Source organism: Hemibagrus wyckioides, linkage group LG03 (genome assembly GCF_019097595.1).
Source record: "Hemibagrus wyckioides isolate EC202008001 linkage group LG03, SWU_Hwy_1.0, whole genome shotgun sequence".
NCBI lineage: Eukaryota > Metazoa > Chordata > Actinopteri > Siluriformes > Bagridae > Hemibagrus > Hemibagrus wyckioides.
In genome coordinates, this window is record NC_080712.1 from 18,396,803 (window position 1) to 18,534,488 (window position 137,686).

The following is a 137,686-nucleotide window of genomic DNA, read 5'->3' on the forward strand; positions in this document are numbered from 1 at the left end:
TACACAATTGTTGCTGAAGGCAATGTGAAGCAACAAAAGTCGAAATGGAAAGAAGGAACTGGTGAAGCTAATGACAATGTTTGAGTAGTAAATGAAAAAAGAAATGTAATATGCATATAATGTCAACACTCTGCACACCTAAAGCAATATATCTGTTATGGAGTTCAGCATGTGCTGTGAACAGAGGCACAGTTTAGGGCTCACTTGTCCCTGTAAGGATGATATATCATTAAGGGAACCAAGTGTGGGTGTGGGGCAGAGAAGGAGGTGCACACTGACCACCAAACAGCTTAAAACAAAACAGAGCACTTCTGCCAAGAGCAAAACAAAAACTTTTGGTATGCTGTTCCGCAACATTTACCTCTGAGCCACAGAACACATTACAGAGGCAGTGCATGTGAGGGTAGTTGAGGATAGTGGTGCTTGTGTGATACCACAAATAGTCAGAAATGTGGGTGAGGCGCGGTGAAGCGGGAAATGACAACACAGAATGACTTTCTCCCTGGCCGAAATGAAAAGCACCCAATGATAGTAAAATAAATTGTTCTTAACTTTAAAAGTCTTCAATCTTTATCCCAAAATCAAACCTTCTATTTCTGTCCTTAACTTAAAGAATTAAGAATTAAAAATATTCTTAAAGGTTAAGAATTTCTTTCTTTTCTTTTCTTTTCTTTTCCATAATCTATTTTGTCCTTACCTCTGAGCTTTTTCTTTAACTTTTCTTTGTTTAAATCAGAGCTCAGAGTAGCATGAAGCTGCTCTATGAAACAGCTCTACATCTGCACACAGAGTGAGGCATTCAGAAGGCTTATAAAGAGGTGAGGCCAGGTACAATGCGTTTAGCCTGATTACCTGGACGAGGGCGTTGCCTAGCAACCAGCTCTAGGTCTGTGATAAAAACCCATGTAGGTGGCCATGGATTTGCCCAAGAGGGCACTCGTGGTGTTATAATAACTCTACATGAAACTGGAATGTCAGACTCTAAGAATGCCTACGGTACTTTGTGACCAAAAGCAGAACACAACATTGATTTTCATGTTCCAGTATGACAACTGCAGGGTGCATAAGGGCCAGACTGTGACTTTTTTGTGACAAGCTTAATAAAATACTAGGACACTTTGTCCTGCAAAATCATCAGGGGGCAATTGCATAGAAAACTTGTGGATTATTTAAAGCCGACACTATCATTGAATTATTGTGAATGTGTTGAAAATCTCACTGTTGCTTAACAATGCTTTTGTTGCCTCGTAGTTTTTTGTGTTTTTTTTGCAACTGGAAGCAGTAATTTATAAGTTAACTACTTGGACTTGATTCATCTTGTCAGCATAATCATTTGTAACCAATCAGAAGAAAAAACAAACTCTACAACCAGCTGCACAGGCAAAGAGACGTTTGAAGAGGCAAACCAATTCTGTCCTTAATAGGGGACACAACTTCAAACTACTTAGAAAGAAATGGTATTAATGTGCTAGTTCCATGCACACACAGTATATGAGCTCAGGCCATTCACAGACTATTTATAGTTGGCATTGTCTGTATTGCTTTGGACTATACTTTATAAATCTTGCACATGCAGTGAATTAAAAAATATATTGGGACACCCTTTTCATTTTGTAAACATTATTTATAGTATACATTTTATTTAAAATTGATTAAATGAACCATTAATCTACACATAATCTACAATATAAATACAAAGCAAAAACATATTTTTTTTAATTTTGCAAAGTCAAACATCGAAATCTCTCATGTTGATACGTATTTAGTCTTTTTATTTCATACTTTGTAGCACCAGTTACAGCTTTACAGTCTTCTTGGGTATACCTCTACAAGCATTAGACACCAGGATTTGGCAATTTCTTCCATTGTTACTGGTAAGCTTCTGAAGCTCCTTCAGATTGGATGTGGAGAATCTGTGAACTACCAACTTTAGGTCTTTCCACAAAGGTTTTGTGGGGTTCATGTCAAGGCATTGGTTGGACCACTCAAAGACTATAATCCTCTGATGTTGTCCTCAAAGTTGTGTTAGGTTGCATGTTCTCTGGAGCAGATTTTCTATAAGGAGCTCTCTGTATTAAGATCAATCCATCTTTCTTTTAATTCTGACTAGTTCCCCTGTCCCTGCTATTGAAGAATAACCCCATAGCATGATATCACCACCATGCTTCACTGTAGAGATGATATTACCAGTTGATGAGCCGTACACTTTTTTGCCAAATGTAGCAATTGGAGTTCAGCCGAAAAAGTTTCTCATCACACCAGAGAATTTTTTTTACTCATATTCTGAGAGTCCTAAGTGCCTGACATATTCCTTTTACCCAGTAATGGCTTATATCTAGCCAGTCTACCATAAAAAAACAGATTGGTGGAACATTTCAGAGATGGATTTTTCTGGCAGATTCTTCAATTTCTGTAGATGATTTATAAAGCTCTGGTCATCTGACTTTTGGTCATTTTCATGACCAAAACCCTTCTAGGCCACACTTGTGTACGATCTAATTCACCTATGATTAAGTATTAAATATAAAATATAAATAAATAAATAAATAAATAAATAAATAAATAAATAAATAAATAAATAAATAAAAAATAAATAAATAAATTGCTGATGGCAAAATTATGATTAAATCCTGTTAAATCATACAGTGTAGGACTGGTGCAATTAATCTGCCAAATAACCTGAAAAAATTCTGATTATGATTATGCTAATCAGTGCATCAGATTTTATACCTTTTATTTCTTTGAGTCATGGCAAGGATTTGTGTTCTGTTGTTCAAAAAGCTGAATCATCATCAAATCATTTGTTTGCTTCAAAGATATTAGAGAGCAACAAAAAGTTATCAGAAACTAACAAGTTATTAACAGACTATAAACTATTCTTAGCAAATAGTTTACTTCACGAGATGTAATAATGCACCCTGAACTAAACAGTTTCTTTGAGCATTGAATGTAAGAAAATATGAAACTGTGTTAAAGGCTGAATGAAATTTAAAAGGTATAATGGTTTTGAATACTCTGTGCTTTCAGACTACATGATTAAGTTCTGTGGAATCATCCTGCCAGCATTGTGAAGAAAAGAATGAAAAACCCAGGTTCTATGCTGCTGTAATTGAAAAAAAAAATGAATGAAACCCCTGACTCTGGCCTGTTAGAATTTAACAAAGCTTCTAATTATCAGAAGCAGATGACTTATTGATTAAAAGACTTGATTAATGCAGGGGAAGTGTGGTGTGCTGATGAGATAGTGGGTTATTTCAGTAATCAGGGTTCTTTGGGGGCTGTTGTTACAGGGCTTGGGGGACTTGATACCATAGGAGTAAGTGTGTGATAAAAGGTCAAGATTGAATTAAAGTGACATGAGAGTCATGAGTCGGGGTAGCTGCTGGCTCGGTGAGCAAAGGGCAGGTGGAGAATAAGAGCAGAAGAACTCTCCTCAGTGGGGTACATTTGGGGGCACCAAGCTGCCAGGCAGCATATGTTACTTGCAGATGAGGAGAAGCTGCATTAAAAATTTAACTGCACTGAGATTTCAGCAGGATGTTTGAAGCCTGGGATGCATACAGACCTCATATAAAGAAACTGTGATTTGAATGTGACCATTTTATAATATCTTGAGAGGAGAAAGACACCATAAAGCACAGAATTTCATCCAATCAATCAGGCTGAAAGCAATATCTTGCAGCAAATCAGGAGACAGTTTCACTACTTATCTTGAATCACACAGCTTTTATAAAACCCAGGAGTTGAAGTCAGGGTTGATCTGAGCATTTGAATGCCCAAACAGATGATTAACTCAGGGTCCCTCCCCCCACATCCCATAATTTTACATGCAAAAATAAACAGAAGTAATACTTCATAATCTTGAATGATGGAAAAATTGTATAATAAACAATAAAATAAAATGAACAAGATAAGAGCAAACAATACATCAGGGGTATTAACCCTTAAATCCTCTGCAGGTTATATTATCATTTTTTGACATGTTTTGTTAACTAACACCAGCAACCTGGGCTCTGAAATTAGAAAAGAAAGTTTCTAGGAAAACAAGCTCTTATTTAAATTTCTTTGATTAATCAAAGAGATGATACCTTTTTTATGCCTCTCTCTCTCTCTTTTAAATGACTGCTGAGTAGTTGAAATTTATTTACTTTTCTGGTATATGGCAGACACCCTTCTATATCCTCCATCTCATTTCATACATCTGAGCAATTAAGGGTTAAGGGCCTTGCTTAGCTGCCCAGCAGTGGCAGCTTGGTGAACCTGGGATTCGAACTCACAACCTTCAGCCTATCAACCAGCCAATCAGCCTGGTTGATGTTAGTACTGTTGTGTAGTACTGGGTCTGAGTTGTTGAACTGGAGCCATGTTTGCATTACCAGGTTACAAGTGACACAAATCCGATTTTCTGCTTTAATGTAACACAAATCTGACCTGTGAATTGTCAAGACAGGCAGATCCTAAATGAGTTAAAAAAAAAAAAAGGATCAGTGCAATGAAGCTTGTAATGTGTACATCACCTCACTTGCTTGTGTAGAACTGGGTCTGAGCTTTGCATAAGCTTCACAGGCTTAGCACATAGGCATAGCTCAGTACAAACAGCCTAAGCCATGCCAGTGAATCCCCTGACATGAATGTATTTTTTACAAGCTTGAATTATGTAATGTACCCAAGGTCAAGAACACACTTGATATAACTGATATAGTTGACTAATTGCTGTTTGGATGTATTGGCTTTGCAATGTATTTGCAAGAGTGAAAATCAATCTACCAGCTTTGAGTTTATTGCATACATAAATGATGCACTGTGGAGGTAGTTTACATATGAAAGGTAATTCTACACACATTTGCACCATATGCACAAGGCAAAGAATTTTAGCTGTAGCAAAAGTTACAAGCTGTGTATGTCTAACGTCTCCATAAAGTGTATATGAATCCTGTTTGTCTTCTGTTTGTAGCAGTAAGCTGTGACATGCCATTTATATGTATGTGTGTGTGAGTCTGTGTGAGCGAGTCAGCAAGCAAGCGAGCGAGAGATAGATAGATAGATAGATAGAGAGAGAGAGAGAGAGAGATTCTTCTTGAGGCTATATTTCTTCTCTTATTTCCATTTTAGATTTGGTGCAGGGACTGGGGATTTAGGACTTGTCAGAGTAGAGTTATTACTATGGAGCAGGATATATATGACAAAATTGGCTATAAATATTAAGATTTTGTTTCAGTTGTTTACTTTGCCCTGTGAACTGTGATTCAAAGTGATTTACTTCACTTTTTAATACTATAATTATAGCTGCTAGGCTGGCTCTATCTTCCTAACCCTTTCTCTCTCTCTCTCTCTCTCTCTCTCTCTCTCTCTCACACTCACACACACACACACACACACACACACTTTCTATGTATGTTTGACTTGTATACCATCTGCTGGCTTTCCATGTGACTGTTCCAAAATCACCTTTCTGGCAAAATGTGAATCCATTTTCTGTTTCTTTTTTATTTATTAATTTAATTTCTATAACTGGCAATTCCACGTGCCAATCTTCTAGTATAAAAAGTACCCCTAAGCTGAAAACTAGCTACTCTCTAGATATGAACACATGCCCTATATCTTTCTACTTGTTTGAAGCTGTGTATGTAAGTGGTGCCTACAAGATATTTCAAATCCATTTCCAGGCTTCTTGTGAAGAAACATCCCACCTTGAATGCTAGGTTACGCACTGCTTGCATCATGTTCACTTGAGCAATCATGACAAACGTTTTGACATATGTGTGTGTAATGCAGTGAGTGCTCTGATTACTCCTGAAGCATATCTTATTCGAGTCTGAAAATTGTCTTTTATTAAAGGAAACTACCTTCAAATAATACGTCTTGTTGTATTTACTGCTTGATGTTTATGTGGTGGATATAAGTAAAATATCCATTGTTTGGAAGTATATTTTTTCAACTGAAATTGAAAATGAAAATAGTATATAAATATACAAGTGCAAGAATACAGTGAATACTGAGCATCAAAATGACTTGTATTCAAAAATAGTTTCTTCTATTTACAATTATAGGCTATTAAATTCCACCACACATTGCTATTTCCGATTGTCATAATTGGAACTATCAAGATGAAACCACATATGGATCACGAGACATGAAAAGAGGAAAGGTGGATATACTCTGCAATTACATTTGTTAATTCAAAAGCAGTCAACTGTTTCAGTTCTTATGTTTACCTGTTTGTAGCAAAGTTTCAAATATAACTTCCAAACTTTCCAGATCCTTCAGGCATGACTCAGGCAGCTGTCAAAGTATTAAATGAAATTTGGCACAATAAACCTTCAATCTCTCTTGGAGATAAAAATATACACAATGCTTATCTAGGGCTATTTCTCACTCACCTTGAGGCAGGACATCTGGAACTCTTCCCTTACTTAAAGCCTTATGAAAATCCCAAAGCTGATCTATTAAAGACTAAAGGCATTTTTGAAGTATTTTAGGCAGCAGTCTCTGGGAACAGATAATCTTCCATTTAAACCTATCTTTCAATCCACACCAGCTCACTTGCACATATCTCACATCTTTAAAAAAAAAAATAATAATCTGTCCTTTTTTACACTCCAAATCTCTACTTCTTTTCTACTTACTTTCTATTGATATCCATTTAGATCACACTACTCTCACTTCTGAAGTGTATAATGTAATATAATCTACAACAGTGTTGTGGTTCTGCAGCATATAGTCACCAAGCTAAGCAAAGAATCCTAGAATAAATGTGTGTTCATTGTTCCACTATCTGGAACTCTCAGAGACTCATGTGTTGTAATTATGGGTTATTATGGGTTTTATATATATATATATATATATATATATATATATATATATATATATATATATATATATATATATATATATATATATATATATATATATATATAAATTGTATTATTTCTGTTAGTTTTTTTTTATTATAGACTATTTCTCTTTATCTTAAACTAAATTACAATATTTTTATCTAAAAATATTTTTTATTTTACACTATTTTTGATATCTAGGTTTTCACTGCTATAACTCCTCTTACTTGCGCTGCTGTGAATTACTTGAATTAATAAAGGTACATCTCATCTAATCTCCTCTCATTATCTTAAATTAACCATTGAGTCATGCCCTCTAAACCAGTGATGCGATGAGATCAGCTGAGTTATTTTTGTATATTGTATTCACTGCATCAGAGATTGCTTTAAAATGTTGTGCAAAGGCTGTGGCATTACAGTTGGCTCTGGCTATAAGACTCATTTGGATGGAGAGGCCAAACTGGGGCATTCAGCTGGTATTTCTGGCAGAGATGGAATCACAGGATTCTTCCAAGCTGTACTATAATTGAGTTGCAACCCTCATTTCCGTCTGGCCCCTACGCCAATAAACAGTCATCAAGTTTTGTAAGATTCAATGAGATGTAAAATGTTATTATGTGAGCCTGATGTGTTTGGTGCAGCAGTAAGAAAAATTAGCATAGGGCATTTGTCCAAATTATTTTCAGGGTGTTCTCCTTGAGATCAAATTCAACATTTGACAACTTGACAGTTCTCTGATTCAAGGGAAAGGATCTCCCTGCCAGCTATTTTCTGGCCAAGATCCTAGAGTCTGTAGCACAATTCAAACTGCAGTGAAAACATTTGCTGCATCAGATGACAATGACTTCCACACAAACAGAAGGTTTAACCTGTTTTTCATATAACACAAGTTTGAAAGGAGAGAGCTTGGCTGCTAAGGGAATGACAGTATCAGATCAGTAAACTAGTCAGATTATTGCATTATTGACAGATTCCCTAACCAAAATGCAGCCAACCCCCACTTCCTAGTGAGTGACTGTTTAGAAATATACATGGACTAACAATATGATATAAACAAGGTAATAACTGTAATCACTGATTAATAAGTAGACCATTTTAAAACTAGAAAATAGATAGGAAAATCTCAGTTATGAAATAGTAGATTATGGTATTAAGGAAATAGAGAGAATACAATTGATAATAGGTACCATATTCAAAGGAAAATACACACAAACAGAGCAAAACATAGTGCTGACTGGCTAATGATATGGCAGGCACCAGCATGCTGGTTTGAGACAAAGACAGAACATCACAAACAGAAGAGATGGAACTGAACCCTTAGACATGAATGAGATACATAACACTCACCCAAAGCCATGAGGGAATGAAGCATAAAGCAGCTCTAACTCTTGGCACTCCTCATCATTCTGCATGGCCTGGTGATGGTGAAAACTCCCATGAAGCTTGTTTTTCTCTCCATGCAGAAGACCTAGCTTGAAAGATGGATTTCTGATGTGCTTTAAACTTTAAAAATGTGACTAGAGGTCTTCTCTGATGTATCAGAGAAAAACTGAATTTCAAAGGTTCAGCTAGGGATAAGGATATATTTTCTGCAAAAAGAAAGCCTCTTCTCTTCCACATTGAAGGATTTTATGTCAGACAGTGTACCACATATGAACTATTTTAATCTATGCTTTTCTACATCGGTTTAAAAACGGTATCACAATGTACACCCTTTTAAACCACTACAAGAAAAGAACATACCTAATAATCTGTCCTCTCCCTCTGTCAAGCAGTGTGTTTGTGCTCCTGCTGCCTTATCCTTACACACTTCTACTGATTTGGCTACTCTCTCCTTCTCTGCCTGACTGGATTATCCTGATGCTCTATATCTGTGTCGGTTTCTGCAGGTTTCTGTAGTGGATAGTCTCATACAGACACCTAAAAATGTGAAATGAAAATGGAAACAGTTTATTTTAAAAACTGACCCTTGTTTCAGCAGTTAATGAATGCATCTTTAAATTGTCTAATTGTCTAATGTCACCCCTGGCTTCCTTATTCGTGATCTGAATATAAATTTACATTTCTGTAAAGCTGCTATTTGAGATTTTGATAGAATTGCTATGCAAATAATATCGTATTAAATTGAATTGTCTTAAAAATGAACAGAAGAGAGAAGTAATGCCTTATAGGAAGAAATCACTATAGGCTGTTTACCCAGCTTAGAAAAAAGAGAAATATTAATAAATCTAATAGTGCCTTTTCTCTTAAGAACTTATTTACTATATTAAGAAGAACTACAGACATGGCTCCTGAAATTGAAAACAAATGCATTTCTGTCTTTTGAGATTTCTCAACAGAAAAATGTTTTGTTTTTTTTCAATTGCACACACAAATTTAATGAACATTTTGTAAAACTAGGAAATTTCCTATATGACTTCTGTGAAAGAAAGCCATTCAATTGAGACAAAAGAAACACAATCCTAAAAGAGTTAGTGTGTGTCTGTGCTAGCTGACATGGTTCAGTAGCTAATCTGCATTACTGATAGATTAAGAGCACACCATATTTAGGATGTGTTTTTGCCATTTAGTCATCTTTTTCTTTTTTTTTTTTGTCATTTTCAAAGCTATGAGAGCTTTGTGTTTTATAGAGATTTGTGGGCATCACTAAATGTAAGTCAGCTGTGCTGTGAATGTGTTTGTAATTTACGGGCGAAAGGCATTTAGAAAATAAGCAAATATGTGGCAAATCTAGTGGGAATCATTTTAGTTTAATTTGGCCCACAATAGCATTTCAACACTACTAAAATATTTATAAATGAGGCCTATAGTTAGTGAAAATCAGGCAATATTTAAGCCTCACTTTGAATACTCACAGAAGAATACCCAGTGTTCCTCTCTGGTGCCTCTCACTTGCAGTTTTCCTGCTTGCCTTATTGCCTACTGTTATAATAAACAGACAAACCAAAGTAATCACTTACAACTGTTATTCAGCCCTACTGCAAAATTAACTTAGACACATGTTGAGTTATTCTTATGAAACATCATAATTCTACGAAGAATTAGACACTAAATCAAGTCTTAAATGGCAGATTTAAGTGTTATTTGTTATCACTGTAAAACATATCTGATCATGAATACTGAGAACCATTTGTGTGGGTTTTCTATTAGGAAAAGCAATGGGCCACAATAAGGGCTAAAATATACTAGTCGGCAGGAGTGACCAATTCTGAGAAAGAAATATGTACAATGTCTATCTTATCAGTGGAGGCAGGCTGCTTAATCAGAACCTCCCTGAAAACATATGAATTACTGACTCCAGATGCATGTAAAAGATCATTCTGTCACTGAAATTTCTTAAAAGGCAAAATATTCTTTCAAACACTAAAACAGCGATCTACCATTTAGTGGAGTTTCTTGATTGTTTTGGGTCTGGTTTTGTGCCATATACATTATCAAATTAGAAAATGTAAAAGAAAGACGAAGAGATACAGGCAAACATCTGTTAAAAGTAAATGCTGCATTGTTTATTTTTTTTGCTCCCACTTTAAAGCTTGTAATTCAAATGAAATAATGAGTGACTAGCTAGCTAGTTTATAGGATAAGGGGTGTTCATTAAACTCACATTACATTGCTAGATAAAATGTTAGAGTTACAATAATGATATAGTAAAAAGTACATTGAACTTTTTAGTGAACCTTTAAAGAAGCTTGATATATCACTTCCAAAAATAGTACACTTATTTTCACCCCTATTTAGCATGGCTTTTGAATTTGCTAGATAAAGATTCATATAAACTCCTTTATATTTCTTAGTCATGCTGTAAGCACACTTGCAGTATAAAAGAATACATTTAGTGTGAGTGGTATTGGGGTGAGGCACATATTAATCTCTGCTCTGCATCAGGTTCCCACTCAAGCCTCTAACAAGGCTCGATTTGACCCACCATCCCTTAAAATTAAAAGAAGACCCACACCTAGAATCTGTGCTATCCTGGTACTCAGGTGGTGGAATGAACTTTCCCCAGCTGTCTGAACCCCTAGCTATCTTTAAATGAAGACTGAAGACATACATTTGCACCAAGAACTTGACTTATAAACACATATACATTAATAAACATTAACGTTAAAAAGGTCCCTGTAGAGTTCTGAAGAGGATTTTTAAACCTCAGCCTATTTTATCTAGCTTGAAGATATGTTTTTGACAGACATTACAGAGCACTTCTGTAAGTTGCTCTGGATAAGGCTATCTGCTAAATGCTTTGAATGGAGAATGTAAATTGAAGAACTTAAGGCCCCCAAGGTCAACCGAGATAAGGAAGGACAACGTACTCTGTGGTACACAGTCAGGGCTAACATCTCTGCTTGCAGAACACTCCTTTGTACATAAATGTAAAGAAAAGACAAATCGCTATTCTATTATACTGTTTATTTTGAGTTCATGCCCCAACCAAAAGCCTCTGTGTTTCACTGAGGCTGTAAGCAATAATTTGCTGGTAGGAGTCACTTCATTTTTAACTTTGGCACCTTTGACAGATGAAGTGGAAAATAAACATAGACGCCTCTATGACTGCCCTTTGTTAGCATCGAACTAGCCAGCTAACTGTGGTGAGTGGTGTATATTTTAATCCTCCAAACAGTAAACTCTATTGTCAGTAGTATTGTATAGATTTAAGATTCAAGATTCAAGAGGTTTATTGTCATGTGCACAATGAAAACACAGTGGTTTAGACCATACAATGAAATTCTTGCTTTATACAAAAAAAAAAAAAAAATACTAGAAAAGAAATATGCAAAGTCTAGTTAACAAGTATCTCTTAGTGATTCATCTTAATATGTGTGTATATATAGTGTAACCTATTTAAAGTAAAGAAGTGCTACTTTGTTTGCATTGCAGTATGTAGCTATGTTGATTTGACATCACTCCATGAACTGGATTGGAACTCAGAGCTGGAAAGGCTACCCCAAGATGATAAGCCGTAGGATTTGAAGTTGAGGGAGCGTTTTCTTTGGCTTTTTCTGCAGCATTAATCTTCTCATCCCTCTGTTAATCCATATTAGAATTTCATATGTGAGCCCACATTGGGTGCTGCTTTGCTTTATGAGATTCATTCCCGAACCTTCAGCTTTATTCATACTCATTCATTTGGATGCATTACTTGTGCATGCAGGGAAGGAGATTGCAGTTATTGTTATAGGCTACAAATGCTTTGTAAATGTCACACTTGAGTATTAATATATTCACAGGTTCTGAAAAGGTCACTGCTAATGTGTTCATCAATGTGTATATCACATTTAAACACCTTTAAAGCTACCTGCTTGTACATTTCTATTTCCAGTCTAAATGATGAGTTCATATGTGTGCCTTGTGAACTGACCTGTTGCTTTCAGACAGGATGTAAACAGGCTGTGAGGAGAAAAGTAGCCATAGAATATAAGAATTAAATTAAATATTTGGTGTTAATGTCACATCAGTAATGACATCTGTCACCACTGCAATGGTAAACATGTACTCCCATTATCCTGAGGCAATTCATATGCTAGGTTGATTGACACATGTCCCCATTCAACAGCTGGACTTTTAATTAAACAGATCTATCTCACAAGCATTTAAATAACCATGGTTATTGAAAATCCTGCTTTCAACATATGATTGTGAGGTTATTTTGTTTGCTCTATTATCTCATTTTTATTAGATCATATTAAATACAAGATGCTGTTTTACTGTTAGCAAGAGTGCTCTGCCTTATATTAATACTGGTGCACATAATGGGCCCACTTTGTATTACCTGCCCCAATCATATTAAATTTGCCAGGATAGCACTTGTAGGAGCTCTGTGATGGACTGGTGTTCTATCAAGTGGGCACTCCCATGTCAAGGCCAGTTTTCTGACCACCATACAGCCATTATTCATAGTGTATGAGTGAGCACTGGTAGGGTTTTTGAATAGTAGTGGTTTCTGTTTTGCTTGTGGGGTAACCATGAAACCTATGGAAAATGCTGTATATTTCATTTCATTACTTGGATCCAGGTGATTTGGTACTTTTATGTAGTGCAGAATTTGTCACAGAAGTGACAAATGTGTTAATATAATTAACTCATTAACTGAAAGGAGTAACTAAGTCACCTGGGCTGGTTTGAAGTTGTTCTACACACACACATGCACACCGCACACACACACACACACACCATTCGTAATTGCCTGAAACTCGTGTGAGACCTAGTACTAGACCTAGTCACATATCAGAAGTACATCCAGACATTTGCATATATATATTTTTTTGTTTGTTTGAGTGCAAATGATGATAAATAAAAACATTCTGTACTCTAGACCCATCAGCTGAGGTCTGGTGACATGCATTGCCTAATATATCTCCAGCTTTTCATTGGCAATAAATAACATGTGCAGGAACAAAGTCAGTAATTAATATCAGCCTTGATGAACTGAAAGAGCGGCTCATTAAAATAATCTCTCTAAGTATTATGCACTTTGTGAAAGAAAGTCATGTAAATGCAAATGCAGTGAACTAAAACACTAATGACTTCTCTCTCTTCTCTCATTTACTTCTTGTGCCTGTTTAGTAAATTGAGTCAGATTTGATGCCAGAAATATAGTCTGTATCAATGCAAAACATTAGTGACTTGCTCTCTTGTGTCTGGTGGGTTTGTTTTGCACATCATTGTTTACCAAAAGGACGAAAGAACCAAAGTTTTTAGTTTTGTCTATAGAAACATAATACATTTCAAAACAGATAAACATTTTGAAATATTATGTTTATTTTGACACATGAATGCTTTACTGGTATATGGTTAACCATTTATATTGTTGTTCCCAGGCCAATATAATAGGTGTTGGAAACAATGGAGCTATTGACCTAGGTTGCATTACTCACAATGACTTCTACATGAAAATGAAGGCATGCACTCGAATCCTACAGTAACTGCTCATCTCCCAGAGACTTAGTCACATTGTTTATGCCTATTTATTCCTGCTATATGACTCATTTTTCCCTTTGGAGACTTGGTTGTTTTCTTGCACCTTGACCTTCATACACACTTTGCCTTTCAACCTTTCCTCTCCTCATTATGATAGCACAAGCCAAAGGAACAGGGCAAGACTACAAATGTCTATAGACTGTGCGGCTGTTTTTGTTAAGAGCTACTGTAAGACCCTGAGGTCAATCTTCTCAATAAAATCAGCCTGTGTCTGGAGAAGAAGCCTTTGTCAGCATTTGAAAATTAAACATGTGATCGAATAGCTTTATGATGTAGATTATAGCTGTGAAAAAAAGGAACGAAATGGAAAATGAAGTAGAAATGCTGATTTCTCTGGGCACACATAAATCTTGCAAGGTTGTTTGTTGAAGGACAGTCTTGGTGGAGAGAGAAAAGCTTACGGTAGCATTGCTTAGATTGTGGAAAGTGGACAGAATTTTGCCCATTAATTTCTTAAACCTCTCTGTTTTTTTTTTTTTTTGCGCTCTGCTACTAAGCAGCTGTCGTCACCTTTCAGGGTAGCTGTGCCAGAAATGTGGCAACTTTTCCCAAGATTTAGTGCTTGTGGAAGTGAAATTAAAAATATACAGGACTGTTCTTATGAAAATATGACTATATGGCACAGTGCCCATATAATTAAACTGTGTTCAAGCATGAATATGGCATACATCCGAGCAGGATTTTAACATTAAAAATAAGCAGTTTGTGTGAAAATGCGTGATGCTGTATAAGTGTACAGCAAAAGTAACTAGCAATTACTATTTTATATTTTATAGCTGGGGTAGGGGATGGGGTGGGGAGGGCAATGACAGACAATATTTAGGTTTGATAAATTAGTCATATACAAATCTCAGGAATAATATAAATAGCCGCTGATGGCTGGTACTGCTATTAGATGAAAGGGCTAAAAGCTATCTAAAATAGCTTGACAATTGGGAATGCAATGCATTATATCCTGAGGTCTCATCAATGACTTAATAAGACTGATGTAGTGGAAACTATTGCACACACACACACACACACACACACTTAAATGCAGCTATAATCAGGATTTAAGTTTTTAAAGACTGTAATGCTCTACTGCCTTTATTTCTTGCATCCACCGAATACCAAATATGGCAGAAAGAAAAACACTAAACTACTACATCTGTCCTTTTGTGCAATTTGTTTGAATGTGTAGTAAGTCAATTTACTTTCAGTTTTTTTAAAACACATTTGGGGAAAAAAAAGATAATAAGTAGATAATCCTGTGAATGCGCCTTTTCAGTATTTTGCATGCGCCTTATCAGTCACTGCTGATGGTACTGATGTGTCAGTGTCATGTGCTGAAAAAAAAACCTGAAGATCAAATCTATGGGCTGTCTGATTCTGTATAATTACCTGACATGACTGTCACTGACAGGCTGCATAAATCTGCCTCAGCCTCACTTCTTCATAGCAATCTGTATTTTTTTTCTCACAACCTATTCCACAAAAGTCCAAAATAGTCTGTCTTAAGACATTTAACAGCAAATAATCTAATTTATATATTGCTGTTTTTTAATCTCTGATGTGTAAGCGGGGCCTATTTACCAGCCCCCCGCATACATATCAATCCATATATTACACACACACACACACACACACACACACACTTATACATACATCAGTCACAGGATCAGTCCTTGTTAGACAGCTGCAGTGACCTATTCAAATGCTGCTGCTGTGAGTCTGTATATAAAATGCAGTGGCAAGAGGGCTGAGTGAAGTCTAATTTAAATAGGAGGAGGGTTGATTAATTAGAATCATCTTAGCTCAAAAACAGCTACGCTAAGCACAGTGGTGCCATATATTATCTTGCACAGCTGTGGAAAAGCTATAGAGCTGGGTTATTAAGCAGGTTGGATGTCTCTAATCTATTCTTTACATATATCAGATAAGGCTAAAGCCAGTTCTTCTTAATTACATGCTTCATTACGTTATACTGGTCATTGAGCTCTATCATGAAAGAGGGTGATTATAACTCTTATTATTCATATATCCCTTAACTAAAATATTAAGTCAGTGTAATTTTTGCAGCTAACACTGATATATGTACACGCCGATCAGCCATAACATTATAATCACCTTATATTGTGTGGGTCCTTCCAAAAGACTTGTAATTTTGTAAGTTGTGAGGTGAGGCCTCCATGGATCGGAATTTTTTGTTCAGCACATCCAGCTGAAGCTCGGTCAGATTGAAATCTGGGAAATTAGGAGGTGTTAAACTCTTTGTATTCAACTTTTTCAGTGCAGCAGGGTGCTGAAAGAGGCCACTGATATTAGGGAACAGAGTTGTCATGAAGGGGTGTACTTGGTCTGAATTAAAGTTTAGGTAGGTGAGTAAGTAACACACATTAAATATGAATGCCAGGACCCAAGGTTTCCCAACACTGACTGTTCACTTGCTGCCTAATATATCCCACCTTTTGACAGGAGCAACTGTAATGAGATAATCATTGTTATTCACTTCACATGTCAGTGGTTTAAATGTTATGGCTGATCAGTGATATGCCCTTTTGTGCTTGAATGATGCATCCAGGAGGATTTGGCATCTTGTTTTTGGATACTGGTTTGGGATTTCACTATATTGTGAATTCATTATATTATCACATTTCATATTATATTAAATCTCCACTTCTTCTTGTTATTATACATGTTCAGTAAAATGTCATGTGCTGCAGGCAGGTATATTAAAATAAACATTAAACATGGAGCAGAATCCAGAATTTCTAATGTTATACATTCAGGGGCTGGCAGTTAAATATAGGCCATATTCTTCAGTTTTCCTAGCAGGGATTTTGTCTCTGGATTTAATGTAATGAAACTACCTGCCCCAGTTTTCCCTGTAGTCAGTGCTCCTCTCTCTCATGGGAGGGGGTGATGAAGCGACAGCTGAAAGTAACCCATGAAGCATGACAAAATTCTATCTGTGCTGTGGAGACAGTTAAGCATTTCCTGCGTGTAACAAAAAAGAAGGAAAACTATGATTGTAGGCTTTGATTACAGAAAGTGTAATATAAAAAATGCTTTTTTATATAAAAATTGTAAGACATGCTGTAAATAAGCTCTTAATAGCAGTCTTTCACTTTCACTGCTGGCTGAAGCACTTTGTCTAATACTTGTTTATGCCAGTGATCCTTCTAATAACCTGGAGAATAAATACTTGATGACTTTGTGATATTTGTATTGATATTTGACTCATGGTGGATTCTGAGCCTTTTTCAGGAAGACTTGGCATACAAACGCATACTGTATTCACATCTTATTCATAACCAGTTTAGTGTAGTCAGTCTCACCTGTATTTTTTAGAAGGTCAGAAGAAACAGAACCCATGGGGAGAACAGCAAAGAGACCCTGGAGCTGTGAGATGACACCTACTGTGCTTTTACAGCAGGCAGGTATTTTTATTTACATTTCATACATTTCGTGTAACATCATCAATGCCAGGGGGGAAAAATCTCCCATGGAAATATTCTTCTTATTATTCAGTTGTGATGGTAAACACATTAAAATTTAACAGGTGATGTTAAAAATACCAGAATAGACAGATTCTCTCTCTCTCTCTCTCTCTCTCTCTTTCTTTCTCGTACATTTTCTGTGCATTAAAACATACCATGCTGCTTCTGTGATTATTTTAATGCTGCTTTTCAGGGAACCTCAGGTTAAATGTATTTACAGAATAAACATTAGTTAAATATTCCCCTCACTTATTTTGACCCCTATTCCACCCACACATAGTCCAAAGCTGATTGATATTGCTGCTTTAGCAATTCAGGTCTTGTAGGGACTAACATTTGATGACCTTATGTACAAACACAGGCCTAAGCACTTTCTTGTAATGTGCAGAGAAGACAAATGTAGATGATTAAAAATAAAGTAGGTTTATAAAATGCCTTTTCATATAATAAAAACATTACCACAGTGGTACTGCAGACATAAATATGCTTCTCAGTTATGAAATTGTGTGGCTTTTTTTCCATGTTTTTTTTCCATGTTCTTGCTAACTGCTTCCTACAGGGTAGGGGTGAAGTAAAGCGCTATATACAGCACAGCTCACATAAGAAAATTAAAAGCTTCTGGGACTTTCCTGGAAATCAGGGAATTCATTACTGGCCTGCTACTGTTTTATATGGAGTGGCTAACTATACTTGGTTCAATTAAACACAAATTGAAGTCCTTTAAGCATTCTCAGTAGGTCATTTTCCTTGTATTATAGTTAATGAGTATGAAGTAGAATATTTGAATGTAATACTGGTATTGTCAAACTGTTATAAAAATTGTGAGTGACTCAAATTAATTAAATTATTCTTTTTCAGGGATCTGTAATACCATCAGTATAGAATTTCTGAAACTCTTTTATATGCCTTTGTTTCTTTTAGCTTAGCTCATATTTTATTCAGTGCATGTTTCATGATGAAGTCCTTCAGTAATTCATTTACGCTTGTATTTCCTATAATGACACAGCCAAATACGGTACTAATGACTGATTCTAAATTAAATGTAATCATCTCTCTTCATTAAACGTAATAATTATGCATCATAATTACTACAAACTCAACTGGATTGTAAGAAATACATCCTAAATTATCTTATTATTAACATACACTTAACTGTAAATAAGAAACTTTTCATTATGCATTGTACAGGATCAATTATAAGAGGTAATGAGATGTTTGAGAACTGCTACTGTAATTTGTTTTTGTATATGAAGTAAGGCCATAAATGATTATGATGTAGCCTGTTACAGACAGATATAGTAGCACATATAGTAGTTGTACATCTTTTCTAAATATGCATGCATGACAAGACAGTATAAAGTGAAACAGATTCCATAATGTTAACGTTGTAACATGCTAATTCAATAAAATATGTTGGGTTTCATACTAACTACACACGTTATTCTATCTATCTATAAAGTGTAAAGTGAGTAGATGGGATTTTTGTAATTGGTAATATGTAATAGATATTGTGGCAATCTGATACAAATTTATACAAATACTGATACAGGGACAATATATGGCCAAAAGCTTGTGGATATCTGACCATAACACTCATTTTTACTTTGTGAATATCCCATTTCCACTGGATGTTTGATCATGGCACTGGGTTTATGCTTATTCAGCCACATGAGCATTAGTGAAGTCAGACACTGGTACTGGGTGAGGAGGCCTGGGATGTAGTCATCCCAAAGGTGTTCAGTGGGGTTGAGGTCAAGGTTTTGTGCAAGCCACTCACTCAAGTCCTTCCTTTTTGACCTTGTCTTCGTGTAAAATCATTATATAAGTAAGAAAGAATGTTATAAGTTAAGTAGCCTTTATTTGTCACATATACATTACTGCACAGTGAAATTCTTTATTCACATATCCCATCCGTGGGGGTTGGGGACAGAGCGCAGGGTCAGCCATGATGTAGCCCCCCTAGAGCAGGAGGAGGTTGGGGCCTTGCTCAAGGGCCTAACTTGGCAGTGCTGGAGCTTGAACCCCGATCTTCCGGACATGACCCAGGGCCTTAACCACTTGAGCTACCACCGTTATTCCAAGTGTTAGGATAAACCTGTGTACATACACAAGCCATAAATGAAGTTGATAAACCATGCATTTACAGATGTGATAGTGTCATCACATCTGTAAAGTTGGATATTACAATGGAATTTTTTACTAGGGACTAAACCTGTTCCAGCAAAGCAAGTACGCCCCTAAGGCAGGTCAATAAAGAAATGGTTTGCAAAGGTTGATAGGGAAGAATTTGAGTGGGCCAAACCCCGACCTCAACCCTGCTGAACAATTTTGTGATGCTCCACAGTGATGCTCCAAAATCTAGTGGAAAGCATTATCAGAAGCGTGAAGGCTGTTAACAACAAAGGAGGGACCAACTCTGTGTTACTGCCCATGATTTTGAAATGGGAATATATGCATGGGATGGTCAGGTGTCCATATGCTTTCAGTCATACAGTATAACATGCTTCATATTTATTAATTAAGTCTTGTCTAGTTAGTGCCTGCTTGTTTGCTTCATTGGCTTTAATGTAACCAATAAAAGTGCATCTGTCCACTTCATCATAAATCCCTTTTGCTATTTATTCGTATCAGTCCTTGCATTCATTTCCAAGACAAAAAACAAATGATTATTTTTCTTATATTCGCCATCAAGACTCATCTAATATCTCATTCAGAGCTTACTGTGTCCTTTTTTATTCTTAATCATAGATAATAATTTCTCCTCACCTACAATATCTACATTAATGTTAAAAATGTGAAAATTTATAAAGAACTTAAAGTAACTATTTAAAAAGAAACTGAGAATTCCAGTATGGAAATTCAGTTACATGCTGTTTGACATCTTTCTGTGTTTTTGATGAACTACAGCAGTAATGGAGCAATAAGCTCTAAATAGAGAATCTCAGTGGTTGGTTTTTAATTCTGAAACAATGTGTTCCATACCCTGTGTTCAGAACATCTATGGCCTAGATTAAGCATGTAAAGTTAAAAAGATGTTTTGGAAAAAAGAATGCCTCCTTCACCAATCTGTAAAGTGATCACATCTTTTCAGAAACTTATGCTGCAGTATGCATAAACACACACTATGTTTTTCACAAAACCACAGCAAGCTGCACAAACATCATCCATTATTTTCAGATAAAGCTATCAGTTTTATTTCTACAGTGTTTACGATCATCCCAAATCCAATATTACCCGCCTGTCTGTTTGAATTGCACAATCCAGCACTACACATGTGAATGATTTCTGGAGACTGGAGACTGACATTAAATTGCTTTTAAAACAATCAGTGCTAGCTGTTCTGGGACTGATTTGCCATAATATTTGTATGGTCTGACAGTTGTAGATTAATCTGTCCCAGTTGGACAACAGCTCTTTGTAAACATTTGATGTAACTGAGCGCTATATTACAGTTTCAAATTCAGCAAGTCTGAAGCAGCAAATAATGCAAATGATATTAAAGGCTTTTCAGAGTAAAATGTAAGATCATGAGGAGCTTGAAACTTCCTCTTTTCTGCTTACTATCACCACACTAGCTGTTCCACAACAGCGTTATCATTTGACAGTATTAGTGACAGTATTAGTGTCTAGTATTTCTTTACACTGAGCATTTGTGTCCCACAATTCAAACACTGATCGGTTCAATGTCTTGTCATTTATTCCTTGCTTTTATGACCTAATGCTGTTTTAGTACAACTGATTACTTTGTTGGGGCTGTGATATAATTAACCTCATATTCTTTATCCCTGTGTAAACTGTGATGTGACAATAAGTCTAAAACCTTAAGTAGAAAAAAAAGAACGGTGGAAAAATAAGTCTTCTGTCTAAGCTATAAAATGCACCACTTTAGTGTGTGCTGTAAACCTTTTTACAATGACTTTAGAAACTGACATTTATGATAAAAGTCTGAAATATTAAAACCAATCCCCACCAAACATACTTAGAGTATGTGTACAATGAAACAACTGAATGATTCCTTAGCAGATTCTTTTCTGAGGTTCTACACAGTTAATTGGATTGCAGTTATATTAATCTTTTTTGCCAAAATTATAAAGGTTTTGATGTTCTACAGTTTTGGGTGTTGGTCTTGAAGCATGATTTAAAGGGAAAACTTTAGAAAAACTATAGACATGGAATTTTGTGGTGTTGAGTAAAGTTAAAGAGTAGAGGTGTTAACATTTGTCAGTTCAGTGCAAGAGATACATATTGATATATCACAGGAGTACAGAAACCATACAGTAGGCAAAGATCTTCATTAAAATTATAACTTTTTGCCAGTAACTGTTTTCTCCCTAATGACATTTCAGTGTTTGTTTCAAAAAGACCCCTGACTTTGACCAAAAAGTTTGATTGGATTTTCTCTGACTTCAATTACTTCAGGTATGTGGAGTATGCAATTCTAAGGAAAATGTATTGTTCCTAAAATCTCATATGAAGTTAACTGTGCTGAGATGTAGACTATTTTGCTAGAAGCCTCTGTGGAAAGAAGAACAAAAATAATTATCTTCGGATTTGACAGTCTCCAAAATCAATATGGCAACCTTCACAGTTTCCAATGGAAAAATACGTTGCTCAGCCTCAGCTCTGAGTATTTTATATTGATTTTTGGTTTTTTTTTGTTTGTGTTTTGCATTTTAAAATGGAATGAAACCATAGCCTCAGTGGCATTAGTACTTAAGGAATTAGTACTGAACGATTAGTGTTTCTAAACTTCTACTGATTAGGGTTTAAGTCATTGATTTAAATAATTGATTTTCTGGCTTTATGGGTAAAGGTTTGTGGAAATCTGAATTTAACGCTCATGTGCTTTTTGAACATTACTGATTTAGTTCCCCATTGCTTTTATAATAGCCTTCTCTCTACTGGGGAGGCTTAGCACCAAATTTTTTGCAATGTTGCTGTGAGGATTTATGTCTATACAGCCGTCAGAGCTTTAGTGAGGTCAGGCACTGATGTTGAACGAGCAGGCCTGGGGCACAGTCAGTATACCAGCTCATCCCAAAGGTGTTCAGTGGGGTTGAGGGGGTCTGTTCTGATCACAACACACTGGAAGAGGTTTGGTGCTCTTAGTTCCAGAGAAGGGAAATTGTAACACTACAGAATACAAAGATATCCTGAACAATTGTGTGCTTCCATCTTTTTTGCATCAGTTCAGGGAAGAACCACATATGGGTCTGTTGGTTAGGTGTCCACTTACTTTTGGCCATGAACTTCTAAACACTGCTGTCACTGACATAGCATGAACAAGATTTTAAAGCAGGCATGAATGAAGAAAAGGTTACAGCAGTCACAGCAGTATTTAGTTAGCACAAGCATTTCCAGTGGAGAGGTGAGTCTTATAGCTGGGATTCGTGCTGCATTATACAGGCTAGACAATGAATTGTCTGAACTTCTGAACTGTGTGCCATAATAGTAGCTAATGCTGGTGGAGTAGAGAAAATGTGTGAATAACATCTAAAGAATATAACATCTAAAGAATATAATGCAATTTCATACAGCAGAGACATCTTAGGAACTTCAAAGTAAATAATAGCAACGTGGAACTGGATAAGGAAAAGGAATTATTAGTTATAGTTTGATGCTGATGCAGCTACAACACTCATAAGACTGTTATCCATGCCAATATGTTAGAGTCTGTAATACTGCACTGATCAGAGGCACTATGTTGTGAAATTGACAGGCTAGATAATTCAATGCAAGCTGTTGATTTGTCTCAGTGAGTGGGCTGTTAAGTGCTCTTCCACTAAATGGTGAATTGTAGCCAATCAATAGTTATAAAATTAAGCAGAAGTCACACCGGATTTTCACATTGCAAATTTCTTATTAGCAGGAAATCATTTAGCCAGATCATTAGATGCTTGTTAGCATCCTGTAACAAATTGCCAGATAATCTTGTAGCAATGCGTAACTGGAATCCAGTCAGCTTTTTGTTTACTGCTGTTTTTCTAGTCCTGAATGCTGCTGTTGTTTAAAACAGGGTGCCATGAAACTGTAATAATAGACAGTTCCTCTATGTTGAGTCTTCCAGAAAGATGTGACCCTAAACTTGCACTCTTGTTTTCTATTCGCCCACACTTCCAGGATTGTCAGATCGGTGGGGTTAAATAACTTGTAGGAGGTGGAAGCAAGATTAGTCAAAATTAGTCCACTTCCATTCGAGTCAGCAGGTTAGGAGGATTTTACTCATGCCTGGAGTGATTACTATTTTCAAGAATCCTGATTTTTCTTTTTTAAATTATGTTTAGTCAAATCCTAAATCTAATGAACAATCAAACAGACTGTGGCTTCTGTGTATGAAAGAGGACATCAAACAGTCCAAAGCAGGAAACAGAAACCAGGAGAATTAAGACAGATATCAATAGAACACTGCTTCACGTTGTGCTCACAGGAATTCAAGGCAGGTGGAATGGGATTGAACTATGACAGGTTTAAAACCCTGCTATGACAGCATTGCTCCTGATGTAGCAGAGAATTCTCCCAACAGACAGATGTCTACTATGTGCAACTAGTCTATTTAGATGCTGTTGTGTGATAACAATGAATAAAATATACAGCTTCTGCTGGTACCCTGACCTTTTCTGTGATCCATAGCCATCCCAGTTGGACATGCCTTCTTCTCCTGTGGACATTCATGCCTCTGATGATATACATTGGTTATTATTATTATTAATAATAATAATCTTATTTTCTAGATGTGAGAGACAATTGGGTATAGACATTGACTTGAAGGCTCCAGCAAGCACAAACCTGAAATGAACATATTCTTCAACTTTTCTAATTAATGTTAACCACCAATACAATACAAGACAATGAGCAGTAAATGAAGCCACAATATTATTATTATTATTATTATTATTATTATTATTTTTATTATTATTGTTATTATTATTATGAGAGGTCCTAAAACACCTCCAGTAAAAGCAAGAAATCCGACATATTCTAACCCTCCAAATAAATGGTTTATTATCTAGAGCACTGAGTTTGCTTTGCTTCTTTCTGATCCCGGCTGGTTTCAGTATGTGTCTATCAAAAGCACTCAGGTCTTATACAATAAACAATTTCACAAAGAACTCATTTCCCAGTAGTCTTAACACCGCTCATGCTTGTACACTTGTATGGGTGGAAAATATTAGTATTATAAGGAATCACAAAAAACAAAATATCAAGCAATATTTTCAGAAGCATTTTGTCCACACCAGTTCACTGTTTACTAACCCATAAGTTATCACCACATATTCCTAATGTCCATAAAGGATCTCTAGGCAATCTGAAATTGTATTAAAGCACACCTTAATGAACTCAGTGCAAAGCAAAATGATCATACGCTAAATCATTTATTGCATCCCATTACTGTTTCTATTCAAGAAAATTGTTTTTCTTTTTTCCATACAGATTTTTCCAAGTCTTGGTATAGTCCCAATGTAACAAGCCAAATCAGAAGCAAAGCTGACTTAAACTAGAATTTAATTGTGACTTATTTGTATGTATTTTGGGGAATTGGACCAACTGATTACATGTTAAAATAGTGTAGGTGGATGCAAACAGAAATATCTATTAGAGTGGGCAGGAATGGTCACAGTATGTGCAAGTGTAGGTAGGAATGGTCAAGAGTGTTTGCAGGAGTAGGTGAGTGTGGTCACAGTTTATGAAAGAGCAGGTGGCATAAGAAATACCTGAACAACAAAAAATTTAACTTTTGTACATCAGTTACACTTCCTCACCTTGGTTCTATCTGGTGCTGGGTTAACCTCTTATGCAGAAGGTTGTTAACTTTAATACCACAAGGCAATTGTTATGGAACATGTAGGTTGAAGCATAAGAGGAATATAGTGGATTCTAAACCCAAGTTATCAACTAAACCCAAATAAATGAACATTTTCAAAACTGAAAGAAGCTTTGTTTATTAAGTGTCTGTTTCAAGATTAGGCAGCATGGTGCCATAGCAAATAGTGTTTGTTCCTCTTACCACCAGGGTCTGGGGTTTACTGCTAAACTCATTTACATTAGGCAGACACCCTGCTCAAGGTGGTAGCTTGGTGAACCTGGGATGCAAACTCACCACCTTCCGATCAGTAGTCCAATGCCTTAACCACACCCCCCTACTATCAGTGTAGTATCCCATGTTGTGCTTGTGTCCACATGGGGTTCCAACCTTACAAACACTGGCTGGTAGGTGGACTGGCAACTCCAAATTCCACCAAATTGTGAATAATTGTGTGAGTGTGTGATGCACTGTGATATAGTAGCATTTTCTGTAGGGTACATTCTGATGCACTCGTAGAATATTCTAGAAATACAATTGCATGTTGCTATGTAGAGACCTATGGCTTAAGTGATAAGTGATGGGTGATCATCCCATCAAGATGCTGCACAATATTATTCAAAATACTGGCAAGTCATTGCCACTTGTTTAGCTAGTAGCTAAATTATTAGTTGTAATGATAGTAATAACCATCATGTCACAGATCATGTCACTGTACAAAAACAGTGTTGAGAATGGTAGTAAATGACCCGAGACTCAGTGCTGATTAGGAGAGTGTATCTGTATTTGTACTGTTAGATCATTCTGCTGCCTTTGCTACTGTTGATCATTCTATTTTACAAGACAGTTATAAAAACTGTTAGGAAAGTGGTTTTATTCGTACTCATGATAATAATTGGATAGGAAATCCTTTGCTTAGTGATAGCATGGCATTCTGTATGATGTTCCACAGGGACCCATTCTCAGCCCTATTCTGTTTCCCATGTATATGCTGACACTGGGTCCATACATTGGCTTACACTGGCTCCCAGTCTTTTAGGATAGAATTTAAATATTGCTACAAATCTTTAAAGCACTTAATGGATTAGCACTATCACACATTACACAGTCTATCATCAGTCTACAATCAGTCTATCCCCACATGTTCTACATCATTCACAAAGCTATAACCCTTCAGGCCCAATTTCTCCCAAATCAACAAAATATGGTAAAGCAGCCTTTTGTTTTTATGCACCTGAAATGGAGCAATTTATATCAGGCGCTCCTTATGCTTACATTTATTTTTTAACTCACATGCTTGTTTTTCTCTAGTTTATATGATTTCTGTTTCTGTTTATTCCTATTCTAGTTTTCACGTTTATTTTTCTTAATGATTTATATTCTATTGTTGCACATATTATCTCCATACAGAATTCTTATCATTATATTAATGATTGTATTTCTATTTGCGTCTTTTTGTAATTGCCTTGTTAAGCATCTACTTTGAGATGCATTTTATGCGTGAAAAAGTAAAGCTGAATATTATTTCTTATTTGAAAGTCAAAACAGATTATTAGGTACATTAGGTACAAACAACTTACAACATTTCTCATTTCCATTTACCATGTATCACAACATACAGTAGATTTTTATATTTTTCTACCTGAGTCGGTTATGTACCATGTTCACATGTCTTTTTCCATAAATGTACAGTATGCTTTCTGCAAGCTATTAATGCACAATTTCGACCTGGAATGCCAAATACCACACTTCAGGAGTTCAACACTAGATTTAACCTAGCTGCCTTAACTCAGCAGTTAATGACCATGTTTTGTAAGTGTGTTACAACAGGAAATGACCAAAATGTGCTGGACTCTGGCTCTTCAGGACATGTAGTGCCTGATTCAGATCCATACCCCATTGAGACCATCACCAAATACACATTTAGTTTCATGTTAATTAGAAATTTCATTACACAAAATGAACAGCACAACAATATGAATAGCATAAACACTGAGATAATGTGGGACTACTGTCATCCTCTCTCCTCCTGCAACATGCTTATGAAGTACTGTCTAGTAGTACAGTGTGAGAACAAATCCTCTGAAAGCAATTTCTTTCGATCCCCAACCATGATTAGTGAAAAATTGGTTTTCCATTTAACAGTAATGCCACTCATTACATCCAAATAGTTGCAGTTAGACTCATTTAGATGTTCTGTAGTATAAATATACATACCTATTAAAATGAGGTTCCTGTCCATGATCTGATGGCACAACATCCCAAATGAATAAACTCAACCACAAATGATTTCTAATGCAGCAGACAATTCATACAGCACCTGAAAGATTACAGGCTTCCTATAATAACACTTATGGGCTTTAAAACATTTTTTCCTGATACTATTTATTTACATGTTTTTGCATAATTAAACCAATTTAAAACAGAACCATTGTGGTGGTTAATAAGTGGATTGCATAAACTATCTGCCACCTGAATAAACTCATTAACTTGTAACTTTTCTGAAGAAGAAACATTGCAAATGACCGTACTCTCTTCTCTAAAGGCAGTCCTTTTGACATCATTAAAATACACACAGCTGGATGCCATCAATAACTTAGCATTTGTGTAACTGTGTAAAGGTGAATGGGCTGTAATTAATTCAAAATACTGACATAGCATTATTCACTTAACAAGTTTCCTTTAAACTCCAATGCAAAGGAAAAATAATTTGCTAATGATGAACCTATTGGGTCAGCAAATAAGGCAGAGCTTCATACACTCAGTAGCTCTAAATCCGCTCTCTACGTTGCAGAGAACTGTAGGAATGTTTTCTTTATATTAAATATGGTTTATACTGAATAGCTTTGTTACAGAGAAAGTAATGTGATCTGTGTGAGAATCTTGTCTAGGTCCACTTCTGTACTAAAATTCCTTTATAAGTAGTCAATAGGTTTTACCACTGACCATTACTAGCAACATTTAAACACAAAACAAGACAATTACCTAATAAAATGCAGTCAATAAATGACTGACATCCTTACTTTGTGCTTTTTTTCAATTCTAAAATGCCTAAACAGTCCATCAAAGCAGTGTTCGTAGGTATCAAGGAATAGACTGTACATATAATAGATAAATTACATACTTATATTAATTATATAGACTTTGTGAATGTAAGAAAATACTCAGTGACCCTGTCTTTTCAGGCTAGTGCTTGTATACAATGAGTGCCATTTAGTGATTATTAGAACCACTATAACACAGATTGACATCAATTTGACATGAAGTTCATACTTTAGTCCTACAAGATAACAGTGTTTATTCCCAGCTCATGACAGTTGAGTTTACACTGACCTAAAATACAAACATAAAGCACAAAACAGTCGAGGAGCCTCCAAGGTATTAAGAAACTCAGTGAAAGATAGAGGTATTGTCCGAGGCATCCCTTTAGTCCCTGGGCATCTCCACAAATGTTTGCAAGTACATCCATTTCCTGTTTTCTTCAGAGCTCCAGTAGCAATTCCTTTGATATGTCCAGCAATAATTTTCATTGCTGATGTTGTTTCAGACTGAAAAAGAGTCAGAAAATATAGTATTAAAGACCAGAATTAAACTATAACACAGAGTGAAGAATTACAAAATCATTCCATGTCATGAAAATCTGACAAATCCTGTGTATAGCTTTGCAGAACTGCATGTTATAGAGCATTGTTAGAAGCAGAAAGACCTAGTTTTTCATTTTCTTTGTATGCTACAAGGTTTCTCATCACTTAATTGCAATAATATTTGTCTTCCATAGTGAAGGATCTGTACAGGCACATCATTATACTCAACTGGTTAACAGCTATGTTTAAAAAGAGTTGTCTGAAAAATAATAAATGCAAATATATTTTTCATTAAGTGGACAGAAATGTTAATTTTCATAAACCTTTTTTGTAAATAACCTAGCTGTAAATAGATTAATGACCTAGTTGGACTTACAGGCAATATTTTCTTTTTCATTTCTTCCCAGCACTGAGGAAAAATATCAGACAGAATACCTAGTTTCCTAGGCAGCAGTAAACATGGTGGTGTCTGCTGGTGTCTGAGAAATGTGAGTGTCACACAGTGTGTAATGTTTTTTTCAGTTCAGGCTTTTTTCCAGCCATATGCCTATGTTGTAGTAGTCCAGTAGAATGTCAAAAAGGAGCAAGAACAAAACCTAACTTTCTCATTTTCTTAATATATATATATTATAATATTTCTTTAGCAGTGTAGTCACTTTTTTCCCATTTTTAGAAAGCAGCATGTATGGTGTACACTTGACACTGAGTGAATCATATTAGTACAAAGCTTATACTAAGGTTGCAGATGTATGCAAAAGTTTGGGCACTCCAAGGTAACTTACATATTTTATTGATTTTTAAGAAGTGAACACAACCCCTGCAGCAAGCTATTATACTGCAAATGTTGATGCAGAATGAAGTAAAGATAGGACAAAAATACTAATTGTGGCATGTTTCCAGTTAACATATTAACTTGTTTGGACTCATTAAGTAGGTCAAGAATTGTTATTAGGGATTGGCATAGGAAACGCTGAATAGATAGATGGATGAATAAGATTAGACAGAGATTCCAGTAAATATCACAAATATTTTGAGAAAAATACAACATAGTCACTGAAGAATGGCTACTAGAAAAAGAACAATCATCTAAAATTTTGTTTACTTCTTGTCACTTCACATAAAAATCAGCAAAATATGCTGCAGATTTACCCAGAGGCACCAAAACATTTGCATACAACTTTATGCTTTTAACTTCACAAAATTGCATTCATATTAGACAGATGAATCCAAAATGAACATTAAATAGTGACAGGTGATCTGATATATTGGTAGCAGTAAGATTATGTGGAATGAGCAGTATCACAAATAGAAATATGTATTGTATTTAAAGGCATTTGAAATGCAAATGACACATTGAAATGACCTGACACAAAAGGACATCTTTCACCCAAATGAAAAATGTGATTTAGTAGCTGAGGTCTGACGCTGACACTGATTTTTATCAAAGACGGGTATTCTTGTCATCACACCTTTGCCATCAAGTTCAGCTTGTCACTGCTATTATCATCAAGATCCATCATGAACCTTGGGGTAATGATAGATGAGCATCCATCTTGTTTGCCATCTGTAACATTGGAGAGATCAGACTAGTTGGGACAAACCCTGGACAACTGTACTTTATTGCTAATTGGTCATGATACTAATCTGTGCTAAAGTTACACATCCTGTCTCAATCCGGTTGCTCCCTTTAGCTAGTGAAAACAATTTGTCCTTACTTATTTGCTTAAGTAATTCAAAGATTTTGACATGCCTACAATAAATGTCATCAAGGCCTATATTTCTATATATTTCTATTATATATATATATATATATATATATATATATATATATATATATATATATATATATATATATATATATATTTCTATTATATATATATATATATATATATATATATATATATATATATATATATATATATATATATATATATATATATATTTCTATTATATACATATATTTCTATTATATATATATATATTTCTATTATATATATATATATATATATATATATATATACAGTGAGGGAAAAAATTATTTGATCCCCTGATGATTTTGTACGTTTGCCCACTGACAAAGAAATGATCAGTCTGTAATTTTAATGGTAGGTGTATCTGAACAGTGAGAGGCAGAATAACAACAAAAAAATCCATAAAAACGCATTTCAGATAAGTTCTACATTGATTTGCATTTTAATGAGTGAAATAAGTATTTGATCCCCTATCATTCAGAAAGATTTCTGGCTCCCAGGTGTCTTTTATACAGGTAAGGAGCTGAGAGCTCCTATCCACAGAAGGAAGCAATCAATCAGATTCCAAACTCTCCATCATGGTCAAGACCAAAGAGCTGTCCATGGATGTCAGGGACAAGATTGTAGACCTACACAAGGCTGGAATGAGCTACAAGACCATCGCCAAGCAGCTTGGTGAAAAGGTGATAACAGTTGGTGCGATTATTCCCAAATGGAAGAAACACAAAAGGACTGTCAATCTTCCTCGGTCTGGGGCTCCATGCAAGATCTCACCTCATGGAGTTTCAATGATCATGAGAACGGCGAGGAATCAGCCCAGAATTACACTGGAGGATTTTGTCAATGATCTCAAGGCAGATGGGACCATAGTCACCAAGAAAACAATTGGTAACACACTACACCATGAAAGACTGAAATCCAGTAGCGTCCGCAAGTTCCCCCTGCTAAAGAAAGCACATGTACAGGCTCATCTGAAGTTTGCCAGTGAACATCTGAATGATTCAGAGGAGGACTGGGTGAAAGTGTTGTGGTCAAATGAGACCAAAATCCAGCTCTTTGGCATCAAGTCAACACGCCGTGTTTGGAGGAGGAGGAATGCTGCCTATGACCTCAAGTACACCATCCCCAGGTGACAGGACAACCGCACCGCATCAAAGGGACGATGGATGCCGTTAAATCTTGGATGAGAACCTCCTTCCCTCAGCCAGGGCATTGAAAATGGGTCGTGGATGGATATTCCAGCCTGACAATGACCCAAAACACATGGCCAAGGCAACAAAGGAGTGGTTCAAAAAGAAGCACATTAAGGTCCTGTAGTGGCCTAGCCAGTCTCCAGACCTTAATCCCATAGAAAATCTGTGGAGGGAACTGAAGGGTCAGCCACAAAACCTTAATGACTTGGAGAGGATCTGCAAAGAGGAGTGGGCCCAAATTCCTTGAGATGTGAGATGTGTGCAAACCTGGTGGCCAACTACAAGAAATGTCTGACGTCTGTGATTGCCAACAAGGGTTTGCCACCAAGTATATATATATACAGTGAGGGAAAAAATTATTTGATCCCCTGCTGATTTTGTATGTTTGCCCACTGACAAAGAAATGATCAGTCTGTAATTTTAATGGTAGGTTTATCTGAACAGTGAGAGACAGAATAACAAAAAAATCCATATATATATACACACACACACACACATACATACAGTCAGTCATTAAAGTCAGTTATGTACACAACATATTGAAGTCAAAATGGAATGATGAATATGGCTTCAAACTGCAGGCTTTCAGCTTTAATTTGCTTCAAAATTAGGTGACTGCTCTTTTTAAGGTTTATATTATAAGGGACCGAAAGTAAGTGGAAAAACTAATAATCATAAATGAAATTTAATTTAAATCTTTGAAAATACTTTGCGACCAATGACTGTCTAAAATCTGCAACCCATAGACATCACCGGATGCTGGGTTTCTTCTCTTCTGATGCTCTGCCAGGCCTTTACTGCTTCTTCTTCAACCCACCAGACTATTTACAATTTGATTTATGACCAATAATTTGTTTATGACCAATGTTTATAGCATTTAATGTAAACCCTACAGCATATGTTGTGTTGCTGTTGGACATTTAGTATAAGTTTACTAGTGATGCACTTCGATAAGACACGTAATAAGATTTTTTAAATATATTCATCTTAATTTAAATCAGTTCAATTAAAGAATTTACATGAAAACAGTGCTAGGATTTTGTTGTATCTTGCAAATACAAGAAATGCTTGCTTACAATAATTGGTGCCAGACTGTTCAACAGTCTTCTACAATAAAAAAAAAATTACACATGCAATGCACTGCTGAGATTGTCTTTGCCAGACTTTAGGCGATTATGGAAAAAAGGGAGACAGAGATTAAAGGGCCAGTGCTGAGGGACAGGGAGAGAAATCGGTTTTTACAGCCAGTGTCTTTATGCCCATTTTCCCGCAAGGACCTAATCTTCAGTGACTGTCAGGCAAGCACTCATCTCACTGCCAAAGCTCCTTACATGAGTCGACACTCACTCAGCCTGCTCAGGGCTGCACACTGGGGGTAAAGTCAGGCTCAGTGGCCCACAGACTCTGAGGAGACTGCAGGGTATTATCTTTAAAGCTATGCCATCACAGTCTGCCTGACTGCACTTTAGGCTGATTATTCCTGAATTATACATCCAAGAAGACAAAAGTAAAATTCACTCATGTCTGACACTGTCTGATAATTTGTTTTAACAACCACAGTATTGCACCCTAAAACAGATTTTGTACGATGTAAATACACATACAAATGGAAAGGCACTTAAAGCCAATATTAAGATCTAAATACTATCTATGCATTTATGTGTGTATGTATCTGTTTAAATTTGTCATATTTACATTCATGAATCATGTTGCAATGTACTGGCTACTTAATAGGCACTCCTTTATGTGATCATCCTCCTTTTTTTTTTTACCTCATTTTAAAGTATAAACCTTATATACTTGGTATATATTACTCTATGACACAATGGTACATCCTTAACCTCCATTCACTTAACATGTTTAGATAGATAGATAGATAGATAGATAGATAGATAGATAGATAGATAGATAGATAGATAGATAGATAGATAGATAGATAGATAGATAGATAGATAGATAGATAGATAGATAGATAGATAGATAGATAGATAGATAGATAGATAGATTTTATTCATCCCAGTAGGAAATTTACAAAATGGGAAATTTACAATGTTAATGTACAACACTAAAATAAGAGCCTGTACTTTCCGTAAAAAAAAACCTCCCAAGACATTCCCATTTAACATCACTGAGAAAAATGTTTTCAAGGAAGAAGCTATTGAGTAAAGTTATGAAGTTATTATTAAGATCGAAATAGTAACACACAATGTGATGCAGTCAGGGGGGAGGTGAATAACAAGAGTTTCATACATCATTTATGAAGTTCTCTATGAAGTCATATTTGTCAGTAACAGAGCTTGCTGTTTCAGAGGGGTAGTGGAGAACGTTTCATTTTGAGACAAAAGACAGAAACACAAGATGCTGCTAAAAATGCACAGCTGCACTGCAAGTATTCTGGGGTTTAAGAGTCGCTCTTTGTGATGGGTTGCTAAGTTTGGATACAGATCACATGTTACTGCAGTTCATAAATGAGGCTCTAAGACAGAACCTCATTCGAGCTCTCGAAACTGCTGCTTTGTAGTTTATTTTTAAAAGACTACAACAGTGAGAAAGACATTTAAGAAGTATTAAAAGCAATAAAACTGCACATAACATTTCTCCGCATTGAGCAACTCACATTTTCTATACTACAGGATGTCACAATGTTCTTGCTTTAAAACCAAGTGTTTCAAACTGATACTAAAATGAAAGCTGAAAGATAAAATAAATCACTGACATAGGATAGAATAAAAATAAGGAAAAGTAGGTCTGAAGGAGGATTAATTTTACTAATACCAATAGTTCATGTTTAGCAGCCATTTAGTTAGAACATTGGACATTATAGCAAAAAAAGGACATCTTTGACAAGGAGCATTTTAGTAAGGAACTAAAAATGTCTTTTGCCTTAAAAAAGCTAGCTTGCTCTTGTCACCATTTCTGTGCATAATCGTTCTGAGCTCACTGCAGAAGCTGGGTTGCAAAGCCTTCTTTTCCCTTTGATGAAACAGTTCAGGTCTTTATTTGGCAGCAGGAACACCATCTTTCTGCCTCCGCTGGCCTCCTCCCAGGGGCTTCTTCAGTATAGTGGGAGTATGCAGCCCAGACAGAGTGATTACACAGGTAGAGAGAGGCCACTGAGCTGGAACTCCATATCTTTCTCCAGACACCCCAGGAGATAAATGGGTGAAGCTTGGGATTTAAACACTGGTTCTGAACAATCAGATCACACTGTTCTCGTTTAATCAATCAGCATGGTTCTTTAAACAGACCAATATATTCTCAGTATAAATCACTTCCTCATTTCTCAGTATTACCCATTTCTCTTTCTCTCTCTTGTCCAAGATGACAAGTTCTCTGAAGCTGCTGCTCATCCATACAGCTCTAAGCAGCCTGACTCTGCTCTAAGCCCAATCTCTGACACACTACATCTTCCCCATCCTGCCCTTGACAGACTGCCTTCCTTCTTCCTCACCATTTGCAATAAAATGCTTCATTGTCAGTATTTCTGCTCTTGGCCACTATGTGCTTTCGAGTAAATAACTACATTATCTACGTCTGAGCTTCTAGGATGGCAGTAAAAGCCCCTTGAAAGTGCTGAACTGTGAACAGACCTTGAATAGAAGCACACTTTCCTGGCCACAAAGTGACGTAGCAGGTGGTGAGCTGGCCGCCTTAAAGATAACATGCGTGTAATCACAGCAGACCAGACCTGTACTGCTCGGCTGCGAAGGAGATAAGAGCCAAGCTCAGCAGGAAAGAAGAGTGTGTATGTCTCTGTGTGATTTTGTGTGTGTATGTGTGTGTGTATGCTTGTGTGTTTGGTGTGGGCAGATGTATATATCAGTGAAGGGCAAGTGCTTTCCGCACCCACATGCGTAGCTTTAATTCTTCTTTGCTTTCACCTGCAATACAAGAATTGTGCCTACTAGTAGTGCAGCAGCAAATGTCCTGATAAATGGTTGTAAATACAGGAGGGAACCGAGCCACTGTTCTGATGTCAATACTGCTGTTTAGTCTGTAGTGATAAATGTGTTGGATGGACATTTTCAAAGCTAAATCTGCCTCTTCTGTAAAGACAGACCGAAGCTTACCTGGCTCCTTAATATGCTCTTTTATACCAGCTCTTTTATCTACACCAGCCCACTTTACACTTGACAGTAGGGTTGTTATGATGCCAAGGTTTCAGCGTGTATGATCTGACAGTTACTTCACTGGTGACTAAATACTGATTAAAATCCATTTTCATCTATTAACACCTAACTTTTAGTTTTTTACTCTGGTGGTTCTTCTAAAAACGTCTAAAAAATGTAATCTAAATAATAGAAGAATAAAATCTCCACCTCAAGTCATGTTAGCTCCGGTAAAAACTGGAGCATGTATATATCTGGGGGTTTATGGTAACCACTAGGTGCTTGAGGAAAAAAAGCTTCTGACTGCACTCGCTGCTGTATAACCCATAACTGCTGTAAATAACTTTATCATATACAATGGTTATCAAATACATAGAAGAACATGGCATTTTTCACCATAACAACACCATCTATTTTTGGTTGTGCAGCATTACACACTGCCACACTAATTAGACTTTATTGCAGGAATGCACTTTTCTTCATACGTGTTCAGTCTTTCAGTGTATAATACATTTTTTTATTTGTTTATATGGATCAATAAGCACATATAGGTGTGCTGATCAGGTGTCCGTACTTTTGAGCATATAGTGTACAAAGATTTTATAATAAAGTTTACTTTGAATGTCACCAGAATCTTGTGTGTTTTTAAATGATTTTTCTGAAACCATGAAACACCCCCAGATGACAGATACCACTGAATGGAATAACAGAGGTCATTGCTTTGTGTGTGACTGCTCTGTTCCAGCATTGGGAGCTTCATGGCATTAGCATGGTGACTGAGCATGCCCACTCAGGAGGCTGTAGTGCTATATGAAGAGTGATGTTTATGCAAATGATGGCCACGTCCTGGTGATATTGTCTTGAGGATCACCGGGAGGTTTAACAGAAGCCGGCTTAAGACGAAGTGCCACATTCTTTCCTGCAGTGGTACCCTGTGAGCCTCCTGGTGGAGGACAGTACTAGCCACTGGCGTATAAGCACAACTAAGTAAATCTGGCAGTGCAGACAAGCCTGACCCTGTTAGCCTGGCTCCTTTATTCCAGATCGAGAGAGCAGAGCCCAGCATGGCTGTACTAAGGTCAGTGAGCATGATTAGCTGAGAGGCAGGATAGAGAGGAACTTGGTGGTTATAAATAAAATGACTTTTTTTCTGCAGGTTGCCTGATGTTCATGACTGGAGATAACAACCTGGCCTGCTGACTGCAGGGCACAGGGGGTGGCAACAAGGGGGGCACAGAGCGACACACCTCTCTGCCAGAGCACCAGCAGACTGGACCAGGTGGAGCTGATTAGTGCTTATTAACACTGCCTGGCTAATACACTGTCCCTGTGGTCTCACCTACATATCCAATTTGTGTGTATGTCAGTTTTTGTTAGTCACAGAACAGTGTGTTAAATTCACAGCAGCCCTGATTGATCTTGGATTAACTGATCAGTGGTTATTATGTTTTTTTTTTTTCACAAGTAGTCCAATTCTCAATATTTTCCTTTGTCTCTGCTGACTAATAATATCAGTTGAGACAATTTACTATAGTCAAAAATAAAACTAGACTTTAATATTATTAATTTAGTCGTGATTTTCTAATACATCAGATAATTTCTCAAATACAAATAAATAGCCGAAGCTCACATGGTTCTAAAGTATAAACAACAAAATATCAATTAGTATAAAACAAGTACTTGAAACGTTTCCTTTAATAATGGAAAATCCACCTTTTGTGCTATTTCAAGATTTTGCTCAACATCAAAACATGGAATATTTTTTCCACCAGAAAAAGCTGATGTTTAAGATCTGACAATGTGTTTCATAAATAAATATATATATATATATATATATATATATATATATATATATATATATATAAATATATATTTTATTTTTTTTTAAAGCTAATAGTTATGTTTAATGTTACAGCTATAACTTGTTATTCTTGTAATTCTTTTTTTTTCTTTCAAAGTTAATAAGACCAAAAATCCCCACACCCTGATGACTTGAAGATGTGTTACAAGGCACTGAATTCAGACTCCTTCCATACATGCTTATTAAATAAATGTCTTCTCCCAGAAAACTAAATTATGTTTACAACTACACATCTGGTCTATATAGCCAAAATATATGTGCATATCCAATTCAATATGCACTTTGCTGTTAATAACCTCCACTCTTCTGGGTAGGTTTTGCACTAGATTTTTGAACATGGCTGTGGTGGTTTATGTATTCATCCACAAGAGCAATAGTGATGCTGGGCGAGTTATCCTGGTGTGCAGCCTGTGTGTTCCATCTCATCCTAAAGGTGTTCAGTGGGGTTGAGGTCAGGGCTCTGGGCAGGCCACTCGAGTTCTTCCAAACCAAGCTCGGCAAACATTGTCTTTATAGAATTCATTTTGGAACAGGTTTGAGTTGGCCACCTTATTTCTAGTGAAAGTAATGCTATAGTCTACAAATACAATCTAGAGAATCATGTGTCTTCAACTGTGTGGAAAAAGCTTGGAGGTGGCCCAAATATGGGGCCATACAAGTTTGGCTACATAGGTCTCTGTGTTCAATTTTACTACAGACATGATAACTGATTTGAACTGATTGAACATGGAGAACAGTGTCAGATCTTAAAGTCCATTCACAGACTGCTGTGCTAGATGAGTCTACCATCAAGTGTCTGAACATGTCTCGTGCTTTTTATTTATTCTGTATATATGATGTTCATTCAAGGACCCATAAACCTGACACTAGTTATTAGAGCCTCAATAGCATCACACAGTGTGGATGTTATTGAAAATAGCACAATATTCATGAATATGGTTTTGCTACAATATATTCAAAAAGACATTGTCTGTGCTGTATTAACACACATCCTACGAATGCACTTAAGTCTACAAAAGATTACTCTCAGCTCGTATCACCCAGGCCGCACAGAGACATGGTATTAGAATGGACGGTGCGTGTTGTGTATCTGCGTGAGAGTACTCCACCTCAAACAGATCAATTTCCAGAGCTGAGAGAAATAACACTGCTGCTATAAAAGCTGCTCTGCATGTTGCTGAACCAGAAACACACACCCTGCCTGGACATGATGACACAGACATTTAGTGAGACTCTTGATGTATTTACATCTGAACATTTCAACTCCTTCAACATACACTTCATTTTCCACTTTAGTTTGACAACAGCAACAAAGCACCTCGGGATTTGTGTTATTGATGGGTAGTAATTTAGCACAGATGTGACACAGCAGGGAGTTCTAGGCTATATGTGACAGCTTTCTGTCAACTCAGAGGAAATATTTATTGCATTTTTTTTCCTACCCCTTTTGCAGTGGGATAATTATAGCTGATGCAAACTGAACTGTCAATGTTGCTCCTCATAGAATAGCTGATTGGGCAAAATGAGATTGGATAAAAGCAAAAAAAAAAAAAAGTGCTAAGGGGAGACACGCTAAGGCAAAATGCAAAAGACCTGAGAGTTCATTACATACTGTATTTGTCACATGTTTAAAATATAAAATAGTATCCAACTTGAAAATATGTGCTTTATTATACATAACACAAAGCAATTCAATTTGAAGACAAAATAGTCATTTCGAGTTCATGGTACAAGTGTATGTCAAATGTATTGATGACTTTTTCTTTAGTAGAAAAAGTTCAAAACACTTTCTGAAAAACATTTGGAAGCTTCCCCCACAGCAATGTCACAGTTGGATAAGAAAATATGATTAATTTATGACTTGTTTTAGACTGCTACACTTCTTGGTCTTCAGAAATCAATTTCTTCCACATTAGTACCATTTCCTTTTGATTGAATATGCCCTGGTTTGTTTAACACCATGACAAAAAAAAAACAAATAAATAAAATAAATAAATAAATAAAAATGCAAAACTTTTACTTTTAGGATAACTATAAAACTGTGATGATCTTTCAAAGCAGCAGCAAACATAGTGTGTAGGATCATTTTCTTCTTCATAACTTAAATTTATCTTCTATAAAACTTAATAGGTGTATACCAGATTGCACACCTTTGCATTATTCTATGCCATTTTGTAGTATAAATAGAGTAAATAATGCATTCACACTGAAAATATCAAGAAGATGGAGTATTGCACTTAAAGTACTGGGATGATGCAGTTATTCAACCGAAAAACAGTGTGAAATGTTGGACGCTTCATGCACTCAACACTCACAGCATTGGGGAAGGCTACCAGGCACTGAGGCTGGAAGAGAAGGATTTTCAAGATGGCTGATGAGACGCTGTTGGACAAGACATCTTACAAATCGAATTAGTATTATGCATATAGTTCATTTTTCAACTATTTTGCTAAAGCTAGCAGTATCGCATTGCATTTGGCATCAGTAGCCATTAACTGGGAAACAACTTATGGTTAAAACTTCTAGTACATAGTGCATAGTGTGTAGTAGATCATTTCTTAAGAAGCTATAGCTTTGTAGTGAATCTACATCAGATTGATGATTATATAGCATATTGATTTGATAAGTTTCTTATCAATGATTTTCAGAAAATCAAAGGACACATGGTAGGTGAAATGGATTAATATAAACATTATTTTTTAAGCCAACTGGTACTACTGCACTTCAAAACAATTACTGTAGGGAATGCCGGCAACAGTCAGGAAGCATAAACTGTAGAGTATGCATATGGTGTAATTTTACTGCCAGTAGTCAAGAGCCCAGTCATTTAATGTAAGAGCTTCATTCCTTCACACTCACTCAAATATGAGTGGTTTTAAATTTGGACTGATTGTCTCACTCCTTTTTTAGAGAGTGATCACATCCTCTCACATGTGTCTTGCATACTGCAAACCTTTTCTGTGGTGATTTATTTTTCAAAATTTCTTTCATTTATTTTAAAATGAATCAGTGATGATCTACAGTTTGTTTATCTCTGCCATTAAACCCCATGCACTGGGTGATCAATGCTTTAGTCAGTGAGATAAAGTGTACCTCTGCAAAATGTAACGTATAACCGGGGATGTCATTTATCAAAGTGTGCACAGAACAAGCTCTAAATTTGTGAGTAAGAAATGCCAGTACACTTAAGGAAATTGGTATTTATCACGTGCACATATACAGCTGTACGCAATGGATGTTTGTCATGCCAACGACAAATTCAGCGCCCGACTACAAGCATGGCTGCCACGGACTCCATCTCCCAGGCCACATGCTCTAGTTCACCTGATTACTGGTTGCACAATCTTCAGCAAAATCACCAACACACCACACCACATGAGCATAACAACTCAGACTCTTTGCCAAGTATTCGTTCAGCTCTGTTTCTCATCTGGTATACAAAGCCTTTTGATACATTTTTGCGATTTCCAACCCAAGTTGATTTTCCTGGTTCATGATTATCATCTCATGCTCTGAATGCCTGTTTGTACATCGCCTGACCTTCTTCCTGACACTGGATTTTATGAGTAATATTGTGTCATTCATTATAAGCATTCACCACCACTGTCTCTTTCTCTGCTGCCTAACAATGTTGACAAATAATAGGCATATTCTAAATTACTCTGCATGCATTGTCACATTCATGTGCATAATAAAACACCCTGAAATCATTATATATGGTAAACAAATTCCCTTTAAAAACATATATAAATGTCTAAGAAGATGAACTTCATCAACAAATGGATACTGTTGTTTTGTACAACAAACATGGTTTATTAGGCACTTTTACACATGGTTTGTCTAAGAAATAAATTCAAAGCATTTTTATTTATTTTATGGCTACATAAAAAACTGCAACTGCATGAAAATCCCTCATTACGATTATCCTTTTTTCTGCCATATTTGGAAATGGAATGTGTTCCAGCGTGAGGGATATGAATGAATATAATATCATTATTTGGCTCTCAGTTGGTTAGGAAATGCCATAACTGACTCAAATTTTTCTTTTAAATGCCTCTGGCTAAAAACCATAGAACAGCAATGAACTAAATCTGCACTGGGCAAATGATGAGCCACTCATATCTCTCAGCTAAGAGTTTCCTTCACGCTTTAAAGAAAAAGTTCTCTGTGCAAAGCTGTGCATTCAAGCAATCATCCCAATCAATCTTTAGATGCGCCTTTTATAACATTTTACTTTACATTTCATCTGTGAAGCCTGCCTGCACCTTGTGAGCACTGAAATCGGTAATTACTCTGTCAATTATGCTGACATGATTGACAACAAGTGGGATGAGAGCTCCTCATAATCAGTTCACTAGTGATTACAATTTTCTCCCACTAGGGGTTCCTGCATTCGCATGGTCAGGAGTGTACGTAAATCTACATGCATCCTTATGAACTAGAAGTTATATGAACTTATAATAAACTTGTAATAAATAAGGTGCAGGAATGTGTGTATGCATGGTTTAGGCATAAAAATATGTGCATTCATGGCTGATAAACCAGACCCTGGGTATTAATGTACTGCATTTTGTTTTGAACAACAGGCTTAGCATTTGAGTTATGTATTATGTCAATTTCTGTTAAAATGCCTAGAAAATATATACCCTTGTGTCAAGATGTTAAAATGATCTTCACAATCTTCAATCAACTCGTGTTGTTATAAATGAGAAGTAAAAATTTGTCAATTTATAGATAAAATTGAGATCATAATTTTGCCTGATTATTTTTTCAAATGATTTTAATTAAATAAACTCCATCTAATAAATACTTGTATCTGGGAAAAGATTTGAAGTCTGTTTATTCTACTCAGCACCATCATGCTTCACTGACTCACTGAGGAGGTGTTCAAAAAAAAAAAAAGCCTCTGTGGATAAACAAGTCTCTTTTGTATATTGATGCAAAATAGACTTACATTGTCTTTGGCTGACAGGGATGCACTTGGACCTGTTAGAATGACTGTACCATAGAGTGTTTCACAAATATACTTCTGTCTTTAATGATTTCTCATTAGTGAGGATGTAGCTGCAATTGCAATGAATGAGTGGAAGGTGATAGAAGGCAGTGGTGATTTGGCTTTCAGCTTGTGTCCTCCTCTGCCTCTATTGCACTGCTGGCATGTTAAGTGCAGTGCTTGTGGTGGTGTGGTTCGTGTGTGTGTGTTTTTGTGGGTGTTTAATACTGGGTGGTCTGTGTGGGCACCAAATGTCCCTTCATGGTCAGGAATATTTGACAGTTTTGACCTATGATATATCTCTACAGTATTGGTTAAGAAGAAGAAGAATGTGAATAGGGACAGTCATAGCATTACATAGCTGCAATAAGAATTGTTAGTGAAAGGTACACACAAGGATAGTAAGACAATCGTCTGTGCGTACGTCTGTGTGCTTACACAGAGTCTAGAGTGTAGAGTCTACTTACACAATACTTCAAAATAGGCCAACAATACACCATGAAAGAAAAAAAATAATTTGTGCTGGCATTAAGTGTTTGTCTGACCTATTAAAGACGGTGTGTCAAGGATTCGCACAGAAGGGTTTCTCCTACTCTCATTCTCTCTCTCTCTCTTTTTATATCTTGCATATTTGTGCTCACTCTCATGCTGTCTTTCAGCCCCATCTCTCTAGATTTCTTTATGATTCCTTTCTGAATGACAGTGGCAAACTCACTAGTCGATTTAACACATAATAGAAAACAAAATGGCATGTTTATGTGCCCATAATTAAGAGGAAGCCAATCAGTGGTAGTTTCGATCAGTGGCAGTTCTCCAATTTGTACTGACTGCAATGAGTTGTTTACTCTAGTCTTGTTTGCCAGAGTAAAGAAAAGATGTTTGATCTGGCTTTCATTTAACACAGTGGAGGTGTAAAAGCTGGTAGGGCATCATCACCCACTCAGCTTCATCTAGTGGACTGAGAACCAATATTACCCTGGTCAGTTTTAAAGAGAAGGATAATCAAAGTTCACTGCAAATTTAAAGAAAGAAACTTTAAAAAGAATGAATACATAAGGGATGTTGTGGAGGCAGAGGAGTTCACTGGTACTGAAAAGAAGTCATAAAAAGGGTAAGCAGGGTTCAGTCACAACAGCTCAGTTAGATATGTGATTTTCACTTACTTGTTTTGGTGTTTTGAGCCCTGGAGGTGTGCATAGTACTGCTCAATGGAGTTCAGAACCACATTACATATGCTGCACGAGTAACTGCTGCGCAGGCCTATAATACACACATGAACAAAAAGAAACATCACCTTTATTGTTAAAGACCCTGTGGTGAATTCTTCTGCATCAGCATAAATCTCAGTTTGTTTTTGTACGTTTAGATAAATGATGTAAACATCCATCCATCCATCCACTACACATCTTATCCCACTGGGTCACAGAGAACCTGGATCCATCCATCCATCCATCCATCCATCCATCCATCCATCATAAACACCTCTTATCCCACTGTGTCACTGAAAACCTGGATCCATCCATCCACCCATCCATCATAAACACCTCAAATGCACCATATTACTTAGTAATTCAGTATGTATATAATAATAATAATAATAATAATAATAATAATAATAATAATAATAATAATAATAATAACAATAATCATAAAGGTTTGCACAGTGTAGTGTATCAATTGACCATATGGGATGTAGTAATAATGACACCAGATCTCTAACTAATCAATTCCTATTAAATAAATTCTTTACTCCATTAGCATTTGAAAATTCCTTTTGTTCCACTCAACTTTTGATTCAAGAGGAAAATTGATTGGCTGGTTTAGCAGAACGAAGAGAAAGCATGTGCGCAGCCATGCAATGGAGGCAAAACAGATGCGTGCTAATTAAGGGGTTTGCAGGTGGTAAAGAACAGCAGTGGCATGGATGAAAAGAATAAAGAAGCACATGAAATGTTGAGAGCGAGAGCTGAGAAGATGAGGAGAATGAGTGCTGCTACACTCATTCGTCACATATGGGCAAACCACGTGGCTACATGTAGTGGCTTCATTTCTGTAAGACATCTGCTGAGTTATTTCAGATAACTGTGACATTTATTGCTATTGAACATTCTTCAGCACCCTTATCCCAAAAAAGCTGCTGATATATTCTCCTAAATTACTTGGTGATTACATTGCTTAAGTACTTTAGCTCACTAATGGCTTTTGAAGCAAATGTTTTTGTATGTGTAATGGAAATGAATGGCACCCTAGAAAATCGCTGCATATACCAAGGTTATGTCTATATTTAATGTAATAATTTGAAAAACATTAAAAATTCAATTACAGTATAGTATATACAGCATATACTATATGGGAATATGGAAGGTTCTACACTGTGTGACCAAAATTCTGTGGACAACTGATTATTACACCCATATTTAATTCCTGGAATGTCTTTGTTAGCTGAAGCAATACGATTTTCTTCAGTCGAACTAAGAGGCCCAAACATACTCCAACATGACCCGTTGCTCAGAGCTACCGTGAAGACATGGTTTGCTAAAGTTGAAGTGGAAAAACTTAACTGGCCTGAACAAAGCCCTACCCTTAAACCCACTGTAGTCTATTAGGATGAACTGGATTGTTAGCTGCACATCAACATCAGTGTCTGACCTCACCAATGCTCTTATGGGTCAAACAGGCAAATCCCCACAGAAACACTTCATAATCTAGTAGGAAGCCTTTCCAGAAGTGGAGAGAGAACTGTTAGGTGTCCACAAACCTTTGGTCATACAATTTATATATATATACCAGTTGTGTGATATTGTTGTGATATATTAACAGTGAAGTTCTTCTTTGAACAGAGATTGCTAATTGTTACTCCTAATTGTTGCTCCTATTTATGATGAGGCCAGCTAGAAATAATGGTTTATCCTTATTAATATGGAATATGGTTTTCACATTAGAATCTCAGTGGATTTAATACTCAGCCCAAAGAATAAAAGAATTTGCCTCTCCACCTTATATGCGTGAACAACATCATTCCATTAATAGCAGGATTAATTATTTATTGCTGTTAATAAGCTCTCTTTAATGAATGTTTCCTGCATGGTGGGCAGCTAATGACCTCACAGTGTGATGCTAATAAACCAGTCTAGCAAGACACAACGGCAATTTCGGATTGCTGGTAGTTAAACTGCCCCACATGACAGAAAGAACCACGCTGAGAATAAGAAGGAGGAGGAGAACCCAGGCTGATGAATGTTCACAGGATATAGATGAAGGTTTGTTGATGAGTGTTGGCTGTAGGCAAAAAAACAGACAAGTGGGTCATCAATCTAAAACCTTTCCTTTGGTAATTTGCTACAAAGCTGAACAAAAATCATCTGAAGAATTCCATTGCATTTCTGACTTGTCTTGGGTGAACTGACAAGGACAGAGAGGGGATAGCTCCGTCTTAGCACTTCATCTGTTTTGGATGCATTCAAGATTTATTTGCTTCAGAGCTGCTTGAAGTATAAGACATTTAAGATGCCAATTCACTGGCATAGCTATAACGCATCACAATACTTGATGTACATATAGCATATTTATATTCAATTTTCCTTCTCATCTCCTTCTCAAATTTTCATGAATAGCACAATGCTAATAAAGTGCAATTAGACACGTTAGTGAACAGAGTAAATGTGTATAAGCCTCGATTAAGGGTGTTGCCACTGTCTGTATCTGTATAGTGTTCCAAATATTTGCATATGTGTTTATATGCAGATTTGCATATAAAAATATAAAAAAAAATGACTGTGAGATGGGTGCAAGAAGGAGAGTTTTCCTCCTGCTCTCACAATTTTGTGTCTGCAAAATATTTATCTATCATATAATTCATATCTGTATTTGCAACAAATTGTCTGTTCATTTTAAGTAATCAATTTATATTTGTAGTTTACATCTCAATCCTCGATTAATTGAATTGCCAGTTTCTTGACCAGAATGCTGGTAAAGGAATATGCTGAAAGATACACTATAACTGTTTGTGTTGTATCTATGTAGTACATACATAGTGTGTGGGCTGACTTTTGACATGCGCTCTTGTTCATAGATCCAAGATGCCTCTCATTTGTAATGCAGCACATTAATGTGATGCTGTACCCCATGGAGAGGAGAGACTCACTCATTCTGTTTCCTCTCCATCGCAGTAATAAGTCATCCAGGCCTTTTGAGAGGCAGGTGAGAGGTTCATTTCATCAGTCAATGGGAAGAGAGCGAGTTAGCTTCTGTAGGCCAAGGCAGATGGTGCACTACATAGACCCTGTTTCACTGTAACCTAGTTAATGACTGTAGACAGGGATCTGCTCTGTTACAATGTAGTCACACTATACTATATTTACAAAGAGTTTATATAAATAGCAATATCAAACATGATGCTTGATTATCAGGCAGGTTGCAATGAAATCTGGATACACATCGATTTTACTTATTAAAAAATTACAGAAAGAACCAGATAATCTGTAATTTGAGTGCATAGTGAACCACACAAACAGTATAAAACAAATGGGAACAAACATCGATTAAAAGAATAGAATTTACGGTCATCAATTTAAAACATTTCCTTGGGTAATTTGCTACAAATCTGAAAAAAAAAAAAAAAAATCTGATGAATTCCACTGTATTTCAGACCTGTCTTGGTTGAACTGAGAAGGAAAGAAAGCTCCATCTTGGCACTTTATCTGTTTTGGATGCATTCATTTAAGATAAAATTGCTCCAGAGCTGGTATAAAGTATCACTATACTTAATGTGCATATAGCACAGTCATATTCAATTCTACCTTCTCATACCATGTACATTTAAAACACAAAAGCAGAGCAGAATTTTTCATGAGTGGGACAATGATAAAAAGCAAAGGGCAATTAGTCGCATTAGTGAACTGAGTAACATAGTTAATGACTTGAAAGAAGGGGTCTGATCTGTTACAGCATCACCACATCATACTGAATTCACAGTATGAGTTTATAGAACTAGCAATGTCAAACATGATGTTTGATGATCAGGCAGGTTGCAGTGAAAACTGGATACAGATAGATTTGCACACATGAGCACTCAAATCACAGTATGAACCATCTGGGGACAAACAGTTAAAAAGAGTAGTCCTCAAATCTTCAGCTTTTTTTTTTATTTGTATTTTTTTTTAAGCAACCCTTCTTTTTATAATTTATTATAAATTATACAAATTATACAAATTATCAGTAAGTCCAAAATATATGTGTGGTGTTTTCCCATAAGGATCTCTAACTCTCCTTTATACTTACGGGAAATTGATACCTGCTTCACACCAGCAAGGTCCCCATGATCTCAACATCAAAATAAAGCCTCACTAAGAAGGCTATTACACTGAAGTGGCTTCCACATAAACAGACCAGGCTGTAATCTCCCAGCAGTCACTTCACTGATGGCTTGAACAAGTAGGAGGTCTTCTAAATGAGCCACTGGCTCTCAAACAAACCACATGCATGGAAAGATAAAAGTGCTTCGTACTTGTGTTTGTGTGTTTTACGTGCATTCAGCTCACACACTACACCTTCATATTGTGGGCTTCTAATGAGGATGATGAATGAGATGTGGCATGCTTGCTGAGCTCTGACAGTACCCTGAGGAGCAGCCAAACTCAAGGTGACAAGGTTTTGGGAGAGCCATGCTCAGGTTTAGCAGTAGTGAAGACGAATCTTAGCAGACCTCTCTCACTTTGATGAGAGAGAGAGAGAGAGAGAGCTATGTTGTTTCTCAGGCTAAATTCAGCTGATCCAACAACACCAGTTTAGAGGCGTTAGTTGTGCGTCTCCCGTTGCAGGGTGATAGCAAATATTTTCGGTGAGATTTAAATAGAAGGTGACATTCACAGTGGAATGCTATAAACAAGGACATCAGTTCATTTGATTGCTGCCTACAGCATGATTCTAGAGTTCCAGATTTTTAAGATGCTTGTTAATCTGATATGTAAGAAAAAATTTTATCGTTGCCGTGTTGGTGAACTATTTCAGAAGCATCTCTGGCAGCCAGAATACACACCGCAGTTGCTGTATGATAAAATATGTGCTGTTGGTGCAAATACAATAAATTTATCCCCTGACAACATTTAAATCCCTTGGAATCTTCATGCCAGACTTGATTACAGAACAGCTGTGAAAATGAACTATGACTTCTTGGCTCACACCTTTTATATATTCAGCTTGCGGTGTTTCTGTCTTTAGAAACGCTCACCATATACCTGTTGATCCTCTGTTAGCTGTCTTTGGACGATGTCTTGCTGGCTCTGTGACAAACATTCTAGCATGCTGATGCTAGATGAACACTGAGCTTATAGAGCTTACAGAGGTGTATTTTAACAAATGCAAAACAAAACACAAGCCCACATTTTTTCCCAAAGCATAAGAGAACAGAATCTCATTGACCAGTGATGCCTAGTATCTAGTAAAATCTTCACCCTGGATAAAAAACCTGTCTGTCTTTGGAAGCTAAAAATGAATGATAAATGTCATTTGGTTGGTCAAAATGTGTTTTAGTTACACTTGATGCCACCTGTTACCCCAGCAGGGAAGAAATTGACACTGATGCCCTACAGCAGCAGTCTATTTTCCCAGTCTAGGACCTGGTGACTCCAAATGGTTCACATTTTTATTGTATCCTTTCTTTAACTCTCATTGCTGGCAATGAAACACAGGGACAGTTTAATTATGAATATTGAGTACAGTGTGATTTGGCTCCCTAAAGGCTACACTATATTAAAATATGGCTGTAGAGCATCTGTTAAAAGAAAGATGGTCTAAGTTGATATGTCCCATTGAAGGAAGATTTCACCTTACAGTACAGTGAAATTCTTTCTTTCTTCACATATTCCAGCTTGTTAAGAAGCTGGGGTCAGAGCGCAGGGTCAGCTGTGATATGGCGTCAGTGGAGCAGATCGAATTTCAAGGGCCTTGTTCAAAGGTCAAACAGTGGCAGCCTGAACCCCCAAGGTTCTGATCAGTAACTCAGAGCCTTAATCACTGAGGCACCACAACCTAAGAGTGCGATTGCCAGCAGCCTGTTACTGATTGTTGGACTTGCATAATTTCATTTTTTTTTAAAAATCATCTGAAGCTCATCTAAACATATTCTTTTTCATTCCCTTTTTGCTCTACATTCCCCACTGTTCTCTTTTCTCCCCTTATCCCCCCGCCTTTCCAAGCTACCTAAGCCCTCAAACACCCAACTCACCTCTGCTCTCGGCGGCATCCAGACTGCCTGCTAGCTGCTCCAGGAGTCGTGCTCTTGCTGCATTTCTTTTGTGCTTCTTGCCTTCATAATGTTGCTGTGCCATCAGTGGATTGTTGAACCAGGCACCACATAGGCAGCAGTACTTGCCTGCTTCTCCATTATTGCCCATGGAGGGCCATGAGGGTGAAGGTGGTGGTGGTGGGTCTGTGGCCTGAGGGGTGCTTGCTGTTGAATCTGTAGAAGGAAGGTTACAACACCTCACAATCTCAATCTTTATGCTTGTGATGCACTGCTCATAAAATCACACACACATACTCACTGAAGGCTTGTTAATGTAGTAACTGCCCCAGGTGTAAAACACTGAATTGAGATGTAGGTTAGCAGAACACCTGCACCTCTCCAGAGACATGTTTCTGTGTCTGTTTGGGAATTTCCATCCATTTTTTTAAGGGGAGGAGTACAGAAACTGTAGTCTTGCAGGTGACCCACTCTCTATGTCACTACAGACCTGTTACCATGGTTACCAGCCCCAAAAGAGCCCACAGGCCTTGACACCATTGCAGGTTCATCTGTCTTTCGAGGCAGGACAGAACCTGCATCTGCTGGAGCATAAAATTAAAGCCTAATTTCTAATTTACACAAGACACTAGCAGAGCAGGTAAAGCACAAAAACAAAGTGCCAAAAAAAAAAAATCAAGAAGGCACTGCAAGTGCAGCCTAGCGTAGGTTGCCAGGCACGCAGCAGTGGTTGCTAGGATATCAATGTGGACAGAAAGAAAGCTTCAGCATTTATAACGTCTCAAATATAGCACTGTGTGTGAACTCCAGTTAAAGCGCATCTGTGGCACCTCTACTGGGACATACATTACACTAGTGCTAAAATGATCTGACAGTTTCACGTTAAAAAAGATTTTCGTCACATCAAATATATCTGCTAAGAAGACATTATTTAGTGTAAAGTGGGTGTGTGTATGTATGCTAATATTTTCAGAATAACCAGAAGACTGGCCAAAAAGACACTAAACACAGTCTTTAAATAATCCTCAGACCTATGATAATAGAGCATGACATTAATGTATGCTTCTTAATGAGGGATTCTGAATGTCACATGTTTTGGTTGTCAAGGTTGTGCTTTGTGCATTTACTTCATTAGTTAGTCATGCTGAACCAACACAAAGCCAAGAACACATAGTTACAGCTAGTATGCTTCTCTCTCCTCCTCTCACCACCCACAATGCTGTTATAAGTGAGATGATTCAAACCAATGTGAATAGATCAAATGGAGTTTTCACCAAGCTTTCTTTTGCAGTAAGAGATTTCATTATGCGTGCATGGCGTTAGGTAGATGTCTTCTGTTATTAAAAATGAACAAAGATTGAAATTTGAATTTTATCCAATTGTGGGAAGGATATAAGAGAAATGAGAGAGGAAGGTTTACTCCTTCACAGTGACCTTTCAGGTCAGCTTGGAAAAGAAGAGAGAGGAAAATCTCTCTCTCTCTCTCTTGCTGCATGCACAATGCATGAGGAAGAGCTTTTTATTGAGAAAGCCTGACAGTGCATGGAGGTATATTGCTAGAGATGAGTTTGTAGTACAGATAGATGGCAGAGAGATGATAAGAGAATGGCCACTTAATTCATTCTCTAAGGCGTCTTTATTACAAAGCCTCAACTGTTCTGAGCTCTATGTGTTCATTTTCATCAAATATACTTTTGAATTGAATCTCTCCTGCATTTACATGCACTTTGTTTCACTCTTTCTATGATGCCTTAAGAGACGTAAACATCATTATCACTCAGTTCTAAAACCCACTTCTTAAAACTCTGCATTACTCCCCCTAATTCGATAGATATTCCCCCTAATATCTTAAAGAAAAGTGGCGAGTTTAAAGTAAAAATGAAGGTAACAGATGTACATGTTGATGATGAATGTTCTGCTTGTCTAGCCTTTGATATCTTGCTTGCAAAAAAATTGCAGCCTGATGAATGGAAATTGAGCTTAATAACACTGACAGACTAAATATATTCTATTTCCCCTATAAGTGTTAGATATCTTTGTACTGTCTTTGAAATAGAACATAATCAAATATGGCCACTGAGTGAACTACATGAAAACAAATGTGCCACTCTGTGATTAAATGGAAACAAACCTACCCACATTGCTGCCAAGTTTTAGCACAACAACTCACAGCTTTCCCCAGCACTGGCTCATTTCCAGTCTTAAAGTCTGAGGTGATTGAGGCTTGCTTCGGAAATTGATTCCGTCTCACTTTCACAGATTCAGGTTTTTAGTTATTTGCAAAAAATATATAATAACTGCAATAATGCCAACATTAATTGTTGTTAGTTGAAGATTCTAGACAACATTCAGACTGAGTGAATAAACCCATCTGTGCCAAAATACTTACACCAGGCACTTAGTTACTAATGTATGGCTTAATTGCAATAAGTATAACGTGCCAGTTCACAAAAGAGGCCATTAAACATAATTATAGTTGGACTATGCTGTGATTGAGACGTTGACATGCTTTTAATAATAATCATCAATCTTGTGGATGTGTTGTACACTTACCTGTCAATCAGAATAGTGTTCTCTCCTCCTCTCTTTCCATATCATACAACACATACATCATTTTCAAGCTGACCCTTCATTAGTATTAAACTGACCTTCACAAACATACTGTCACTTCTAATACTTACATCATGTGCTAATAGCGCCATCACTACAGATCCACAATCAACATCAGCACCAACTCCAGTCCACATATTACATCATTACATCACCTCCACAAACCTTTCTACTGATTGCACTTGTCTTTCTTTTTCATTCATTCTCTATATGAATGCACACTGTGGTTACTTTAATAGGAATAGGCTTGTTTGTGATCATGAATGTGCCTTTTGATGTGGAAATGGTATTTAAAAGATTACACTTGCCTCTAGCCTCTGAGTAAAGAATTTGGGAAAACCGAGCTGTTTAATGCCTGTGAATATATCAAGTAGGCTGGTGTTGTATGTTTGGTGTATAATGCAACTTGTCTAATGATTATCATATGTAAAATTATTGCAGAATGTGCCATCATGTCTATTTAATTGTGCATCATGTCTGTAATCATTATTTCTCATTATATTAGATAAAAATGTATTTGATTTATATTTATATGATGGAATGTTATAGTTATAGTTACACATGTTCCATTCTGGTCAGGTGTTATGCATGTATGTATGTATGTATGTATTTGTTTGTTTATTCACTCATCATTCACTCAAAATTGGACGGTTGCAAAAGGAAGGGCATCTGACGTAAAACCTGTGCCAAATAATCTGCTGTGGTGACCCTGAACAGGGAGCAACTGAAATAACAACAACAACAACAACAACAACTTTACTGTATCACTTTTGCTATTAGCAGGTTTATATCAGCTACAGTGACTCTCTTCACTACTGTGTTATAAGCCAAAAACACTGTCCAAAGATATTTCCTTTGGTGAAGCCTCTTCATTTGTTTCCATTTTCCTCATTGACACATGGTTTTGTAATCTTGTTAACTGGTCATGCAGGTCTCTACAGATGAAGTATCTGTCTGTATCTGTTGTGCATAATTCAATTCACTTCAATTTTATTGATATAGCACCTGTCACTGCTGCTTTACAAAAAAAGGATGTATTTTTAGATACCTAAATGAGAAAGTTCTGGAAAGGCAGAGGTGACAGTAGCAAGGAAAAACTCCCCTTTTTGACAATAGAAATACACTTGAAAGGAACCAGAACCCACTGAAACAGAATAGTGTGATTATAAGTTCTTACTCTTAAATAGCTGTATACTATAAAAATCAAACAGTACTGAAAATGTTAAGAGGATGCTCACTGTAAGCACTGTGCTACAGACACAACAGATCGAATGCTTTAAAAATAGATTAACATTAATTAAAAGCATTCATTAATTACTTAATTAAAATGACAAGGTATTATAGGTACTGTAGGTATTAAACACTCACAAAGATAAGCTGACAATAATTAAATCAGATGTCATCAATTATAAACCTCTGTCCTTGAGTGAAATGATCCCCATTTGACTCCCTTTGTTTTTTAAACCTTTTCAACAGCCAAGATTTCAATACGTCCCTGATACACAGTTTCAAATAAATATTCATGAGTGCAGCAGGTGATGTCGCTGTTCTTAAGACATATCTGGTTAGCGCTAAACAGCATAAAAAAACCCCAAAACCCTGCGGTAGGTTGGTTTAAGGAAAGGATTTCAAAATTAAAATGAGGATCATGTTGTTCTGTTGTCAGATGCTCCCTCAGGTCACAGAGGAGGCATTTAAGCTTGTAAACACGACATCAAAATATCAAGTAATAATACATATCCACATCACGGCAAGTGTCTTTTCTCAGCTGTTTTCTCACAGTCTTGTTTTAAGCTTCCGTTTACTGTTAATCATTTTGTATTGACAGCTTTTTAATATGGTTTTAAGAATGCACATGCATGTCGTTGTTTTTCCTTTTGTAATGTTCTACACCGATCAACCATAACATTATGAGCACTGAGAGGTGACGTGAATAAGACTGATTATCTCCTCATCATGGCACCTGTTAGTGGGTGGGATATATTAGGCAGCAGGTGAACATTTTGTCCTCAAAGTTGATGTCTTAGAAGCAGGAAAAATGGGCAAGCGTAAGGATTTGAGCGAGTTTGACAAGGGCCAGATTGTTACGGCTAGACGACTGGGTCAGAGCATCTCCAAAACTGCAGCCTTATGGGGTGTTCCCGGCCTGCAGTGGTCAGCATCTATCAAAAGTGGTCCAAGGAAGGAACAGTGGTGAACCGGCGACAAGGTCATGGACGGCCAAGGCTCATTTGTGCACGTGGGGCATGAAGGCTGACCCGTGTGATCCGATCCAACAGACGAGTTACTGTTGCTCAAAATGCTGAAGAAGTTAATGCTGGTTCTGATAGAAAGTTGTCAGAATACACAGTGCATGACGGGTCAGGGCTGTTTTGGCAGCAAAAGGGGACCAACACAATATTAGGCAGGTGGTCATAATGTTATGCTGAGTGGTGTATAATAGCCAGCATAAATAATAAACGGAAAATGATTACACATAGTGAATCTTCAAAGTGTTTAATCTAGAGGTATCTAGTTAAACAGTGTACAATATTCAACTATTACACAGTAAATAAAGTAATATTCTTTTGATATAATTCGGCTCAGTCTTTCCTATTGCATAAAATTGTACCTAAATGATATGGGTAGGTAAAATAGAAGCAACACTTTTTGGGAAGCTGTGCGTTGGCAAAATACTGATGTGAATACATGTGAATAGGTGTTGTGCCATTGTGAGAGAAAATCAAAAGAATGTGATAATTTGTGAAATAACAGTCCAGGTTTTACTTAAATTATTGCAATATATGATAATATCTATTGGCACAACACTAATAGCGTTAGTCTATTATCTGCTGCTGGGCTCACATTGGAATTGAAAGCTGAATGGAGTGGGATAATGCCACTGGCATAAAGATTAATGGTGCTGTCAGAAAGCGTCAGCCCTGTGCATACTCACACTCACACTGACTGTGACCTGGGATGCCACGTCACACACCAGCCTCGTGAGAATTCAACCTCGCTTGCAGCAGGTGCAAAAAGCAGAATATACTGTACACTGATCCTGATATGTAGAGGACTTACTGTGCAAAGTGTCACTGTAATTGTAAATGAAGCTGCAGATTTAGTCACTCCAAAGAAATAAAATGAAATTAGTTTAGTGTTAGTAGAAATTAGTCGTCTTGATGTGCTCATGTCTCAGTAGAACAGTTCAGTAACCATTGTCTCCATGCAGTCTGGACCCTGAATTCAGTTCAAGCGTCAGGCCAGGAGGTATTAAATAAAGGCTGCTTGTCTCAGCATGCCTTTAGCCTAAGCTTCATGCCACACAGGATTTACCTTTACAGTACACCAATCCCCTGTGCCAGTATTTACAAGCTAACTCTGATTCATGACTTGGTGAAAGAGCACACCATTGGGTACCTAATTCCAGTCTGCTGACTATTTTACAGTGCATCATTGCCTCTGCATGCTATCTGCCCAGCTCCAGGGCTCTGCTGACCACAGCTAATGCAGCCTCTACTGACCAGCTTTTCAGAGCTTGCTACAAGAATAAATTTTTAATAGTTAAGAAAATAATTTTAATATCCTAGTGCATTATGTAGCATAACCCCTGGCTTACAAAGACTTTACTGTAATCAAATCCACAGCAAGAAGCACACAGCACATTCAGATGTTAATTACGATGAATAAACATTGCTCATATTAATCTGACCTGTGGGGGTAGGTAAGCTGGGCTGCTCTCCCAGAACAAGGCGTACTCTCTTAGCATGTGTTTTACCCTGGTAGTGCGACTGAGCCACAATGGCAGATGTGAAGAACATATTGCAGAGTGTGCAGCATTTGTTCCTGTCCACCTCATTCTCGGCACTGTCCTGTAGGAGAAGAGACAAGAGCAGGTTCAACTGATCAGGAAGAACGAGGGAAGAAAGGTTGCTTAGAAACATCATCAAGGAGATAAAAACTTTCTTTGAAAATACACTAAATGGGCTTATTAAGGTACGTGTGGTGGCCTGGGAAAACCCATTGCTTAAATGTGGACAAAAAAAGAAGAAAAATCTGTTTTTAACTATTTTTTTCTGGCTATAACACACGTCATACTTAAGAATCCTTAAATATATTTCACCAAACCAAAACCTTGCTAGCTATGTGTGATCTGACACAGTGAACATCGGAAGATACGTCAACATAATTTAACTGAAAGTTTTTCCCAAACTACCACATATATATATATATATATATATATATATATATATATATATATATATATATACATATATATATTTTAAATGAAATTAAATTGATTATCTGAAAACAAAAGATATTGTAATTCTTCTCAAATCTTAATTACCAACAGTTTCACAGGCATTTTTAATATCTTTTTTTCCAAATTTACTTTTGCTTGTGCAAATGGATTTTATGCTTTATAAACAACAATTAAAAATGCCTAAATTTGCACATTTTTAATTAAAAGGACTAGTATTTTGGGATGTTGAAATTAAAACATTTATTTCACTGTGAAGACGCTCCCAAAAAAGTCTCCTACTGAACAGTTTGTTTGAATATCATTTTTCTCTTATCGTTTTAGTTAGAAAGAAACATCCATTGTTCAAAAAAAGTTAGGTCATCTTTATGCTATTAAAGGTATCATAAATCAAAACAAGTGATCGATTGTTGGTATAAAGTGTGGTTAAAATAAAGACTTTTTTCAAAGCTGCTAACTGTCATATCTCCCTCACATTAATTGTTTTCTTTGTGCTTTTTCTTTCTTATTATCCTTAGATTAAAAATCTGATTATCAACGAAAATGTAAGTGATAACAATGATTTATGAATGCACAACAGAGTAGTAACTCCTTATTTTTATAAGAAAGCCATGAAATGAAAAAGATGAAATATTCCTGGTGTTTTGTGTGCAGTGTCTGCCAGCACTACTCTCATAAATCTTTTATGAACCAAAGTTAAGACACATCTTCAGATCATTGTCCCAACAGACAATAGTGTATAAATCAAACACATGTAGACTCTGTGCATGTTAGACCACAAATATTAAGTGTAAAGGAAAACAAAACCCATTAATGCACTGGCTATGAGTTTATTATTCACCTCTATTCTATATTTATACATATAGGCAGTTTGATCAGATTTACTCATTTTAATTTAAAAGAGACTCCTTTCAATGAGATGCAGTAGGCAGGTAGCACACACTGAAAAAAAATCCTTTAGTCAATTTGCTTAATTCAAATATGTCCATCTGTTCCACAGAATTGTGTTGAGTGTGTTGCAGTAACATAATTTGTTTTTGTGTAGGCAATATTATTTGATCATGTATTTTTTAAAGCCTCGGAATAAATCTGAACACTCATGCAAGCTCATGACCATGACGTTGTAAGGCAGTGACATGACCCACTGCACTATTATACCTAACAAAAGCTAACAAAGTTCAATTAATACTATAGTCATGTCTTCCTGTCAGTGCCAACATCCTCAAGTAATTGCATTGCGTCAATAATACATAAAATAAGAACAATAACTACATACAATTTACACTATTGGATTAGATACTTGTTTAGTATAAGCAATAAAATCGTGTTTTCATGAGAAACTATACGTAATATTATCTCTAAAAACTGACGAACGCATACTCCCAATTTTCAGTGCACAAAACCTGGTCCATAATGAATTATGAACCATAAAGACTAAAAGGTCTGATACAAGAAGCTAAATCCATCCCCATAATTAAACCATTACTAGAGAAACCTCATGCTTTTCTTAAATTTTTTAAGGCCAAAACTCGACAAAATAAATGTGCAGTCTGGATGTCCTGTTGGATTTGCATAGTCTGACCTCAGTCTCTCTGGAGAAAGGACATTACTGGGCCATTATCAGTCCTAAAACAGCCCAGGGTCTGGCACGCTCCCAGGTTTCTGCTCTGCTCAGATCTGTGTCACCTCGCTTAAACCCTTACTTACAAAACTAATGAGGCCAGTCTTAAATAAACTTGATGCAACTTAGTGCCAAAACCTGCCCTGATCATGGAGAGATTTCTCAGTATATATATTACACATTACTGGAAAACAGAGGGTATCGGGATGAAGTATCTGCACGTTTTTGGTGCTGAACACATTAATCTTTATCCTGCTTTAACCATTAAACATATAAGATTCAAGATTTCTGAAAGTAAATGTTCAATATCTTGAATATTTAATATTCAGGATTCTGCTCTGTTTCTGGGTCTCTTTTTAAATGTAGGCAAATATATGATACTGATCATGTTAACTGCTTTGTACGAAAGTTTGTCTAATCTCTTTTATTGAAGCATGTGTTCAGACAGCACTCTGATAAATTTCATCTAAAATGGATCATAAGGTTTTAAACAAACTTTTGGAGTCCTGCTCGTCATTAAAACAAAAAAAGGTAACAAACTAAATAACTCATTCATTTAATATTTTAAAGATTCTACATTTCATTTAATGCCATCAAACTGTTGTATTATTTCTAAAAGAAATGCATTTTCTCAAGACTTTTGGGCCTCACTGTACATACCTGGGGTGACCATGACTGATGTCATGTAGCTAATAGAGAAAGCATCTACACACTGTAGGTTTCAAAATATTTATTTGACCACAGTAAAACAATAAAACATGCATTTTATTACAGTATGTTGTTTTTTGTTTGTCTCTTTGCCACACAGATGCACTACAAATTACAGAGCATGGTTCATAATTACTTGTGAGCAAATATTTTGCCAGACATTAGACTGTATCAGACACATACAGAGTGACACATTCCAAGATGCTGTTCACAACTAACTACATTATTAGCTTGTCAATCACTCATCTAACAGAAATAAACTGGCAATCTTGGCATGTACTGTTATGACTGAGGAATAGTAGTGAGTTGCTTTTAATCTGAATTTAAAAGAACGGCAAAGGCATTTTTGTTTTTGTGCTTAGAGCAATAGCCAACCTGTTTCGAGCGACTGAGGCTGAATAGATTTGTAAGCTGGGGGTTGTGGTAGGCTAGCAGTTACGATGCTGGACTAGTGATTTGATGGCTGTGAGTTCAAATCCCAGGTCCACCAAGCTGCCACGGCAGGGCCCTTAAACAAGGCCTTAAACCTCAGTTGCTCAGTTGTATAAAATGAGATAAAATGTAAGTTGCTCTGGATAATGGTGTCTGCCAAATGCTGTAAATATAAAATGATTACATTCACATAAAAGACATGTTATTATATAGTTCTCAGGATTATGTAAAGTGCAGATTTTCTTGAAACGCTGTAACAAAAAACCATAACCATGAAACAAGAACCATAAAAACACACTAGACATAACACAAAAACAGGCAGACTATGAGCAAGGCTGTGGAACACACAACTACACAAACAAAACAATGACAAAAGCTTGGCAATGAAACATACCAAGACTTAAGAAGGAGTGCTGCTTTGGGGTAATACAGAACAGGTGAGAGTGAGCACTGGGAAACATGACATGCTGGGGTGTATTCACTATTGATTCCGGCATAACCATGATATTACCATGATAACCATGATATCTCAATCCACGCATGTTCTAGTTTTGTGCTGGATAAAAACTTCCTGGATAGAGATTTGTACAAGGTTCAATGTCATTTGTAACAATGTGTTTTTGTTTTTTCGTTTCTTTTTTTAAATAATTCTGTTTTATAATCCTGTTCTGTTTAAGATGCCAGAACATCTACAACCACCTCTCCTATGCTCAGTTTCTGCACATTTACACTGTTCCCTAAAATGGAGGTGTCAAAATGCATAAAACTCAAATCTGAAATGTGTCAGCTGACAAGTCACACTATTAAAGCTGTTACTTCTAGGGTGTTAGAGGGGTTTAAGACAGCCTCTCTTCTTATAGGAATCTTCCTGTACACAGCTGAGCTTGTCCTGTGGGCAGCTGACTGATTATCCTCAGTTACCCCTGATGAAATATTTACTGGTTTGGCCGTTTTAGTTTCACCATGGCTGTAGGCTACATCTGAATTAATATTCCCTAATCCTCACGCCACAGTGATCCCATAATGCACCACTTAGTTACATATTAGCACCTTTTGCATAATCGTAATAAATAGGATATTGATATATTAAGAGAAAAGGAAAAGAAAGAAAAGGTCGCGGTTGGTGAATGCTTTCATCCATTTTTCAGAAATTATGATAAATGAAAATGCAAATAAAGTGGATATAGAAATTATAGAAACCAGGCATAGAGAAAAATGATAGTACTGTATACTAAATAATTCAGTAATTACAAATATAATAATCTATGTAAATTAAGTAAAAATGGATTTAAATAAACAGTGCTCACAGATTGTTTCTAGCATTCCTTTGTGTGTGTGTGTGTGTGTGTGTGTGTATGTGTGTGTGTGTAGATCAAGCTATCCTGAATACTGGACTCATTTTCGCTCACACACTCGAGTGTGATGGCTGTGTATCAACACACAGAGAACAATATGATGAAATACTGTATCATAATACCCCAGAAAAGTTTCACATTACCTAACATGTATTGCAATATTTTGCTGTATTTAGGTCTGATAACTATCAATTGAATAAAATGTCAATTGAATAAAACATTGAATAAGATTTTCTAGTAAAAGAAATGCATCAGACATAAAACTGCATCATAAAGTGAGCTGCTAGTTACTGAGAGTAACAGTAAAGTCAGTCAATAGTGAAGACAAAACTAAAGACTGAACTACTGACCAAAAAGCACATAGCGTAATGTCGTTTATATCCATATATCATCATAACAGACCAATTACCCGCTAAAAGAAAAGCACTCTTGAACAATGCTCCCATACAATGAGTGTCTGGTTAGTTAAGTATATGCACAAACACAAAGATTGTCATGTGTACTCTACTGTATATATTTGCACTAGCCTGGAAAAACACTTCACATACTGTAGTTAAATTTCCATCCATTCATTTTCTGTACTGCTAATCAGGGTCTCAGGGAAACTGGAGTATAAAGTAATATCTTGGGGTATAAGGCAAGGGGCACCTTATATGGGGTGCCAACCCATCACAGACCACAATCACACAATACTGGCAATTTAGAGATGCAATCAGCCTGCAATGTCTTTGGACTTGGTGAGGAGATTTGAGTACCTAGAGGAAACACCTAAAGCACAGGGAGAAAATACAAACTCTATACACACACACACACACACGACAGACTCAAAATGAGGAAATGAGTCTTCATTTTGACTTGTCACCTGATGTAAAAGTCACTTTAAACACAAACCTCATTATCAACATCACCATCATCATCTCTTCAACAATCCCTGTTAGCTCTTATATCAGTGAGGATATAACAGTGTTCTGTTCTGTTGGCCACATTTCTTTTTGTCAGTGTCTATTTATTAGGTCGTTTAAACATTTTAAATCTGTCCGCTGTCATCGGTACTGAGTGTATAAATCCTCTTCTCTGTTTTGACGACATGACAGTTTGAGAGTCTGTATCTCATTACAAACTCTCGTTATTCATTAAGCACATTATGTCACATTAGAAATGACACTGAAATGATACATAGCTTGGCCAGCACCATGCCACATTTACTCCCAGTCTGATTGGGCTCTTTTTTTTTCACTAAGCACATGACCTGATTCTGGCGAGCTGGATACTAGGGTAGCGTCCTGTTTGCTGTTCAAAGGGGAGATTCACAGACAAGAGAAGAGCTACACGAAAAGCCTTTAACGCCTATCTTCTCCCTAAAGACACAGCAAGTGTCTGGCTTGCTTGGACTCTGTGCTCAGCTCAAAAATAACGGGCCGTCTGTGTTCCCCTCTGTTACAACTCATGCTGTGGTCAGTACTGCAACGTGTGTGTATGTGTGTGCTTTTGTGTGTGTGTGTGTAGTGGGAGACATAATGGTGGTTGTGTCATACATGTGATGATTTGCTTCTGTTTAGATTGTGTAAGTGTGTGTGTGTGTGTGTATGTGTGTGTGTCCTCCTAACTGCAAGAGTAGAAATTAAATATGAATTAAACAAAAATCTCATTTTATATGCCCACACTGGAAGCATAATTTATTATTATTTGTAATTTATTTCAGTAGACCTTGATTTTTGATTTTGGCTGTTTGGAGATTTGATTATTTTATTTAGCCTGTGGGTCCTGGGTGCAGGTCAATGGCTTAATCACTGTAATCTGTGATAAGAAAAACATTCTTCTACTATAATTTGGAGGCAAACACTACAGCTCTGGAAATTAGGGTAATAATGAGGCATTTCTATGATGTATAAATGGAGTTGATTGAGAATGGCCAATTGTAAGATCCCTCTTTTCCCTGGCCTAAAATTTTAGAAATCAACTTGAGTCATGGGCAGTGTAGATGCTGGTGATTAAGAGGAGATAAAGTGGGCATGTATGAGTACTTGGTGCTTGTCAGACTGAAGTGGTGTCATGTGTGGAAACTCGCTTCACTGCTTCATGTTTCATGCTTGTGGAGAGTTTGGGATCTTAATATTATATACAAGAATCAATTCTCCCTTTGATTGACCCCAGATAGAACCTCATGATCATGGTCATGAGTTTTCTGTCTACATAACTGACAGCAATTTGTGGTCTCTACAACTGATGACTCTCTCTGATGCTGCTCTGTATGCTCAGGTCAGTCGTTCTCTCGCATCCTATTAAAGATACTCTTCGAAAACCTAAAATAAAATTTAAAAAAACACGGCAAGATTTTTTTGCATAAAGATGAATTCCTGCTTGGATTAAAGCAAAATATTTTCACAAGTTTGAAACATCTGAATAAGTGACAACTCGTTATTGATGACGCTTGCTGAGAGTAGGAGGCTTATGACTGCGTTTTCATTTGGTCTCACTCTGTGCACTCCTTCTTCATCTACAAATGTTTCTCTCTCTGTCTCTCTCTCACCCCCATTGCATACACATCTGGCTCTTCTCATTTACATGTGACCTATTTTGTGAACAATAAAAAAAGGTTTGAAGGCTGTGACAGTGTCTGGCCATGCCCTGCTTTTAACAAAGAGCTTTTAATTAAGCGCCTGTTTATCTCTCTCTCCCATTTCCTACATTCTGCTGCTCCAGTGTTTGGAGGGGTGTGAAAACATGGCTAAAAATAAACGCTGCAAAAAAGCTGCAGACTATGGTGCAAACTAATTCTCTCTCTTTGAGGATGTGCACAACATACAGATGGGGAAAAATCAACAGAACCAAGAAAAAAAATCCTCCTCTTGCCTCCTCTTAGCTTGCTCTTATAAACTAAGACAGCGATCACTCCAACATGTTAAAACAACAAGAGAAGCTGCACATGCTTACACAAGAATACAAACAAGGATATTGAAGCACCTTTCTGTCCTACTTTCTTCCTTTGGGTTTGTTCCTGAGTCTGAGTACCTTTGTGTGACTTGTTTGAGGACATTCTCCAGTGTTCACTGGTGCCTAAACTTAGTAGCTCTTTCAGTTGCAGGCACGGAGTCACCAAAAACCTGACAGTTTTATGGAGGCAAATGGATACAAACCATTCCATAAAATGGATATTCATAGTGCATTACTGACTTTAACTGGTCATGGTGGCATGGGTTCTATAAAACAGAGTCTGGCTACAGGGGTAAAACAGAGAAGATGCTGAGATCACACTGGAACTCGCATCTGTTTCCATACAACTTTGCCCTGAAGTCAAAACACATTTAGGAAAACTTTGTACAGATTCAATTTTTGGTTCTGAGAAGTATGATAAGTAAGGAATAAAGCATGATGAGGTGTGATAAGAATATACAGATAACATGATAAGAACATGGTCAATAAATGGGTGTTGTGATGCGGTCAAACGCAAAGCGTTAAAACCAGTAACAGCACAGCATAAAGGCTTTAATTCACCACAGCAGTTTGTTTTCAGCTAATGTATACTATCCCCTCTGAACGTACTGTACCTACATGGTGAAGACAATTGGGTTTGAGTTTGAGAGCAGGGTGTATTCTTCAAGCGATGTGACTGACAGCTAGTTTTGTTGCTAGATGTATCCTATTAGATTGATTGGTTAAACACTGAATAGCTCTGAATATCAAATCTGGGTTTCACCTGCATTTGTTGTTAAAAAGGATAAACCAATATAAAGATCAGAGAGATGTCTATAGGGAAAAAGCAAGACTTTTTGCAATGAAAAAATGGAAAATCATTCAGAGCCATTGTACAGACATTAGGCAAACATTGAGAACTGTGAAGAAAACACAGTGATAGTCAGTGATATCACCAACAACCTCCACAGGGCAGGAGTGAAGCTCTCATTATCCGCTATTCGAAGAAGGCTTCAATAGCAGAAATATAGAGGCCATACCACAAGATTCAAACCAGTCATCAGCAGTAAAAACCGCTTATGAGATTCTGGGATCAAGATTAACCTCTATTAATGTAATAGAAAGGCTAAAGTGTGGAGAGAGAAAAGATCCAAAACATTCCATCAGTCAAGCAGGGTGGATATAGGGTCATGGCTTGGGCTTTGATGGCTGCTTCTGGATCAGGCTCACTAATGATTATTGATGATATAACTCATGATGATAGCAGCAGAATGAGGTCTACAGAAAAATTCTCTCTGCTAATTTACAGAAAAATGCATCCAATCTGATTTGGAGAAACTTCATCATGCAGCAAGACAAAGACTCAGAACACACTGTCAACACAACAAATGGCAAAAAGTTTAAGGTTATAAACTGGACAAATCAATCGGGGAAGATTGAAGGGAGAAATCACCCAAAACAAACAACAAGTGAAAGAAGCTGCAGTAAAAACAGTAAAAGTCTAGGAAACAACACAAAAGAACAACACAGTTAGGTGATGTCGCTGAGTCACAACCTTGATGCATTTATTGCAAGTGAGGGATATGCAACCAAACATTAAGAGTTAGTGGTAATTTATTTTTTGATATTATCTATTGCTATACTTTTGCTCAACTAAAAAATCAGGTGGGTCTGCCACCAAAGGTTCAAGATTCAATTCAAGATTCAAGAAGCTTTATTGTCATTTCAACCACATATAGCTGACGCAGTACACAATGAAATGAAAAAACGTTTCTCCGGGACCTGGTGCTACATAAACATACAACATATAGTTCAAACATAAAAAACAAGAACACAGAGCTAGGACTGAAGTTTGTCCTAGACAAGGTGCCATATTCTGTGCTGTTTAGCAAATCTAGATCTGATCTAACAACACAATTTCATCTTTGATTTCAAACCCAGATGTCTTCAAACAAAATTGGTATTGCCATTCTAGTACGTTCATGCTTTCATAAAATGATTAATATTATAAAAATAATTAACATTATTAAAGTAAGTTCTATCCACTTATAGCAACATTTGTTACACACATTTGTTTCCTCATCAGCCTCTGTTTTTTTTTTGCCTCTATATATTTCGATTTGTTTGCACATCTGTTCATCCATCCATGATTCTTGTTAGCACAGTGCTTCAAGAGTGAACACCTGATGTTTTGTAGGATGTAGATTTTATATGGAACTATCACTGTAACCAGCAGGTTAGATTTAAGAATTCATCCAAATAAATTTAAGAATTCACCCAAAAAAAAAGTCACAGCAAGGTCAAATGTCTGAAATAGTTTTTCTTCTGTAGCTTTCTTTTTGTTTAAAACATATTCAAGGACATTTCTGGCATGCAAATTAGTAACAAGAAGGACTAGATTAGTTGGAGGCGTTCCTGTTGATGCTGACAGCACTGAGTTGTACTCGTTTCTCTCTCTGTCTCTCCAGAGTACATGGTCAGAAATGATCTCTTGGACTTCTGGCTTTGAAAGGCTGTAACACCTTAACCTTGTGATCTCACAATGATAAAGAGAAACCTCACACACTGCCACCCAGCAATCAAAGTTGATATTTAAAGGTAGTCCTTGTGCATCATGTTACTGACAGTCGGATTAAGTGCTGACTTCTGTTCTTGCTGCTGTAGAGTTTGATTAGTTGGAGCAGTGGTGATGCTCTCTATGTCTCCTCTAGGATAGAAAGTTGGTTAATAAGAAATCAGGCAGGCCTGACTGAGTACTGCATGGTCCCCAGCAGAATTATTCATAACAAGTGTTCTAATGAGCTCTTTATAAGCACACAGGCTCATGTTCAAACTGACTGCACCTGAGGACATTCCTCCACAGACTACCTATCAGCTGAATTTTTCATAAGCCAGTAAATGAACCCTTTCAACATCAGCCTTGAGGACATTAATTAGACTCAGGAACTTCCTGTGCAGTCAGACAGTATAGACAGTCACACGTGGTGGTGTAGTGCTGCTTTATCTCTGCGTTCCAGGACATTTGATTTGTGAGAAATACAACACAATAGGGCATGATGTAAAAGTAATTAATGACACTGATAAATGATGCGTCCTGACATAAAACTTATTTTAAATTGATTATATTAGTATAACTGGATATTTAATATATATTTAATATTATTCATATATTTTTTTAATTCCCCCTAATTATTAGCCTATTTTTTCATTCACAAACAGCCAGTCCTGTATTAGCCTCTCTTTTTTCTTTGCTCCCTGTCTTTTTAAATCTAATGTCCAGAAAAATGAAACAAAAAACAAACAAAGCAAAAGAAAAAAAACAAAAAAACAAAAGATATGTAGCTTGTCTTGTTACTGTCATAGGACAGAGGACACAAAAAGGAGTCCTCTGTCCTGAACAGTTTCCTTGTTGTGAAAAGCACTGACATCCGAGATGCCGTAATGTGAAGTAAATGTCATCTTACAGAGCTTCATCATATCAATCACCATATCAAAGCTTTGGCTTCAACATATTAATGAACACACATTTTTTGCTAAATAACAGTGCCATTTATTATTTACCTTAAATGACATGACTGAACAGCACCTGTAGATGAGCTGTTACTATAGAAACCATAACATATTAGAGCAAGAGCATTAATATAACCTGTGTTCAGGCACTACTATCAAAACTGTGCCATTACACAAATTACTCCACACCCTCAGACCAATCAGATTCAAGAATTCATCAGTGACTAAAACATATGAATAATACCTATAATGCCAAACAGAATCTGATTTTATTGAAATGCATATCATTTAGAGATGGAATGATGCATTGCACTGCAAAAATGGGATGATGTGCTTTGTGGGAATGTGATATTAGCCTTTTATTAATTATGCATCTAATTCGATTTAAAACCAGATCTGTGAAACCCATAGAAGTGAAAATATTTAGAAAGCACACTGGTCACATGATCATGTTCTTTCATGGAGAGTCTGTCGCATTACCTGGAATCATCGGCACTTGTGAAGTGGCTGACAGCTCGATAGCTGCAGATCACAGCGACAGACACATTATAGGTTATATGGTAACACAATCATATTATAATAGCTAAAAAAAGCTCTTCAGCAGCTTTTAAATGTCACCAGACCCACACATCTGTAATGTACAGTGCCAGTGGTCATGGAAGACAGGAGCTTAAGCTAACTTTGGAGCTTTGGTTAAAATGATCAGAGACTTTGTTTATTCAATCAAAGTTTTGGAAGAATTTATCCATTTATTTATATTTCTTTAAGATGGTGAACCTATTTTGTTTACTATATTTAACTTCTGTTCATTATTTTAAGTCTTAATTTTATTTAGATTTTGTTTTACAGGAAATTGCACTGTTTTGCATTGTACATGAAAATTTACATTAATTTACATAAATTTAAATAAAATTAAAAAGATTTTTTTAGTCATAATTTCTCTTCATTCATTTCGTCATTCTGAGAATGGCATCATGAAGCCAGTATCATGAATTAAATCGATTCAATGGCCAGAGTGTTTCATTACATCCTTAATGTCATTCTATATTTGGTGAGCCATATGGGAATTAAAAGACAATTTATTTTTATATTTATATTACTTTATATTTAGTCCGTCATTCCAGGAGACCCTTAGCAATCAGTTAGAGAATTGCCCCTATGTTACGTGCAATTGCACCTATGCTTACAATGGATTAAAAAAAAATCCAGTGTACATTAATTCTCAGGATCTTTCTGTTGCCTGAGGAAAGTGAGAGAAGCAAGCTTGGGACTTTCATGTAAAATTACTTTTCTTAGACAGACATGCTATTTTCTTGTTCAAGTGCTTTTAGCTATTCCAATTTATTTCCCCACATTTCAAACAGCAGGTATTAATCTCCATTTAATTCAGAGAACACTTTGATCCTTGCATTCTGATGACTGCTGCACCGGCCATCTCTCTCTCCTACTGCAGCTGAAGAGTGTATTAGCATTTCTTTGAAAAGTGCGCGAAAATAAGGCACAAATTAGCTTGACTTTAGAATATGTCACCTTTACTGTCCTATTTATTTCAGTCTTACAGCAATAGCATGCTATTGCCAAAACAAAACTACCTTTTTGCTGTGACAGTTTCTGGCAGGTAGGATTTAGAAAACAGCCATCTACAGGTTTTCCCTGCAATTTACCTGCAGGTTGACATGCAATCTACCGTCGAGAGCAGCAGCTTGACTGTATACACAAGCTGTCTGTTAAGAAATCGAGCATGCACACAATTGTAGCTCTTTTAGTGTGTTTATACGGTATACTGTACTCTATTACATGGTGGTCTAATTTCCTGTTTTCACTTCAGAAGGTGGAGCAACAATTTTTAATGTTTAATAAAAAAAGAAAATTTGACTTTGATGGAAAAAATGATTTCAACCATCAGGCATAATTGACAAAAGAGCCAGCGCTAATATTAATAATATGGTAATACAGGGTGCGGCACAAGGATCTGACACATTTGTGTGTTTTTATTTTCCAAATGTACATATAATGCCATTTTGTTTCATTTCATTTTAAAAATTACATCAGTCAAATGGGTGCCGTTATTGTCCACAAACTCTCAAAGGCGTTCACGAAAGTTGTCCATAACTTGCCGGGTCATTTCATGTGGAATGGCAGCAATTTCTTGACGAATGGCATCTTTTAATTGTTCAACAGATATTCAATGGATTTTGAGGGAGATGTTCCCTGGTCATTTGATCTCATTGCACGGTGATATAGGTTGGCCCGCCTGATTTTCTGTGGGGACATTTGAAATCAAAAGTATATACTCATCACCCTCGATCTATTGAACAATTAAAAGATTCGTCAAAAAATTGCTGCCATTCCACATGAAATGACCCGTCAAGTTATGGACAACTTTCGTGAACGCCTTCGAGAGTGTGTGGACAATAACGGCACCCATTTGACTGATGTAATTTTTAAAAAGAAATGAAACAAAATGGCATTATATGTACATTTGGAAAATAAAAACACATTTTTCATTCTTTACTCTATTTCGCTTTTATTAAACCTACAAATGTGTCAGATCGTTGTGCTGCACTCTGTATTAATAGGAAATGACATGTAGAAGTAGTAGAGATGTTGGACTCAAATGTGATTTATACAGTGTAGCTATATGACGCTGTTGTTCTCTGCCGTGACTCGGCTCAGCTAGTTAGCGAATTCACGAGACGACAAGTATGATGGTGTTGACATTGGTATTAGATTAAAAGTTCGACCACTGGAACCTGATCTGTTTGAGCAGAGCGTGCAGATGATGAGGTGAGAGAGTTAGCATTAAAACTCTGCTGCACCTGTCACGAGGGCTAATTCCCTGATTCCCGGTAGCACCACTATCAGCATGCAGTCAAATGGTACTTTGGGTAATAAAGGAAACCGTTAGCTGACATGAAAACATGTCAATGCATCTAAATAAATAAATTAATTAATTAAATCTTAAATTTTCATATTGATATAATCATGTAGGTCATATAGGCTGGATATGTATGTGGGTATTTGGCAACCCTAGATTCAAACTTATCATGCACAGTACAGGTTTTAATGCTGGGATCAAAGAGAATCATTGGGAAATCTCTGTATAGCTTCTCTCAGTTGGCGTCAACCAATCCTGTGCTTCTCTGATCATTACTATGGACTGAGATGCTGATAATGTACTTGGGTTATCTATAAAACACACGACCACACAAACAACACTGACAACACTTGACATTCTAAGATAACTTGTAGAGAGCAGTTTATCAGATGCAGGTCAATAAAGTCATCCAATTGCTCCTATGACTCTCTGCAGAAAAGGTTAACGAACATTCACTGCTGCAGGGTGTGAAAGAAGAGCAATCTAATTCTCTCACAGCTTATGTGCTGGAACATACCGGGTTATCTGGTCTCAGTCTTTTAGAAGGAGGACCACCATCTTCTGGATGGAGCATGTAGAACAGACGCACTTTGTTGGCATGTTTCTTGCTCTGTTATAAAAAATAGAAAAGTACAATATGTAAATTAGTCCTACTGAATCTTTTAGCACTGAATTTAACAAACAACGTGGAATTATGAGGATTGAATCCATTCAGGGGTTACAACTGATAAAACAACAAATACATGAAAATGTCTAAACACTTATTTTTATGACTTCTAATAACCTGGTATCTGATCATAGATTATCCTTAGCTACTTTAGATTCGTCCAGAGACCAGTCATTTTCAGAGAGCTGCAAACCTACAGCCTCATGAGAGACAACAACTGATGGTGACTAGATGTAGACATGTCCGGCGATGGGACAAAGTTAAGAAAAGTTTAACTTCATGCAAATATGGAGGGATTTGGTATAGTAACTACCAATGGGAGTAAAGACAGTAGAGTGCACATGCTTCTCCTTTATCTCGTATGATATGATGCAGATGTACACTGATGTATTTTGTATACAAACGCTAAACCTCCCTCCAAAATGTTTCAATTTAGCTGCAAGAAAAAAATGATTTGGAATGCTAGTTGGACCACCCACTGATAACCGTTATTACTATGGCAACCAAAAGCAGGAACATAGTACTGCGACTGGAGATTTGCAGCGATAAAAATCATCTGTATGTGTAAACCCAGCATTAGTGAGCTGAAGATACTAAAATCAACATTAAACACATTTCTGCAAAGTTAAATACAGTTTAATGATTTTAAACTAAATAATTCTCCCATTTAGGTTCTTCATTTTGTTGCCATAGCAACAGCTAGAAACATTATCAGTGACTCTGGTCAGTGAGAATGATAAGACCTTGACTAATGATTTGCAAGCGCTCCAATAAACGATCAGTCCCTATTCATTATATTTTTCCAGTGTAGAGCTGTAATGTAGAGAGATACAGCAAACACTTTGTGCAGTGACACATGAGCAGTGATGGCTGATAAAAACTGATGATGTAGGTCCTGTATCTTGAGTGCCTGTGTGTTAATAATCTGCCTTTACATCGTTTACTTCATATCAGCTGCTTAAAAAAAGAGGCATTTTTGCATTAAAAATGAAACAAAAAGAAGCTTGTTGTAATAGAAAACAAATATTTGTAATGTATACAGCACTACAGTGTGATAAATGTAAGATTGTTAAAAACAAATAGATTGCTGATTTACTCATCTGGTTTAATAAAACTGTGAATGTCACGATTTGTCAAATCTCCCACAGAACACTTAATAGGATTATGCAAGCTGTTCACAGCACATTTGTGATTTATTAAAATGCTTATTTGGAAATAACCATTTTCAGTCATCAATACTGCAGAGTAATCAACAAACACTTATATTATTCAGATATTACACATAAGGATCTTCTTGGGCTCTGTTTGCCCTTCATTTTATTTACTGTCATTCACTTTGATTTTGTCCTTCTGACTAACTAACTAGGTCAAAATCAACACGAGTTAAAAAAAAACATGGCTGGAAGAACAATCCATTTCTTCCCACAAAAATATATCTAAAAGTTTGTTGACTATAGGAAGTAGTTCACACTGATAAACTAGGACTTGCTTCTTAGCCCAATATCTCTGGTTTCACAGAGAACAAATGGCATTTCTCACACTCGCAGAGCCGAGAAGCAGCAACGCTCTAAAGACAATGAGGATTTTGTCCTGCCGGCCAGATGGCTAGTCTGAGGGCGTTAACACTTGCACTAAGGTTACTCTCTGCCACCCAAACACTTTTATTATTTCATAGGGATCCGAACATCCAAGCATGCCAAAAGAGTTGGCTTGCACCTGTAGTTTGAAATATGCATGTGCATGCTTCACTTTTAGAATAATTACATGTTTCTCAAGTTTCAGATTGTTAGGGTGGGCCAAAGAAGCTCAAGATCACAGACATCAAAACTACTTACTGGAATAAGTGACTCAGGGGAATGATCCTGATTATGAAGATTTCTGCTGCACTATTTTCCATTTGTATGCAGTATATATTCTATTACTGTACTTAGGAGAGAGCTATCCTTTAGGCTAGTAGTTTTCACAAGACAAGCTTGGAAATAATGATACATTAACACATTAACACTGTGTGTGTGTGTGTGTGTGTGTAAGAGTAAAGGGTATTAAACCATATCAAAGTGCCTAGTGTGACAGAGTCATTAATTCATATCTATGTAAATTTTAATTTAAGTGTCTGAGAGTATGCCTCTGTCCACAAGATGAGCTGTATTTTTTATGTCTGCCTCTCGTGGCCTTTTCTGCAGAGAGCTGCAATTTCCAAAGTTCATTGTGAGCAGATGCATTTTCTGACCGCTGCTAATATAATTGAAAAATATGGCTATCAATGAATTCCCATATCACACACACAGCTGAAATCTGCCCCTTTGGTGAACATAATAATCTTGAGTAAATGTACAGGGAAGATTTGAAGCCCTACAGCCAGCACAAGTGTAGGAAGTAAAGGAAGTTAGCTGAGAACTTCAGAACTAATGACAGCTATGGTCTGTTTTTAAGCTGATATATTGCTGGAGCTTTATATTATTTCATTTGGTAATAATCGTTAGGCTTACTATTTAAAAGCTGATTTGTGTGTGTATTTGCTGATAAGAGAAAAAGAGGTAATACCAACGACTGCCTCAGAGCATCAACACAGAACAGACTGATACAATATTTTGCTGAAATATGTGTGTGGGAAAAAAAATGCTGTTATGGTGTATAAGAAGACAAAAAGCTCCTTGCTGACTATTTCTGTAGGATATAGGAAGATATACAGGAAGTTACACAACATTCAGGAATGATACTGTACATCACTACATGATGAAATAATTCCTACACAATGATTCCATTATATCTATGTTTGTTTTTTTAGACCATAACAATAAATGAATGAAGGTCAACATAAATGTGTTTTCACATAAAAGTGAGCAACCAAGTGGCTCTAACACAAAGGAAATTCCTTCATCCTACAAGATATTGACTCTAATATTCTGTAGTAGTTAAAACTTTCAAAAAGTTTATATTTTAACCCACATCAGAGTGTACGCTGATGTAACGGAGCTGCAGGCTGAAATATATCCCATGTACTGTTTAGTTTATGAGCCTACTCTAGAGAATATAACATGAATATTGCATTTTGTAGTGTTTCTACCTAGAAATGATGCCTGTGCCCTGCAGACTGTGGCACATGGTAGAGAAATTCAAGAAAATACTATATTTTGTGTTTACTTCACCATACAGAGCTCTGCACAGTCCAGGTGTGAAAAGCTGCCTTAATATGGGAGCTTATTGGTTATAGTGCTGATGCTGTGTAAAATGGGCTCAATTCATTAATTAAGTAATGAAACAGGCTTAATCTTCATTATCTGCTTTGTTCTGGCCAGGGTCAATGCAGTTTAATTCTTTTTACCAGAAGCCAAAAAATGGAAGTTGCGCCTGTTTTGGTGTGTCCATGTTTAGCTTTGAATGGTTTTGTCATGCCACACGCCGTAGAGGTGCTTAATGACTAATATGAACATATTTTTGACAATCTGGGCTTTATGAATGTGTTGTCTTCAAAGCATTTCTCTTTTTTACTTATACTACTAGGGGCAATTCAAAGAAAAGATTCAAAAAACAAAAACAATGTGTGTTTTTTTTCTTCACACAAATGTTTATATCTTCAAAGTAAATGCAATCAAACCCCTTCTTGCTCTCTGAGATGCCCCAAGTGCTGGTTCATAATCATTTAAAATTTAAAGGTTTTATCTTTAACCACTTTATCAAGTCTTCTGATGGTTCAATTGCAGGATCCTGCATGCTCATTGCCGTGGCCGGGTTTGATTCCCGGGCAGGGCACTAACCCAGCCACTAAAGAGTTAACTCTCAGTGCTTGCCCCAAGCTGGGATTAAATGGGAGGGTTGCGTCAGGAAGGGCATCCGGTGTAAAACGTGTGCCAAATTGAAACATGTGGACCAAATGATCCAGCCAAAAGAACAACATCTTTAACCACTTCAACACAATTGTGTGTAAAGCTATCCAAACAAAAGTAAAAACATCTCACGCTGAAAGCCAAAAGTGTCCTGACTAATTTAATATCTGACTTGCTGCGATAAAATATAATTATTTGTTGATACTGATTGAGCATATCCGATAAGTCGATTTCTGTTCTGCTTTCATAATGGAACACCAATGTACTGGTAAAAAATGTTTCAAGAAAAGTTCAAGAATATATAATGGCTGGAAGCAAACAGAAATAAGTAACAGGAGAGACAGAATTGATCAGTCTTCCTTTGAGAAAGGGTGGACGTGGTATTTAAAAAACAGCCCCCAACAATTCTGTAGTTGTTGACTCAGTTCTGGTGTTAATGATGTAGTTGCCACGCTAAAATTATTATAAATGAAGCAAACCATCAACCGTTCTGTCACTGCTCACGTGATTTATGAACATTCAAAGTTGCTTGAAGCTGTTTTACCTGATATTTTATCAAATGTCCTCTGAATATCCTTAGGCCCTTGAGTTATGGTAAGAATACATAGTTTTCTGCTCACTTTCCAGCCAGAAGAGTTAACCCAGTTAAATCAGCAGGAGAAACAAGCAGTATACTCTGCAGGTCACAGCAGCTCAGGATGAGGGTTGAGTAACCCTGCTCACACAGTCGTTTCTCAAAAAAAAAAAACCTTCGGATTGTATAAGGTTTGTCAAAAGTTCGAGCAACTACAGCCCATTGCGTCAGCCAGGAATACAGTCTTGTGTCTCGGCGTAGTGTGAGTGGAATTGAGAAAAACAGCCAAAATAGGTGTGTTAAAAATGCATGTGTTATCAGGCACTGGAGTGTTGTTTTGTTGACTGCTTTGCATTTTTCATTTAAGGTAAAACAATGCTAGCTGTGAATCTTAGGTGTGAATGTTTCATTCATATATAAACTGGTTTCAAAAAGTAGTGATTATCTGGCCGTGTGACTGAATTCTGTTTTAAAGTTCAGTCTTGTGGGTGTTAGAAGAAAAAGGCAAAAAATATACAGCTATATTTGTTTGTGTGTGTGTGTGTGTGAGCATATTTATGTATTTCAGACACATTGCTCCAGGATTGTATAAGCCAATAATAAGCGTGTGTGGGTACAAGGTTGCAAACAGATATACTGAATGAGGTGTAAGTGCATAGTTTTTATTAGTAAACCATAAGACAGATGGAGGATGTAGGTCAGAGCCATAAGGCCTATAGAGTGTGAACTTGTAAACGAGTAGGGATATGCAGTGATGTATACCGTCTGCTTGGTTTTAGCTCACCCTGGGTAGTGAGCAGGCAGAGGCTTTGATAGCTGAGTATAGGAAGAGGTTGGGGGCAGGCGGGCTTGGAATGGTACAGGGAGAAAGAGAGAGAGAGAGAGAGAGAGCATCCTGGCTGAATTACACTGACCCAGTATGAGAGGATGAAAGAGGCCACTGATGCCAACAATGTGTGCCACAGGAGAGTTTAAATATTCTACTATTCCTACTTTTTCATGAATCTTTGTTTTACTCAACCTGGACCTCTTGGATACAAACAGATTTATTCATAAATCGTTTGTAGGAGAATGCACACAAGATATTCAGTATTCATGAAAATCCTGTCATTTCAGAACAAACGTTCATATCAAGCTTGTTCAACATAATATCATTTGCACAAGATACTGCACTTTTAAATAAGGATTATACTGTAACATTTTAATAGCTTATTTTGATTACAGTTACAGCATTTAGCAGATGGTTTATCCATAGTGACTTATAGAAGTGCTTTGTAGTCTCAATCAAAAGCACATCCTCATGCTAGTTCAGCAGGTCAGGGACTAAGAATACTATTGAGAACATTTTGTTCATCTTATTTTATGGGCATTAATTAAAGAATATAAAAAAATGAATAAAGCGTGCCAACGCGAACGCATAAACTGAGACAAATAAATGATATAGATGATACAGATGAAATAAATGATAAGAAATAACACGGTGTAAATGGGGAGTGAAGTCCTCGAGGTCTGCTCATCTCCGTAAACAAATGCCTTAGATGACGGAAGATGTAGCACTGCACTACATGTTATTGAGCAAAAGGATGTTTCAAGACTGGTATGATTTGTTTACAGAATCAAAGCTGGCTTTTAAATTGCTTCCGTTTTTCACAACATCTTTTTTTAGGAGACAGCAGTCATACTCTCTCTCTCTCTCTCTCTCTCTCTCTCTTTCTCTCTCAAGCTCCCGGTCTGATTTACTTTGGATTCATTTGACCTGTCTATGTAATACTTTGGTCAGCTTCTGATGTCCAGAATTAACAATGTCACTGTTGATCCATTAACTGCATACATTACAAAACTTTCAAAGCACAGTCGAACTAATGGAAAGACACTGAAGGATTGCCCTTTTTTATTCTATCTGTGAAAGCCAATACATCCATCTGTCTCTATTCCTGTTCTTGAATTTTATTATGCCTCATTCACCTTAGATTCCTTCCCTTCCTCCAGTTATTTGCTCAGATTTCAGGTTTTGCTGAATCTGAACGAGGCAAGCTCCAGCTTAAGCTGCAGATACAGGGATAGATTTTGGCCTACATTACTTAAAGATCACAGACTCTCAGAGGACCCAGAGATTAGGAAAGGAACAGTTTGTGCACTACACATTCGCTACTCTGGAATGAGTACTTCAGTGAAGTCTAAGGCTAAACAACTTTGCTAGTTGGTTTTAAAAGTCAGTAAAGCTGGTCTCCATATGGCTTGCAATAAATTCAACCATACTTATTTGAACAATGTGCAATCTGAGAATGGATAGTCTAGAAGAGAGATGACAGGCCAATGAAATAAGAACCAGATACTGCATCACTAAATATAGTGCTTTGGATACTGGAGCTGCTATGTAAATAAATCTCGTTGAGCTTAACTGCCACTCAGAGACACTCCGTCTGCTACACGGATTCTTACACTTTGGGTTTGTTCTCATTAGCTAAACCTGTTAATCTACTGATTGCATACTTTGTAGTCCAGAAAAGCACTAAGTGCGGACTGTAAATAATGCATGGGAATGATTCTTTAATGATCAGTCCTTAAATTACTTTCTCTGAGGCTGAGAGTCTTGAGAGAGGTGGACTACATTACTGCTTTAAAAGCAGGCTGTGAAAAATGCACAAGCTTAGTGTTTAGCTATTCTTTACCAGACTACCAGAGCAAAATATTATTGGACCACTGATTATCAAATTTAGGATTACATTTAGACTGTGAGTATGTGTGTATGAGTTAGAGCATTGCCAGCACTTAAAGAAAGCACAAGGATTTAGTTTCAGCTTCAGGCATGAGGAGACAAATGTTACCATAATAATATAATAATGAATTGAATTAAAAAAAAATACCACATCATCATTCTATTCTCCATTCTGAATGATGGAAAGGCATGGATATTTTTTTTAATCAATAAACAGCACAGCACTAATTAAATAATGTCCACTGCAAGTTAAATTACAGGTACACAGTCATGGGAAAAAGAAAGACTTAAATTTTAAACTGTCTGTAGATGGCCTTATAACCCTTCACAGATTGATGAGCAGTAACTGTTGCTTCTCTGAGGTCATGGCTGATGTTTTTTTCTTCTTACTGATAATTAATCTCGGATTATGAGATATTTGTGGAGGTATAATTTACTCCAGGTTTCTGTTGTTTTTTTTTTCCTTTATATGAAGGTGGATGGATGACTACAGCTTGAAGTCTGTTGTGTTTTTTTTTTTTTGTTGTCATCTGAAGCTATTTGTTTATAGAAGTTGTTGAGAACCATAAAATAATTATTTAGGCCCTGTTGAATAAAAACATAAAATTGAAGAAATGAAGAAGGGTGTGATTTGTTTTTTTCCCATGACTGTATATTAAAGTGCCAGTTCTAATATTATTTATTTGTCATTAAGTATTGTTTAATAGCTGCTAGCTTGCAGGGACGTAGCCAGGGAAAGGCATTTAATGTTAGCAAATAATAAGAGTGTCATTGCTTCTTAGCAAATTTAATGCTCCTTCAAGTTTTCTGAAAAGTGGCTGTTGGTGAACTGGCGACTGTTTCTAGCTGTAATCATGCAAGAGTTACCAGTAAGGACACTGGGATAAGGAGTACTGCAACACCCCCGTCATTCAGGGTTCCTTTAACTACAAATGCAGCTACAAGAGCTAAACATTTTAGTCACAAATGTTCCACAACATGAAATATTCCTATAATCAAAGAGAAATTATAATAATTAGAAATATGTGTAAAAGTTGTCAGCGTTTATCAGCTTTGTGTCAGGGCAATATCACACCACCTCGTTGTTGATTACTTTCCTTTAACAAAATGCTTGCGGTGATTCATTTCTTCTTATTTCTACGATTATGTCAGCCAGGTGCGAGATTAGATCTCCTGTGTAGTGACTCTCCCTGTAACTTTGGTAAGATTTAAAGTGGGAGAAAGTGTGAAAAATATATCAAAAGTGAACACACAAGGGAAATAATCTGATTTTACAATAAAAGCTCTGTTACAATGATTTACTGCAGCTATTTATTTACTTTTATTCCTATTTTCCAATACTGACACCAATTCTATAACCTTGAATGTTGGCCCAGTACCGGATCTAACCTGATATACACTTACCATCCACTTTATTAGGAAGACCTGTACAGTCACGCAGTTTTCTAATCAACCAATCATATGGCAGCAGAGCAATTCATGAAATCATGAGCTTCAGTTTAAAGCTCACTTTAAACATCAGAATGAAATAAAAGTGTGCTTTCTGTGACTGTGTGATCGTAGCATGTTTGCTGGTTGAAGTGCTGATCTGAGTATTTCAGATTCATGATCTTCTGCACTGTGCTGCTGCCACATGATTGGCTTATTAGATGCCTGCATGAATGCACAAATATACCTAATAAAGTGGACAGTGTGAATGTTTATTCTTTATCCACTATATTTTAAAGTTACTTTTTACTTTTAATTACAATAAGCAATGTTACATTATAATACATTATTATCTATATACATTATATATACCTTATGTATATGTATTACATTATGATACATTATGTTACGTTACACTGCATACTGTTGCACTATAAGCAATTATGTGCTTCTTCAAGTTTCTTAATTATTACAGAACTGGATGAGATTTGTTGTTTTCCCTCTGACATCTGATCCAGCATTTTGTATCCTGCTACAGATATTGTTTATCATCTCTGTTTATTTGGCAATGAGTATTTCCCTACATGCACAGCGATGGTGCTATGATAGAAGGGTTATCAGGACTGTTTTGGAAGGCAATAAAATGCCATGATTTAAGCATGTGTGAATTATCATGTTTTTTACTAATTACATTTTAGTTACATGTTCACAGAAAATATAAGAATTTGTGGAAAGTGAGAGTGTAATGACAGGTGTGTATGTGTGTGTGTGATAGTGAGTGAGCGTATTAAACAGCTGAGGGAGAAAAAGCAAAGTGTGAAAAAGTGTGTGTATGTGTATGTTATACGAAGTCTCACCTCATAGTGCGCAACACGCTGTGACTCAGAGATGAGCTGAGCATTGCAGATGTTACAGTAGCTCTCTGTGAAGAGTCCTCCATCGCCAACTCCTGCAGATTTCATCTGAGAACACACAGCAGCACACATGGTTAGGACATACAGAGGACACTGCACTGTATCTTGTCAAGTTTAGCCACAGGTTTTTTTCAACAACTTTATCCAAATGTGATAATCACCACGCAGGTGTTTGCTAAGCCTAGGCTAATACTAGTCTTTGTAAAAAGATTTGACAATGCTTAACTATGGAACGTGTCATCTGAGACACTAGGACGAAAGAACACATAGCTAGAGAGGTTCTCAAGGGCAACATTTTTCTGTTTGGAAGAGATAACTAGGTTTTGGTGAGATGTTTTCACAGCTACAGTATTTCACTACAGTTTCCCTTTTTATAATTAAAGGCATCACACATTATATTTTTAGTTTCGGCACTGAGATTTTGATGTCATGGAACTCTTCAGTTTGAAGGTAATGGACCAGATGTGCCACATGCAGTGACAACAAATGGGTTTTGCCTAAGGGTAAAAAAATCATACTTTGGTTCAATGTCTGAAATGTTTTCTAAATAACATTGTATTAAACACATTTTACTCCTTGTATGCAAGATGAACGCACATATGCAACCTCAATAATTAACAAACCATAAGATATATGTGTAGCAGTATAATCTGCTACTATAATAAGCTGTCTGCTATAAAAAGTGGCAAAAGCCGTTAGATGAAACTAACCAGACAAGCCGGGCTGATGTAGAGCTGCATGTGACACGGTTCACTTTGAGTCCCATTTTACACACCAAGTGTACAATTAGCCCTCTGTTACTGAATGTCCTCAACATGACAGATGAGAACATGCAGGACCTACTAATTAGCTCAACAGCAGGCTACAGGATGGGACAGTGATAGCATTGTTATCTAATTGATCTTGTGTGAAACTATTAGAGAACAGCCCTGTCAGCCTGCTGTAAGTGATGGCTCAGACACCTGCACCGGTATACCATTAATGCACTTCCTGCTCCTCATCTCACCATATCAAAATGATCATTAGTTCTCTCTTTTGCCCTTATTAATATTAATTAGAATCTTTGTTATACAAAAATATTCTTTAAGTTACCTTCTTCTTGTCATCTCAAATGATGAGAAGACTGAATGATCATTTTTCATTTAGGAGTCATCATCTCTTTCTGCAACATGATTATTATGCTCTACACAGAGAAACTAAGTATAGACCACATATACACTATATTGCCAAAGGTTTTGGGACGTCTGCCTTTACATGCACATGAATGTAATATGGAGTTGGCCTGCCCTTTGCAGCTATAACAGCTTCAACTCTTCTGTGAAGGCTTTCTACACGGTTTAGGAGTGTGTTTATGGGAATTTTTGACCATATCTCTAAAAGCGCATTTGTGAGGTCAGACACTGATCTTGGACCAGAAGGCCTGGCTCGTAGTCTCTGGTGTAATTCATCCCAAACGTGTTCTATCGGATTGAGGTTAGGACTCTGTGCAGGCCAGTCAAGTACCTCCACACCAAACTCGCTCACCCATATCTTTATGGACCTTGCTTTGTGCACTGGTGTGCATTCATGTTGGAACAGGAAGGGGTCATCCCCAAACTGCTCCCACAAAGTTGGGAGCAAGAAATTGTCCAAAATGTCTTGGTAAAGCATTAAGAGTTACTTTCACTGGAACTAACGGGCCGAGGCCAACCCCTGAAATACAACACCTGAATTCAATGATTTGGAGGGGTGTCCCAAAACTTTTGGGAATATAGTGTATCACTATTCACTTCCTCCTTAAGCTCTGAAAGGAATATTTTACACACTAAATACACTACAGGCTGAAACCTCATAAGCATCATAAATGCTGTTAAAATAAATTTAATTTGATAATTATATCACAGACAGTAATATGATTAACAAAGTTTTTTATTTGTTTTTGTTTAAGCTCTGCATTCATTAAAAGATCCAACATTAGTTATACTTCCAGCAGGATTATCACAGATGCTTCTAAAAACTTCATAAAATCTGGTATGTTCAACTTAGAGCTTTGAAATAATAAAAAAAGAATAAATAAAAAAATGGCACTTTAAGGTTTCATAAAAACCTTGAAGCAGAAAATATGTTCAAGAGTGGAGCAGTGCAAACCAATGAAATATTGTAGAAACACGTTTTGGGTTCAAATAAATATTAATAACTTTATTGCAAAATTTAAAAAAATAAATAAAAAAAAAGTTTAAAAAAATATTACTATAACCAACCTCTTTCCATGCATGAGATCTGTGCATATTTTCTGAACAAATATAATCATTTAGCCTTGAACACTGTACAAAAAAATGTACAAATATTTAAGTTAAATAAAATCATATAAATCCTTGTAAATCTATGGATGTTGAGCTTTCAGGCTTGAACCATCCTGGGTCTGTTGATGTTCTCTGCATCAGTGTGTTTACAGTTGTTCTATTTTAGACATTACACGTTTCAGTAAGAAAATGATATAATAGTACATTGAATTTATGCGTTTATGTGTTTATTTCTCTGTACACAAGAAATATCAGTATAACGTAGGCAGGTTGCTTACTGGGGTCACTCAGATGTAAAGGAGTAAAGGGAATTTTTAATGCTTCTTCCTACCAAGCAGACCTAACAATCACAAGATCTCAGTGTTCTTATTAGGCTAGATTAGTAGTGTGCATGAAGAGTAATGTCTGAGTGGTTAGTAGAAGAACAATAGAAATTTTTGGCAAGGCAACTCTCTCTCTCTCCTCTCTCTCTCTCTTTCAGCAGTTCAAGGTTGGTGAAAGGTGCTCTGTCACTGCTGAATGATAAGATAGACCTCAAGGTGACCCCCTGGAATGTAATCATTCCTTCTTTATGGAGGCTTCACCACTGCTATAGACCCCTACTCTCTCAGCAGCTAGCAACATCATTCAAAATATATATATACACGCACACACACACACCAATCAGGCATTACATTATGAGCACTGAGAGGTGAAGTGAATAACACTCATTATCTCCTCATCATGGCACCTGTTAGTGGGTGGGATATATTAGGCAGCAGGTGAACATTTTGTCCTCAAAGTTGATGTGTTAGAAACAGGAAAAATGGGTAAGTGTAAGAATTTGAGCAAGTTTGATGAAGAGCCAAATTGTGATGGCTAGACGACTGGATCGGAGCATCTCCAAAACTGCAGCTCTTGAGGGTGTTCTGCAGTGGTCAAAAGCGGTCTAAGGAAGGAACAATGGTGAACGAGCAACAGGGTCATGGGCGACCAAGGCTCATTGATGCACGCGATGAGCGAAGGTTGGCCCGTGTGATCCGATTCAACAGACGAGCTACTGTTGCTCACATTGCTGAAGAAGTTAATGCTGGTTCTGATAGAAAGGTGAATACACAGTGCATGATGGGTCAGCAAAAGGGGGATGAACCCAATATTATGCAGGTGGATATAATGTTATGCCTGATCAGTGTATATATACACAATGCTGTTCGATGAATTCTGCAGGGATCCTTGAATATTGTAGCAGATTTACTGAAAAGTCATACTTCATGATGCAAAGATATAATTTTAGTCATTGTTAAATCTATTTACCGTTCTCCTTTTCAAAATTTTGTCCAGAAGCATCCATTGACACTGGAATCCTCAATGAAATCTACATTAAAAGTCTTACTTATAGAAATTAAAAACTTAAAGCTATGCTGTGTAATATGTCTTTATTAAAAAAAAGAAAAACTGTTCCTGAGCTGCTGTTTGTCACACTGACAATCCTGTATTAGTAATTTCCATGAGCACTGTGTCAGTAAATGTATGGATTGATGTTTATGATTTGTACACATACATCATATGTATCTTAGATACAATGGTCGTCACACCCCAACTTTAGGCATGACTGGCAGGAGACAGCAGCTGAAAGAGAAAACGAGTGAGTAGGTCAACAAAGCAAAAGGTAATCTGTGAGTGAGAGTCAATATGCTGAAAACAGACTGAGAAGTATTAGCTTTTTAGTGCTGAACATCTAAAGCAATTATTTGTTCTCTAAGTGGATGGAATTTATGTTCGTTATGAGATTAGTATCATATAAATACTGGATTCCTGATAGCTGGATAGTGACTAATGGGACGGGTTGGTGTGGTTTCTATTTCAAACACTATTTTATATGGCATAAGTGAATCACCTGGGGTGTCTAATCACCTCACTGGGTATATTTAATGCTTTGTGGTTTTAACAGCATTACATTTAGGCCATTTGGCAGACACCGTTATCTAGAGCAACTTACATTTATCTGAGTGACTTTTTTCTCAAGTTCTCACACACCACCCCACTACTGCCCTCCTCCACTGGCTTCCAGTAGCTGCATGCATCAGATTCAAAACACTGATGCTTGCCTACAAAGCCAAGAATGGACCAACACCCTCTTACTGCAAAGCTCTTATCACTCCTCACACTGCATCATGCTCCCTCCGATCTACTAGCACTGCTCGACTGGTCCAACCATCTCTCAGGGTACAAGGTAGGTACACATCTAGACTCTTCTTTGTTCTGGCACCAGAATGAACTTCACCAGATGTCTGTACAGCTGAGTTACTAGCCATCACCTATCAGTTTTTAGGCTGATGGTATTCTAAGTCTGTGACCTATTGAACCAGTGTTAATGTATTTGCAGATAGAGACTTCAAAGAACTCTTGTACCTTGCTCTGGATAAGAGCATCTGCCAAATCCCAGAAATGTAAATGTAAATCTAACTTATACCACAGCAGTTGAGGTTTAAGGGCTTTAGACAGAGGCCCCTGACTGGTGGTTTGGGATTTGAACTCACAACCATCTAATTCAAATCCATCACCTTAACCGCTAAGCTACCACATCCCCACTAGCATGCCTAGATTCTCTGGGTCATTCATTATGATTTCATTAGTCTAACAAACAAAATACACAGACATTTCCAAGTGACTGCAGAATATTCAGCAAGAATCCAGCAGGTGTGCACTACTCAGTATACTCCAGAAAGTTTTAATGATAGCAGACGCAGGAGAGACTTGTAAAAACTTTTGATGGAAAAAATAGAACAACAGTTTCACACATCTACTTTTGACAGTATTTGTAGCTGCATCTGAGCCAGGCACAGCAGTACGTGATCATTTTGTAGAACTGTAATCAGAGCACAGGTTACTTATGTGGCAGCCTTATCTTCATCTGTGAAGTGACATCATTCCTCCTTCTGCCATCTGTCTCTATCAGCTTCTGTCTGCTGGGTGTGACTGTAGAGACCTTGTCTACGCCAGCTCACTGTTATGCTATTCTTACTGACGCACAAATCCAGTCAGGCTGTTTTCATGTGCAGTGAAAGGCAACACCAAGAACATATTCTTCCACTCCTGCCTCCCATGTCTCCATGCGGCCTTTTCTTCCTGATTTTGGAGTGCCCTTCCACTCTGTCAGACTGGAGAATAAAGAATTGCTTTGTCATAAGAAGATAGCTCTGTGATGGCTACTGGGAGTGGTAGTAAGAGAGAAAAACTAGAAAAGTCAGAGAGACACTGTCTGACGATGCTGTCTGACCTAAAAAAAAAAAAGCCAGCAGCACTTACGGAGGCTTAATCACAGCTCAGGTTTTCAAAAAGAATTCTTTTCAAAGCAGTAGGATACACTAGCAGAGGTGGAGTTGAAAATAAAATGACTCGTGTTCAGATCATCGCTCTCTAAAGGTGAGCTCATTACAACCTCCTATACCCTACAATACAATGCCAAAGGGTTTACAACCCTCTGCAGCAGTACATAGTCAGCTGTACACAAGATTGAGCTTCGTTTTATCTGTTTGACCTCCACAGTAACCGATCTGGTCAAATCTGGGAAGCACCGGCTGCCATAAAACTTTCACTGGACCTTCGATCGATGATCGTAATCTGTTCAGACTGCGTCGGTGTAAATCTGGTCGGACAGAATGGGAATCTAAATATAATGCACTGTTCCGATATGCAAAGAGATATTATTGTGAGGTATAATGCTGCGTGTGAAATGTGAGCTGCAGCTCAGACTAAAAGTGCTTGCTAAAGATTACTAGAGACAGCTATTATGATACGCATTCCATGATAACAGTATCATGTAATCTAATAATCAGCAATTAAATGCTCTGGTGCTCCGAATACCGATAGCATGATCATGGCGGATTACTTCGGAAAGCTAAACGTCTCTTAATGTACTCAGGGAGTCTGCCTGGACACATGTCGAGAAGCCATGTACGCAAACGGAATTCGTTTTGGCAAGACAGAGAGTCAGATGCTGCTGGCACCAGCTTCAAGCATCATGCTTCTTCAATGCGCCATGGCCCGAAAAAGTTGATGAGTGCTCTTTTTGGCTGGGCTGCTTGTGTGAAGGGGGCATTAAAAATACATCTGCAAGAAAGCGAACTGAGCATCCATGCTGCCTTCATCCCTTCTTTTTCTCTCTGTGGAAAAGAGCAGCTTTAGAAATCTCTTCTCTCCTAACACCACATTTGCAATTCTGTGCTGCAAGTGCTTTGAGTTCACGTCAGAACGCATTGTGAAGTGCACCGTGCGTCTCGTCTGTAACTCGTGCAGTTCAGGGGGAGTTTTGTTAAGATGACTTGAGGTCAAATATTTTATAAATGATGAGTGGGGCAGGCCTCTATAGACACAGATGCATTGATGTCAACCTTAGGCATATCATATCGATTGCTCAGCTACAACTTGGCATTTTATCTCATCTGTTCTGTTACCACCGGTTTTCTGCCTCCTCCGGCTATGGTACTCATGCAGTTAAGGATGTTACGGACTCTGGGTGTTTGGAAACCCGTAGCAATGGCTAAAGGTATTAGTGATTACTTTTTCATGTACTCATTAATAATCAGACAAATAAACCACTTAAACTCAAAAAACTAAAAACTAACTTGAAATTGAAAGTGCAGCCAGTACTATCTGCTGACTGTTTTGGTCAATAGTAAAGAAGCTAAGGTCAGCTCAGAAAGCTTTCTCCTCTTCCAACAAGGTGTTCATCAATGAACAGATTTCTGCATCATATTTTGTTAGCAAAACCCCCAAATTGGGAAATGCACCCATATATTTGATTAATTCATAGTATTAAAAGTATTTACACCCCTGTCTGCAGCTTGAGGACTTACATTTCCTGCCATAATGCACAGTATTGATTTTTGTCTTGATGTTTGTCTCTGAAATGTCACTGTGCTCTGATTAATGTTTGTCTTGAATCTCTTAGATGACTCACTTTATTACTTAGGAATAGACAAAATGTCACACACCCATGGTGTCATGAACAAAGAAATATGTCACATATCAAGTGCAAGATTCATTTCCTGATGGTGCATCCGACATGTGGCACCCAGATGCAGAAAGTACATTTTCAGAAGCACAGCACTTCAGAATAAAACACAGGGGGATGAAATATTGAACATCATCTCACAAACACCACCTTCAAAGAAATCCTGGCCCCCGATTGGTGGTTCCAATTATGGTGCATGACATTTCTCTGAAATCATCCAAACACTGCAGACTACAGTCTATTTGTCTACAGTGGTATTTCATGTCTACAGTTCCCATGAAACTCATGAGGGCAAAGACACCCAGCCAGTAATCTAACACATTTTGTATATAAACTCTAAGCCTAACTGTTATAAGCGCCTCTTTAATGAGATGTGCAAGAGAGGTGGCCATCATATCAGAGGCTAATGGACCTTAAGTTAAGAGCCTCTGAGAATCTGGGTTCTATTTGAAATAAATTAAAAATAAACTGGCCATTTCATATCAGAAAAAAAGGAGATAAAAAGGCTACAATTTACCAAATGTCTTGATCGCTCTAGAATACAAATAAGAGCTGCACTAATTAACATTGTAAACGTTTTAAAGAGCCGATTGTTTCTACACGTGCATTATTATTTTGCTCCAAATAAAACATATCTGAAGCCATTTACTGCAAATCGAAAACCTAGTGGATTGTTTGGCTTTTACAGTGCTGTTTGTGTCCTTAACCTTTATAAGCACTGCTCTGTCCTTGCACTTTTGAATTCATCATGTGCTCCCAGCATGCCTTGCAAAGTCCTCGGTGAGTCTGGCATTCGCTTTGAGTAAAAGAACTATGAGGATGACAAGGTACCAAAAGCCAGCAACATGTCAACACGATTGCAATCAGGCCAAGAGGACCACTCAGGCTGCAGGTCCCCTTCGTGACAAAGTGACCCAATAAGAGGACTAACATACCACTGCATAGCTCACAACTCATACTTAACTTACTGATCAACTTTGCAATGAAAACAAATTGTTTATTTTTGTCTGTATCAGTTATGCTAAATATAACCTTGGATTGATTGGATTTAGCCCACAAAGAGAATTGCTAGCCCATTATCAGAATTGATAACTGCTCTATGAATGCTGGGACATTAGTTAGAGGATGTAAATCTCTGCTTAACTTTAGACTTGTGCTTTGAATAGCTACACTAACACCTTTTTTTTATTCTCATCATCTTTGTCAGGACCTTCCATTGACACACACACACACACACACACACACACACAGCAAGTATGGCAAATCAGTATATGCTCAGTCATGTTCATGCATCCACAATTTTAAAGTGACTCATACATTAATAACAGAACCTTCTCAATTAGTACTCCTAGGTAACTCCTACTGTTCTTCAGGGTACCCCTGGGCCTTATCCTGGGCTGTGTTTTGTTTTCCTTGTACATGCTTCTGTTCTGGTCTATCTTTCAGAAATGTAACATCTCTTATCACTGCTATGCATATACTGATACGCAGCTGTAACTTCCACTGAAAGCTGGTGATAAAGACTCACTTAATCTCATTTTTACTGTCTCAGGAACATTACACTTTGGATATCAAGCAACTTTCTGCAATTGAACCAGAATAAGACTGAAGTTATAAGAATGCAGTTGTTATATTTTGTCATCCTGCTTTTACCAAAGCTATAGCAGACAATCTGGGTCCATTTTATCTCATATACCCAGCTATGTAAAAAATACAGCCATTGTTTTTGCAAATAAACAGAAAAAAGGAAATAAGCTCACCTCTAAGATATTACCAACTCAAATCCATTGCTAAATTAAAAAGTATCTTAATATTTAAAAATCTGAGAAATGTTTATGCTTTCATTTCTTCTTCTATAGACTACCGCAATTCCCTTGATTTTGGGATCAGACAGACATCATAGTCACGTCTACAGCTGGTCCAGAGTGCAGCTGCCAGGGTTCTAACAGGTACCAAAAAAAAACAAAAAACATTCTCCCTCCACTGGCTACCTCTTAATACAGAATTGAATTTAAGGTTTTATTGCTTGCACTGCAGCAAGCTAGACCTCTGATCTTCTTTGCCCACTTTCTACTTCCAGAAACTTAAGATCATCTAATCAGCAACTCTAACTATTACACACACAGACACACACAGAGGAAGGTCAACAGTGACCAGGCCATTTCAGTTGCTGCTTTAATAAATAGTCATTCTCCATAAGAGAAATTTTTCAATCCAATTTGAAAACATATTTATTCTCCAAGGCATTTGAATTCTTGTAAGGTCTCCATCATCCCACTGTCTCTCTGTTTCTGTTTTGTTACTAGTGCTCTTTGTTTTGTTGCTTTCACCTTATTAGCCTATTTACACTATTTGATTTCTTAATTAAACTGATTTGATGTTACAGTAAAGCATGCTGGTTGTCTTTTAAAAGTGCTCTAAAAAGAAAGGTGCCTTGACTTGACTTCTGCTAGAGGAACATACACTAAGAAATGAAAAGTTTGAAATTAAAGCTCATGATCTGTTTCACAAAACTGTCTAGGTCTACTTTTCATCTTCCATCAGTTCAAAGGAAAGGTGTAAATGTCACGTTTTTCACACATTTCTAGTCAGCACTTGCAAAAATCATGCACTCTTTCCCTCTCTTTCTCTTACACATCATTTCCACACATTTGGAGAATGAATAAAGCAAAATGTCCATTAAAACAGCAAGTGCTGTGTCAGTGATGTGGAACTTTTTTTGCTCTCTAATTGCTTAATTGAATTGCTTCTATATTACAGTTCTGAAGAACCCAAACACATTAAATAAACATATGCATGTATATGTATAAGGTGTCACACTGGCATTGCATGTGTCTAGGGAATGAATAAATGAACAATAATGCATTCAGCCTCCTTGTGTTGAATACAGTGAAATTGCTGAAATTAGTTGAATAGCAGGGACTGGAAAAGATCTGTCTCATCATTTAAAAATTAAGAATAGACTAAATATACTTTTGATTGGGCAGTCGTTTCCTGTATGGGCAGGCAAATGAGAAATGCACATTAGAATCCATTATCAGGAGAAATCTGTTTTTTATTTCCCCATGGGTTTGCAGAGATGTAATGTTCAGATAACTTTTGCGTCAGCTGAGTGTTGGGTGACACCTTTACACGTTCTGCTTCGAGCTAAATTTGAAGCGCTACATTCTTTCTCACTGGCTCTTCAAGTAGCTGATCACATGCTCGTGAATTGATTTTTTCGCAACCAAAGTGACACTGATCACTGACATTCTGCACAGATTTTGAAGCCCAAGTTATCATATACAAGATTATTAGATCACAGCTGCTGATTTGATTCAAAGCTCAGGTTTCTGTCCATATGGTGTCTTCCGTGTTCTTTCCCTGTCCTTGTGGTCCGATATCCTCCCACCTCCTAAAAACAATCCAATATTTGAAATGGTTACTCTAAACTACCCTGATCTCCCTATGATCTTGGAATAGACTCCAGATCCATTGAAGATGTGTATTTATAAAGTCTAAGCAGTTGTCGGTGTGAATCTCAGGAGATCAGAAGATCACGAAATACTTAAACCAGCCCATCTGGCACCAACAGCCACATTATGATCAGTGTCACAAATATCCCATATCCCCATTCTAATGATTGATGTGAACATTGACTGAAACTCTTGATCTGTATCTGTATGTTTTTTCGCATTCTGCTGCTGCTACATGATTGATTGATTGGATAACTGCTATATGAGCAGGTGTTCCTAATGAAGTGGACAGTGAGTGTATAAGCAAGTAATAGATCCTTCCTTATTTTTAGGCATGCTGAATAAAAAAAAATATATTAATAATAAATCTGAGAATGAGATCCAATTATGCATTTCAGTGAACCATTTCATTTTCTGCTGTGTGTGGAGACACCTGGTAGTGACCTTGTTTTGCACAGACTGTCAATCTGCTGTTATTCTTTTATGTCTCAAACACAAGACGGTCTACGGTTTGAGCTCAATGTACCACAATATATGCACAGCTTATGTTTCTAAAAACAATGAAAGCATATGTGGAAAAGAAAAAGCAAGAAGACAAAGTATTGCACTCTAACAACAGATGCTATTCAGTTGTGGTGGAGCACATGAAAGGTTAAGACCTCACAGATAGTTCAATCCCAGCTCCTCGGGGGACATGGAAATGGCAGTAGAAATCACACATAACACATCTGACAGAAGCATCACACCATGAAAAATGCAAACTGAAATCTCTCTGCTTTTTTCACAATATGTGCTGGTATTCCTGGCTCTGTGAAGGTAAAAGTATGTAACAGACTTAGCACCAAAAGACATTTTCAGTTCTATACCATAATCTATTATTCTTGTTATAAACCAATCAAATGTGTGTGAGGTGAGAGACTTAGTTTCTGCATTGTTTTATAAGAATTTTCATTCGTTTCTTGCTTATTGTTTCTTGGAAACTGGAATGGAAATAAAAGCAGTATACAAGTCTGACAAAGAAGGACAAGCTGGATATGCAGGAAATATCTCATCTGCAGCACTAGACATGATGTCAATCTTGAAATGCCTGATATTGCCTTCAGTGCTTAAATCCAGGATGAGGGAATGATAACATGGCATCCTTCTGACAGGATGAACTGGAAAAAAGTGAATTAAAGACAAAATTCTGCTTTGTTATTGAGGCTTCCTCTGATAGATGAAGCACATTGTATCTGATTTTCAGCCTGAACACACACACACACACACACACACATAGAGAGCATAATCAATATACAGTCTAAGGTGTCTCTCCTTGTCTTAATAGACTTAAAGCTCTGCTGAATCTGATGTGTTGCCAAAAACAGTGCATTTCATTTCTCAACAAAATAGACAAAAAATGAAATAAGTGAATCCTAACATATAGTCACTGACCATGCTGGAAATGCCTTGGTAACTGGCAACACTATGGTAACTCAAATAGACACTCTTTAAAGCCACAGTGTGCAGAAAAGCATATCAGAATGCACAACATGCCAAATCTTCAAGAGGACCAGCTACAATAGCAGAAGACTGGTGTGTGCGTGTGTGTGTGTGTGTGTGTAATGAGTAATAAATGAGTAATAAATGAGTAATAAATGAGTAATAAATGTCTTTTCATATGATCCTAGTAGCATTAAACCTACAAGTAACTACACTAGAAAACTAGAATTGTGACAATATTAAATTCTAAAGACTGTTATATGAAATTATTTATAAATAATAATTTGCATACACCACATGCTCAACATATTTTCTGATTAATAATAATGTTTAAAATAATATGTCATTATTTGACTATCTAATCACATATAGGACCATGTATAAGATTTTGCCATGGGTAGAAAAGGAGCTTGAGCTCCACAGAAGGATACACTTTGCTATTTATGACAGAGGGTTCAGTTGGGTTATGCTGCCTGTTGCCATGGAAGCTTATAAGAGTGATGAAATTACACTGTGGTCATAGAAGGCTGGCTCAATTATGAATGAACCTCAATTATCGTCCTTTATAATTCTTCAAAAAGAGGGACCAATTATGTTGATTAGTAAATAACAGAGGTTTTCAAACAGCCCTCACTGGTCTGGCAGAGGACAAGCCAAGGTATCTGTTTATCCTTTCTGGCAAATTGACCAACAAAAGTGTGTCAGAATGTGTGTTATCATCTGTTGCCATGTGTAGGGAGTGTGCAGGAGGGGAGGCAGTGTGTGGCATCCATCAAAGCAGAGCAAATCATCAGTAACTATAAACTTTTTTCCAGCAAAGTCCAACCAAGTCCATCAATCAAAGCTGAAGGATGGAAGGTGCTACAAAGTGATCCCTGCTCAGTGGAGAATAATCTGTTATCTCCTGTCCAAGCCCTGTAATCATGCCATGTGTACAATGTGCAGGCCTATTCACAGAACAGGCAACACATATGACACACTGGACACATGAGACACATGATATATGAGAGGGACTGTCATCACTTCAACATCAACGAAAATATTCTGCCTCACCTAGGCATATGGCAGTAACTGTTTTCAGTATTTGTAATTGTATATTTAAAGCCAACCTCACTACTACCTTTTGCTGATTGCGTTTGATTGTTTGGAAATCATGTTGTTTTTTTTTCTTTAGACATGTTAAGCAGTTGTCTCTTCTATTATAGTAGATCACTATTACTGTATTTATTTTTATGACTTTAAAATAGTACATTATTACAATGAAAACTGTAACTAAGACAAACTCTGAAATAGTTCATATTACACTATTATAACATACTGTTTTTCTTTGTGCAATACACAACAAGAACATAAAAATAGCATGAACAAAGAACCCGCCAGGTGAAACGCAGAGAAAAACAAAAGGATGTAAACCTGTCCATGACTGAGCATTTTCCATACAATGATAAACTAATAATAACATGTAATGTTAAAAGGTTCAGTGAATAAAGAAATTATGATGCAGTCTACTTCTCTATCTAAAATGTAATGAGCAATGTAGGAAACACAATGATACATGACACAGGTATGTAGGTAATAATGAAAAACATCAACCACAATTCCACCAATGCCCTTGTAGCCAATGATACACCCTCAACAATACACTCTCAAAGATAAATTATAACATCTCTAGCTCCGGTAGCCCTAATCACTCCAGTCTAAATGAAAGCTTGATGAATGAAAAGTCCACATGACACTAATTAACAACAGGAAACTATCATGATGGACATGATAACAACCACAACCTTCAAATTTCCACCTCTTTCTTAATTCCATGGAAAATCATTTTTAACTCATTTTTTTGTATTGTTGGTGTGTACATTACACCCATCAGAATGCTGACTGCACATGAAGATTCACTACTGCTTCATAAAAATTCCTACATAGTCACCAGGTACAGGATGAAACTTCTACAAATAAAGCACTATTACTTGGAGAGAGAAAAAACTACACTCTCAGAAGAACGACACATGATGACGAAAAAAATATATCAATGACTAAACTTTACCTTTCCTTGTCCCTGGAGTGGAACCCTGAAGGATACATCTGCTTACCTTTAATAGATCTTTTACCAAGAAAGATGATTATAGTGAACCTTTAAAACTGTTCCTTAAATCAAATTATGGTCCAGCAATGTGCTTTAAATCTTTTTAAAGGTACATTATATCCACATTTCCAAACCAAAATACACAGCAAAGGTAACGGTATCACCGCAGGGACAAAGAAAGGTACACTTTAATAGCTTTTCTTTTATTCCTGAGTGTACTCAAAATAGCCCATTAGAGTAAAGCTGATGGTTTTGCTTAGGAATTAAAGCATAAGCAACAAAACGGATAGAACAAACAAAACAAAGAATTAAATATTCAGCCTCAAAGTTAATTATCCAGGAAAGGATGTTGGCTGTTTTTTTATTGTTTTTGTTTTTTTGGAAAAGCGTCCTTTTTCTTTTAACTTCAACTCGTGTTATTTTCTGGTATTAACAGCTAGTTAGTGCATCAGAACTGGACAGTGTTAAAGGAGCAGTGTTGACTGTTTACAGAAACGTTGTGTTTGTATATTTACAGAATTATAGTATGCATAACGTTGAGGCATGGTTTATTCAACACTGGGTGATGTACCGGGAATGTGATCTTTTATTTTTTTTTTGCAATTATTTTTAGTTGTGAGAGAGAACCCGGTGTGGAGAGAAACAGGTGCGCGCGACTTCACTCACCTTCCTCTACGCTGTTGTTTCCTGTATAAAAGCGCCTCAGATTCGCAGCTGTACTCATCCGCCTGGTTGCGCGGCAAACTTTGAGTTCGTTCCTGCAGCTCTACGGCATGGTCTCGCTCGCTCTCGTGCTCTCGCCGTCGAGCTGCCACGAGTCGAGGGAAGGTGTCGCGCGCGCAAACGGTAAACGAGCAGACAGACGGTGCCTCACCTTCATCAGATCCTCCTCTTGGTCCACTTCGCGCGAGCAACAGCCTTCAGTGACGCGCAGCCGATGTCATCGACCGAGCGCGAGCGAGCGGCCACGTTCAATAACGGGCGCTGTGCGCGTGCGTAAGGGGAGACACCACGCGCGCGGCGGGATTCGTTGCCTACATCAACACCCCCGCGCAGGCATCACTGGCTATTTAACAGCTACTGTTCACTCTCAGAAAAAAAAAAAAAAAACTGTACGTTTCCCTCGTCGCTGCATCAAGGGTACATCTTTTGTACTTTAAATTAAATTGAAGATACATAAATTGACCTTAACAACCACTGATGTACCTTTAAAACTTCACCACATGCACCTTCCCAGGTTAACAACACATAATATATGTACCGTTGATGGTGCAAATACAGATACCTTTATTCCCTATACAAGCTCTTTGCATGCACAGCTGATTAGTCAGAAAGGTTATAATCCTCTGGAACCGTGTGCACTATTCAGTTTGATTCAAATACATTTTATCTGTATAGTGATTTCAACAGAAGACATCGTCACAAAGCGGCTTTATAGACATTGTACATTTAAAATGTATCCCTACTGAGCAAGCCAGAGACAAGAGTGGCAGTGATAAACTACCTGAGATGACATGAGGAAGAAACCTTGAGAGAAACCTGACTGAAAGGAGAAAATGTGCTCATCTGGGTGACACTGGATAGTGCGACTGGAAATAATTTCCATCTATAGCTGTATACTGTATGGTCAAAAATGCAATTGTGTAATCAGTAACTAGAATTTATGATCAACGTATGAATATAAGCATCAGACTTTCTGAATTCATTATAGTTTTGTCTATTTTGTAATGTTAATGTAGAAAACTTTTCTTAGTAATTGAACTCCTAAGGCTATCCAAGGAAAGTGTACTGCTTCTGTAACTATAATCAGTGTAACTGGTATTGGATAAGCATATATATATACTGTACAAATATGTTTTGAGGATGGTGATCAAAAGTGCCTAGAAAAGATGCCATAATCAGCTCAGGTACAGTTTGGTACCTTTATTTCTAAATTATATTTCCAGTAACGCAACAGGAGCACTCAGCATTAAAGCAGCATGGTTCATCCACTGACTAATGCCCTTAGTCACTCTCCAAAGAAAAGATTAAATCTTGTACTCGAAAGGAACAAAGGATTACAACAAAGGGCTTCCCTTTCAGAAAAGTCTGCATAAACAAGCTAGAACAATTAACCATGCAAAAGAGCAATTTTACAAGAGTGTTAGATGTGAAAGTGTGTTAAATGTCTAGAAGAGGGTTTGATGTACTGAAAAGGTTTTTTTGAATAGTAAATCATGGTCCTTATCTGTACTTCATGCTCACTCCATGCAAATACACACACACACACACACACACACACACACTCATACATGCTGTCATCCAAGTTAAACTCTCTTAACTCTGTAGGAGTAAATTTCATTGTGTGGGTGTTCATTTAACCATGGTGACTTCACCATGCTCTTACAGACCTCTCATTATTTCTTTCGCCCACTAACAAGATATAGTAAAAACTAAACCACAACAAATGATTTACCAAGTAAATTCTACACATTTTCCAAAAGTGTTTTCAGGCGGTGAATGCTTTCCACTGCTCCATCATGGAAGAAATGAAATAGACATGATACAATAAGAAAGAGAATACAATAGCATTGTTCATTTACCCCCATCACATTCTTACGGTAAAATGCCTCGTGTAATGAGCATGTATAATGTTAATCCAAAAGCTCATCTAAAAAAAGGCTAGATTATATGCGTTTTAAGGAAACACATTTTCTAAATATATTTCTCCACCTTCGCTGTACCGCCAATTAACTTGTGAATTGCAACAGCACTGCTTAGTCATAAAGAATTTGCTTGTGAAATTGCCACATTTTTGCTCATGTATAAAGCATTGAATTGAATAACAATAATAACAGCCTATGAAATGCTTTCAGCAGATATGGCAGCTGCTTTTGTAGAGGATCCAGATCCTTCGAGCTCAACACAATAAGAATGCAAAGAGGACAGAGCAAGCCAGTTCACCAGAATGCTAATTTAACGGGTGGATGCCAAATTCATTCGACACTGTGCTCATGTGTAACATGCTTCTTGGCAGAGACATTCGCTCTTCAGCTGTGCCATATACTGAACACAGTAGTACACACTTCCGTTCAAATAGCGAAGGTGTCATGCCAGTGCACAGGAATACTCTCTGCACTCCAGAGGCCTCGGTTGCCATAATTTTCCATCACTGTCATGGTTACTGATTATTTCCACGTGTTTCTAATGGCTTCCTACTCTATAAAAACAACAATAGCTGCTAGTCTCATTGTGAAGTTTCTTCTGTGGGTCTTGAGACATCCGTTCCCTGTCAGTTTGAGTGTGCTTTTGTATTTCAGCCATCATTTGATCAAGCCCGGAACTTGTTTCTGAAAACTTTTAGTTCTTATATTGAATACTACCGTTGGAATCGTGTTTTGGACTTTGTTTACTGTATATCTGCTTCAGGATACACACAAGCCTGCTGAGTCTGTCTTGTTACAAAAGGCATGCAGAGTGTAATAAGCTCTGGATGTGTCACTGTGATGCTAAAATGGGAAAATGTGTCCATCCCTGCTGTGTGGAGTTATGCGAAATTTGAAGTGTAAATGAATCCGCACAATAATCTGTCTACGCAGGTTGCACAATGAGACAGAGCACATGCAAAGGCTTGCAAACAATAAGCTTTGCATTAGCCATGAAACTTACTTCTGTTAGAATTCCACACAGAGGAAGCGGATGTGTTTGATTAGGATGCGAAGTGTTAAAGATCCAAGTTTTAGAAGAAGCTTCAGCAGCAGTGCATAGTGCTTGGGAAGGACTGCTGAAAGCTGCATTATACATGCTAAAATGAGTAGATTATGCTAATTCGAGTAAAATAGGGCTGTAATAAGATCTGTGGTAACTTAATAAAAAGAAAATTTGGGTCTAAGGGACAAAAAAAGCACAATGCCTGCAAAAACACAATACCTATATATAAGTGTGCAGTTATATAAGTAGACTATTTTTATATAAATAGATGAATTTTTCCATCCATGTTGAGCTGCCAGGGTGTGTTGAGGTCAGAAACGTAGCTCTGAGGCCATGGGTTGCTCCCATCACTGTGCCATAGGAGAACACTGGAGGTGGAGGGCACTCCGTCTGGGCAGTTGCTGAAATTTGATGCCAGCCTCAGTGAGCAGGTGCTGCCAAACGCTGACCCACTGTGCTGAGGTCAAACAGGACTTCATTGTGAGCTGCCTGCATCTCACCACCTGCTGACCTAAAAGCCAAACATACCAGGTGAAGGCCTAGTTCACTGATAGAGAGAGAGAGAGAGAGATGTTGTTATCCACTCCTAGTTGCCCTCTAAAAGAGCCAGGTAGTGACTGAGCTTAATGGAGACTGTAGCTCCAGGGCTGAGAGCCGCAGAGCCACAGCGCTCCCTGTCAAGTGTGTTCCCAACTGATTTTGAGTTCTAGGATATTGTACCAGTTTTTCTTTTTTTTTCTTTCTCTCTTAATTAACAGTTACCAAACAGTTTTTAAAAAGCATGATAAGATATAGCTCTCAGATGAGCAGTTTTTTTTTTTCATTTTACCTCTTCCTCTACTTTCTTGTGCTTAAATATTGCTGTCATTCCATCTCTTCAAAGTCATTAATTGTGGCCTGTTACAAGCTGTTAGGTAAAGCTCAATGAGCATTACAGGCTGCATTGCATGCTCCTGGCTTCATTAACACACCTACAATAATACAGTAATCTTATATCTTACTATTTTTACATGCATATTTCTTTTTGGTAATAATGTACTAAAAATAAAAGGCTGGCTGTAGAATGTTATGATTTAGTCTACAATATCTTTCTGCAGATTAATGCACTATCCAGATGAAGAGAGGCTTTGATGTCAGAGAGAAATAGATAGAAAATGCAGCCAGTTTCGACCGGCCAAAATACTGAAAAGTTCAAAATATTGAAAAGTTGAAAGAACAAGGTCGATCTTTTTCAACTACTTGTTAGTTCTGGACCATTGTGTATAAACGCTTACCTTGACAGCTCCATATCCAAAAATATTGTAGATAATGTGGTTAATATGGTTAGCTAAATTAATGTTATTAATAATTGCTGCAAATAAAATAGTTATGCAAGCATGCTATAAGGTAGATGTAATAATAATGCCAGCAAGCATTTTCTTCAGTTATGTAAAAATGCATCTAAATATTATGATAGCATTAAATAATAATAATAAAAATGCTACTTATGGAAATAAAAAAACAAAACAAAAAGAAATAATAAGATTTTATGTAATGTGAGCAGCAATTAAACAGAGATATACATAATTTAAAAAAAAAAAAAAACAGCCTGGAAAAAAACAAGAATAAGAGTAAGGAAAAAGTAAATAAAAACAATAATCAGCAATACTGCAGAATCAAATAAAATTTCATATTTAACAAGAAAACTACGAATGAGCTTAAATGTGAAAAGAAATACGGACATAGTTTGAAATGGAAAAAATGACAACAAACAATAAATGACATGGAAACAATAAAAATTATAATGCATCAAAAATGTCTCGAGCTGCTGTTTAAAAAGATGTTCTGTGGTTCCATGACTGATCTTGATTGGTAAATGAAGATACTTTGCCACATCTGGTTGAATTTGGGTACACTGAGTCTGCAGTACTAGATCTTAATGGATGATTTAGAACATATGGAAACAGACAATATGTAATCTCTGATGGTGCTAATCCCTACAGTGCTTTAACAGCTAGTATACTAAAAGAGACTAACAGTCTGTGTATCATCCTGTGTATCATCCTGTAATACACTATATGGTCAAAAGTTTGTAATCATCTCCTGTAGAATTGTTCCAGCAATACAATGGCCCTGTGCATGAATCAAGCTCCATGAAGATGTTTGCCAAGTTTGCAGTGGAAGAACTCAAGTGACCCTGACCTCTAAACATTGAGATGGATTGGAATGGCAACTGCTCCTCAAGCTTTCTCACCCAACATTAGTGCCCAACCTTACTAATTCTCTGATGGCTTAATGATCAAATGCTCACAACCACACTGCGGTGTGAGTGGAGATTATTATAACAATAAAGAATGGAATAAATGTGATGATCAGGTGTCCACACACCTTTTACTACATGATATACAGTATGGTCTCACTTGCATATACCTGTTAGAACTTGGTCAAATTGATGATTAGCCTCTTTATCAGCCCAGTACTATCTAATCTAAAACACATCAGTAATAGCATGAATGTAATTTCAGCTAAACCATTACTTAAATATATTACTGTGTTTCTGTTTTTAGGCCTTGTACAGTATATTGACTTTTCCATCCTTTTTTTTTTTCTTTTCCTGAGTGAAAGCTATCATTCAAGTCGGCTGGCTTCTAGCAGTGGGATGCTAACCATTTAGGCAAAACAACAGAAACTCTTACTGAAATTACATGTTGCTGAAATGTTTTAGATACATCTTCACAGTGTGCACAATTTGATCTCTAGGCTCATTCACAGCATGATGCTGTAGCAGCTGTTAGAGTTTATAGCTCTCGGTAACATTCTGCAAAACAGCCATTGATAATGTAATGAAGGCTGGTGGAAGCTATGAAGCTTGAAGTGCTGCTGTGTGGAACTGTTTGCAAGCCAGGCTCAGCATTGCTTCAGGGGTACTCGGATAACTTTGCGGCCATACCCTGCATTTTTATCATTTTATTTTGAAGCTGGTGTCATGTTAGAGTAATTTTTTCTGTGACTGTTGTGGGATCTATATTCACAAACATTTAACCAATTATTCTTCAAGGACTTAGTCCTATGAGCCTTTTTATAAATGCACAACCAAGGACAATATCAAGGAAGCAGAAGTGCCTTGATTGAGGATGATGTAAGCCCAGAGTCAACATTATTGTAGCTTATATTGATTGCTAGGTTCCTTGGTGATTTGATCAAACCAAGCAGCTGCCAAGCAACCAAGCAACTTTACAAATGAAATCAGTGCAGTCATTGCTACAAGCCTGGATTGTTAAGTGTGTAACTGTGCTAAACTAAAGCAGTACTGCTCTCCTCATTTTTTTCTTATTATTTTCTTTACTCCTGAATGTCTTTCGAGGGAGGGACTGCAGGGCCTGGAACTTGAAGGAATTAAGGAAACTTAATTTAGGTAGATGGTAACAACAACTACTATTATCACTTACATCTGTATACACTGTATAGCAGGACAGAGTGCTGGAGTCAGGGTTTCATTTAGTTTTCAAACATGAATGGCTTATTATACATTTAAACACAATCAGTTATTCAAGCATGTATTACAAAGCTTCTTGCTTTAATGTCTCATCAGTATTCATCCATCCATCCATGTATTTTTTAATTCATCCATCCATCCATTCATTCTACATTCACTGATTCATTCAGATTATTATTATTATTATTATTATTATTATTATTATTATTATTATTAGAGTATTATTTAATGTGAACTCTGTTTGATCTATATGATCAACTAGCTAATATGGAATGATTAACTACAAATAACATGAGTGTTTCTCTCTTTTTTGCTGGGTTTAAGGTAAATGTATTAAAAACGTAAAAAGTGTAAAACTGTAAAATTTGTGTTTTCTGCCATCTAGTGGAATTTTTGTGTGTGTCCGTAAATTTAGTTCTAAACAAGAGCATCTAAATAATTTACTACAAATTAGTACAAGTATTTAGTGGGTGGATGAAATGTATGAACTATGGTTGTAAAATGCTGGAAGATTTATGAGGGGATGTACACTAAAACTGGGAGTGTGCAAATGGGATAAAGTGAGTGTATAGTAATACATTTATTGGCATAGTGCAGTTTGTGGAGCACTGTTAAAAGAGCAAATCATAAAATTATTTCGCACATTTATCTTTGTGGCTGTTACGGTCAGTAGTTTCCATATTTGTGTTGATGTCCAGGTGGCGCTGTGGTGCAGCAGGTAGCATTGCTAGCTCACAGCTCCAGGGTGTTTGATCCTGAGCTCAGGTTATTTGTGTGTTGTCTGTGATGTTCTCCCTGTGTTTGTGTGGGTTCATCCCACCTCCTGTATGGGGATTTACTTAGATAAATCACCCCTAGGTGTGAGTGTATGTGTGTGTGTTTGTGTGTGTGTGTGTGTGTTTGTGTGTGTGTGTGTGTGTGAGTGTGTGTGTGTGTGAAGGTGCCAAGGCATCCCATTCAGTGTGTATTCCTGTCTCACACCCAGTGTCCCATTACATTACATTACATTACAGCATTTGGCAGACACTCTAATCCAGAGTGACGTACAAAAGTGCTTTGAAGTCTCTAGCAATGAATTAATTTACACTGGTTCAATAGGTTACAGAATACCATCAGCCTTTTTTTTAAATTTTTTTTTTACAACCAATACATAAAGCAAACAGGAAAAATAAGAGCTAGTTTTAGTGTTTCAGGAAGAGGTAGGTCTTCATCCGTCGTTTGAACACGGCTAATGACTCAGCTGTGCGGACATCTAGGGGAAGTTCATTCAGAACAGAGAAGAGTCTAGATGAATAGCAACCTAGTACCCTGAGAGATGGTGGGACCAGATGAGCTGTGCTTGTAGAAGGCTGGTGGCTCCGGATCCACAGCAGCCCTCATCATTATACAGCAGATACAAGAGGTGAGAGTGTGTGAATGTTGCTGTCCTGTAGATGGAACCAGAGTGCTTTGTATAATCTTAAAAACGATAAAATATATATATATTTACAGCTTAGGACTACAGGACAGAGGCAGAGAGTAGTCCACCACCTACATATCTGGTCTTTTGGTGGTCTCTTTACACTGATAGGCTGAGTTGAGTTGGTTGATAAATTGTGTATAGCAATTCATGGGCTACAGCCAATCATTTAAATCAATGTGTAGTATGTAATGTACAATTAAACATTACAAGATGAATGTGAATCAATCTTCCAGGGATGCAGGCCATGCTGGAAAAGTCCCTTGTCAGCTGTTCAAAGTGTAGAAGATATATTTGAAAAATGAAATTGGATATTTTTATAACATAGCTTTAACTCCATGGGATTCTAAAGTTCCAGCAGAGTAGATTTATCTCTAACTCTCTATTTAACTCTATACTTATCCCTATGATCCATATGACTAATTGCTGCCATAGCAACAACTACCAATTATAACCAAGATTCTTTTAATGTTATGTTGATGTTGAAGTATCTCACCACTGGAAATAATAAAAGCAAAAGTGCACTTGGGTTCTTTGATACATTATAGTATACATACATTTCCATGTGCCAGATCTCCTCGACATCACTCCTTACCTCTCTATGTTTATTACATAATTAATTACTACAGCAACTCCCTCTATTCATCTTTTGTATTATATTTATTGTTGTTTTCTGATGAACCATTTAAATAACTACAAATGACTCACAGTAGGCTAGGGAAGAATGTAATGAAGCACTTTTATGAACGTGAAGCTGAAACAGAGCATAATATATTTGCTCCTGCAGACTCTATGCTAATTATTAAACAGCTGCTCTGGCTCAGTGAGTTTGACCCCCTAAAGCAATAGATGGAGGTGCAAAGCACTGCTGCTTGCCTCAGTGCAGCACAAGCTCATCACTGGACTCAGCAAGACTGTGCTCTGTTTAATATTGCAGTCAGAGATGTCTTCAGGATGACATAAGTGATGAGCAGATAGATCTAGCACCCTCATATATAAAGTAATAGAAATTGCAGAATGCACTGGCTAGGCTGGAAAAGGTGGAGTGCAACGCTGACTGTTCACTCTTTTTTATGACCCACTTAATCCTTTTGTTTCAGAGCCATTTTCTTTATTTCTAAATTTCCAGAACTGCCAAATTCAACTTGTAATACAAACCTTTTGGCGTCTTATATTGTGTGCAATATGTTAGATATGTTCCTAATGATCCCAGAGCAGAAACCAGACTATAAAACAACAAACCAAGGAAATAAAATGAATAAAAAAAATGTATGCAATTCATTATCTCAGACCAAAGTGGATAAAGTTCTCATATCTATAAATCATAAAACTATGATTGTACAATTGGAACAAAGCAGAAACATTCTCTAGTACTCTTTAAAGTCTACATCTCCAGTTGCATGCAGCTTTTACATCAATACGTGGTGATTTCACCACTCACCACTCATTCTTCTCATAGTCACTCACTGTAAACTCCTCAGTGGTTCTTTGAAAGGTTGAGGGTTCTGAACTTCCTAAAAGGGTTCTACATAAAGCTCTCTGCCATGAAGAAACACTATGTTGTACACAGAACCTTTCAGTACATAGAAACTTAAGAACACTTTATTGTTTCATATGTATCCAGTTTAACCTTCTTTCTGTTTTCACGTATCCAACATTTTCCTGAGGACACTGCTGTAAAAATGGTATGGGTATAGAAGAAGAAGAAGAAGAAGAAGAAACATGTGCTCTTTGTGGCTGCACATACAACTAGGCAAAACTTAATTTTAGTTTAAAGAGTGCTATCATTCACAGACCAAGTAAATGCAGACTAGTAGAGCTCAGATAAAGCTACTACTATTGAATGAATAATAATAATAATCATCATCATCATCCTTATCTTTTTATCCTTAATTTACTGACCTTCCACAGTACATTAGCTGCATGACTACATCTGACCGCAGTCTGTATTACACCTGACACTGACACTAAAAACCAACCTTTATGGTGTGACACCTTCAGGATTTGACTTTGCCTCTACATCAGCTTGTAAGCACACAAAATCATTCCCCACAGCTGTAAATAACACCCCACCAACTTTATTACTGTGATGGTACTGGTAAGCCACTAAGGTCTTAAAATTGCTCATTGCATTGCTGTCACAAACTCAACAAATCAGGAAAATAGCTAAATATTCTACTCTAAGTTATCCACTGCCTCATTCTGAACATTTCTTGGAAGTATTTGTTACACTTTAATAACATCCTGTGTTTTGTTTCCAAAATGGAATTAATAAAGGTACTAATAAATAAAGGTACTTTCTGCTCTGAGTGGCAAAATTGTTTTCTATCACTGAATTTTGTTTGTCACCCAACAGCAACTTGTACCCCACTTCCTGTACTGCCCTGCCATCAAAGTCTCCTTTGGATGGTGAACAGAGTGTCTGGTCAAGTCTCCTGGTGTTTGTACAAGACCTCACAAACTTGATATAAACACATACAATGCTTCCCAACAAGCTGCACTTTATAACTAAGCTTCACTTGCAAATTATGAGATGACTTAATGTTTATGACAAAAACTTTCTAACTTTTTTGAACTTTCTAATTCAGGTATAAATCTTCCTTCCAGAATTCTCTCAGATGTGGTTTCACATTTATGATAAAGTGATTATAGGATTCGATTTTATAAACGATTCAAACCTGCAGATCATCTGACCAGCCACAGTGCAAGCTCAGCACTTTATGAATGATACCAGGTATATCTGTATCGATCAGATCGTCAGCACAATACATTCATGTATTCTTCACACCAGAAGTGGCTGAAATGAACCTTTTCTGCTTTACTGCACAGTGACAGGAATTGCAGGCCAAGTTTGCAGAGGATGCTTGCATAATCTGGATCAATATATCAATTGTCCATCATCAGTTATAGGCTATTAACAGACAAAAAGTGTTTGAGAGTAGTCTCTGTGCCACTAGTGACTATATTGTACCTGCAATGAAATTCACCAAAGCAGAAAAGAACTCTAGTGGAGAGACAAATGATTGTATGTGAAGGGGCTCAGTGTCTTTTGTGGTAGTTGATGAGTGTCATAGATACTTCACTTGTGAACATTTAAAATGAAATGCATATTTCAACAAGAGACAATATACTCCTGATCACTGTTTTTCCTGAAATCCAGCTCAGCCTGACTCTCTAAGTTGAGTACTATGAAGATCAACCAGTGGAGCAGACGCTGTTTTAATCATTATGTCATCATTTTCTTTGTCACGATAGAGGGAAGCCAGTACAATTGTAACATTTTTGGTTTGAGTTCAATTGCGCAACAATGATCTAAATGACAGATTTCATACTTTCCACATAATTACATGCATATGTACAAGTTCACTCATATAGTCAGGAACTACTGTAGATTTTCACTCAAACCAAAAGGGGCTCTGAACAACTGTACAGCAAAGAGGCACAACTGTCACATTGCATGGATAACGCCACTCATAAAATGGCATAAACTTACATTTGCATCAAAAAAACATGAAAGCATCATGCGTTGATTATTCCATGTGGTATGACTTAGAGGGTAACTTGGAAAAATATTGTGTCATTTTAAATAAATCATTGGTTGTCTCTTATGCACATGCAGAGAAGTGCATGCAGAACTTTCGCCCATTTAATGCTGGAATGATGCAAGTGTTACGTTTGTTCTGTAGGTCACACCCATGCTTTCTCACAATCTTGCAAACAGAAAGACAAAAACTGAAAACTACCTGAACAAATGTCAGTTTTTCACCAAGTTCTTTCACTTTCACAAAATCCTTTTCACAAATATCTCCATCAAGAATGGACAAAACCCACAATTATTTGGGTTTTGCTTTTGTTTACTTGACCTTCTATTTCTTTGGCTAATGGAGGTTTGTACAGTTTCTTGACATTGGCATGTGTAATGCGTATTAATAAACCTGCACTATGACTCTATTAATCATTCTGGCTTGTTACTTCTGCAACCGCCTGCATGTTAGCATGAACATTTTGACTCAGCCCCAACACCTTCTTCCTCTGGCTCAAAGTATAATTACATTAGTGGGTTGGGAGAGGTTGAGTGTCTGGTGGAATGTCCAGGAATTGCTGTCTGGATTTCCAGTTCTGAGGAAAAAAAAGTCCCTGAATACTTCAGCAGGATACTGTACAGTTTGTTTGGTAAAGCAATCAGATTTGCTTAGTTGTCAGTGATGATACTCTTTATCTGACAACCGTATCTATAGAGAAGGATGAATTATGACTGACATCTTAGCAATGTACTTTGACTTCTCTCTGTCTGTTCCTTATATAGTAGGAAGCTGTTTGTCCCAGCTGAGCAGACGATTGTCTTGCTACTAAACAGCAGATGTAGCAGTAAGGACCATCTTTGTCCTGCTCTATAATTACTAAATGAGCCTCAGGCCCTTATAGCACAACTGGTGTTTCCATTTCTGTTGCAAATAGTCTCATTAGAACAGCAATGCTGTACAACATGCTGTCTTTCTGCAAATAAAAGTAGTGCACTGTCAATCTGCATCTCTACTTTGTGGCTGCAGAGATACACATGCTCTCTTTTTAAACTTTCACTGTTGATCCTTTGACACTACACTGAATATAAAAAGTTTAAACAACTATCAAAACAGCAGGTTTTTGTGATGTAAAAAAAAAAAGTGTAGCAGCAGATGCAAATGCAGATTATTTTTATAAGGCGCAAAGGAAACAACAAAATGGTGAGTATAAACCAAAATAGTAAAACATACAGACTATGGAAAGCAAAGAAACAAACATCAACAGAAGCTTAGCAGTGCCGTACACAAAAAGCAGAACTTGAAAAGGGGTGCTGATTGAGGGAAATGCAGAACAGGTGTGAATGCTCAGTGAGCCGTTTGAAGTGAAGGGTCATGCGGCATGCAGGGGCTGATGGGTAATGTGCTGATGGGTAAAGTGCTGATTTTGGAAATAGCCTTGACAGAACGTAAGATAAATCATGTCGGATCTTTTCCCACCTTTAATGTGATACAGCAACCAACAATATTCAAGTGGAAAAACAAATGGAAACATTTACTTAAAAGAAAAAAGAAAGAAAAAACCTACGGGATGACTTTTGGGATAAAGGTCTGGGAAAGTTTTCTTGAGAAAACTGCTAACTGCCCTGCAACATATGCTTGTATTCACACTATAACATACTTCTACTTCTAGTTTCGCCTATAAGAAATTGGATAGCTCTGCAAACATATTTGCAAAGGTCAGACTTCCAGTGTTTCACTGCCATATTCACATGAATTAATTTTAGCTGGTAGGATAGACATGAAATGCTAGTTTTCATAATTCATTCATTCCTTCATCTTCAGTAACCACTCTATCCTGGTCATATTTCAAATATGCACAGTATGTAAGGGTTAATAAAACAAATACTTATTCAAGATGCCAAACTATACCTCTGATCTGTGTTTGCAGACATATTGAGCATTCCAGGCTCTGGGTTCGGGCAGCAGGCCAGAAAAATGACATAAAAAAAGATGTGAGCATAGCAGCAAGTGATTAGAGCAGGAGTTTCACCGTTACTAACAAGCCCCTTGTCAATTAGAAAGCTTAACCACTATTGTTAACAGTCTCGAGTAGCCTGGTCTCCCATTTTGGAAGCATTGGCTCTGTTGAGGTGACAGAATATTGGAGGCTTTTCTGAGTGCCTGTACTTGAGGAAGAGAAAGCTATTTCTGAATGTTGACATTGTAAGGCTTCCTCTTCATTAGCTTGAGACAGCTGTTGTTTATCAAATATATCTCTGCTCTAGTGCCTGATATGTTGGAAAGTAGAGCTGATATTTTCTGAAGCCACAACTTTCATGTCTTACACTCTGGCCAAAATGAAAAATGTAGCCATCATGTTGTAAACATCCCTCTTGTGTCTTACGGTGATGATGCATTGGGCTCAGTAGAGAGATTTCCTGGCTTAAATACTGGAAAAACCCTCTCCAGATTGCATATCCTGAAGGTGGACATTATATAATTGGACTACAATTGTTAGAAGTGGATATTAGGATGGGATGGGGAATGGGGTGGTACTAAAGTTATGTTCAGGGAAGCCAGATACTGTAGCTAGCATGCTACTTAACATAAACAGTCACATAATAAGTAAATAATTGTGTGAATGAAGTAAATGGGCCACTTATGTGATAGCAATGATTCACTGATTTAGCTAGTTTTCACAGTGACATCCAATCATGTTGGAGCCAAAATATACAGAAGAAGAACTGCACCAGCATGAAGAGCAAAAGGAGAGCAGTTGTAGGTCTTTCCAAATTATACAGAGCCAAATAACTAAAGTTGGGAACAACACAAGAAGCCACAGTATTGTTAGCTAGCAATGTTACATGATGATGATAGTAGTTACTAGTAGTTAGTGAAGACAAGCGTTTGCAAGTGTACATTAACTAATCGTAGGGCATGTCCGGGCTTCTCCTCTAGTCTGGTTCTGGCACTAAATATAGATGGAATTTCTGTTTTTTGCATCACCTTTGGTAGAAGACTCAGTAACTCTGTTTACAAATGTCTTACATAGTCCTCCAGTTTGAAATGATGGCTGCACACTTGTTAAATTATATATATATATATATGACCCATTTAGTGTTTTTAAATAAAAATAAATGCATGCATAGCCTGGTTGCAAAAAGCCTTTAAGTAACCTATAATTGGCTATAATCTGTTATTCACTTGTTGTCCACTTGTTAAAGATCACCACTTAAAGACAGGAAATGCAATTCAACTCACCTAGTACTTTCAAATGGTGTAACCCAAATTGGTGTAAGAAGATCTTCATCGATTGGCATCCTGTCACTGATGCTAAGTGGGCTAGCTTGTAATAGTGGTACATATATACATATATCTGATAGAAACACTGAGAGTTTATACGAGAGAGCTCTGACAGGATAAAAATTTATTCCTGCTTACATCTGTGTTGCATGTGGGAAAGGTTCATGACATAATGTTTTATGAGCACAACATCAAAGACATTAATCACTAAAAGCTGATGACATAAACAAATTTAGCTAGCTAAATGTGTATATGATAAGCACCTGCTTGGTATAAACATGACCCAGCTAGTTTCATGAAGTAGATTTTAGGTGAGGTAGCCTCTGCAGTATAAATATGATGTATGAGCTAACTGTAACGATGTTTTGTTCTTCAAGCAAAATTGCCACAATCATCTTCTGCATGTTAGCTTGAAAAAGTCTCACTCAGAGGTCCAGATTGATGGATGAGAGCAGGGATTCCCAATAGACAAATTTCCTATTTGTGTATTTCATGCTGGGTAGTGAAATTTTGCATCATTGATGGTTGAAAACAGAAAAAAAGACACAACTATTACTATTATTAGTATAGTATTAGTATTAGTATTATAACACAAAGTATTCTGTTACATGAGCACTAAGTGATATAGTACTAATCAACAGCATACTACATACAATGAAAAATAGTATACAAAATTCTTCTTTTATGTCCCGAATGCTCCTTTAACAATTAGCATGCTTGCTGATTGACCTTTGTACCTGTATCTGATTTACACTGACCATGCCATAGACATTTACGATTTAGAGTGTGTTAAAACCAGCCTTGCAACAAATATATAAGAGAAATGATCTATAGTTCTATTCAGTTTTGTTTGCTTGAGCTTGTAACTTATATTGTTTAATAGGCAATGTAATATTACACAGCTGAAGTCATACTGTATGCTCTGCTGCATTCTCTGTTTGGAGAAAGGGTTAGAATGAAGTCAGGGGGCTAATTAAAACAGTACACACAGTCCAGAATGTGAAAGTTAAGAAATGCAATGTCTATCTTTTTTTTCATGATACACCGAGCTGCTCCTTTGGTACTCATTCTTTAGCATGTTTCAGATATTTTTCCTTTCACTCCTTTTTTGTTTAATAGTTATGCAATAAATCTTAGTCTGATTTCCAGTTTAACATGAGTCTGTGGAAACATATGTAACCCTGTGATTAATAGCACTCAGCAATGTTAGTAAAAAGAAACAATGTCTACATTTCTAACTTCTCATTTTTTGGGAATATACTTTTACAAATGCAATAAAAGAGATCTACATTTACATGTTTCAGTTGTCACTGATTGATGAAGTGAAATGAATCATATTTATAAAGTAAATACTACAAAAATGATATAATGGATGCAGGGCTTAGTTACTGTGCTTTTCAAAAGCTGATGGTACAACAAAAGCTTTGTTTGCAAAAATTAGAACCTACCTGAATTTGTCTTGTTCATTCCTTCAGGTTTGCGGTGTATCCAGAGATTATTCTAAAAACAGTGGCCTCATGATGGGAATTCCGATTGAATTAATATAGAATGAAATATGGTATTCCTGTTCTAGACTATTCACGTTCTTTATTTAACACACTTAGAAAATGTAAGTAGCACACTTAACACTATGTTAGCTTTTGGGTGCCATAGAGCTTGCAGTATTTGAAAAAATGAATGAATGAATGTTTCCTTCATAGCTGATGATGGACAATCACACTATTCTGTTCTGTCAGGTTCAGCAGCTAAAAATACAGCAAGTTCATGAATGTGTCAGAAAGTCTCACAACTAATTATATTGAATTTACTGGAAAGTGTGGCTTATACTGGTTAGTGTCTAGCATAATTCACTGTTCTAAAGTTAAGTATTTGCCACATATACATTATTGCACAGTGAAATTCTTTCTTTGCATACCCTATCCTTGGAGGGATGGGGCCAGAGCGAAGGGTCAGCCATGATGCAGCACCCCTGGAGCAGGGGGGTTGGGGCATTGCTCAAGGGCCCTATGGTGGCAGCTTGGCAGTGCTGGTGCTTGAACCTTGCTCTTCCAGTCAACACCCCAGAGCCTTAACCACTTGAGCTAGTGGAAGAGTTAACTCTAGAAGTTTGTTAAAGTGAAATAGGTAACTGGAGTATTTAATTACTCTATAATATACCTACTCATGTTCTTTGTAGTCTTCATCAAAAACATATTCACATGCTAAGACTGGGTCTGAGAATACAACCTAATCTTAGTGTTAGTGGGTAGTTGGTATAAGGAGTAAAAAAAGTGAAAAGTTTTAAAATGCAACATTAAAAAAAATTAGATCAGTGCTAATTCAAGTCTTTGGTGAAGAGGTAGGACTTTAGTCTTCCTTTGTAGACAAACAGAGATTCAGTTGTTTAGACAGCTAGTGGAACTCTATATGCATATCTTCCTGGTACATTGAGGGATGGTATAGAGGTTTGATGGCAATGTGGTGCAGAGTGAAGTGTGAAGCATCTTGAGGTAGGAGGGGATTGGCCTCTTTAAGGTTTTGGAGGCAAATATCAAAGTTTTAAATGTAATGCAGGCAGCTACAGGAAGCCTGTAGGGAGAATTAAGCAATGGGGTGATTTGGGGAAGACTAAAACAAGTCTTGCAGCTACATTATGGATCATGTGCAAAAGTTGGATGGTACAGAGACTGATCTGTCAGGAATGAGCTACATCCAGTCTTGCGATGACAAGGATATGAACAAGCATTGATTAGTTTCAGTGAATAAAATTGGCCCATTTCTCCTGATGTTGTAAAGGAGTCAGGTTAAACAAAATGAAGTGAGAAGTATAGTGCTCTATCAGAACTACCCTTGTGCATTGACAGATAATCTGATTTGATCTGAGAGTTGTTGGGAGATCACAAGAGCTTTCCATGCTGCAGCATGTCCATGGATATACAGCAGTTCACTACAGAAACAGTTAGACATGCTGAGATTCATGCATTGTCTCAGGGAGGAAAGGGGAGAATGTGTTGCGTGTCATCAGCAAAGCACTGGTATTAAAGTCAATGTGAGGATATACACTCAAAGTCCAACCCTAACCTTAACCCTAACCCTGGGTATAGATGGAGAATAGAATAGGATCCAGCATTGAGCCTTGTGGTTACAGCAGTGGAGAGTATGAACATGGTGTAGATGGTGATCCTTGCTATGTCACTTGACTTTCCCTCAAACAAACCACTCTTAAATTGTGGCACTTATCCAACACTAACAAACATTTCAAGATGGTAAGGCTTCTAAACAACGGATCACCAACTGCTGTAAAAAGATGGGGAAATTAAACTTGAAGATAACTTTTGTTTCAACTCAAGATGGATTACTTTAAGTTGTAATTTTTAAAAACTTATAAACTTACAAACATCAATATCCAAAGCTTGTCATGACAACTGGACGTAAGGTGAAGAAATAAGTTATATAATTTATTGAGGCTGTCATGTTTTACAGTGTAAGATTTATGAGTATGGACAACTCAGTTGCTGCTGCTCAGAGGTCGAGAATGAGGATAACAGTTTGGCTGACCTAGCAGCATGACGCTTCCTCATAACAGCCAAAAGGGCAGTTTCTATGGAATGTACCCCATTAAAGCCAGACGGATTCTTATCTTGGAGGTTCTTGGTTAAAAGTGAGACACAACTGAAATTATACAGCACATTAATTTTTATTAGAATGTCAGGAAAGAAATGATACCAGTTGGTTGTTACTGATGTCTGGGGAGCATTATGTGGGCTTTTTTCGGTTGTGTATTACCCTTGCTGTTTTAAACGCTCTTGGCATGTGACCAGATGATATGGGGTTGTTTATGTTAAAAGGGAAGAAGGTATCGTGAGATGGTCTGGAGCATTGTCAGACGGATGGGTTTGAGTGAGCAAGTGGCAAGATTACTGGGCAAAAGTGTCCGCCTGATTTTTTCTGTAGTACAAGTTTAAAAGAAAGAAGGGGAAGAAAAATTGGGTAAGGTAGGAATAGGACTAGGAGAGAAAGATTGCCATATTTTGTTCATTTTCTCATCAAAAAGAGGTGCCAGTGCCATCAGCATTTAGGTAAGAGGGTGAAGGGAGAGGGTTTTTAAATCCAGATCAAAATGTACTTATGCAGCCTAGCCTTATTAAACAATTTTGCCTGATTTATAGTCATTAATGTACTTTGTAATAAACACTCGGTTTAATCCATAGCTTGACAGGAAAATAACAAGATCCCTGGTAGAAATAAATGGTGCTGGTGTGCAGATATCTATGAAAAGAATAGAGATTAATTAGCTACATGTAAGTATAAAGGCCTCTTAATTAGGATTGTGTGAAGGTAGAAGAAAATAACTCAAACTCCAAAAACTTAGACATGACAGAGTAAAGATCCAATAAAAGCACCAGGAAAAAAAGAAATAAAATAAAGGTAATGAAATGAGGTTGGCTGGTCTGTATGAATTTGAATTTTGCTTAATGGCGGAAAAAGAAAAAGAACAGGACATGCTTTTACTTTACATGCTATGCACTGGCTTGCAGTGTGTGCAGGTGTGGCTTCTGGGCAGACAGCCTTCCTGGACCATGCAACATGACATTTACATTCTACTGTACCTGGATTTTGGGGCCTTCAGCAAGTAGGTCTCGAGCCTGTATGACGTAGTGTATACTGGGCCACAGCAGCAACGGCAGCTGGATCTCATTCAGTCCTACTGCTATTATGCATAAGGTTTAGTCTCATGTAATGAAAGAAAGTGTGTTTAATGTGTTTACATTGTGTGGTGTGATTTTTCTTTTAATGCATTGTGACACTATAATGTGTTTTCAGTTAAATATAAGCAGGTTTAGGTGTTATGTCCAACATGCTGTACATATCACATCCTTGCATTTTGTGGCCCATCTTTATTGGGACATAAAATGATTGTTGATGGTTGCTTAGCATATGTTCAGTGACACAACAGGATTGTTTTATCCAGATTCTAAATAAAGTGTCTTTGTGTAGTGTGTGTGTGTGTGTGTGGCTCAGTGGGGTATGTAAGAATGGCCTGGGCTGGGGAGAGTGATGACAGACTGGCTCATGAATTTCATGTCCAACTGAGAATCTCATCCAGCTGAACCTTCAATCTAGCCAAGATACCAGGCCAAAGTAAACAGTGAAAAAAGATTTCACACTTAGGACACACACATGCACACACATTTTCATTCTCTTTATAACAAGTTGCATGAAGTGTTAAAAAAGAAAAACAACTTTGGAACTAGTTTCAAATCTCAGATTCTTATGCTGGGGGCTTTAGTGCATTTCTATATAAAGCAATGAGTCAAGCAACAAACAACTTAGCTCACCCTTAACAGAACACAGTGCTTGTTATTAGCTCATCATGTTTGCTGCTTTCCATGTTCAGCTAAGGTCTAAATACTTTGCTCTTGATCATCTAGATTTCGTCACAGTTGCAATCTAAAATGAATTCATGGATCCATACCAAAAATTCTCCCGTGTGTGTGTGTGTGTGTGTGTTAATAAATGCTTTGACTAAGTGATGTGTTCAATTCCAGAAATTACCCACTTCGTTCAGAGAGAGTATTGTGAAAAACATGGAACTTTTTATTTTCTCATTTGTGCCAACAAGATCTCTTGACTGCAGATTAGGTAAGCATAATTAAGGATATTATTACATTTATACATAACTAGCCTTGTAACACTTTTTCTTTAAAAAAACAAAAACAAATGCATCATTAAACATAGTGCCAAATCTTGTTATTTTATTTTCATAAGAATTATACATAATGTGTTTTTTCATTTGTCAGAGGCTGAAATAATCTTTTGTGCCACTTCATAGACAGAATGAAATGATGTGTTCTCCCTGGGCCAGAAAATTTCCCATTACTCAAGAAGCCTGCATTCCACTGCTGTGTTTTTGCATAAGACACTCTTTTACTTGGCTGGTGAAGTGGCTCTGACAAGTTATACCCAGTTTCTTTCTGTTTCTAGATGATTGGATGAGCTCTTCATATCCCTCTCAGTGTGACTGTCCCTAAGCTCAATGTCACTCGGGTCTTGTTCAGCATTTTTCCTCTCTACTGAAGGTGCAATGTTTGTACAGAGCGATTGTATGGAGATCAGATAATGGCTTTCCCAGCATCCCTAGGTAGACATGAGCACAATCCCCCCAGCTCTGCTGTTCAGAGAGTTATCGGCCCTGTTGTTGACCTAAGTGAGACTCGTTGCCATGGCAGTGGACAATGAGATATAACTACTCTGCAGCTCAGTTGGGGAGGCAATTAGTGCAAAGAAAAGCTCTGGATCATACAGTGGATGTTTTGGACTTCCTTATAGTTATTTTGGTCAGTGTCCAAAGTGATCAGAAATCTTGACAGCACTCAGCACGCACAAGGTCATGCTGAAATCCCAATTGCACAATTAATTTAAACTTAATTGCACAATTAATTTCCAGTCCATGATGCCTAATACTCTTGTGTTGCTTGTACACACTACAATTCTTTGTTGTTTCAGTAGGTTAAAACGTAAGAATGTACAAATGTTATACTGTACATGTGCTGTTTATGCAACATTTAGTTATCATGTCACCTGTATTTTAGACAGCCTTGTGATTATTTACAATATGTTCAATGAAAAATTATTAATGTATATGAAATATTCAGAGTCTAGACACAATGTCTTTGTGTATCAGCACTTGTGTGCTAGTTAGAATGTGTGTATGCATGTGTGTGGCTCAGTAGGGTGTATAAGAATGACCTGAGCTGGGGAGAGTGATGACAGACTGCTTCATGAATCTCATTAATTAAACTGTCGCTATAAAACTCCAGCCCAAACTATTGGCAATCCTGAATGTCCCAGTGTTTCATAGCTCTGAGTTAGACTCATTCAGTGTTTTTCCCATTCAATGATTTATTTTTTTTTTCAAATTGGGAATGTTTTTCTAATGATCTGCTCCTTTGTGAGGAGCTAATGGTAATTTGATCAATGGCAGAAACCACTTTACATTCAGTATCATGCTAGATTGGGGCTCTGTTTTATTTTTTCAGGTTGGATTGCAATTAAAGAGATTTTCCTTTGATTGCCAGGAAGTACCCAATGATGACAATACAATCTTGTATATCTTTCTTTAGAATGTTTTTTAAGTGTTTTCTATTAAGAAAAGGTGGAGTCTGTAATTACTGGATGTTGAAGCTCACAGATCTGGTTTGATGTTGAGTCCACATCAGTTCCTATTTTCCTCCCACCTCCCAAAATAAGGCTGTAAGTGAATTGGCAATATTAATGCTGCATTTATGGTGCCTTGTAAGTGGTAATTTCCCACCTTGGGATGTTTGATGTGCAAAGCTGGGGGAAAAAATTAATGCCTCCATGAAAGCCTGTTTTTGTTTGCTCTTTCAGAGCATGGAAAGCTCATAAAAAACTGCTTCAAAATTGCTACTAAATTAGTACTAAGTTGATGAGTGGAAATTGTAAATCGAGTGGGGTTTGGTGGTTTTTATGAGTGTGTGTTGGGTAGGTTTGTGAGCATGCTGCCCTGCGGTGGACTGACTTCCTATCCAAGGTGTATTCCTACCTCAGTTTCCGGGATAGACTGTGGCTATTTTGAACAGGAGAAACAATTACCAAAGATAAACAAAGGAAAAATATGGATGTTCCACATATACTGTAGAGATGTCCATAATTTTAAAGCATCTAAAAAGTAATGCAGTTACTGTTTATTTATGAGGAAGGATCCCTGAACACTCTTCTGACATTTCAAGGTTGGCAAGTAGCCTTGCCTTACACACTTCAGCAGACTCTTAAAATTTGTGCCTTTTCCTCTTTCTCTCTCTCTCTCTCTCTCTCTCTCTCTCTCTCACACACACACACACACACACACACAAACTTTTGCAATATAAATGTAAGTGCCCTCATCACTTGTCAATGCAGTTACATTTATAAGTGAGCTGCTGATATGTCAAAGTTCGTTTTCCATCCAAGCTATGATGGAGCCGTCTTGGTGATTATAACCTATTTTCAACAGAAAGCAGTTAAAAGTACAACAGAATTATATTCTCTCTTGTGTGCTTTTATATGCCATCAACATTTATCTGTCACGTTTTCATTCTTTTTTGATGTATTCCATCTGTAACTAGTTCCCTCTATATTTATGGCCTTTTCTTCAATTTTCTGTCCTGGAGTCTCTGCTTAATTCATGCTTCTTTGGAAGGGCGGGCAGAGATTTTAACAATGAGACTCTGGTGTTTCTCATTGTTTGAAAAAAGAGAGAGAGAGAGAGAACAACTCTTTTCACAGCAGATCGTAATCAGATTGTTATATTTTTTCTTTCAAAAATTTCAGATTCCACTGGACAAAATATTATGTTACACTCAAAGTTGATCTGATAGCAGTAAATTGTGAATTCATTAGCATGAACTATGAGTTTTATATTATAATATTTAAAATCCAGTTTTAGTAAATGATTGCTGTGAGCACAGGGTCTGCCTAAACAAAAATGTTACTCTACAGTACAAAAAAAGGAAAGATGTGTAACAACAACAACAACAATATTATTATTATTATTATTATTATTATTATTATTATTATTATTATTATTATTATTATTATTATTATTGTTATTATTATAATGACAGGTTTGCCAACATGGGAGAGTTTTAAAAAATACAAGCTCAAAAAATACTATAGCATAAGCTGAAAAATACTATAGCATCATTTGTGGCCACCAAAATCTTCTTCTAAAGGAAATAATCAGAATTATATCTAATAAACTGTAAATGCAGACAGTGTGTCTATGATGTGCATAACTATTTCTGTTATAAGATATATTCCAAAGATTGGGAGAGGGAAAGGGGATTATTATGGAGTGTGTAATGTCTGTACATAATAAAATATGACTTGCTTCCCACGCAAAGGAGTAAAAGAAGAAAGAAAAAAATGAACATGTCTCCCTTTTCTATGACCTAAAAATATTCTGGGCTAGTTTCCGGTATTTTGTAGGTTTTAAGATGTAGTTGGGTTGGAATTGCTGGGTCCTGGCAACCATGGTTAATGATATTACCTACAAACAGCTGAACAAAGGTACTGCAATCACTCAAAATGGGTGCAAGACTAAAGGCTGAACGATTATGTGCTGTTAAATCTCTACTGTCTATTATGGAGTAATCTACTGTCTATTATGGAGTAAAAATTCATTGTTGCTGTAGCTAATAGCATAGGTCAAGTGTAATAGCCTCTTGATGTCATCCTATCAGGCCAAAATCTATGGTTTTATGCCACTGCACAAGTTCAAACAACTTAAACATTTATCATAATCTTCTTCATATGTACTTGGAAATTTGAAGAAATCTCCCATATCTGACCAGAATAGGTGTCTTTACTCAATGATTTATTCATTTGTTCATTCATCATTAGTAAACATTTTAACCTGGTCAACTTCCTTTAGTCTACACAGCCACCAAACAACACAACAGTCACTAGAGCAGTTCGATTTCTGCACACTTGTGGAGGCAGTTCTAAAATACCACTGACATAAAATTTTCAAATATAAGTGTTTTTTATTTGTCATAGTCTTACTGTCATAGTCTGTCATACTCAGGAGCTGTTTTATTTTCATTTGTTGAACTGATCTGTATTACAACACACTGTTCTTGTGAATCCTAATCCTAATCATAATAACAGTTATATTTCTATCATTATATCTTTATTTTGTATAGCTACATCAGTGCAGGCCCCAGTGCTACACTGCCTGATGTTACATAGCCACACAAACAAAGGTTACTTGAGTTTTCACAAGCTCCCCTGAGTGTGTGAATTTCAAAACCACGAGCCATGCTTTTGGTATAAAAAGCTTTATTAAAGCTAGAACAAAAAGAGGATTAAAATTCTTGTTTCTCTCGCTCTAATATAATACAACTTTACAGTGAGAAGACTGAGATGTCCTGTGTGGCATCATGGAGAGAAAAGCTCTCATGTACAGGGTATTAAAATTCTTGCTCCATATTCTGAGCCAGAAAGTGTGTAGAAAATGATTCCTCAGGAGCTTGTAGAAGTTACCTAGATATAAGCATGTCCACTTCTAGTGGCACTTCTGTAGAGTGCTGTATACTGTAAGGTGCTGTATACACAAACTGCAGTAAACAGTATTATTTGCGGAATGTTTATAAGGACATGCAGAATAATGCAGAATAATGTAGCTCTTATGACTATGACAGAATAGCTCCAACCCTGTTCTTTCTAAAGATAATAGGTCATTTAAAGGTAATTTCGCCTGTTGACAACATTACCACATCCTTACTTTTACTCTTCAATGCTTGAGCTTCTTCTTCTGTTTTTATAGGATTTGGTATTACAAGATAAAAGAAAAATCACCTAGAAAAAGATGCTAAAAGACTTACCCTGAAACTACCCAAGTTGTATTATTACTAGCTTGAGGTTATCATGTCAAGGTGAGAAATGTATTCCTTTGGCTCAGAAATGTACATATTCTGATCAATACATGAGATTTATTAACCTAGGTACAGCAAAGTTGCAGGACCCCGCATTTGATTTGCAGGTTTTAAATGTCAACGAGGCACAAAACTGCTTTGACATGACTGCGCATTGTAAACACATGCAGCTATGTAAAGTCTGTGCTTATCTCCCGCTTGCTTCAGGGAGAGATAAATTCCACTCAAAGGCTGTGGTCTTGACAGGAAACCAATAAAGCCAGCTTTCTGGTGAATAAGTCGATTATTACTGCTTGCCTCTGTCCTTGGAGCCTCTTAACTGAGTTGACACACTTTAGCTCTTCAGAGGTGGGTTGGTTTGTGGGAATCTGTCTTCTCCTCTCAGTGGTCCTCTTCCTGAGTCAACAAACAGCACCTCTGAACCCAGAGCCCCGTCCAAGCAACAGAAACACAGTGGATAAGAGGCATTAAAATGTTGTATGTATGCTTACTTCTCTGTGTATATCTAAGTCTGTTTTTACAGCATCTATTCCAAAGCTTTTCTCCCTGCCTGCAAAAACGCTTGCCAAATCCTAGTGTCCAATAAACTCCCAGCCTATTCGTTCATGATCTTGCATAGACATAAGAGTATTTTATAACAGTAGCCTCAGGAATCTTTTTAGACTGCAAAGGTAGCTTGGAAAAAACGCTTAGAAAAACCTAAACGCATTTCTATATATTATCATTTTATTAGTCAGTATTTCATAGTGTGTGCGCTATAAAATGGCCTTCAATCATTCAGCTGAACCAGTCGATATGTGTAATTTTATATTTAACCCAAAGATACATATACAGTGCATGCTTTAAAAAGCATATTATGATCAATTCGATTAGTAGTTGTGGTATGATGAAATGACACACACATGTGGCTGATTTGGATTAAGTATACATCAGAAGTTACATACTATATTATGGGAACTGCACAGAGCTCCTAAATCCTGTATTAATCCAGTGGTATATTCGGGTGATGGACAGCTGTGTGTGAAGGGAATAGAAGCCAAGAGTATTAAACTAGCCTGCCAATTCTGAACCAACCAGCTAGAGGACATAACTTACACAGTGTGAATTGATAAAAGTGCACACAAAACTCAGTCCAGGACATTTTTCGGAAAAACTTCTTTTCCACTGTTCCCATGCGTGAAAGCTAGATCCAGAAACATGTTGAGATAGAGAGCAACTTTATCAACTATGACAGCATTATAAAATGTGTTAGTTTATGGAAATAAATAAGCTATTAATTTATTTGTGGGTTTGTTATGAGATGAAATTTTGTTGTATGACTTTTTTTTCCAGTTTGGCTCAAGAAGATCCTCTGTGCAGTTCAAGCATAAGAAAAGTCTGCAGTGTTTCTCTGAGTGCCCACTACAACCTGCCAAAAACCACACACATTTTACAATTTTTTATACAAAAAGTCATCATATGACCCCTGTATAACATTATCCTCATTCTGCCCATACAGACTATGCAAAATAATCATGATCCAGAAGCTACCAATGCTCCCTGAACTCTCTGTGAGTTCTTATTTTTCTGTTTATGTTTTTAAATTTGCTTTGGCTGATTCAACATTTTTAAATTCTGATGAAAAGGAGGCACATCAGATTGAGTCTTGGTGCAACTGTTCCATGTGTGTGTGCATGGAAGCACGGAAGGTGAATGCATAAGTGAACACACACATTCTGTGAGGTGTAGTCAGTTTTCACAGGAAGCAGTAGATTTGTTTACACATCATTCTGCATAAACACGTCTGTTAGTGATCTCCGTGAAAAGATGAACTCAGCTGCACTTTTAAATCTTTTCAATCTTTTGCACATCTATCCCATCCAGGAGCCAGCAGGCACAAGCGAGCTATACACTCCGCACATTGCTCAGCCCCTCCAGCCCACACACACACACACACACACAAAATGAGGTTATATCTGTTATTATTCATATTTAGGATTATTAATGTTTTAATAGCAAACAGCAATTTAAAGGTTCATACAGTAAATGTATTTTTGTTATAATCAACAAAATAATATCAACCTTTGTTGATGCAATGAACAAAAATGAGCTGTTCATGTTAGGTACAAAAGTTTTTGGAATTCTTAATGAAGTTAAACAGCTTACTACATAAGGAAATGTTGAGGAAGTCGACTCCTAGTCCTCCTAAAGCATTGCTACATTTTAAGCACAGTTGTATCTGTTTGTTCCAGGGCCTTTTCCCTTTTTGTTCAATTGATTGATCACCTCTCTGTTTCTGTTCCAAAACCATATATTTTTTTAATAAGTAATCACTGATGAAGTTACTTAACCAAGGTCAGGCTTTTTTTTATCCACAGCCACAGATTCCAAGTTCCCAAGCCACAGATTCCAAGTTCCCAAGCCACCTGGGTCTGACCTGAGGTAGCAAGAGCTGACTAGGGAGCATATTTGTCAAAGCCACCTCAACTGGCTCTGATCAATTTAGAATTCAGGTCCTGGCCTTATCACAAAGCCCAGTCACCCTGTGGAGGAACCTCATTTTCACCAGCTGTACTTCAGACCCTATTTTCTCAGTCATTGTCCAGAGGATGTCACCATAGCTGAAGATAGGGACATAGACTTAATAAAGCTTTGTCCAATATCTGAGCTCTTGCTTCATCGCCAGAGGCTGGTACAATGACTGTATCTCTGTCAAATCCACTCTCTTTTTCAGTCACCCATGAAGAAGATCCTACAATAAATATAAACCTCCACCAGATTTTCTCCTCAGCTGAATGAATCATTTCACACTTCGCCTGGAGAGAACCATGGTCTTGGACTTGGAGGTTTTAAGTATGGAAAGACAAGACACATCCTTAACGGTGTCTCAGAAACACCATAAACACTTTTGACACAAAAAAGTGGAACTCTCACTCCATTCATAGAGAAGCTGAGGTTGCAATGAAATCTTGAGGCACAGGATCACTGGGTAAGGGTAAATAAAATTTGGCATTTGGATTGTACTTCTAGAATCCGGGAAAACTAGGATAGGAAAGTATTGGATGGAGTCTCTTTTCCAAAACCCTGGCTAAATCTATTCCCTAGATGTTGAGGGGTTTGATTCTTACATTTTTCTTTGTTCTTTGTTTCATCTATGTTCTTTTTATAAAAAAAGGGACCATAATCCCAGTTTCCTCTCCAAAGGAACTGCCCCCAAGATCTCCATGCAAACCTCCATGAAGACATGTTAAGGACACAACCCAGTGACTTCAACATCTCCTGCCAAATCTCATCCACCCCTTGCCTCTTTGAATGTTTCTAACTGCCATAGAAAAGCCACAATGATGGACTCCAAAACACCAGAGATTTCTGGCACAGCCTTCTGAAGTGAAGGTATGTCCACTGGGTTATGGAGTTTCTCAAAGCTCTTCTTTGATCATTTAACAGTATCCCCAGTAGAGGTCAACACTCACCTGTACTTGCTTGTGCTTGTCTATCCATCATGAGGCTCCAAATAGCTTGCCAGAACATCTTTGGGGCCACCCAAAAGTATTTTATTCCATTGCCTTTTATTCCAAACTCCTTCCATGTCTGAGCTTTTGGTTTTGTAAGTGCTTTTGTCACAGTCCATTTTTCTGTCCTGTAGCACTCAATTAAATTAGCAGACCCATCTATTAGCATTATCATTACAGGGACAGCCTTTTCTTTAGCTTGACAGCTTCCCTCACCATGTGTCCTAAGCTGGAAGGATGTCAGCATCCGCTAATTTTGAAGATTGTCAGCACAGCATAGTTCTTGATGATAATGCAGGTTTTTAATATAGCTTTAGACAAGTTAAAATACCTGGTAACACTTTATTTGACATAGAGAGGCATAGAGCCGTTGTAACACATTAACAGTCAATCAGTGAATACATCTTTTACCATGCAATAATTTATGTTAAAACTATTACATTGGCAATAAATGTTTTCTCTGACGTTGCTTTGTGTAAAAGAACAGAGAGATGAACACTGAATTATCAATATTAACAGAGTAAGAGTGATTGATCATGTATTTTAGACTTGCAGTTGCAATCATGCAGTGTGTTTTTACTATAAACTAATTCACAATATTGTGTGAAAGCTGGATGAGGTAACAATAATAATAATAAATGCAAACTCATTTACCATTTTAGGTTTTGGACATTAACTATGACTGCAAAATTATTTTAGCTCACATACAGGCTTTGTAAGTTAAGTGGAGTTTACTTAGCAAGATGCTTCATAATAGTTCTGAATGAAGATAGACCACCAGAAATTACACACTCCTATAAGAAGCTGGTACAGTAAACATACCTAATAAAGTGGATACTTCATAACTTCTTACAGTTTTTTTTTACTAAGTGTGATCTTAATAAAGATAAAATATATGAATCCAAGATGAATTAAAAATAACAAAAACATGAAGATAAAAAAGTCTCAAACAATTGACTCATAATGTTGTGTTGGCATGTGTTTGTACAGGTCTGAACTAAGCTAGCAAGAATTCTGCTTACTTTTTTTTAAAATAATCAACAGTATTTATTGAAATTATAATAATAAAAAAAATATTGTAGCCAAATTTGTACAAATTTGTTGCTGAGTGGACAGCCTAGAGATAGCGTTATTTCTTTCTTTATTGCACTAAATAACAAATGTGCTTGCAAACATTTATCAGAGACAACATGCTGATTTATTGTACAAAATATAGTGAAATTGGTACTGTGGGCCAGTGGACAGTGCTGCTGCCTGTCAGCTCCAGGGACCCTGGTATATTTCTGAGTACAGGTTACTATCTGTGTTCCAGTGTATGGGTTTTATCTAGGTTCTCTGGTTAACTCCTAAAAACATGTAAGTAGGTGAACTATCTACGCTAAAATGCCCCTAGGTATGAATGAATGTGTGAATGTTAACTCACGCTGTCATTTAATGAACTGCTATCTCTTTTGCCTTGCCTAAACACTGTAAATTATGTGGAATCCACAATATGATTTTGATTCCCTCTTTATAGAAACTTCACAGAACATAGAGACACCGCATGAAAAGGTACACAGAAAGTTCATACATACAGTCATATAATTTCTCTTCTCACTAATGCTTACTGATCAGTTACTGGTTTCTCTTCACTCACACACTCCTCCACATCTGCATGCAGTGTCTTTGTCTTTGTGGATGTTGTCAGTATGGCAGTTAAGAAGATTGTGCACAAGGTGATAGAGACGCAGACCAGAAGATTTATGGCAGAAGCAGCTTACCATGTTAAACAGAGGGGAACATTTTTCAGGCACTGTGATGCCAGGCAATCAGATCAGATCAGACATTTGATTTATGGTGACTGAAGAGCCAGAGGCCATAGCAGCCCGCTGAGGTCCTGAAATAATTATAGGAGGTGTCCCAGGTAGCACAGAGTCTGGTCATGCTAAGGAATTTTGTGGAAGGAATAATATGGAAAATACTTTAATGACAAGGATATTAAATAGAGCAGAATTGTTGAGTGTATTTTAATATGCACAGACTATATTTTCATTTATAATGCAATTCATACCACAGGGTGTCAAAAAAAGTAGCCATTAGTAGGAATTTGCTCTTTAAAAGAAGGCGATCATTAATGCTAAGATGCGGTAGTGCCAGTCATTACTGCTGATCACAGTACATTATGTTGTCTAAGCAGCACCACAGGCTATTTGCAAATCACATTGCTTAAATAGTATTTATTTATTTACAAGATTTATAATAGAATGGTCCACTACTCCCTCTTCTCTTGCGTGACTGCAGTCCCCTTGAGGTGAAGACATTCCTAAGCATTCCAGGAGCGAGGCTCATTCTTTATCCCAGATAACACTGTGGTGTGGAGTAGCTGACTCGGCTGCCTCGCCCAGTCGGGACACACTGTCTCCAGATACAGAGGAGCAGGGGCACTCACCTCTGAGCTCATGGTACGTGTGGCTGCAGTGCTCCCAGGATGTGGAAATTTGGTCATTGTGCTGGAATTCATTCCAGCCGTTTCCTGCTGCAAGTTTCCAGGAAATTACAGCATGGCTCCAGCTCAGCAGGTGTATGCCAGGTTGTGGGCAAAAAACATGTTCAGTGGTAATCCATTCATGATCAGATGGCTACTGTAGGATACTGTTTTCGTTAACAATCTATAATAATATATCCAAAACATACAGTAATTAAAAACAATAACATGTAACATGGGTTTGGTATCTATCAGTAGCGGCTGATCCTCTCCACATACAGTAGGTGTTCAAAGGAGCTTTAATTGACTTTGCTGTCATGTAAAATCTAAGTGCTGACAGCAGAACTTTGAGAAGATAAAGAGGCCATCAGCGCCCTGGCTTCTGACTGCTAGCAGAACACTGTTCATGCTTTATGTGAAGGTGTTGAGTGCCTGAGACAAAGTGCACAGGTAGTGCACTATCTCTGTACCCTGGCTGTGGCATTATGTTAAGTGTTCATTAAAATATATTTCTTCTTAGCCAAACAGTGCATTCAGAGCATGCAGGCTTGTTCATGTCCTTGCATACTACCAGGTTTGGTGCATAATGTCTGCTTTAGCTTTAGGCCACAGATTAGACACCAATAATCCTTCCATAACAAATAAAGTGTAGATCTACTGGACCAACAATACCTATTAATATGGAAGTTTATTCAATACATACTGTAGCAATACATGGTATTGTATAAGCACATTATTATAAGTTTTCCTGGACAGAACCATTAACAGTAGAGCATCACTGTGTGAGGCTTAATGAAAGATTTATTGTATGTATTACACAGGAGGAATGCGGTCCTGGGTGGTACATAACATTTGTTTCCCCTTACTGTAAATGTTTGCAGAATGACATCGCACGCATGTGTTTCAGTGCTATCTGTTCTACAGAACTGTATATTATCCATGGCTCACAGTGCATTTCTCTAGGTGAAAGAGGCTGTATTTAAATATTGAAATGCATTCAGAGGGAAAAATGAGCAGAACTCTTTTAGTACCTCTGAGTATATATTTCAATACTGGTAGCAGTTTGCATAATTATTGGTTTGTATAGAATTAAAATGAAACTATGTGAACGAAGAGTTTGCCTCTGAGCAACGGAAAAAAAAAGTATTATGAGCTGATGAGTCGTCTTCTAACCTTTAGCCTACATCTGGACATGTTTATATTCAGAGAAAGCCAAAGGATGGCATCAACCCACAAAGTCTGTTGCTAGCTGTTAGATATGTTGGTGGTTCTGTAATGGTATAGGCAGCTATCTTGTGTAAATCATTAAATCCTATGATTGCACAACATGGCTGTGTAATGGGCAAGAAATATGAGCACCAGGTGCTGCCTCTGTGGTGCACATACTGTATCCTAAGGATGCTACTTGCTGAGTGATAATACAACTATTTAAAACATGCTAGTGTATTATACTATACTTTTGGTACTAACAATAACACTGACAATTTGTTAGTTAAAAAAAAATTCAAATTCACATTGATTGTAGTAAACTCTCAGGGCCAGTCATTGGGTCTTAAAATCCTCACTCTTGTAGCTAGATACATACATTTTCATATTGTTTTTGGTGTTTAATTAACAATTGTTAATAGTTTCCAAATAACATGTTTTTGTATCTGGTAATCATCCTGGGGAAAAGGGGGTTAAACATAAATAATCTGAAATGCAAATACTCAATATAGACATCTTTATAAATGCAGACAGTGCGTACAAATTCAACTCTGTTATATTTTAACCATTAGCACAATATGTCATTTGTCTTCATGTAATGAAGTGATGCATGAATTTTCATGAATGCACGTTGTGAGCGGAGCAAAAACAGTTCTTTGTCTATACTGGAAAGTTGAGTAGTGCAGCACACCCACGATTTGTAATGAAGGCGTTCTGTATGGTAATTAGTGCATATGTGCCCTTTACTCTCAGAGACTTCCATGTGGCCGAGAGCCTTCCTCCCTGTGGCCTGAGCTCACTCGGCCTGTCTAAACAAATACCTCATCCAGAGGACCAGCACAGAACTGCACAATAACAGGTCTGAAGTCAGGTCTGCTCCCCATGACATGCACATCCGCCATCCACCTACTGCTGCTGCTTAGGACCTCTGGATAATCAAATCACATCTGGCCGCAATGTCTTCTCTTATCTGATTCAACAGAAGAAAGAAAACTACTATCCAAGTGGCCACTTGAGAGTTATATAGATTCTATGCAGGTTAATGTCTACAATTTGTCTATAAATGGGTCTAATGTCAACCTCTTATTCTAAACCCTTACTTATAAAAACACATTTATTAAAGTCACTGTGGAAATATTGGTACCGGTATAAATATTGGTACCGGTATAAAATATTGATTACATGCAGGGCTTAAAATTTTGAGCTCACAAACAACTGTAGCTGTGTCTCAAATGTTTGAAACCCACTGTTAATTACAGTCATAAAATACAAATGAATGATAAACCTATTGATTATTCAGTAATACTTTGATATCACATAATGTTATTAATCCAAAAGTAAAAAAAAAAAAAGGGAATAGTAGTTTTTACCTCTTGAATCCGAATCAAAAGTCAAGTCCTGTTTAAACTGAAATTCATTAGTGTGCTTGGTGAGTTGCCAGTTTTTCCTAGGTCAGTAAGACAGCAGAGGAGTTGGGTGAAAGATGATAAAACTCCCAGACTTGACCCTGGACAACAGTTAATTTCTGTTGTTTAATGAAACTGACAAGTTGTTAAAAATCTGAATCCAGTCTGACCAACAATGAGATCATACAGCAAAATATTTTACTTATTACAGATTATGTATGTATTATTATTATTACTTGGATAATAACCATTTTCTTTGATGTTATATTGAGTGTTTGATCAAGACAGCTGAGTAAATTGTTTTAAAGAGAATAAGATAGAGTCAGTTTTCTTTGAACTTGCTTTATGCCAAGTTGCTTGGGAATATTAACACTCTAAGTGTAATTCCATCTATTTTGTAGCTGAAACACACACACACACACACACTTGTCAACCGTTTATTCTCTCCACACTCAGTATGAATAGTCTTTGCTGTCGTTGCACAGTTTGGATGGTGGTTTGACTCAGCATGGGGGTTGGGGGGTAGTTGAGTGGGGCATTAATTCAAATCTTTCAGCTGTGGCTGCCACCACTGCTCTCAACAATTCCCATGGCACTTAAGCTGTGTTGCATGATTTATAGCATACAGTATAAACAGTGAGGCATGCTGGCCTTGGAATTTGAGATAAGGGCTTAAACCCTGTTGACCACTTTGAAGTAAATGATCACTTGGTTTGGAGAGAGATCACGGCATACCAAAATAGAGATCTCGAAATTTCCCCTTGTATGAACAAATGCAGAGTGAAACAAAGATTGTCAGGAAAACTCAAGGATAGAGTTTCCAGTCCCCACTAAGCTGAGGAGGGAAAAAGAGCAGTGCAACTTATCATAAATAATTTCAATCTGTGTTTGAAGCAGACTCATATTTGCACTGTTCAATGTCATATATATATATAGCAAGAGCAAGAGAGAGAGAGAGAAAGAGAGAGTATTATATATGTGAATGTGCAGTATTAATTCATTAATGCATCCAAACCCTTACCCAGGTTGGTTGCATAAGACAATCAGAGACCATGGACAGAATCCTTTATTTCCGAGACATCCAGATCCCTACAACACACAGTTTTATATTTTTTTCCCCCTGTTTCTGTCCAGAAAATCTGTGGCATGGAGTGTGGCTTGAGAGTTATCCCACCAGAACCACATTCTGCTCCTTCAGCTCACCAGGCCATGACTGAGGAGTGTTTGCTTTGTCCACTACACCATAAGGGTTTCTGTGGGAGCACACTAATCATTCCTGACTATGACTTGGCAGGTGATAACCTTCAAGTGACACTTTTGACTGGATGGATGTGTTTGGGTGGGGATATGATATAAATTAAAAAGTGAGAGGGAGATATTATGGCAGTGATGGAGCGTTTAATGAAAAGCCATGAATCATGAATTCTGTACCTCCCATGGCACCGACTTGCTTGGCAGCTGAAACATGGAATGAGCCAGTACTTCCTCCAGGTGGAGCCCCAGGTCCAACTCCCAACACCCCCCACATTTCAGACACCTTCATATTGTAATCACTTTATCTTTTCATTCATAAAATCATGTCATTGGTGACCTTAAGCCTATAAGCATGAACAAACCTACACTCATCATTCCGTTTTGGAACATCTGTTCTATCCAGTTTTTGTGAATCCGTGCGCGTTGTATCCACAGCTAGGAGTCTTTCCTCACTACAGTTTGAAAGAGTAATTATCTGTGTTACTGTAACCTTCCTGTTAGCTCAAACCAGTCTGGCCATTCTACACTGACCTCTCTCATCAAGAAAGTATTTCTGCATGCAGATTATTTTTTGTACCAAGTACAGATAGAGAAGCTTGAAGCAGTTAACAGTGAATATGAATGATACCATGGCAACACATTCCATACCATGAGACACATTCATCTCAGCTCCACTCAGTGTCCAGGATATTGGCCTATAGACATACCCATTACATGCTGTTTTAAAGAACAGTGATTTAAAAAAAAACTTCAGGGCTTCTAATAACATCAGGATAGAAAAAAAAGATGAAGAAGAGTAAAAGTTGAATAACTGAGTGTAATCTAAGATATTACATCCTGTTCCCTGGACCTTTATTGAGTAATGCCTGGACCCTATCGAGTCAGCACTCAACACTTTAGAATATATATAACACCTGAGAATTATCACTTATTCAGCTTCAGTACATGCTTTACCCTGGTCAGGGTCACAGTAGATCCAGATCTCAGGAACACTGTGTGCAAGTCAAGAATATACCCCAAGAAGGACATCGATGTTTACAATGAAGGTGGAATGGAATATCAAACAGACAGCAATAAGAGGCTACATTATATAACAAAATAACAACAGATGCATTGCAACAGATATCCCAGTCAAGAAAGGGTTTGCTAAATGACACATCTAAATATACTAGACTTTATTCCTGATGACCATTGTTCCCACAATCCTTACCAGGATAAAGCAGTTATAAGAGATAAAGAAATTGCTGAATGAAAGTACAATATTGAGATAAGCAAGAGGAAGTGCTCGTATCTTACCAAATCAATCATCAGTGGCATGTTTTGAAATTTTTTTTGCACAGTAAGTTTTCAGTTTTTGCTCATTGAGACTTCTGGAGAGATGCATCTATGATAACAGTTGTGTGCAGCGTTTTGCATGGGGATGTCTACCGTTACAGTGCACTGTGCATTTTTCCAGCTAATGGAGCAAGGTAACAGGATAGGGATTACTTACTCATGTTGTTTAAGTAGCTGCAATCATTTTGTGATGTAATTTAGCAGACGATACAGAACATCTCCTTTTTTGGAGCAAAGACATAAATGTTAACATAGGGGTCACCATCTCCAGCATTCACAGACAAACACAAAATGTAGCACATGGAAGATTCTGTTCTCTGAATAGTGACACATGGATGTGAAACACTCATGCTGAATTCACTGGCATATGCTTAATGTTTATCTGAGTATTATGTGTCAAAACTGCAAATATAATTCTTTGAGGAAGTGTAAATTCTCCTTTTACTGATTTTGTATGTGGGTCTGTCTGTATTGATGAGCAGAGATGTTAGCCAGTACTGTCTGAGTACTGTCTTACAATAAAGATGCAAATTAGGCAAAGGAGGATCAGTGTATTAGCCAGCAAATCTCTCTTACTTAGCACTTACAATTTATGTGTAGTGAATAAGAGTTATATAACAGGTTTAGTCTCATAGGCTTAGTTTTACATACACAGTAATTCAGTGTCTGAACCATGTGTTTTGGTTGACTTGGTAGAAGTGAGTTTGTAGCTGAGACAGAACATTAATGCATATTAATACTGTTTGCAGATCCAATGGACATTTTGTAAAACACTTTTCATTTAATTAAAGGGAGTTGCTTCCATTTAATTAAAGAAAACACATCAATATTTGTATAATAAAATTACTTAAAAAATACAATCACAAAATAAAGTAGAACAATTTTGTCAGTAATTATAGGAATTATCACTTCATATTTAATATAGGGTAAAAAGTCATATTTAAAGCCTCCTTATTTCTTTTTTCCTATTTCCTATTGTGATTCAACATGTTTCCAAAGTCAGTCAGCTTCATTGAGCCTTTTTTCCTACAGATACTTCACACTATTGTGGCTGTGTGTGTGGCAGCCTGAGTAATCATATGGCAAGTCTAATGCCTCTCTCCCCTCTAACCCTTGGTTGTTGGAGGTCTGTGGTTTCCCCAGACATTGTATTCAGTCCTAACACAGTGGGCATAGATTGTTATGCCCCTCAAATGAGAAATTATTAAGTCCATCATACCTGTTTGTTTGGCAGGTCGGACTGACACATTGATTGGCAGGCCATCAGTCCAACACTTTTTCACAGGAAACAAATTCATATAAATGAGAAAGAGCTGGTGGGGGAGAGAGTGTGTGTGGCTGGGGCAGTGAGGGAGGTAAGGGTTAGCTGGGGGGTGGCACAACCCTAATGACCCCAATTCTTTCGTTCTTATAGAAAGCTGTATTTCTCCCTTAAAGAGGCATTGTGCTCACCCCTTTCCCACATGGGAACTCTGTTTGAGTGAGGAGGAGGGCTGTAAGAGCTAGGTTGCAAGAGCAGCTATGGCAGTCTGCCATTCCTAATGAACAATGCCATAGAATAGCTTTATTTGTCAAGACCTCCTCAGGCTGTACATAGAGAAGCTTTGGGTATGTTGAATGGGCTAACTAAGGCTGTTGCTCCACTCAAACTGCCCCCACCCTCACCCCCACCCCCAAGTTTTTCCACTTGCAGACCCCATTGATTAACCTGGTTCTGTGCCTGAAAGGACGCTAACAAGATGCAGTTTAAAGTTTATGTCAATTAGTAGTCATAGTGTGATGGGACAGCTGCAGGGTTTGTGTGTTAACTCCTGGCTGTCTGGTCCCAGGCCCACACTGGCAGCCCAAAGGTCAAAGTTTGCAATCCTGAAGTGAAACCGCATAATCGTAATCAGCAGTGTCACTCCCCAGGACCTTTCTGACAACCTTGACCGTAGGGGCCAGATGCTGAAAAGGAGAAAAACAACTGTCATTTTTCATTTTTTTATTTTGTTATTTATTCATTTATTTATTGCCAACAATGCTGTAAATGTATTTGGAGGATGTGATTAAATTGTGCAGCTGTCAGCATTACTGGAATACTGTAATGTTTTTAACAGATGCTTAGACATAATGGGTGTCTTTGCTCCTCCAAGGTTATTTTGCCTTAATCTACAACTAAGTCCAACAGTTATTTTGACATTGTCTTCCAAGCCATCTAAACTATGCTCTAATATAGCTCATGGTGTTCAGTTTACTGAGGATCTTAGTGTTTCCTGTTAAATAACTCTCTCTCTCTCTCTCTCTCTCTCTCTCTCTCTCTGTCTCTCTCTCTCATTCACTTACTGCTTTCTACATTTTACCCGAAGGCCTCAGTGCAATTACTCACATTTTCCTTATAATCTACTACATTTTTATTTATTTATTTATTTATTTATTTAGCATACCAACCTCACATGGTGATAATTTTAGCATACATGGTGCTTAGTTTATGTTCAGCCTAGACAAGCTATGTTAAACAACATACCACTGCAACCCACAGCCTGAAACCAGCCTCAGGATCACTGTATATAATGAACTTGCTACAGTGCTGTCAGTGTTGGGAGATGAGAAACATTCTCACACAAACACATAACATAATTAGTCCTTCTTTATATGTGAGAAGAGCTGGGCAGCAGTGTCACAAGAGCTTGTTTCAAACTATACACAGCTGCTAGAGAGAACTTTCCATTTGTCTTATAGTACAGAACAATATACACTGCCTAGGCCATATGACTGTGCAGGATTTAGTGAAAGACTCATGTGAGTCTGTATTTTAAACAGTCAAAGCCTGTGTGCTTTTTAGACCCCAGCAACCACCACCACTCTATAGCCACTAATGAGCCTTAACATAATTTTGTTTATGAGCTGCTAAATACAGCAGGCAACACTTGATGTGGTTTGCCATTGCACCTATAAAATTCGATGTTAAATTAAACTAACCACATGTGAATCTGTGCAGGAAATGAATACTGGAAAACATAATCTGTAAAGATCTACCATGGAATGACAAATTGTGCCACCAAAACTTCACACTTTAGCATCAAAGTCTCTGGAACTGTACTGGAGGGATGACTACCATGCTTTGAAAACATATTCCCTCAGTTGGTGTTTTGTTGACTGTGGTGGAGAGCAGTGCCCAACACACCAGTCCAAACTCTTCCATAGTTTTTAAGTTGCTTTCAGGTTTGGTGACATCAGTTTCATACTCATAAAAACTTTCAGTATGCCCTCATGCCCTGTGTATGGATGCATTGTCATTCTGGAAACAACCTTTTTCCCCATAAGGATGAAAATGTTTCCTCATAGGGTACAGGTGATCAGTCTAAATATCTTTTGTGTTTATTTGCAGCGTGACTTTCCTCTAACAGGTAGAATATGACAAGAAAATGTGTGCATAGCATAAGAAAGCTCCTCTTTTTTTAACCTGTCTGTCACATCACTGCCCTCAGGAATATTTTAGACATGATGAGTTTTTTCTGAGCAGTCTACCTGTATCAGCTGGCCATTTTGTCACACGCATCTGCCATATGTTTATACTTAATAACTATACTATTAATGGCTATAGATCTTTGTTTGCTGTGCTCATGTTATTAGCTAGCCTATAGAATTGGGAAGGGGCCTCAATAGATAACCTGCTAAGATTATTTGGACTTTGATTACAGCAAAGACAATTACATAGTAATGGCATTTAATGGGGCTTTAAAATACAGTGCATCTAACACACACTATCTAACTTTATTAGGCACACCTATCTTGTTGATACACATACAGATTATATCTTATCTTTTTTTCATGCAAAATTTGTGGTCCGTCTTCTAACCTTTAATTACGTTAGTGGTCATTTTGTGAGCATTTCTGACAAGCTGGATATTTGTGGTTAACTGAAGTTGGTTTTTCAGGATTTTGGGCATGTTTTAAAATTCACAGCAATGCCACACACATTAGCATGCCACAACCATGACGGTTTCACTGATGTGCTGACAACAGTGCAGAGCCCAGTAATATATCTTTGGTGGTGGTCCAGTTTCTTTGAGAAAGGGGAAATGGATCTGACAGATTGTATTTACAGAACCAGCTGACATGCTACCATCCATAGTTATACATACATACAGTGTCACCTATATGGCAGATGTAGCTGGTAAAATAAGTGCAAGTACAAGCTACAAACTTGGGATAATGAGGCACAAATCTGACACTTCCTTAAAGAACTCTGAATTAATGCTTTAAGCAGTTAGTGCTTAAGAAATAACCACTCATTTGAAACTGATATTAATCACAATGTTTTAGTGTGTTGAATGTGTGAGCACATTAACCCTAGGAATTTTCCAGATAAGTTTGAGTGCATGGATGTCAACTGCCACTCAGGAAGTACCTCAACATGACCCTGTACACCCTACAATATACACTGAGGGAATAATCCTCACTTAATCCTCAGTCATTTGTAGAAAGACGGCACAAATGACCTAGACATGTTATAAATTATAATTGAATTGTACTCTCTTATCCTATGTTGCATTCCTGTAATGCTCATTTGAGCTGTTTATTTAAATGCTTTCGGGGTATCAGCGCCATGTGTCTCAGCTGACCCAGAGGGCCACCTTGACATCTGGAAACGCTCTTAAAGTGTAGAAAGGAGCTTCGACTGGAACTACTGGAAAGTGCAGCCTAAAAACTATCATCGGCAAGTCAGCCATTAACCAGAATGAGTGATTTTTGGTCACTGCATATCCCATGGAGGCTATCATACACCCACTGGATATGCAAACCTTTGAAAGTAGGTGCTCTATTGTTTGTATTTTTAGGAGTGTAGAATTTGTATAAAAGTAATAGGAGATGAACAATTTGTGTCTGGGAGAATCGCAATAGACTGCAGCCCTCTTAATGTACATGACTATCAATTAAGTAACCTGTGAAAAGGTGACCGCTATCACTGCACCAGCAATAGAAGTAGACAAAGAGCCCATTCTTTTTCCCAGGCAGTAGACCAAAGTGATTATTGGAAAGAGAAAGAGAGAGAGAAAGAGAGAGAGGGAATGAAAGGCAAAGAGAGCTCTTGGCGGCACACTGCATTCCCAGTTATATTAACCTTCCAGAGAAATCAGTCTGACACAGAAGCTGACGGAGGATCTAAATTACCTTTTGATTGCTGGTGTGGCGGCCTGTTCATATTATCGGTCATCTGGCACAATGCGGCCCCCTGTTCGGCCCCTCTGCAGTCGTCAGGCCCTTATTAATTATGGTAAGTGACCTTTGAGCAGGTGATGAGAGAGATGAGGGTTGGGGGCCAGTCCTATAGACACACAGCCTGTTTGATGAGCTCCTGTGACTAGGCTCTTTTTAAGTCGAGAATCTTGCTTTTTTCTGGTACTGCTGCTATCTCTTGCTCACCATCAATCCCCTTCCCTTCTCCACCCCACATCCCCCACCCCTACCCCTGTCCCAACCTCCATCTACCTTTTGAGTTGTTTCTCCACTGTAATCTAGGATTAGTTTGTTCTCTATTATTTTCTATATGTGTGTGGCAGCATCACTGGTGACATTTTAATACAAGCCTCTTTGTCATCCTTCACTCATCTAATCAGAATTCAAGCAGTACTAGTATGGTGAACTAAATTGCTTGTTACCTTTTGCAGCTTTTAAGCTTTTCAACATTGTCTGCTGTCATTTGTACAGAGTTTGTAAGCATTTATAATAGGCCAGAGAAGGTGTACCACATCTGATCACAAATAGAATTGATGAGGTTTATGTCCTTTTCACTGTGTTGTGTATCCAACAACTATCCAAACCACTATTAATCTGGGAGGTTTTTGACATCTATAGACAGACCAACTTCATTTAAAGCCACATTTGTTAAACTGGCTCTTTACGTGACATGATGTCTTCAAGACAGACGGTCGAAACAAGGGTAGATAGTAACCTGAATAAAAACATCTCCACTTTTTTACTAAATAAGAGTGGATAATTTTGTTCAAAATCCAGTTTTACATCACTGTTGGCTGTTGTCCATAATTTATACCGCACAATAGAATCCAGTGGGTTTTCCCAGACCACCAGATATATGATGTGTATGATAATTGTTTCTTTCTTGCTTTAAAGATTTATATGAGTGACTTTACTTCTCATGAATCTGTTGTATTTACAGCGT

General features: G+C 37.2%; 1 protein-coding gene across 3 annotated transcripts; it reads right to left on the reverse strand.

Annotated features, from left to right (window-relative positions):
* Positions 1-27,006: 27,006 nt before the first annotated feature.
* zgc:171482 (zinc finger protein) lies at positions 27,007-95,531 on the reverse strand. 3 transcript variants are annotated; one of them, XM_058378292.1, is made up of 8 exons: positions 95,183-95,530; positions 84,041-84,108; positions 80,162-80,266; positions 70,607-70,699; positions 56,124-56,283; positions 49,805-50,038; positions 43,743-43,839; positions 27,007-28,636 (listed from the first exon to the last, which is right to left on the reverse strand). In XM_058378292.1, the coding sequence occupies exons 3-8, from the start codon at positions 80,264-80,266 to the stop codon at positions 28,615-28,617; spliced, it is 711 nt and encodes a 236-aa protein (XP_058234275.1). In that variant the 5' UTR covers positions 84,041-84,108; positions 95,183-95,530; the 3' UTR covers positions 27,007-28,614. The 3 variants fall into 3 exon arrangements, with proteins under 3 accessions (XP_058234275.1, XP_058234260.1, XP_058234269.1); XM_058378277.1 differs by lacking the exon at positions 84,041-84,108 and having other exon boundaries at positions 95,391-95,531; XM_058378286.1 differs by lacking the exon at positions 84,041-84,108 and having other exon boundaries at positions 95,183-95,527.
* Between the last annotated feature and the right edge of the window lie 42,155 nt (positions 95,532-137,686).

Excerpts from the sequence above, each read along its gene's own strand:
- zgc:171482 (XM_058378277.1), bottom strand. Across the intron at positions 50,039-56,123 it reads CAGCTTACCTACCCCCACAG|ATTCAACAGCAAGCACCCCT; the intron begins GTCAGATTAATA and ends TTCCTTCTACAG. Across the intron at positions 43,840-49,804 it reads GGATGCCGCCGAGAGCAGAG|GCCTGCGCAGCAGTTACTCG; the intron begins GTGAGTTGGGTG and ends TGTGTATTATAG.